The sequence below is a fragment of the Rhipicephalus microplus genome, chromosome 8, assembly GCF_043290135.1.
Source record: "Rhipicephalus microplus isolate Deutch F79 chromosome 8, USDA_Rmic, whole genome shotgun sequence".
Taxonomy (NCBI): Eukaryota; Metazoa; Arthropoda; class Arachnida; order Ixodida; family Ixodidae; genus Rhipicephalus; species Rhipicephalus microplus.
This window is the reverse complement of record NC_134707.1, coordinates 80,339,957-80,484,135: the sequence shown is the minus strand read 5'-3', so window position 1 is coordinate 80,484,135 and position 144,179 is coordinate 80,339,957. Positions and strand designations below refer to the sequence as shown.

At 45.7% G+C, this 144,179-nt stretch overlaps 1 protein-coding gene across 1 annotated transcript; it reads right to left on the bottom strand.

Moving 5' to 3' along the window:
• Positions 1-61,780: 61,780 nt before the first annotated feature.
• LOC142768289 (uncharacterized) lies at positions 61,781-143,560 on the bottom strand. Its single transcript, XM_075870249.1, has 4 exons — positions 143,482-143,560; positions 128,633-128,787; positions 121,461-121,584; positions 61,781-65,484 (listed from the first exon to the last, which is right to left on the bottom strand). Exons 1-4 carry the CDS (start codon positions 143,558-143,560, stop codon positions 65,123-65,125), a joined length of 720 nt encoding a protein of 239 aa, XP_075726364.1. The 3' UTR covers positions 61,781-65,122.
• Positions 143,561-144,179: the final 619 nt, after the last annotated feature.

Genomic DNA, 144,179 nt, shown 5'->3' with positions numbered 1-144,179 from the left:
TGGCTTTGCTTCCCGCAACTGACATCAACTTGCGCAACACACTTTCCACAGATTGCGGTGCCACTGTACACTCAAAAGTTTTTCGTCTTCGATGTTTTACAATAGGCCGGGGAAGTTTATAGCGTCTTTTTCAGACATAAATGTATGAGCAGTCTCCGTATCAATCTCCATCGTTACTTTGTGGCCATTTATGGTTACCTTTACCACTATGAGAGGCACCCTGCCTCCTCTGTTAGTTTGGCATATAGTAAACAAATCCTGCCCTGCTGCCGGTTCTTATTCTACCGCGTACACAACTCCCTTTTGCACATTTTCGCGACATGACCAAGTTTAGAGCACTTAAATAAGGCATTTTCTTTTCCAAAATAGCCGCCTTCTAGGAGGGCACTTCCCACCGCACCTATGACAACCTATTGAAGTTGTTTGGGTATAGAATATTCAGGTACCTTTCTTGTTGCACTAGGCTCCACTTGGCTTCCTTGCCTATGTAGTTCAGCGTTCCTGGCTCCAGCGTTGTCGGACAGCATGTCTTCGGTGTCTTACTGTGCGTCTTCCATAGCGGTGGCTACCTTGCACACTCGGTCACAAGTGACATCGACGTCGGGCAATGATAGCAGGCGGCACCACACGGTCTCGCTCTGTAGTTTACCAATGAGGCGGTCCCGTAGCCATTCTCCCAAGAAACTTCTAGACGAGCATGTCGCGGCGAGCATCTTCAATTCTATGAAAAACTGCGCAACCGTTTCATTTAAGGCCTGGTTCCGTCGGTAGAAGCGGTACCGCAGAGACCACTTTAGGGCGTAGATCTGTTGTGGCGCCTATTGGCATCTTGGTACTTTGGTGGGCATTTTAGGCTGCAGTAAGCTACGCAGTGTCACGTAGGTCTTCTCTTTTATGATGATCAATGAGGCTTCAAGCTTCTCAGGCGTCTCTTATAATTGCTTTCGCGAATCATTCGAACCTTTTTAGGTATTTGTCGACGTTGTCCGAACAGAACTCCGGCAGCTTCCCGAAAATGGTGGCCATAGCCTCAATGCCGCGTTATCCCTTCTTCGTCACCAGTATTAGAACGAAGACGCCGGTGTTCAAAAGCCGTTTATCGCATCTGATGGTAGGAACACAACTGACCAAACGTAGCCTGGTGGCCGTGTTTTCAACAAGATAACAGCTACAACAAAGGATGCACGCACATGCTCTACGCAGTGAACAGCAAAAGACAGATAACATCATAGACACGTTTCTCGCGATTACGACACCCGGTAATGACCGAGCACACGATGCTCAGACAACCACTGGCTGATACAATGGCAGCGACGAGTGATTTTTGAGCTTGTATCGTCATCAACAGATAAAAGAGCAAACAATTCTTAACTGACTTCGAGAACTTCTTGCCAATTCTAGGCCGCATCCTACGCAATAATATTTGGCTCGCATGTTATTGGAAACGCCGACTACCAATCGACCGTGTTTTCTGACAGTGCTCAAAAGTGTTTGTCTCTTTAAAGCTAGCAATACACGACATTTTACTTCTTGTGCTAAGTGAAGCAGATACATGGATCACATGGGGATCAAGCTTCACCGCGTTATTGATAACTTTCAGGATTATGCGCTTATACATCGCAAATGCTTTTTTCTCGAATAGCATATACGGATTCAAAATTCCCGGTTTGTGCGAAATGAGGTAACGCAACACGCGCTACGTTTTCTGGAATTCGAAGGCTCAGTCGGCTCCAGTTCTTAACCCGTATGTGAGTGCGCGGTAACGGACATTTTGTAAGCCATTTTGTAAGCCATATAAGCCATTTTTATCGACTGAAAGCGACGTATGGCCAAGCAGAAGCCTTCAAAAAGTTTGTCATGTTGTTTGATGTGCGAACATCAGAGTAGCATCACCACCCGCACTTTCATTTCGTGCGTTTTCTAGCTTACTAACCATCATGTCGCGGTGAGCGTGGCATTTTCGAGATTGCGAAATAGTTCTTTACTGATAAGCGAAGGATTGTTTTGCTATTTAGTGCAACTTTAGGACCTAGGCAAGGTCAATTGCAGTGAATGATATTAGCGGCAGGTTATGATGAAGCATATTCGCCAAAATGGACGACGGTTCAGGGTTAATCCTTGCAGCAGTCACTTAGGCTCTTGCTCTCTCGAAGTTTACTGGGCGCAGAGATTGCTGATGACGCCGGGCAGCGTCTGTGCGTTGTGTTCTAGTACACCTTGGCTCGGTTGCCGCGGAACGTAAAGTCAAATTGCGCAGACTTATTCTCATTCTTGAACAAGCAAAGCCATGCAGGATATATATAGTAAAGTCTCAACGAAACACTGGTATAATCCTAACCCAAATCAAATGAAACTGACCTATCACCCGAAATATTTACTCTTAGTGGCGTTCGATCACAGTGAATTTTTAAACACACCGAGTGTATAACGAATAACTTTCAATAATTAAACTAACCGTAAAAAAACCAGCCCATTCCTTTATCGCCAACTCCGCCAAAAGTCACAACAAAAAACCAATGTTATAATTGAATATTGACACAACCCAAAACCGTTCGACGCCGGTCGGATCTGTGTTTGTCTCTTAGTTTGGTATTAGTTCATTCGAGCTGTGTCAGCCTTATTGGCTCTGTATTTGCCTATTGTTATAATATGAATTTCGCATTTGGCTCTTGGTAACATATCAGCTTTGTATTTACCTATTTTTTATGCAACAGGCTATTAGAAAGAGTTTTGTATAGGTGAGCCATGCATGCGTGTCCAACTTCACACACAAGAACAACGATATGCCGGCACTCAACAAAGAAAACGCATGAACAGATGAAGCGTACGATAAATTATCTTGTAATATTAGAAAGCTTAGGCGCTTCTTCTGGACCCATGAAAGATCGGAGGTCATGAGGGCGACAGAGGTGACCATCGTCATTCGGTTGCGCTAGATTTCGAACATGAGCCTCTCAAATCCGAAGACGAGTGTTTTAACTAGTGGTATGCTGACAGATCTTCGCAGATTGTGAATACATTGAAGTTATAGGAGCGCATTGTACAAAGCGCAGCGCACAGTAGAGATGTAAAAGGGGAACGCTTCATCACATGAAGTCTGGGTTAAACTTCAGAATAGTGGAATATAAGTATTCCTGAGGACAAAATATAATGTGACCCAGAAAATTGTCACGTCAGGGAACAAGTTGCCAGAATGCAATGCCGAACTCCGATTTCGGTGATCACAGGTGACCCCTTTTGTGGGGCCGATCGAGATGCTTGCGAACGCACTAAAAAAGGGGAAACATGCCATGACGATGTCACTCGAAAAAAAGGAAAGCTGCGTCCTGCCATAAATTTCTACACACCACTCGGACAACTCCCAAAGTAAACTCTGCGCGTAACTTAAACACCCAATTCGAGCTGCTCCACCAAAATCATTCGACAGTGGTACAAGCCTCAATGAACAATTAATGAAAAAATGTAACTGCTATGCTCTCGAGCTCCCAAGACTGAGCTGCTGCCTTTCTCTTCTCCTTTCCTTCTTCCCTTTTCTTTTTCATCCTATGGTAAATGATAGTATACCATAACATACTTTACTATACTATACATACCAGTTTATGATATGCTTTAAATATGGACGATCAACCGAACTACGTGCACTTGGACACTACTGCATCTCGATAAGTTATCAGATCTCTCACGGCGAACTCTTATGGTTACACTCCTACGGTATCACAGTCGCTCGCCGTTCTGTATTCCCTTCAGCGGCGAACTGTGAAAAGTTTGTGGTGCTAGTTGACTGCTCAGAGTACATTACCTGCCCCACCGCGGTGGTCTATAGTGGCTAAGCTACCCGACTGTTGACCCGCAGGTCATGAGACTGAATACTGGCTGCGTTTTCGGTGAAGAAGAAAGAGCTGTAGGCCCATGTGCTCAGATTTGTGTGCACGGCAAAGATCCCCATGAGGTCAAAATTTTCGGAACCCCTAGAATTAACACAGAGATTCCTGGATAGAGAGAACGTTGCAATGACCCTCAATACTTACTTGCTAGATGTATTCACTACAGATAGGATGGTCCAGAGCGGTCGCACACTGTCTATAACTGATGAAAGCCATCGTAAAAGAAAGAAAAGAGCATGCACAATGCCAAAACCTCTTCAGAAAAAATCGCTCGTTTTGTATTCGAGACATCCTGGATGAAGCCGGGTCATCGTCTGATGAAGCCGGGATCTGTACGCCTGTGCTATTCTCCTTTTAAGGGTTCTTCTTCCAGAGACGACTGTAATTATTATTGTGTAATGCCTGACCGATTTTAATTCCAAAAATGCCTGGCACTTCTTCGGCTGCATTGCATCGCCCAATCAATGTCTGCCACTTCTTAACGAGGCTGTTACATGAGATTTTTATGCATTGTCTAATGTCAGTGATTAAACTCGACTATCGTCAGAAAGCCTTCATTCCGGCAGATGGATGTGCAGATAACCTCCTGTTACTACAAACAGTCATTGGCGAGGCCAAGCATAAGCTTAGGCCCTTGGCCATGGCCTCTGTTGACGTAGCAAAAGCATTTGACCTAGTCGTTCACCCTGCTATTCTCCAGGATATGAGACAAAAAGGAATATCGGATAGTTTCTGTGCATATGTCTCGAATTTCTTTGAAAGAGCCACTACGGTACTCTCATGTGGCAACCAGTCTAAGGTGGTCCACCCAACAAGAGGAGTGAGGCAGGGAGATCCACTATCACCCCTGCTCTTTAAGCTGACACAGGACGAATTTTTCGAAGAGCTGCCTAGTGAGATTTCTTTGAAAGTGATGGCCTGGCAATGTCGGCAATGGCGTTCGCCAACAATATTATTTTATTGCCAAGTACAAGGAGTGGGCTGCAGTACCAGCTATATAGACTAGAAGAACATCTTCAACGATGTGGTCTCGAGACGGATACAACCAAGTCATTGACCTTAACGATAATGCCCAGCGGGCGAGAGAAGAAGGCAAAGGTCGATACCCAGTGGTTATACAGGATAGAAGGTGAACCTATTAGGAACACATCCCATATGACAGTATAAAAATATCCGGGCATACGATTTGATGGCACAATGCCCAACAACAACACAGTGCGAAACGACCTTCATATATTACTAGCCCACTTGGCAAGGGCGGCTTTAAATCCGCAGCAAAGGTTGGTTGCCCTACGATGCTATTTGCTTCCCCACCTGATTCATAGGGTTGTGCTGGGCCCAATCTCCTCCAAACTGCTAAAAGCACTGGACAAAATGGTCAGAGCTTCAGTCAGGACCTGGCTGTCACTGCCACACGATGTTTCGATTGGGTTTCTCGACGCCCCCATTCCGGTGGGTGGCCTGGGGCTAATGTGCCTAAGAACTTCAATTCCTTACATGAAAACCAAACGTGTCAAGCGACAGCTCTACAGTGATCATTATCAATGCACGGTAGCGGTCACCAAAGATTTCATTCGGAAGGCCTTAAGGCAGGCACAGGACTTAACCCAATTTGCAGGAGATGTCATTGGTTCTGTGGCAGCTGCCCGCAAGTACTGGACGAGGAACCTGCATTCAAGTTTTGATGGCAGGCTGCAGTCCCAATGTCCCGCTGCCCCGTGTTCAACAACGGGGTGGCTTGGAGAGGGGACAACGTTTATGAAAGGAATGGAGTTCATTGACCTAGCCAAGTTCCACATCGCCGCAATCCCCAATCTCACCTGCCTTAAACGTGGCCAGAACACCTCATAACGCTGTCGCGCTGGATGTGACTCAAACAAGTCTTTGGGTCATATTATGCAGCGTTCTCACCGTACACATCACCAAAGACTCCAACGTCACGGCATTATTGTCCTTTATTTGGCGAGAACATTAAGAGAAAAAGAATGGTCTGTTCACGAGGAGCCACATTACCAAACATCGCAGGGTACGAAGATCCCTGACTCACTGCTTTATAGAGACGGCCAATGTGTCATTCTTGATATCCAGGTCATGAGATGCGGGCGAACCTTTCGGAAGCACACGAGGCTAAGCAAACGAAGTATCTAATTCCCGATATGCTAATGAAAATAAGAGATGCGACCGGTGCATCGACCTATCCGATTGTGTCACCAGTCACCTTGACCTACCGTGGAGCATGGGCAAGCGAGTCTGTTGGGATTCTGCGGGACTTGGCTTTGGCACGTGAACATAGTAAATTTATGGCAATCAGATCGATTCAAGGTGAACTGAAAGCGTTTAATGTTCATCAATGGTCAATGGCAGTTATAAACCGACTTCTATCAGCACGTGTTGGGATTACATAACCCCTGTGCCGCAAGCGCAGCTTTTTGACAATTGAAGCACAGTTGCTAACGGGTGCCTCTGTCCTATCAGAGTCGAATATAACAGTAATCTAACTGCTGCCTCACTCATTGAGTAGGTCTCCGATGATTATGGTAATAAAAAATAGGCTTCAAAGCGCACACGATACGTGATCCAGCTCCTGAGAGCGTCATCGAAGGCCGGGGATCCAGATCCCATTACTCTGGTGTCAGAATCGAAGTGCGATCAACGATTCCATCTTTGTTGCCACTGTACTATCATGCATACGTGCGAAGAAAATACACTTCAAGACAAGAACAAGAACTGAATGCTTCTGTATTTATACACTGGCCAGGAACCGGAGCATGCACCATGGCGAGCAGCGAAGACACGCAGGGTCGGCATGCTTCTCGCTTCTGCATCTGATGATCAATGGTATCTCACAAACAGTCACAGATTTTCCAGGCCTGTGTCGCAGGAAGCGTCCCGAGTCTCACGCCATCCTTGTCGCGACAGCTTCATGTCCCAGATTCAATTGGGACCATCTATAGTTTTCATGCGCTACAATGCAAGCAAGACGCGCCTCACAGTAACAAACACGAAAATTGCACAAATCACCGGCAAAAAGCAATGCAGTGGTGGCTAGCATTGGCTACGAGACGCTTTAGCCACTTCAGTGGAACTTCCGTGAGAAGTGCAACAACATTTACGAGTACATTATTGAGCAAGAGAAAATCCTTCGAACCACATGCATACCAATTGAGGTGCTTCAAAAGGTCACAGCTTTAAAGAAACGTCGGATTTGTCTGCAAGATACCACAATACGGAAAATCCGCTCTACCACCTCACAGAGGTATTGTACGCACCCACCACCCAATGGCCCTACTTCCTTCACTGAAGACTTGGTGACCGTATACTTGGCGGGCGAACCATCAAAGCCGTGTATTTAGACACCCGCAATGCTGACGTTTACACTATGCACGCAGGTGTGCTTGGTTCGCCAAATCATTTTTAAACATTTTAATGTGGCTCATACGCACTACGAAAATTACCAGATATGATTACTAAGCAAAGAAAAAAAAGACACCAGTAAGTAGGCACAGAGAAATAAACGTTATTTGATGTTCTCCACAAGAATATCACTCAGTGGAAATCAGACCGTGATTTCATTATCGCGGGCCAGTATGCACAAGTAACGCACCCCCGTGCTCAATCAAGAATGCCAACACATTCCTTATTTTTTATCTTTTTGTTCTCCTCCTGCTTCTCTAGTTCTGTTTCTATTTCCCTTCATCATGACCTCCATGGTCATCATCATCATTTACAAACACTATCTTCTACACTATCTTCTTCTTCATCGTCGTCATTCACTTCTAGTATCAGCAAGTATATTAGGGCCAAAAAACCTTACATCAATAACCACCGAGATGGGCAAGTGGCTTGGGCATTGCGCTACTCGACCCTATTTGGCGGGCTAAAACCCGGCCTCAGGGGCTAATATTCAGGTGGAGGCGGTATACAAAAATACCCATTGTTACGCCCTGTAGCCCTTCATGGCAGGGCATTGTTAAGTTTGACTTCTTAAGTTGCTGTTTGAGGGGTTGGGGGTTTTGTTTCGTGGCCTTTTTATCGTACATCCCACTAGATGAATATGTGGGGTTTAACGTCCCAAAACCACCATATGATTATGAGAGACTCCGTAGTGAAGGGCTCCGGAAAATTCGACCACCTGGGGTTCTTTAACGTGCACCCAAATCTGAGCCCAGGGACCTACAACATTTCCGCCTCCATCGGAAATGCAGCCCCCGCAGCCGGGATTCAAACCCGCGACCTGCGGGTCAGCAGCCGAGTACCTCAGCCACTAGGCCACCGAGGCGGGGCACCGTACATCCCACTACTCTTCAGCTGAGCTGGCCATATGACCCTGGTTTTTCCCTATTCACTTAAATAAGGAGGAATGGTTTCGTGCCGCAAACAGTTCTCGAACGATAAACTAAATGAAAAGGCATGCCGGGAATGTGCGAATGTTCACATTCTAATAATTATCTGCAACGCATTGCGGCTGCGGAGCTGATGGAATGTAGAGGAAGTTGTGGACAAGGTTTCACCACTTGCTCAGCAAACATTTTTGCTTATTGGTAGTATTATTTCTAAACTACTTTTCAGATTGGTTTCATTTTCATTTTAGTTTCATTTAAGTATCCTGCCGCCCGGTTCTTGGCCCGTCTCCCTCTGTGGGCGAGCGCCGTCCATCACAGGTCATCATCATCATCACCAACAGCAACAACAACCAAATATGAGATCAGCGGGCGCATTACGTGACAAAGTCTCAAGAGAACCATCCGGGTAAATGAAGAAACCTTTTTTGGCATTGTGAGGCATAATCTCCAACGCGGGGAGTTCTTTGATTCCTGTGAAACCCGAAGCGAAACGCCGGTTCTTGAAGGCCGTCACAGAGCTTAGCTGCAAGTGGAACAACTCCGAGGGCTTCCCAACAGCTGCGAGGTACGACAGTTCATGAAACTCTGCGCCCCGATGCACCGAGGTGTTGAACGTTACTTGGTGCGTTATTGTTCCTCCATGTGCGCGCTGGGTATCATCCGTGTGCAAAGTGAAAGGACTATAACGGAGTTCAGGTTCGAAAAGATATGCGAGGCACTCGAATGATGGAGACACTGCCGGCCTTGCGCACACTATTCTCGCACAGTCATGCGCTCTATAGAGGTCATAATGCATATATTAAGCTTGAGCATTTAAATGAAATGCACTCCATAAAATTCTAGCTAATCAGTCGTTTAAGCATCGGGAGCTTCAATTGACCGGTACGCGTTTGGCATCCAATAAGTGCAAGGTTTATTCTTGTTGAGAAGTATGCTGCACGTAAATAGAAATATTTCCGTTGCTGTTAAATTAATTGGATACGAAAACTTTAATGAACAATGTGAAATTGGCTGCTCTAGATATGAAGGAAGCAAACCTCGACTTACATTTTCATGTTTTCTAGCTGGTCTATTTAGAAACCTTTTATAAAAAAGAAACTTCTCCAGAATCAAGTTGATACAGTCACACAAGTTCTCTTTTCGATACAGTATCCGCAATACCAATTGTTATATTCAAAGTGTGGGATAACATAACTTTATTGTTTCCGCACTGAAAGTTCTACAACGACTTCTCCTGAATGGGGGCACACACACAGTTTTCTTGCTTATTTCGGGCGAGAGTGTTCTTATCGCTGGCGCCCGTATTTGGAGGCATCGCCGCGACGCGCAGGCGCAGAAGCAGCACCGACCCGTTTCGCCCCCCCCTCCCACGCAGATAGGAGCCTTCAGGATTAAAGAGGTTTGGGGACCCGCACCTGGCATCCAAGGCGGGTGGTGTAGCGTGCGAGCGAGCCTAGGCGTTGTGGGCTATTGTCGGCGAATTACGGGAGGCGTGCGGGGTTTTGTAGGCTCCTGGGAAAGGTTGTATGATGGCTTTAGGTGGTCGATGGAAACGCGTACATCCTTTCCGCTGACTTGCAGGGTGAATGTCTTGTCGTCGCGACAGATGACTTTGTAAGGTCCGGAGTAAGGCAACTGGAAAGGTGCGCGTACGGTGTCGTCGCGAAGGAAGGCATGCGAGCATGTTACCAGGTCCTTGAACACGAACGGGGTTGGCTTGGTGTGGCGAGCCGCTGGTGAGGGGCGCAGCGCGCCCATTGTGCGACGGAGTCGAGCGATGAAGTCTGCAGGGTCCGAGCTGGTTACATCAGAGGTCGGAGCGGAGAGGAGTTCTCCAGGTAGGCGAAGCGGCTCCCCGTAGACGAGCTCCGCGGGTGTGGCTTGAATGTCTGGCTTGACAGTTGCGCGCGGGGAGAGCTTCGAGCCAGGTTGAGTGAGGGTGGCACATGATGGCTGCCTTAAACTGCCAATGAAACCGTTCAATCATCCCGTTGACGCAAGAGTGGTAGCTAGTTGTCCGTGAACGCTCGAACCCGGTGGAGAGCCCGAGGAGCCTGAAGAGTTGAGATTCGAATTGCCTTCCTTGATCGGTGGTGACTTGACGAGGAGTGCCGAAGCGTGAAACCCATCCAGAGAAGAAGGCTGATGCGACGTCTTCTGTGGTGATCCTTTCGAGCGGCCACACCTCGGGCCAACGAGTAACGATCGATGGCGGTGAGGCAATAGCGGTAAGGGCCGGCTGGTGCGAGAGGGCCAATGATGTCGATGTGGACGTGCTGGAACCGTTCCGTCGGGAGGGGGGATTCTCCGAGTGGCGACGTGACGTGCCGGGTGATTTTGGCGTGCTGGCATTGAATGCATGTGCGTGCCCAGGTGCGGCAGTCTCGTTGCGTTGACGGCCACGCGTACCGGTCAGTCACGAGGTGTGTAGAAGCTCGGATGCCAGGATGACTGAGGTTGTGTAACTGGTTGAAGAGGCTTTGGCGGTGCAAAGAAGGGACGTATGGTCTCACTCGTCCTGTTGATATGTCACAGTAGAGAGAGTCTGTTGACCAAGGGATGGTAACTTTTTGAAGTTGAAGGAAAGAGCCATTCTCGAAGAGCTGCTGGAGTTCGGTGTCCGTTTTCTGAGCTTCGGCGAGGACGTCGGTTGTAACGGTTGGTAGCTCAACAGCCGAGACGCAAGAGAGTGCGTTGGCAATCACGCTTTTCTTTCCGCTGATGTGGTGGATATCTGTGGTGAAGAGCGATGAATGAAGGACAGCTGGTTCTGCTGGACCGGTGAAAGTTTTTCGCAGCGTTGGGAGATGGCGAAAGTGATAGGTTTATGGTCGGTGTATATAGTGCAGCCCTGTGCCTCAAGGATGTGGCGAAAGTGTTGGGCTGCTTCGTAGATGGCAAGGAGCTTTTTGTAGTAGGCTGGCCAGGTCATCTCAACAGGGGGCGAGGTTGCATCGCCGATGCTGCCGGAAAGCAGAGGCGGCTTCGGGGAAGAGAGTTTTTTCAAGAAGAACGCCAAGGGGCGCCAGCTGTTTCCCACATGCTGCATGAGAGAGGCTCCGACGGCGGTGCTAGTGGCGTCTGTGAAAAGACCCAGGGGCGCCTCTGGCTTAGGATGGGAAAGCAGCGTAGTGTTGCAGAGGGCAGTTTTGCAGTCTTCGAACGCTTTCGTTAACGCTGGGGTCCAAGTGACAGGATGATTGTCGCACAAACAGACCAGTTCTGGAAGCAGGTTAAACACTGTGAAAATAGAAGCGGAAACGACCACGCCCCGTTAGAAGGGTGAGGGGGGCTTTGTTAGGTGGGAACCGAAGAGCTGCATCTAAGACGTGGGGAACCCATTTCAATAGGTCAGCGTCGGCATTATTATCCGTCCAGTCGAGCTCCCAACACCGAAGTTCCTGCCTTCCTAAGGCACTGCGGACCGCCCTCAGAGGGAGGGGAGCTTGCTTCATGTCACTCGATCAGGCCACATGTCCAGCGAGAAAATCAGCCAGTTCATTGCCAAAAAGTCCCTAATGCCCTGGCACGTGGTAGAGTGCAATCGCGGTGGCAGCTGAAATATCCCACAAGATAATAGGTAGTTATCGGATTCACGGGTCAGTAGTCCAGAACCATGAGAGTGCCTGGAGAAGGGACAAGCAATTCGTGTATACACGGACGGTGGCGGCCGAGTCCTTGTTCTTTATTTGATGTAACGCCCCGATTAGTGCGATGAATTCAGTGCATTACGCGTTTGTGGCGTGGTCAATACGATATACCGGCCTACCAATGTGATTCGCTCACTCAGGCCCAGCACGACGAATGAACACGACTTACAGCTAGTCTTCTCCGATCAGCAGTGCAGTCCTAGACACTTTCTTGCTCTTCTTGCCTTCGGATGATTAAGGAATAGCTTGTGACTATTTCGTTTGCTTGAGGGTTGAAATGGTCTTATAGGCATTTCACAAGGTCGCCATGCGTCATAGTTGGCGGGAACCCCCCTGTGGTGCCCTTGCCAAATCCTGATGACGCTGTCGCTCAATGATAAAACTCGGTGCTTATTTGCGTCGGTAATTGATTTAGATGTGGGGTTTAACGTCCCCGAACCACCATATGATTGTGAGAGATGCCGTAGTGGAGGGCTCCGGAGATTTAGACCACCTGGGGTTCTTTAACGTGCCCCTAAATCGGAGCACACGGGCCTACAACATTTCTGCCTCCATCGGAAATGCAGCCGCCGCAGCCGGCATTTAATCCCGTGAGCTGCGGGTCACCAGACGAGTACCTTAGCCACTAGACCACCGCGGCGGGGCTATCTGCATTGGTAAACTCGTTTCCCGTCAGGCTTGTTTGTCGGCACGGCCCCATCCGGCTCTCCAGCGCCTTTTGTGCGGACCGCGGCGGTTGCACACGGACCTGCCGGCGGCAACAAAGGGTCAGAACTGCAGAGCACAGGCGCAAGACCAAGAGGTCCGCGGATCTTACCACCCGACCTATGCTCGGACTCTGAATCTGAGATTGGAAGTGAAGACTCCGCGTTCTGCGAGGTTGTCTCCACTGGAATTCCTCCCCTCACACACATTAGAGGTGATACGACAATGGTGGCAACAAACACAGTTCCAGACAATGAGATGGACCACTACGCCTGCCCTGAATGCAACAGATACTTCAAGTCGAAATTGCCCTAAGCCAACATAGACGCCATGCACATATCAAGGCTTATAATGCTGCCATAGATATAGAGCGATCCAAACCAAGATGGACAAAGGAGGAAGGGTACCTTCTAGCAGTCTGTAGAGTCCAACTCCAAAAAGAGAGTGTTCAAAATATCAACCAGTGATTGGCGAGCAGAATTCCGACAAGAACTTCCGATGGCATAGAGTCCCACAGCCGGCAAGTGTGCTACCGGAATCTGGTGAAAGAACTGCAAAATAGGAGAGATGGTGACGATCAAAGCCAAGCCATTTGTGGTTCTTCATCAATGTATATACAGGCTCAGGAAGATACAAGTGCTCCGTGCAACACTGTATCTTCACAGGTGGGCCCCCCTCCCCCTACTGCTATATGTGATGCGATGAGCTGCAAACCTTGGGGGGGGAAACAGCCATCTCGTTCCTTTCAGCCACCTCGTTCCTTTCAGGCTTTCAGACTATAAGAATTAACAAAGAGGTTCTTGGATGAATAGAACATTGCAATGGCCCTCAAACTTTCTTTCTAGATGTCTTCACTACAGATAGGAGGGTCCAGAGCGGTCGCACGCTGGCTATGACTGTTGAAAGCCGTTGTAAAAGAAAGAAGAGAGTATGCGCAATGCCAAAACCTCTTCAGGAAAAATCGCTCGTTTTGTATTCGAAACATCCTGGATGAAGCCGGGCCATCGTCTGATGAAGCCCGGATATGTACGTCTGTGCTATGCTTCTTTTAAGGGTTCTTCTAAACCCCTTGATCCTCCAGAGACGACTGTCATTATTATTGTGTAATGCCCAGACCATTTTAATTCCAAAAATGCCTGGCGCTTCCTCGGCTGCATTGAATCGCCCAATCGATGTCTCCCACCTTTTAACGAGGCTGCTGCATAAGATTTTTATGCATTGCCTAATGTCAGTGATTAAACTCGACTGTCGTCAGAGAGCCTTCATTCAGGGCCTGGGACTAATGTGCCTAAGAACTTCAATTCCTTACATGAAAACCAACCATGTCAAGCGACTGCTCTACAGTGATCATTATCAATGCACGGTTGCGACACCAAGGATTTCATTCGGTAGGTCTTAAGGCAGGCAGAGGACTTAACCCCATCTGGAGGCGACGCCATTGGTTCTGTGGCAGCTGCCCCGCAAGTACTGGACGAGGAACTTGCATTCAAGTTTTCAAGTTTCGATGACAGGTCGCTGTCCCAATGTCCCACTGCCCCGGGTCCAATGGCGTGGATTGGCGAGGGGACGTTTCTGAAAGGAAGGCAGCTCATTGACCTAGCCAAGTTTCACATTGCCACAATCTCCAATCTCATCCACTTTCAACGTGGCCAGAACACCTCAAAACGCAGGCGCGCTGGATGTGACACAGACGAGTGTTTGGGTCATACTTTGCATCGTTGCCACCGTACACATCACCAAATGATCCAACGTCACCACATTATAGTTCGTTATTTGGCGAGAACGTTAAGGAAAAAAGAATGGCCTGTTCGCGAGGAGCCACATTACCAAACATCGCAGGGTACAAAGATCCCTGACTTAGTGCTTTCTAGAGACGGCCAATGGGTCATTCTTGATGTCCAGGTCATGAGTACGCTGGCGAACCTTTTGGAAGACACGAGGCTCAGCGAACTAAATAGCTAATTCCCAATATGCTAATGAAAATAACAGTTGCGACCGGCGCGTCCACCTATCCGACTGTGTCATCAGTCACCTTGACCTACCGTGGAACATGGGCAAGTGAGTCTGTTCGGATTCTGCGGGACTTGGGTATGGGACGTGAACATCAGCGGACTTGGGTTTGGGATATGAAGTTCAACAGTCAACGGCGGTTATAAATTGACTTTGATCAGCACGTGTTGGGATTACATAACCCCTTTGCCGCAAGTGCGGCTTTTTGGCAACTGAAGCACAGTTGCTAATGGGTCGCTCTGCCCTATCAGAGTTAAATTTAACAGTAATCTGTGGGCTGCCTCACTCGATGAGTAGGTGCCCAATGATTATGTTAATAAAAAATAAGCTTCAAAGCGCACACGATATGTGATCCAGCTACTAAGAGCGTCGTCGAAGGCTGGGGATCCAGATCCCATTACTCTGGTGTCAGAATCTAAGTGCAATCAACGATTCCATATTCGTCGCCACTGCACTATCGTACATAAGTGCGAATAAAATACACATCAAGGCAACAACAAGAACTGAATGCTTCTGTATTTATACTCTGGCCAAGAACCGCAGCATGCACCGTGGCGAGCACCGTGGCGAGCAACTTCCGCGAGAAGTGCAATGACATTTACGAGTATATAATTGAGCAAGAGAAACTCCTTCGAACTGCATGCATACGAACTGAAGTACTTCAAGATGCCACAGCATTAAAGAAACACCGAATTTGTCTGGAAGCAATAAGAAAAACCCGCTCCATCAGCTTAATAAGGTATTGTACGCACACACAACCGGATGTCCCTTCTTCCTTCACTGAAGACTTGGTAACCGTATGCTTGGCAGGCAAGCCATCAAAGCCGTGTATTTAGTCACCCGCAATGCTGACGTTTACACCATGCACGCAGGCATGCTTGGTTCGCCGAATCACTTTTGAAAATTCAGTTGTAGCTCATACGCACTACGAAAATTACCAGATAGGGTTACTAAGCAAAGAAAAAAAAAAGACACCAGTAAGTAGGCACAGAGAAATAAAGGTTATTTGATGTTCTCCGCGAGAATATTGCTCAGTGGAAATCAGTCCGTGATTTCATTATCGCGGGCCAGTATGCACAAGTAACGCACCACCGCGCTCAATCAAGAACGTCCACACATTTCTTATTCTTCATCGTCTTGTTCTTCTCCTGCTTCTATCGTTCTGTTTCTATTTTCCTTCATCATGACCTCCATGTTCATCATCATTAACAAACACTATCTTCATCATCGTCGTTGTTCACTTCTAGTATCAGGAAGTATATTAGGGCCAAAAAAACCTACATCACCATCCACCGAGGCGGGCGAGTGGCTTGGGCATTGCGCAGCTCGACCCCATTTGGCGGGCTAAAACCCGGCCTCGGGGGCTGTATACAGGTGGAGGATGTATACAAAAATGCCCGTTGTTATGCCCTGTAGTCCTCCATGGCAGGGCATTGTTAAGTTAGACTTGTTAAGTTTGTGTTTGAGGGGTTGGGGGATTTTTTTCGTGGTCTTTTTACCGTACATCCCACTACCCTTCAGCTGAGTGCCATATGGCCCTGGTTGTTGCCCCATTCACTTAAAAAAGGAGGAATGATTTCGTTAGGTGAACTGTTCTCGAACAGTAAATCTAATATAAAGACATGTCACGAATGTGCGAAGGTTCAAATTCTACCTTATTTTCAGCAAGGTAATGCGACTGTGGAGCCGATAGAATTTAGAGGAAGATGTGGACAAGGTTGATTGGGTGACAAGTCCTTGGTCAGGTGATGCCCATACCTCACCACACACTTTCTCTACCTTTCCTTTATGCGTCTCCTTTCCCCTCTCCCTCAAGGAGATAAACGAACCATGCTTCCGCAAGGGTTCATCGAATCTAATGGCAGGGTTTTTAATGGCAGGGGGCACGACATCGCTATCAACATGGGCTCACACCCCTTTTTTGTACAGGTCCTGGCATGCCTGACTGCAATCACCCGACCGATGTACAGCGCTACGGATAACCAGTCACCACCGTCATTCCCTGCGAACCACCGCATAAAGTTTACGGGTGTCAAGCAAGCGGTACTGCCCTTTCATCCCTTCCCGGATACGTGTCATACATCGCCAGGTTTGGCGTCGACGGCGTTTTCTACCTGGCAACCTGGTACAGCGAGCGATACTCTTCGTGTGACACGAGTATTTAACCGCCACTACTCCGCCGGACGCGCGGGGCACGACATCGCTATCAACATGGGCTCACACCCCTTTTTTGTACAGGTCCTGGCATGCCTGACTGCAATCGCCCGACCGATGTACAGCGCTACGGATAACCAGTCACCACCGCCATTCCCTGCAAACCACCGCATCAAGTTTACGGGTGTCCAGCAAGCGGTACTGCCCTTTCATACGTGTCATACATCGCCAGGTTTGGCGTCGACGGCGTTTTCCATCTGGCAACCTGGTACAGCGAGCGATACCCTTCGTGTGATACGAGTACTTAACCGCCACTACTCCGTCGGACGCGCGGGGCACGACATCGCTATCAACATGGGCTCACACCCCTTTTTTGTACAGGTCCTGGCGTGCCTGACTGCAATCGCCCGACCGATGTACAGCGCTACGGATAACCAGTCACCACCGCCATTCCCTGCAAACCACCGCATCAAGTTTACGGGTGTCCAGCAAGCGGTACTGCCCTTTCATACGTGTCATACATCGCCAGGTTTGGCGTCGACGGCGTTTTCTATCTGGCAACCTGGTACAGCGAGCGATACCCTTCGTGTGATACGAGTACTTAACCGCCACTACTCCGTCGGACGCGCGGGGCACGACATCGCTATCAACATGGGCTCACACCCCTTTTTTGTACAGGTCCTGGCGTGCCTGACTGCAATCGCCCGACCGATGTACAGCGCTACGGATAACCAGTCACCACCGCCATTCCCTGCAAACCACCGCATCAAGTTTACGGGTGTCCAGCAAGCGGTACTGCCCTTTCATACGTGTCATACATCGCCAGGTTTGGCGTCGACGGCGTTTTCTATCTGGCAACCTGGTACAGCGAGCGATACCCTTCGTGTGACACGAGTACTTAGAAGAGCGTTAGTTACTTACGCGCAGCTTCATGTTACCGTACCTCGAATAGATATGTTATTGCGGTGTCGTGCCCTGATACTGTATTTGAGTGTGCCGCTTCTATCAAGAGACGGTGTTTTTCTGGTGTTGAACGTATGCTCATGTGTCTTGCCCGTATGCTGTTAATGGTGTCGGGAGATGTTGAAAGCAACCCTGGCCCTAACGCTGACACCCCTTTCGGCCCTCATGACAGCCAATCTTCTCAGTCCAGCATTGATGGCATCTTTGAAATTTTAAAGCGGTTGAAATCAGGGCAAGTTCAGTTTTTTCGCGAACTAAAAGAAGTGAAGGACCAACAAGCTGCAATGCACACCTCTATAGAAGGTTTGCTGGCCAGGGTAACCGTGGTTGAGAGCGACGTTTACTCGTTGAAACAAACTACGCCTAGTGCATCATCGGAAAACAATCTTGCTGGTTCCCTAACCCGAGACATCGCCCAGCTAAAAGGACAACTAGAAGTCGTCAATAACAGAACTCACAGAAATAATTTAATCATACATGAAATAACTGATACTGTAAACGAAAACTGGGCTGATTCGGAAGAAAAAGCACGCTCTTTCTTTCGAACACAATTAGGCGAATGCGTTAGTCCCGACCGTATTGAGCGTGCGCATCGAATTGGGCGATTCTGCGAGAGTAAGAACCGTCCGATTATTGTGATGTTTTCTAGCTACAAAGATAAGGAGCGCATCCTTTCCTGTGGGCCTAAGCTAAAAGGGACTGATTTTGCAATGCGCAATGATCTTACCCCTGCTGTAAGATTAGCACATACGAAACTTCTACAACATGCCCGTACGTTAGATTTACCGTACAAACTGAGGCATGACAAGCTAGTTATCAACAAAAAAACATTCGTCTACGATTCTGAGCTCGACCAAGTAGTCGAAACAAAAAGATAGCTAAGCGGGACGCAGTTGTCTCCGCAACATGGTGCATGCGGTCGTAACTCTGTTCAGACAGCATTACATATTCCAGAGTTTACTATCCTTGTAGTAAACTGCCGTAGTATAAAAAACAAAGTTGACGAATTTGCTACCCTCACTTCAACAGCCAAGCCCCACATTATCATTGGCACAGAGTCTTGGCTTCATAGTTCGGTCCGGGACGCTGAAGTTTTTCCGCATGGCTTTGCCGTATATCGTAGTGACAGAAATACCCAAGGGGGAGGTGTTTTTCTGCTTGTCGATGCCAGCTTACAATCTACTTCACTAACCGTATCGTTGAGCTGCGCAGAATCGGTATAGTGCAACGTTCACTAAAACAGCGGTCGAGTCACCACTGTCGGGTCATATTATCGTTCACCAGCATGCGCTGATCCGGAAGCCTTCAGGTCTTTATCAGACTTTCTGTCAACATTGAACCACGATTACATACTTGGAGGTGATTTTAACATGCCGGACGTTCAGTGGTTGGATCAAAAATGCATTCCCACCGACTCGTGTGTGCTGTCTGCCAGTTTCTACGATTTGATACAAGCAAACGATCTTTTTCAATTTGTAACCGAACCTACCAGGAAAGGAAAAGACCGCGGTTCCGTTTTAGATTTGCTCTTCGCAAATAGGCCCTCACTTGTCCGAGATACTGTCGTTATCCCTGGAATTAGTGATCATGACTGCGTCGTTGCCTATTTACCACCAATTAGATTCAAAACTGTGCACAATAACCCACGTAAGGTTTTCTTTTATAATAAAGGAGATTATGTCTCCTTATCCAGGGAACTTGCATCATTTTTACCAGAGTTTAACGAAATGAGTCGATGCTCTAATTGCAACACTCTATGGGAAGCTTTCAAGAACAAACTACAGCAATTAATAGCAAAATGTGTTCCTAGCAAACTAATATTCTGCAAAAGGCGTGCCGACAAGCCGTGGGTGTACTGTGACGTACGTCTACTTATCAACAAAAGGCGCCGTCTTTTGCAAACATATAGAAAAAAGAAAGACCAGAGCGTAATGGATGCCTAAGGCTCCTCGGCAAAGACATAAAAATACGGAACAAAATTGCTAAAGACAATTATTTCTGCTCTTTGGGAACTAAGTTAAAGGAAAATTCCAAAGAAATGTGGAAATTTTTGAAATCCCAGGGCAAGGAACATACAGGAATACCCTGTCTTTACGTTAACGGCACAACTGTCTCCGAGGACCATGAAAAGGCTAATTGTTTCAATCATTACAGTCCGTTTTCTCTCCAACGTATTGTGAAAATGCTCCGAGTGTCTCAGAACAAATAAATGAACAAATGGATCCCGTCATTGTGACCTATAATGGTGTCCTCAAACTACTCCAGAATGTTAAAGTTAATTCTTCAGGCGGACCTGACGGCATACCCAATTACGTCCTTCATGCCTGCCGTGAGACTATTGCCCACTTTCTCGTTACTCTGTTCTCCAAGTCGATCGCTTCTGGTGACCTGCCTGAGGATTGGAAAATCGCTAACGTTGCGCCCATTCACAAAAGTGGCCCGAAAAGCAATCCTGAAAACTATAGGCCCATATCCCTCACAAGTAAGCGAGCAGCTACAGGCCTCGCAATAACTCGTAAGCAAGCGACGACAGGCTTCGCACGCGGAGCGATGGCATGTGCCCTTCGCGCAACGGAGACTGCCGGGTCGTTTAATCTCTGCTTCAGATGTGTTTGTCCCTAGCGCTAGGGAACTTTCACTCGCACATAAAAGAGACAATGCGTAACTGATGTTATCGGTTTGGATTCTGTACAGTTCAACGGCGACCGCGAAATTCCGCTGGCAGTGTTCGTATAATTGCTATCGCAATACCATCCCCCCTTTCCCCGCGGTCGACATACTGTATACTCCCCCTCCCTCGGGCGAGACATATATATAGCATTGCAAATGTAAGGGCCTGTCCATTCCATTCTGACTTTGAGTTTGTTGGCCAGTGGCTCACTCATGATAGAAAAGTCAGCGCCATTCAGTGTCAACCAAGGCCGTCACTTCTTGACCGTCAATCGTCACAGTGAGATCGGCAGTCACAGTGTTCTCCATGCGATTTCCTTTGTCGGTGTCGTCTGCTTTCGGCAATGATGGGTGATTTTAGGCCATTTGAGGACCGGGAACCTTCCCCTCGGAGGTCGCTGCTTTTAGTTTCCCTGTAGTGGGCTGGGAGACCGACCTCTGGTGCATCAGCAAAACTTCGGCGGCTTGGGGAAGAAGAACGGGCTGGTGATGGTGAACGTGTTCGCAGGTTAAAGGAGCTTTGTTGCCAGCTGGTAGAGTCGTCATGAAAGGAGGCACCGCTCTCGTCAAAATTTTGTCGTGAAGTATCTGGCTGACTGATATGGTGTCCAGCTGGCTGATACGAGCTATAACGATAAATATGTCCCGGCTCCCCACAATCATAGCACAAAAGACGGCGATCTGAAGTCCGCTATATATCGGTCTTCCGCAGTGGGGGTCGCCTAACAGGATCCAGTTGGGTCCAGGATGCAATAGGGGGTGGTTGATGGTACTGTGGCACTGGCACAAATAACGGACCACGAATAGTGTCCGCATAGCTGTATGCGTATGGCTGGTATTGCGCTCAGTAGACAACAGGCGAAAAACAGCGTCTACGTAGCTGTATGCGTTCCGCTGGTATTGAGCTCAGTAGACAACTGGCGACAAACAGCGTCTACATAGCTGTATGCGTTCGGCTGGTATGACACTTCCGAACGAGGCTCGGGTAGTGTGAACACCTGTCGAAATTTGTGGCGCACAAGTTCAGCGACGAAGGCAACTGTGACCTTCGGCTTCAGTCAAGTTGTTTTGCGTTCTCTTTGGAAATCTTTTCACCCACAATCTGCCAATCATTTGGCGTAGTCAGCTCTCATCAGGCATGGTCAAAGAGCCGGCACCTACAAAAGCACTAGTCATGGGGCTATAGTATTGCTCGTATCGCTGTTGCAATGCCCGCTCGATTGCTGTTGCGTCCCTAATAAACTAGTCCACTGTTGTCAGAGGATTGCGCCCAAGGCTAGCGTACAGTTGTTCTTTGACGCCGCGCATGAGATGACTGAGCCCTTCGGACATGTTGGGATCCGCGCTGTGAAACAAACGTGCCATATCTTCAGCACACATCACCACTTTCTCATTTGGCTGTTGAATGCGCGATTCATTTAGGCGTTGCGCATTTTCACATCGATCTTGACTCCCGAAGGTATCAATTAGCCGACGGCGAAACTCGACCTACGTTGTCGAAGTTCTCTCGCGGTTTACGAACCACTTCTTAGTGTTGTCTTCAAGCGCGAAGTATACCTTGAATAGCTTCTCATCGTCAGATCAAATGGTTATACTTTGCTGCCAGATCAAACTGCTCTTGCCCGTCTTCCACATCTTCGTTTTCGTGACCATGAAATAGCTCAGGAATTACGAAGGTTCTGGATTGTTGCTTGTGTTGGGTTGTTTGATGAGATCATTTCTTGAACAGGGGTGTCCGTTGACAGAGGTGGTCCTTATAAGGGGCTGAATTCGGGGGCGAGGGGGGGGGGGGCAGACCTTGAAGGCGACGGCTTGAGCAGTGTACCGGATAATTCATGGGTGGGTGCCTTGTGGGGCTGGAAATGGGGCTGCTCACAGGACTGGCGGACATAAGGCGACGGTACCCAGCAGCTCCACCAGTGTCGCAGTTTGCAAAGTACGAGGTCGTTATTGTAACAAACAGAAAGACTCTGTTCTCTCAGAGACACCAAAGGTGGACTCGGCCAAAAGAACTTCTGCTTTTCGTGATGAACTTCTTGTGTGGATCGGTCGTCTTCACGGACGCCAGCGCTTGGATGGGTACAAATAGGGACGCGGAAGTATTTGATATTGCGCAATTGAAATTGGTGATTAGGTACTATGATCAGTAGACTTGGTGTATACTCATTCGTACTTACTGACCAACATTTTGGTAGGCCATGTGCTCACTCGTGTGTTGTTACATTTATGCTTGTGTGTACTCGTACTCACTAATTCTCACTTTCACTATTGCTTCTATTCACAATTATTAGTGTTCATTTGCGTTCATAGGTGCATTTATTTCTAGTCACTAACAGCTACTTGTGTCCACTGTGACTTACCAATAATCGCTCACATTTGTAAGTATGACCAGCTTTTGTTAATAGTCTTTCACTCACTCTCTTTTATATGTAGACTCGCACCCTTCATTATTGTGAACTCAGTGCAGAGAGAGGATGAGTCAATGTATTCTTTAGTAGGACTTGTAGGCAGGCGAATTCGAACCTATTCAATACTTGGTTTTTAGACCAGCACTTGTCCCGTTTTCTTCTTTCGTGTCTTGTCTGCTTGTGCGCTGCCTAATGAATGTATTTTCACTGCCTATTTTTCTATTGTGTACTGCTCATTCAGTCTTAAATGGCGTTAATAAAATGAGCTTGTGATAAGAAGGTAGACTCTAAAAAGTGCCGTTTGTTGCCGTTTGTTGTTCAGGTTAGAACCGCTCTTTTGTTTCTGCAGGTATGACATCTGAAGAAGGCGCCATTGCCGAAAGGAGCACGGCATGCTCCGGCCTTCTCCTACTGCCGGTATAGCCTAGTACAAGCTCCGCAGCCTCGAGCAAGGACAGAAAGCGAAGCCTCGAGGCAGAACGCCACACGATGTTATCACAATAACTTCTGACGATGAGGAGGAGCTTGTGCCTGCAGCAAAAATGCCAAAACTTTAAAGAGGTAGTGTAGAAATGAGAGATTCTACTGAAAAAAGCAGTTTTTTTTTTCAAAATTATACCAATTTCTCAAGTTTAGGTTCTCTACTTAAAAGAAAATCAAAGTTTTAAACTCTGTAGCTAAAATCACTTTTGAATAGATTAAGGCGGCTATAAGAGTGAATAGGGCAACTCACCATAAAACGTATTGCTTATTTGAAATTGGGGCACAAACCTATATAAAAATTTCATTCCCTTAAAATATGGATTTAAAGAAAATTTTTTTAATAGAATCTCTCTTTTAAATACTGTTTGTTTTGTGCTATAGTCATGACTGCATGGAATACTGCAAAAGGCAATATTCTTTACAGGTATTAGCCGTTTGTGATATCACTGTGTGCAACAATAAACTTAACCAAACTTTTACAGAGGTACAGTTGCGCTACTCCCAAACATTTCTGGGACTTAGTACTTTGCCTTTTATTTACTTGAAGTATTGTTGCAAGTTTCGTGTGAGTTTACAATAACTGCAGCTGGTTCAATGCTGCTCCTTACCATCTGCTCTCAATGTGTCACACAATTGTCATGCAATGTGGCTGCGCTGACTTACGTGGCTATGTTACTGACAGAATGAGTCATGTAGTCATTCTGATGATCATGTTCTTGATGCTACTCAGGATAACACTCATTACAATTAGCAAGATGGAGATCGTGAAGATCAGCTGCTACATTATGGGTTTCCCAGTTTTAATAGCTGGCTTACAAAAGTGAAAGCGTGTTGAGCGCTGTTTTGGTTTCTAACTTGCAAAAAATTTGTAAGCTGGTGTATTTCAGTTTAAAGGGTGTCACATTTCGCGATTTAGGCTTTGTGTAATATGCTCGCGTATTACTTTGTATAGACTGTTGGGCTCAGCCAGTTTCTATACCCTCGAGCACTTGTGTTTACCTGGGCCTTTTTTTTTTCACGTGAGTAAGTAAGCTTTTTAGTCCTTCTACTGGTGCAAGTGTTTTGTGTTAACTATGCAGTAAGAACATGGCGAAACTGCACCCTTGAATCAGCTACACCAATGATAGGTAGGCTTAATCCCAAACTGCAATATTATTAAGGGGAGTCGGAGGACAAATGCTATCATAGTTAAACCTCAATATAAGGAACTTTAGTACACTGAACTGCAGATTTTTTTACATGTTTGAAAGTTAGGACATTTTTACGGCACTGCAACAAGTTTCTTAGAGTAAATGGGCAAGAAGATCTGAATTTTGGACGTTGAAACTATTTGTTGAAGCCACCACGGCTGCTACATTGAATATTTCACAGGCTGAAGCCAGAAAGATCAAAAGTGCATCTAATTGCAACTGTGGCGGATTTTAAAAGTTTGCTTTGCCGCAATGCCTAGGTGTCGTGGGGTGAAACTGATTAAAAAACTAAAGGTGTTCCTGTCTCTAAAAGATAAACAACGAAAAATCGTATAAGCATTATGGCAGTAGGCGGCTGCTGAGCCACTGTGACTTTATCCCTGAAAACTAGGCATGTGTAAATAATCAAGTCCTTAAAATATTTGAACAAATAATAAAATGTTCTAATTCACTTTGGCTCTAATTTAACAGTCCTTCACAGGGCTGGTTAGTGCTTGATGGTAGATGATGAACACAACAATACTAAACACTGGACAAAAACAAGCTGTCTATGTATCTTGTTCTCATTTTGCCTTTAGCACTGTTTTATTGTTCGACCACTAATTCAAATAATTCAAAATTTCAAAGTGTTCAAAATGAATGATTAATCGTATTATAGATCGTACGCAACCTCCTGTAAAGATGGTTTCACTGCAGTTTAGCAGTGCTATGCCATGACAATGCATATAAAAAAAATGTACTGCCACAAAATCCCACTTCGGGGATAAATGAACATATTGACACAATAGCGTTAAAGAGCTCGTTTTGTAAAACTTCCAGTGTCAGCATGGGTATTGTTCGTTGTTTGCCATCAAGTGCCATAACATGCGATTATCATAACGACTTTGTGGTTTTAAGGGGCGGGGGGGGGGGGACCCTACTTAAAAATTTCTTTATTCATGGGTGAATTTTTATCAAACTTTCATCCTTTATGTATTTTGACATGCTGATTTTAAATATGCAATTACTTTTTTCTGTTCGTGTACTTTTCAAAATATTAAGAAATTTGTGTTTTTTGCATTGACAAATTTGGAGGTGATTTTTCTCGTGAATGCTGGAAGTGATGAAAAGGCAGTGGCATATAAAAATGATGCTGTATGGACAGAGCTTGCAGTGCTACAAAAATGAATGCTCTAGACTGATTTGGGCCAAAGTTAAAGCATGTCAAACTTTTGTAATAGTATCACCCTGGAGAAATTATTACTTTTTGAAAACATCTCTTATGTTATTCATTCAAATTTTATGCCTACTGAACTCCCCATTTATTCCCTTTTCTATTAAAACAAAAATCACTGTGATAGAATATGTACCATCAGAGATATTGTCCCTCCAAAATGACACCATGATCAAGAATTCAGTTTTGAGAAAATGAGAAAAAACATTTCAAGACAAAAATAATTGTGGAAATCTCTTGAACGCTACATATATGGGTTCAATCAGGCAAAAATGAATATTTTCCAACAATCTCGAATAGAATAAGGGCATCTGAAAATTTATTTGTAACACCAAATAATACCTTCAAAAATTATTTTTATAAATGTTCTTTAATAATATGTAACTATATACTAGTTGCACTATATACTAGTTGCACCAATATGACACCATTGGGAATGCCACTTTAGGTAACCAAGTAAAAAAAAAATGGTGGTTGCAATGTTTTATTGTGCAGCCACGACTGCAACAGTCTAAAAATATAGTTAATGAATGTCTGGCCGTTACCACTACAAAGCATTGCACGCGTGTATAGAGTGTTCTGGGGTGAGACACCTGCTCATATTGCGCATTTTTGGTACATTTCTGTTTGTTTTTTTGTACCAAGCTGCTCCAAACGCATAAAAATTTCGAAAATTGCGCCAAACTGCTTCAAAACAGCTTCGACAGCTAGAATTTTCATGGTATCTTCAGCTTCAGTGGGGGTAAAAGGCCGAGTAAATAGAATAAGACGTGCCCAAGTGGGTTTTTTTTTTACTTTGCATCTTTCTGGTGATGAACGCTCCCATGGGACTGCCATAATCTTCTTTAAAAGCATAGAGTACGTCTTGAACTGCACTAATCCATATGCCTTAATCAGGCAGTCAGATGAGGATTCCTCTCTTCAGTAAGGATTCGCATATAGTTAATTTTAGGTTCAATGCGAACTCGAAACAAACAGTATTTTGGTCCAATAACTTTCAATTCGAAAGTTCAAATGATATACATCATGAAAAAAAGATGAACACATTTGTCCTGAGCCAACTAACCTGCACAGTATTTGTTAAGATTGGAAAAAAGGCATGTACGAATGTCATTCTTTTTCAGTTGTAGTTAAGGGAAGCGACACTGAATAGTAGCAGGGTTTGAATTTTAGTTGGGCGCAAGCGTTAACCAAGTAAAATATGTTAAATTTTTAAATTTGCAATATCTCAGTGCATCTAACTGCGCATTAAATGCTTTAAAACTAGATGATGGTCATTTGATGTGAGAATAAAAATTCATTGAGCAAGTCGAACGTGGTAGCGATATCCTGTCCCTAGTGCGAACTTCAACCACTTAGTGCATACTTCTGATTTTATGATGTTACTTGAGAAGTTGGAATTATGGATTACTACAATATAATCAATAAAGCTGAAAGGGGCTTGTGTCAGTGAAGCTTAAGCATTGGGCTGCATTCTGTGCAATGGGTAGCATGCTTTAAACCACTAGCAATTATGTGCATGAAATGCTTTCGAACTTTGTATGCACCCACTACGTAGTCTTAAGGAAATACGCACAGTAACGCGTGTGCCTTTAGCAATGGGTGCCTGGCTTTATAGGCGACAGCCTAAGTGCGCTGTGTCGCTATTCATTGCTGCCACTTTGCACCACTCAGACTTGTTGTTGACAGGAACGAAAGCAGCTTGCTATCATTGCGCCCATGTGTAATCAGGAACTAAGCAAGCATGACAAACATTCTAGGCAAACGGGTGCATTAAGTGCAGCTCTGGCATTGATGCTGGTAGGGTAATTGGTGGCATACTGCACACAACTAGGAACGATTGGCTAGGTTCCCTGTATGGAATGTATTCAGAGAACATGTGCGGACGCCTTAATGCCTGATAGTTGTACTGGCAGACTTTGAGGGCTATTTCGGACGTGGCTGTAGTGATTTGCTGCTTGAGTAAAGTAAAAAAGTCTGAAATCGTTATTTCAGACTGCCTGATTTTTTCTGATAGTTCCTAGAGAGTCCTAAAAATCGCATGTTGACTGTACAAAAAAATCTGGATGTAAAACAAAGTATGTCATGTTTAAAAACTTGATGCTTATAGAACACTACCTATCTTTTACCTCAATGTATCTAAGAATATTTAACTGCAATTTCATTATAACAAAGGTTCGCTGCTGCCTCAGAAGCAGGCCAGGGCAGTTGAAACGTCGTCTGGTGGCCAGTGGCCATATGGTTGATTTTCATGCGGTTTTTACAAATGCACTTTTCAAATCGCATGCTATGCTTGTCTGTGACAGACAATAGCTGCTGAACTGGAGCAGCGCATTTTGCATCAGCTACTGCTGGGAAGGGATGCACGCCGATGCTCATCTTGCCTTCGTATCACTAGTCCGTTGTAGAGTGGCACACTTTCCTCCCTACTACACAGTCTTCCGCACTTTGTAGTTCTATATTCTGGGCCGTACATTGTATGCATCACCTAGTGTTTTCGTTATCACCACTTGGCAAGTACCAAGCATGAGCATCTGCACAGATTGTAGCATCTAATGTTAAAGGCTTTCAGTTATCCCACAAACAGTTATTCAGAGAATCATGTCACCAACGAGGCTGTTATTTTACAAGCAACCTTTATCACCAAGAATGAATATTCTGCCACTTTTTTCAGACATTGCAGGGCTCACTGTCCACGAAACCAAACAAGAAAAAGAAGGTTTTCTGAACTGTTTTGAACAATTGCCAGCAAAAGTAATCCGAGCTAGGGCGCAGTCTTTTTTTTTCTGTTTTCTAAGGAGCACAGCTGATAAAAGCATAAGGCATGTTGCCACCCTTTAATTTTTCAAATTCAAGTTTATGTGAAAATATTTGAAGAATCCACAGACATTAGAATTGTTCTCCAGCAAAAATTATGTCTCTATCACCACGTCCAAATGCCCCAGCTTCGAAATGATCCATCATTTTTCAATGAAACTTCCTGTGCTTATTTCTGGAACATTAACCTATGCAATGAACTAGAATAATTTAAAACAAATAAAAACTTTTGATGTCCTGAAATGCAACCATCTGTAATTACACAGTTCTGGTTTTTTTGGCCGTGCTGTACTTGATATTGATGACATCTCAAAGATACTAGTTTATTGCACAGCCTCAATGAACTGTTACATTGCTGCCAAGCCATTTTTGCTTAGTGTCACAGGATCATAATTATCACTATTTGCGTGATGGGTATATTTTGGGTAATTTCTGAATTTAAATTGTGAATAATTGCACTTCACTTGCCTAAAATATTTGAAGAGTCATTTTAAATAGCCTTTAAAGCATCAGTTTACAATCAAAATTTAAGATTTCCAAAGAAGATGGCAACATACCTTAAAAGCAACCAGCCAATATTTTTGGAGCTGCTTGCAGATACCAGCCACATCGCTTTGAGCTAAAAAAGTTGCATGGCTATTCTTTAATACAACTAACGAAGCTCTTTTTCTTTTCTTTTTTTAAAATTCTTAGCTCATGCAAAGCGGCAACCACAATTAATGTCACTATAAAGAGATCAACCTAAGAATAAATAAAAGCTCCACCCACCGCAATCGTAGTCCCACCGAGAGAAAAATTGCATATGTGCTCCATCCTATCACATTTGCTTGTTCCCGTGACATCAAACACTTGAAATTATTATGGTAGTTGGTCTGCCAGTATCAGGGCCGTACTCTGGAATTTTTTTCGGGTGGTGTTTGTGTGTAGAATGGCCAACTTCGGCCACCAGTGGTCGATGTGAAGGCGTTATTTAGTATAACCTGAAAAGTTCAAGTGCGAAAAGTTGTAGGTGGTGTCAGAACCCCCTCAACTCCCCCCTAGTTACAGCCTTAGTCAGTACAGCCACATGTTCGTGTTGCTGTTATTATACCAGAAACACTTTCTGGGCAAATTTTATGAGAGATTTAATAAATATTGGTTTGCTAAATGTCGTATTACCACGTTCCTTCCTCAAGTTTTTGTTATTGCCCCGTTACTGTAGGCGATTCTGAGCAAAAATTATGCCTGCAGTGTCCGCGAAGCTTCGGGGCTGTTGTAGATCCTTTCGTTAAGATCACGCCCACTTGGCGAACATTGCAGATCATTCTAGAACCTATGCAGTTACTAGCGATAACACTAAAATGTTCGACACTATGTGTATAAATGCCAACACGCTTCGCCATTTCTCAGTTGATCGAAGGTCAACGCTCCGTTCGCCGCTATCAGTGCAAGTCTGCTACTGTAATCCGACTTTCCGCTTTACCGGGCATGAACATAAGCAGTTTCTCTCAACATCCAGTCTCCTGTCTTTGGCCACATCACGACCCCATGACAGTATTATAGTTAAGAACGACAAACCTTTAGCGCTCAACAGACTGGTATTCACGTTAGCACAGAAAAGAAACTTAGGGTCGAACAAAAATCAGCTTACACAAATCTTATACAGGTGGTTGACAAGCGTGCCGAGATTTTGTGGGAGGCCCTTTTATTTATTTTTGGGTAGTAAGGAGCTGCAGTTTGACGCTTAATGTCACAAAAACTATGGCCACCATCAGCAGAATTGCCGTCGCCTTCCCTTCGTGCAATTTTACATTGTAGCTCTTGTTTCTCCGTCATGTGTGACAGTTTTCTCTGTTGTATGTTAATAGGACTCTGTCAAGAGCAATTAGTTTCAAACATTCTGCATGATAGCAGTGGCATCAAATAACTCAGGGCAACACCCAAGTTTTTGACAAGTCGTGAAGGGGCAATAAGTGCAATGACTTATTTCAACCTTTATTACCCCAGCACATGGATTGGACCTCAATATCTTGGATTTATGCATGACATACAGTAGCATTGAAGAGTACTTTGTCAGTGCAGCATGAAATATGGTCTCTGGTTTAGTTCTGAGCTTCAGTAAGATTGACTTTTCACGTCACTTAAACTATTTGTTTCTTTTCTTACTGCCAATTTATACGAACCTTCCTGCAGCAATTTCCATACCAAAGTGAGTTTTTTAACTCTAATAGTTTGTATGAATTGTCAAAATTATATCTAACAATCTTTCAATATTGTAAAATAAATTGCATATTTTAAAGAGTGAGGTTTAGTTGTGTTATCTTTGCGTCAGCATGAGCAAAGCATGGCAGAGAATTTTACATAAGCTTTACTTGTACAAAATAGAGTGCTACTAGAATACAATGGGAAAAGGAAACAGAAAAACCAAAACAGTTACAACACAGTTGCCAACTTGGAGTAGTTTGTGTGTGAGGAAAGGGCCACTGGTGCACAGTGGCACGAATCATGCTGAGGAAAAATACAAGTGTTCCATGTTTTTTTTCTTTCCATGGACTGCAATTGAGCTAAAGAAATTGTAATTATCTTTGTTATGAAGTTAACTGTGTAAATAGATGAATAGATAGATAACTGTGTAAATAGATGGATAGATAACATCACTGGGGGAGAAGAGGCGGGTGTTACCTCCCTCCCTCTTTGCGGGCCGCTCCCACTTTAGAAAAGGCACGGAGCACGTGCTCGCGGCATCATGGTGATGACGTGCTGACGGTGATGATACGTGCTTTTGATGGCAGAACAAAAGTCCTGTCTTGGGAGGATTCGCACTTTGAGTTCCTTCGGTATGTGGGGGCAGTCCCACATCATCTGCTCAAACGTGCACACACACCCACCGTGTGGGTAGGGGGAGGACTTGTATATATTTTGTGTGTGTGTGTGTGTGTGTGTGTGTGTGTGTGTGTGTGTGTGTGTGTGTGTGTGTGTGTGCGCGTGTGTGTGTGTGTGCGTCAACTGAAAGGAGATTGTATGTGTGGCTACCTCGTGGTTACATTTCTTGTCTGTATACTGGTGGTGTTTGACGGTTGAGGCGGTGCATAATCTTGGGAGGGAGTTTCACGAGCTTCTCTCACCACCAGTTGGTAGCCCTATTGTTATCAGTGTGGCCATGTCAGTGACCTTGGGGCCTTAGCACGTCTTTTGTGCTTATATACAAGCTCTGTAAGGATATAGAACTGAACCATGAGGTATTTCCTGTCTAAATAAAACGGGAAAAAAAGGGCAGTTTTTCTGTTCCCTTGCTTGCTTCCTTGGTTTTTTCTTGTGTGTTTGTTTATTTATTTTTTTGAAGAGATTCGTATAATGCACTTGGCACTATTAGCAAGCAGTAGCCGCTGCCATTTTAACCATTAATGGGCATGATGGGGGGCAGGATGATAAGCTGCACTCTACCACCAATGCAGCCTTGGCACTGTATTCTTAATATCTGTTTTTTGCTTGTTCTTTTGTTTTGCTTTAGAGCAAATGTAAATGTTAAGAAAAGTTCGCTGGATGTATAATATAATATTTCTACTGCCAGGCTTTGATTCTGCTATTATTGTACGAGCCTTAAAGCTACTAAGTGAAAACACCAGTAGCAAGAGAGGCCATTTCCCACGTGTGTGCCCATCAATAAGACAGATACATTAAACTCCTGTAACAAGAAAACTGAGGAGCCTCATTATTTTGCTGTTGACTTGTGCCATCTGAGGGCTGCATGAAAATATGTACAAAAGAAGCCCATACATAGTTGTTATATTCAGTTTCGGTTTTTACTTTGTGTTCTTTCACCCCCAGGGGGCGCGTCCGTCCTTTATCTATATATTCGATGTGTTGCGTACAACAAACGTCTTTTTGTACGGTGGTGCTGCCGGTGCTTCTTACGTCTTTCGCAAACACCACATTGGCGACGAGGATGGGATAAACATGTCAAGCTACCTTCAGCATCGAGTGTTGTAGGGGTCCGCCCCGCCATGAGTTTCTCCGGCCTTGCTCCGCCGCTGTCGTTCCTCCCGATGCCCGGCCGGCCGTCACTTCCATGAAAGGAGTGGGCGCAACTTTAACAGTCTACCTTCTAGCGTCCGGAGCGGCTGAGTTCCCACCAGCGCGACACAAGGGCATTCTTCTGCATTGTTCGGGGGCGGAAGGGCAGCGTGTTTACCGGACTTTACCTGCAGGGTCAAATGCCGCAGCACCAGCAAGCGCCGCAGCACCGGAAATACAAGAGAAGCCTCCCGCGACCGCTACTGACGAGTACGAGGCTGCACTCATCGCCTTACGGCAGCAGTTTTCCACGTCGTGTAACGTCGTCGTCGAGCGTCATCATTTCCACCGCCGCAGCCAACACGCAGGCGAGTCCGTTCATGACTTTGTTGCTGCTTTACGGGAGCTCGTTTCGCATTGTTCGTTCGCTTCACAAGTTGATGCTCTGCGGGATCGATTTGTTGCCGGCGTTCTTTCCAACCGCGTACGTGAACGGTTGCTGCTCGAGGGTTCCTCCCTTTCGTTCGAGAGCACAGTGCGGATCGCTCTTCAGTTTGGGCAAGCAGCTGAAGAGCTGAAGAAATTTTCTGCTTCGGTCGAGCCTGTTTCTTTACGGCGTCGTTCCCGGTATTCGCATTCTTCGCGGAAATTCAATTTCCAGCCAAAAGCGCATTTTCAGCAAAACTCTCCAAGCACTAGCGGTTCGCGTGCGCCGCAGGGGCCCCGCCCACCTCGGCGAGACAGAGATAGCCGGTCCGTTTCACCACACTGTTTCCGATGCGGCTCGCGGAATCACCGTGCATCAGCGTCACAGTGCCCTGCGCAGGGAAAGAAGTGTTTGTTTTGCGGTATCAAGGGCCACTTTCAGAAAGTATACAACCGCAAGCGTCAAATGCAAGGCAGGATTCGTGAAGTTGGCATCGATGACGATGCTTTGTCACGGGGAAGTTCTGAGCAAGTTTTGACTGTGCAGAATCCCGCTCGCATCGCAATTTACATACAAGTACGCGTAGCGGATGTCAAGTTGTCATTCCTTGTTGACTCAGGGTCGTCTATTTCAATTCTATCAAAGCGAGAATTTCACCAACATTTTCAAAGCGGTTTGCTCCTCCCAGCTCCGCATGTCACTTTGTTTGACTATTCGAAGGGCCCAGTTTCCGTGCTAGGCTGTTTCCAGGCAGACGTTCAGTTTAAAGGGCGCTCTGCACCACTTCTTTTCTACATCGTTCGCCAAGGAACTTGTCTGATTGGCTTTGACAACATTAAGGCCCTAAATCTTCCAATACAGGGCTCCACTCTTGAGTGCCTGCACCAACCGTTGCCCCGCCGCCGCGTGTTAATGACCAGACACCTTGTCACATTCCAATGCAGTCAATAGAGCAACCCAGGCAAGCAAACCTTCCGCCAGCCTTGGAACACGACTTCGGTTCACTTTTTCAGTCCCGAGTTGGGTCTTTCTAAGCGGTTCACGCATCGTGTCAAGATTCGGCAAGGCGTGCAGCCGGTATCTTCGAAGCTGTGCCGTCTTCCATATTCACTTCGGCAACCAGTGTCAAATGAACTTCACAGGTTGCTGAGCCTTGACATCATCGAACGTATCGATGCTTCTGAATGGGTTTCGCCCATTGTTGTCGTTGACAAAAAAGACGGCACCATCAGAATTTGTGTTGACCTCCGGGAGCCTAACAAGGCTATTGTACCAGACAGCTTCCCGTTGCCTCATACAGAGGAACTCCTTCATGCTTTGGTAGGCGCGACACACTTCTCAAAACTTGACTTGGCTTCTGCCTACCATCAGGTTCTTTTGCACCCTGACAGCAGGGATCTGACAGCCTTCATCACACATGAAGGACTTTTTCGGTTCAAGAGAGTTTGCTTTGGGTTAGCTTCTGCCCCAGCGGCATTTCAGAAGATGATGGCCACAATTCTGGATGGCTGCCCTGGTGTGTTGTTCTACATTGATGACGTGATAGTGTTTGGGAAAAGTGCAGAAGAACATCTTTTGAACCTAACAAAGGTCTTGCAGAAAGTCAAGTACGCAGGCCTGAAATTGAACGACAAATGCCTCTTCGACGTTCCAGAACTTTCTTTCCTAGGGCATAAGGTCACTGCACAAGGTATCTCGCCGCTTACAGAGAAAGTAGACTCGGTAGTTAACACTCCAGTGCCAACAGATGTTGCTGCCCTCCGTTCATTTCTGGGTCTTGTAGAATACTATTCCAAGTTTGTTCCCCGCTTGGCCCAGGTGGTCGAGCCTATGCGCGTTCTGCTTCGCAAGAATGAGCTATTCATCTGGTCAGCCGAAGCAGACAGCAGTTTCCGGAGGGTCAAGGAAATGCTTTCTTCAAGTACAGTTCTCCACATGTTCGATCCATCACTTCCAGTCATCGTGTCGACCGATGCTTCTGACTGTAGGCTGGGAGCCGTTCTGCAGCAGCAAAATGACCATGAGCTCCGCACAGTGGCTTTCGCGTCTCGTACCTTGTCACCAGCGGAAAGAAAGTACTCGGTCGGCGAACGCGAAGCGTTGGCATGCATTTGGGCGTGCGAACGATGGCACACTTACCTTTGAGGTCGCCATTTCAAGATTCGAACGGACCATCAGGCGTTGGTATCGTTGCTGTCTTCGCAAGGACCTGGCAGAAGGCCACTTCGAATTGCACGCTGGAATGCGCGACTCCTATGCTACAATTTCACTGTCGAGTACCGCAAGGGGTCCACCAACACGGTGGCAGATGCTCTTTCTCGGCTGCCAGCTTCTGCCGCGCAGGCACAGCTGGTCAAGGATGAAGAAATTGTGTCGTTGGTCGAGTCGGCTTGCGTGACGAAGGAAGAATTCAAGCAAGCCGTCCTCAACGATGGTTGTCTGCAAATAGTCAAGTCGTTCGTGCTCGGTTTTTGGCCACCACAAAAGTCCATACCAGAGGAGGCAAAACCTTTCTACTCTGTGCGCAAAGAACTTTCTGTTGTTGATGACCTTCTACTGCGCGCAGAACGCCTCGTTGTTCCATCCTCACTCACGGCTCAGTTCATCGCCATTGCCCACGAGGCACATCCGGGCATCACGCGCACAAAGGCGCGACTTCGTGAGCTATTCTAATGGCCACGGATGGACAAGCAAGCTGAATCTGCCGTGAAAAACTGTCACATCTGCTGGAGGCAGATAAGTCGGCCAAAACATCGCCAGCCCCATTGCAGCCTATTGACTGGCCTGAAAGGCCATGGCAGAAACTGGGCCTAGACATTGTTGGCCCATTGGAACATGCACCTCACAATAGCCAATTTGCTATAACACTGGTCGATTACCATTCCAAATGGCCAGAGATATATTTCTGCAGCGAAGTGGCCACAAGCACCGTGAAAGACTTCTTAACCAGTGTTTTTGCCCATGAAGGATACCCGGAAGAGATTGTTTGCGACAATGGGCCGCAGCTCACTTCACGTGAATTTGTAACCTTTCTTCAAAACCGAGCCATCAAGCTATCTCATTCGTCTGTATATTACCCCCATGCGAATGGGCAAGTCGAGAGGTTCAATCGAACTCTGAAGAACTTCATCCAGGTTTCACTCCTCGAAAGAAGACCTATCCCACAAGCAGTTATGGACTACCTCTCTATTTACCGCTGTACTCCACAGGCTACCACTGGAGTTGCCCCAGCAGTTCTGCTGCATGGGCGAATGCCCCAAACCAGATTGGATGTTGTGGGGTTTTCGGCACCAGCGTTTGCAAAAGACCCAGCAAAAGAACTGGCGCGACTGCGCTAAAGGGTCCAGCTTCAACAGCAAAGCAGTAAGGAGTACACGGACCGCAGGAGCTGCTAAGCAGCCAAAGATAGCTGTGGGTGATTTCGTTCGTATCAAGAAGCCGTCCATTCGCTTCAAGGGGGATCGCTCCTTTTCCTCGCCAACTGAGGTGTTGGGGAGGAGAGGACCTGCCTCTTTCCGACTTGCAGACGGCCGCACATGGAACGCCTCCAAGCTTTCCCGGGTTCCTGAGAGGGGCACGAGTCCACCATACCAGCGTTCGGAGCTACCTGCGCCACAGCTTCCGGTTCAAGTGCCGCAGCCTGCTCTGCCGCCGCCTTCTCTCGGGTCGCAGCCGCCGCCTCCTGGCGTACTGCAGTCTGCCGTACCGCAGTCGCCTGCTCCTCATCCGCAGCTGCCTGTACCGGAGCTTGCCATGCTGCAGCCGCCTTCTCCTGGGCCGCAATCGCGGTCTCCAAGCGTACCACAGAGCTCTACAAGCTCATTACCATCTCCAGCAGTGCAGCATCCCCATCGGCCGTCCCGAGACCGCCGGCCACCGGTCTGGCTCAAGGACTATCAGACCCACTAGTTGCCTGTGTGTATAGCACAGTGTGTATGTAGTGTAAATATGTATGTGTATACAGCGTGTAAAATGTACAGTGCATGCATAGAGGTTTCTTACTAACACTTACTAACAACTAATCACTACATATAAGGGAGGGAGTTTGTTATATATTCAGTTTCGGTTTTTACTTCGTGTTCTTTCACCCCCAGGGGGCGCGTCTGTCCTTTATCTATATATTCGATGTGTTGCGTACAATAAACGTCTTTTTGACGGTGGTGCTGCCGTGCTTCTTACATCTTTCGCAAACACCACAATAGTGGTACATGGCTGTAAACTAGACATACGTATTGTCTGGCTTTCTTTTGCATTTATCTATGCTAGTGTCATTTTCTCAGTAGCCTTTTGGGACAAAAGATGCCAAAAAAAAAACAATAATTACTGGCGTTTCTAGAAAGGCTACCCTTAGTCTGTGTAGTGAAGCAATTCCAAGGAGTGGAAATGCCATTATTGATAGCAGCATGCTTGCAAATATTGGCGGCTCTCTCACGGGAAACACTGCATTTGATCGGTCTGTTCATTTGCCCTGTTTGATCTCTTTTGCTCTGTATATATTGCTCAGTAGCGAGTCTGTTGTCTTTCTGTCAGTAATCTATAGCAGGAAAGCATGCATGTAATTCTGAATTTTCCTGTTAACGCTGTTGTGCTGCCATTGCAGTTCTCGCCTCCTTCAGTGCTTACCTTATGTCTTTGTCATCACCATTGCTGTTCTTGTGTTCACTTAAGGCAGGGCTGAGCATTCTTACATGGGTATGGATGTGCACACATAAAGAGTGTATCAGTGCCACTGACAGAGAGTTGTGCTAGCCCCCCTCCCCTTGAAAGTCAAATGAAGGGTTTTTTTTTTACCGAGGAACAATTATAAAAATTATAAAAATGAGAAGCAGCGATGGCGTAGTTGTTAGAGCATCCGCCTTGCATGCAAAAGGTCCGTGGTTCAAATCCCAGTGCCGCGCAGCTCCCAACCGGATAAAGAAAAATCCGCGTGGAGATGGAACTGCATTACGAGGCCTGGGGTGCGGCCTCACCGGTAACCACCGTGGGAACGCACTCCCTCACCAGAGAAGGATTGGCCACCCTGGTGCAGTATCTGGCCACTACCTCCCACATGCATACGTCAAATAACTCACGGCCCTCAGTCCCCAGCAGCTGCGAAGCAACTGACCACGGCGGCGGTCAGATCTGCAACGCAGCAGAGGGTGCTAAGAATTTCTGGATCCGGACAGGCCGCCATTCGAACCTGAACTTAACAACGTTTAACGCTAGAACCTTATATAGTGAGGGAAGTCTAGCTGTACTGTTCGAGGAGCTGGAGGGTGTTAAATGGGATATAATAGGGCTCAGTGAGGTTAGGAGGACAGATGAGGCCTATACGGTGCTACAGAATGGACATGTCGTTTGCTATCTGGGCTTGGCTGACAGAAGAGAACTGGGAGTGGGGTTCCTAATTCACAGATACATAGCTGGCAACATAGAGGAATACTATAGCATTAATGAAAGGGTGGTAGGTATTGTAATTAAACTGAATAAGAGATACAAGATGAAGGTGGTACAGGCTTAGGTGCCTACATCCAGCCATGATGACGCTTCAGTTGAAAGCTTCTATGAAGACATGGAATCGGCAATGAGTAAGGTAAAAACACAGTATACTATACTGATGGGAGACTTTAATGCAAAGGTAGGGAAGAAGCAGGCAGGAGACCAGGCAGTAGGAGATTATGGCATCGGTACTAGAAATGCCAGAGGAGAGCTACTAGTAGAATTCGCAGAACGCAATAACTTACGAATTTTGAATACCTTCTACCGAAAACGAGGAAACCGCAAGTGGACATGGAGGAGCCCTAATGGCGAAAATAAGAACGAAATAGACTTTATAATGAGTGCACACCCAGGCATCATGCAGGACATGGAAGTGGTTGGCAAGGTACGATGCAGTGACCATAGAATGGTACGGTCTCGAATTCACCTAGATTTGAGGAAGGAACGACCGAAACTGATACGCAAGAAGCCAATCAATGAGCTAGCACTGAGAGGGAAAGTACAGGAATTCAGAGTCTCGCTTCAGAACAGGTACTCGACTCTTAGTGAGGAGATCAACCTTAGCATAGATACAATAAATGATAATCTGACGAGTATCATTACGGAGTGTGCAGTGGAAGTTGGAGGCAAGGTAGTTAGACAAGACACTGGCAAGCTTTCCCAGGAAACGAAGAATCTCATTAAGAAGCGTGAAATCATGAAAGTCTCAAGTACAATAGACAAAATAGAACTGGCAAAGCTTTCGAAGCTGATTAATAGGCATAAGGTATCCGATCTAAGAAGGTATAACATAGAGAGAATTGAACACGCTCTGAAAAACGGAGGAAGCGTCAAAGCAGTGAAGAGGAAACTTGGGATAGGCAAAAATCGGATGTATGCACTAAGGGACAAAGAAGGCAAAATAACTACCAATATGAATAGGATAGTTAAAATAGCGGAGGAGTTTTACAGAGATCTGTACAGTAGCCGGGACAACCACAATTTATTACTATAAGAACTAGCAATAACCCAGATGACACCCCACCAGTAATGATAGAAGAAGTCAGAAAAGCTTTGGAGAGCATGCAAAGAGACAAAGCTGCTGGTGATGATCAGATAACATCAGATCTGCTGAAAGATGGAGGACAAATTGTGTTAGAAAAACTAGCAACAATGTTTACGAGGTGTCTCTCACAGGAAGGGTACCAGAGTCTTGAAAGAACGCTAACATCATCTTAATACATAAGAAAGTAGATGACAAGGACTTGAAGAATTACAGGCCGATTAGCTTGCTCTCTGTAGTATACAAGCTATTTAAAAGGTAATTGCTAACAGAGTAAAGAAAACATTAGAATTCATTCAACCAAAGTAACAAGCAGGATTTCGAACAGGCTACTCAACCATCGACCGCATTCATACTATCAATCAGGTAATAGAGAAATGCTCAGAATATAACGAACCACTATACATAGCCTTCATAGATTACGAGAAGGCATTTGATTCAGTAGAAATATCAGCCGTCATGCAGACACTGAGGAATCAGGGCGTCGATGCAGTATATATAAACATCCTGGAAGAAATCTACAGGGGATCAACTGCTACCATAGTAGCAGCTGAAATATCCCGCAAGATAATATTTAGTTATCGGATTCGCGGGTCAGTAGTCCAGAACCATCAGAGTGCCTGGAGAAGAAACAAGCAATCCGTGTATACACGGACGGTGGCGGCCGAGCCCTCGTTCTTTATTTGACGTAATGCCCCGATTAGTGCGATGACTTCAGTGCATCACGCGTTTGTGGCGTAGTCAATACGGTATACCGTCCTACCAACGTGATTTGCTCACTCAGGCCCCGCACGACGAATGAACACGACTTACAGCTAGTCTTCTCCGATCAGCAGTGCAGTCCTAGACGATTTCTCGCTCTTTTTGCCTTCGGATGAATAAGGAATACCTTGTGACTATTTCGTTTTCTTGAGGGTTGAAATGGTCTTATAGGCATTTCACAAGGTCGCCATGCGTCAGAGTTGGTGGGAACCCCCCTGTGGTGCCCTTGCCAAATCCTGATGACGCTGTCGCTCAATGATAAAACTCGGTGCTTATCCGCGTCGGTAATTGATTTATATGTGGGGTTTAACGTCCCCAAACCACCATATGATTGTGAGAGACGCCGTTGTGGAGGGCTCCGGAGATTTAGACCACCTGGGGTTCTTTAACGTGCCCCTAAATCGGAGCACACGGGCCTACAACATTTCTGCCTCCATCGGAAATGCAGCCGCTGCAGCCGGGATTTCATCCCGTGAGCTGCGGGTCAGCAGCCAAGTACCTTAGCCACTAGACCACCGCGGCGGGGCTATCTGCATCAGTAAACTCGTTTCCCGTCAGGCTTGTTTGTCGGAACGGCCCCACCCGGCTCTCCAGCGCCTTCTGTGCCGACCGCGGCGGTTGCGCACGGACCTGCCGGCGGCAACAAAGGGTCAGAATGGTGGAGCGCGGGCACAAGGACAAGAGGTCAGCGAATCTTACCGCCCGACCTATGCTCGGACTCTGAATCTGAGATTGGAAGTGAAGACTCCGCGTTCTGCGAGGTTGTCTCCACTGGAATTCCTCCCCTCACACACATTAGAGGTGATACGACAATGGTGGCAACAAACACAGTTCCAGACAATGAGATGGACCACTACGCCTGCCCTGAATGCAACAGATACTTCAAGTCGAAATTGCCCTAAGCCAACATAGACGCCATGCACATATCAAGGCTTATAATGCTGCCATAGATATTGAGCGATCCAAACCAAGATGGACAAAGGAGGAAGGGTGCCTTCTAGCAGTCTGTAGAGTCCAACTCCAAAAAGAGAGTGTTCAAAGTATCAACCAGCGATTGGCGAGCAGAATTCCGACAAGAACTTCCGACGGCATCAAGTCCCACAGCCGGCAAGTGTGCTACCGGAATCTGGTGAAAGAACTGCAAAGTAGGAGAGATGGTGACAATCAAAGCCAAGTCGTTTGTGGTTCTTCATCAATGTATATACAGGCTCAAGAGGACACAAGTGCTTCGTGCAACACTGTATCTTCACAGGTGGACCCCCCTCCCTTGTATCTTCACAGATGGACCCCCTCCCCCAACTGCTACATGTGATGAGCTGTAAACCTTGGGGGAGAAACAGCCACCTCGTTCCTTTTAAGCTTTCAGACTATAAGAATTAACACAGAGGTTCCTGGATGGATAGAACGTTGCAATGACCCTCAAAGCTTACCTGCTAGATGTCTTCACTACAAATAGGAGGGTGCAGAGCGGTCGCACGCTAGCTATTACTGATGAAAGCCATCGTAAAATAAAGAAGAGAGTGTGCACAATGCCAAAACCTCTTCAGAAAAAATCGCTCGTTTTGTATTCGAAACATCCTGGATAAAGCCGGGCCATCGTCTGATGAAGCCGGGATATGTACGCCTGTGCTATGCTTCTTTTATGGGTTCTTCTGAACCCCCTGATCCTCCAGAGAACTCTGTCATTATTATTGTGTAATGCCCGGACCATTTTAATTCCAAAAATGCCTGGCGCTTCCTCGGCTGCATTGCATCGCCCAATCAATGTCTCCCACCTTTTAACGAGGCTGTTGCATAAGATTTTTATGCATTTGCCTAATGTCAGTGAATAAACTCGACTATCGTCAGAGAGCCTTCATTCAGAGCCTGGGACTAATGTGCCTAAGAACTTCAATTCCTTACATGAAAACCAACCGTGTCAAGCGACTGCTCTACAGTGATCATTATCAATGCACGGCTGCGGCACCAAGGATTTCATTTGGAAGGCCTTAAGACAGGCAGAGGACTTAACCCCATTTGGAGGCGACGTCATTGGTTCTGTGGCAGCTGCCCGCAAGTACTGGACGAGGAACCTGCATTCAAGTTTTGATGGCAGGCCGCTGTCCCAATGTCCCACTGCCCCGGGTCCAATGGCTTGGATTGGCGAGGGGACAACGTTTCTGAAAGGAAGAGAGTTCATTGACCTAGCCAAGTTTCACATCGCCACAATCTCCAATCTCATCCAGTTTTAACGTGGCCAGAACACCTCAAAACGCAGTCGCGTCTGCATCTGATCAACAGTATCTTACAAACAGTCACAAAATTTCCGTACCTGTGCCACAGGAAGCGTCCCGAGTCTCACGCCAGCCTTGTCGCAAAAGCTTCATGTCCCGGATTCAATTCAGACCCTCTATAGTTAGAAATCTTCATGCGCTACAATGCAAGCCCAACGCGTCTCATGGTAAGGAACACGAAAATCGCACAAATCGCCTGCAAAAAGCAATACAGTGGTGGCTGGCGTTGGCTACGAGACGCTTTGAGCCACTTCAGTTGAACTTCCGCGGGAAGTGCCATGACAATTACGAGTATATAATTGAGCGACAGAAACTCCTTCGAACTGCATGCATACCAACTGAAGTACTTCAAGATGCCAATAAAGAAACACCGGATTTGTCTGGAACCAATAAGAAAAACCCGCTCCATTAGCTTAATAAGGTATTGTACGCAAACATAACCCGATGTCCCTTATTCCTTCACCGAAGACTTGGTAACCGTATGCTTAGCAGGCAAGCCATCAAAGCCGTGTATTTAGTCACCCGCAATGCTGACGTTTAAACCATGCACGCAGGCATGCTTGGTTCGCCGAATCACTTTTAAAAATTCAATCGTAGCTCATACGCACTACGAAAATTACCAGATATGGTTACTAAGCAAAGAAAAAAAAAGACACCAGTAAGTAGGCACAGAGAAATAAAGGTTATTTGATGTTCTCCGCGAGAATATCGCTCAGTAGAAATCAGTCCGTGATTTCATTATCGCGGGCCAGTATGCACAAGTAACGCACCACCGCGCTCAATCAAGAACGTCCACACATTTCTTATTCTTCATCGTCTTGTTCTTCATCGTCTTGTTCTTCTCCTGCTTCTATCGTTCTGTTTCTATTTTCCTTCATCATGACCTCCATGTTCATCATCATTAACAAACGCTATCTTCTTCATCATCGTTGTTGTTCACTTCCAGTATCAGCAAGTATATTAGGGCCAAAAAAACCTACATCACCAACCACCGAGGTGGGCGAGTGGCTTGGGCATTGCGCTGCTCGACCCCATTTGGAGGGCTAAAACCCGGCCTCGGGGGCTGTATACATGTGGAGGATGTATACAAAAATGCCCGTTGTTATGCCCTGTAGTCCTCCATGGCAGGGCATTGTTAAGTTTGACTCGTTAAGTTTCTGTTTGAGGGGTTGGGGGATTTTTTTCGCGGTCTTTTTACTGTACATCCCACTACTCTTCAGCTGAGCTGCCATATGGCCCTGGTTGTTGCCCCATTCAATTGAAAAAGGAGGAACGGTTTCGTTTGGCGAACTGTTCTCAAACAATAAACCTAATATAAAGACATGTCGCAAATGTGCGAAGGTTCAAATTCTACCTTAATTTCAGCAGGGTAATGCGACTCTGGAGCCGATGGAATTTAGAGGGAGATGTGGACAAGGTGAGTTCCCAACATAAACAAGAACCAAATATGAGACCAGCGGGCGCCTTACGTGACAAAATCTCAAGAGAACCATCCGGGTGAATGAGGAAACCTTTTTGACGTTGTGAGGCATGGCCTTCAACGCGGTGAGCTCTTCAAGTCCTGTGAAACGCGAAGCGAAACGCCGGACTTCAAAACCGTCACAGAGCTAGGCTGCAAGGGGAACGACTCTGAGTGCTTTCCGATGGCTGTGAGGTACAAGACAGACCATAGAACTAAGCAACTCAACACGTCGAGAAGTCAAACGTCGTTTTGGTACGTTGTTTCTCAATGTGCGCACTGTGTATTATCATACATGTGCAAAGTGGAAGGAATATACCTCATACGCCCTACGAAAATTACCAGATATAGGTATTAAGCCAAAAAAAAAAGCCGACACCCATAAGTAGGTACCGAGAATAAAAAGTTTATTAGATATTCCCCACGAGAATATCTGCCAGGGGAAACCTTATAGTGCGGTATCCCATCGAAGTGCCCCGGATGCACAGGTAACAACCCCGTGCTCAAGAGCGCCACCACATTTATTACTCTTCTTCATCTTTTTCCTTCTTCATCATGACCTACATCATCATCATTGACAAAATTTATCACGTTCATCGTCGTCGTCGTGTATATTTAGTACCAGCAAGTACACAGGACGAAAAGACCATACATCACCAACCACCAAAATCGCCGAGTGGCTTGGGCTTCGCACTGCTCGACCCCATTTGGCGGGCTAAAACTCGGCCTCGAGGCCTGTATACAGGTGGAGGCTGTATACGAAAATGCCCGTTGTTACGCCCTATAGTCCTCCATGACAGGGCATTGTTGAGTTTGACTTGTTAAGTTTCCGTTTGAGGGGTTGGGATATATTAATTTTGTTTTTCTTTGTGGCCTTTTTACCATACATGCCCCTACAATTATCTAGCTGAACTGGCCATATGATGAAGCAGGGAAGCAGTTTCTGAAGGGGTTGTTCGAAATTACTGACGAACAGGCCGGAAGTGCGCGCATTTGGCAATGAAACGTTCTATTGGGTCGACTCTGCCGCCATCCTAGTAGGTCCTCGCTGTCCTTGAGGTTTCCTCCGGTGCTTCCTGAGGCCTGAGCGTCCAGTTTCAATTCGGGATCTGCCCCCGCTGCTATTTCAAGGGCACCTTCGTGCTTCCTCCTGTGGGGGAGCGGCCGGATCGGGCGGTGCTGTTAGGCCTATTAACCTAATGTCTTTTTCTCTCCCGGCCAGGCATATTCTGCCTGGTCGGCTTCCCTTCCTAACAGTGATTTGCCAATCGATCTATTTTTGCGCAGTGGTCTGAGAGCGTTCCTGTGGCCCTAGTTCCAACCAACGGCGAGTCTATTCGCATAAAAAATCCGAAACTAATTCAGGAAGAACTCCGGAAGATTGATTGTTTGATTAATATGTGGTGTTTAACGTCCCAAAACCACCATATGATTATGAGAGACGCCATAGTGGAGGGCTCCGGAAATTTCGACCACCTCGGGTTCTTTAACGTGCACCCAAATCTGAGCACACGGGCCTACAACATTTCCGCCTCCATCGGAAATGCAGCCGCCGTAGCCAGGATTCGATCCCGCGACCCGCGGGTCAGCAGCCGAGTACCTTAGCCACTAGACCACCGCGGCGGGGCTTCGGAAGATTTCCGATTATTACCAAATGATTACTGAGCTACGTCAATTTGAACGTGGAGGCATCCTGCGCTGCTCGCCGGACCAGGCCTGCATCACAGATCTTTTAAAATGCACAACGTTTGCCTCAAATCCGGTGAGCTGTTTCGTACTTGTCCATTCGGCCTGTGTGAAGGGACTGGTTCGAGGAGTGGACTTGAGCCTTACACCACTCGAAATACTTGAAATGTTTGCGGCCGCAGGAGCAGTCTATGTATTTCGATGCTCGCGAAACGTTGAGAACAAAAAGGTCCCCACAGAATCAGTGATTGTGACTTTTGCCGGCACGGCTCGACCGACCGAAATTAAGCCATGGCTACTAATGTATCGTGTAGATGCACTATCCCCTCCTCCACTGCAGTGAAAAAAATGCTGGAGGTATGGGCATACCATCATGGGATGTAGATCGGATGTGAAATGTCGCACAAGTACTGACCAAGATAAACCGAGAAATGTTTAACCGAAGAGGTGAGATGCTGTCTATGCAGAAGAAATCACGCGGCTGACGATGAAAGTTGCCCCATGAGGACATGTGAGTTGCAACTTCTAGAGATCATCGAACTACGATGCTCCCGGCGTGAGGCCCGATCTATTCTTTCTGAGCGCTCACGTGGCTATGCCTCCGTTGCCAACCAAGCAAACCAGATGCTTGAGTCTTCGTTGCCTGATTTATTAACATCAACGCTGGAAATGGCCATGACGAAACTTATGGAATCTCTATTCGTGAGCCTAACGGAGTCATTGGCACAAATAGTGAGCACTCAGTTGAATCAAATATTGCAGGGAGGTAACCAACCTACCGTGCCTCCTTCTCTACCTTCACCAGTTAAGGTTACTGATATTCCATCGGAACCAGGCCCTTCGAAGTCAAAGCCAGACACGCCGAACACTGGCCATAGAATAATTATGTCTCTTGTACAGGACCTAGATTGGAGCTCGGACTTCGATTCTCATGTCTCACGACCAGAACAAATGGACTTTGACTCAAGAAATATGAAACGATGTACTTCTCCTGAGGCACAACGCTCCTCAATTAGTCTTGAATCAAGAAATAAGAGATATCAGAAGGAAAACCCATCAAAAAAGGATTCTTTAAAGGATAGCATCTTAGAGAAAGCAGTGGGTTCTGCTGGTATCTTTTCAAAATAGGGAATTTGAAAGGACTACAGTGGAATCGCCGCTCCATTTTTTCAGCAGCCACGGACTTACTTCAACATAGCGATAAATTATTCCCCTGATATTGTTGCTTTACAAGAAACTTGGCCTGCAGAAAATAAGTATTTTAGGATTAAAAATAACCGCACATTTCGTCTAGACCGCCCAACTCAGGGTGGTGGTTTGGCAATATTTATCTCATCTAAAATTGCCCATAGAGCTAAAATTATTTATCAGGCATTGACTTCAGAAAGCGAGCTTTTAGCATTAACCATTACTATTCCTGGGTCCCTCTCATTCTCATTTATTAATGCTTATTTTCCTGCGGGTGTTCTAAATTCTTCCATCCTAGATACTGCAGTTCACTATTGCCAAAAAGATATTGTATTAGAAGGTGACTTCAATTCTCATCATATTTAGTAGGGTTTTAAAATAAATCTGAATGGCAAACCTTTATGGGATTGGGTGAACAAGAATAACTTTATATGCATAAACACAAAAACTCCTACTTTTATGTGTAATCATTCCTCCTCGGTACTCGATCTAACTTTTTCTAACGCTAACCTCTTCATCTTATCATAGTCTGCGATTAACTCGGGAACAAGTAGTGACCATATGCCAATATTGTTCGAGGTGGATGTCCAATAACCTCCAAGAATAGATCTGCCGTAACACTTGTAAACTTTAATACTTTGGAGAAATCGTTACGAGGGACTTCATCAAACCAAACGAATGATGCAGAACTAGACGCCATCAGAATTAGCGAAATTTTAAAAGAGTCATTAAATAAATTAAAATTCACCATTGAAAGCTCTAAACCGTCTACCAACCCTTGGTGGAATGCGGACTGTTCGCGGGCTTATAGACTAAGAACGGCTGCATGGAAAAAATTAATCTTCAACCAGTGTCCCAGGAACTGGAATGATTATAAGTATGCGGCGGCTATTTTTAAGAGAACCATTGCTAATGCGAAGGACAAATTTAACGACTGATGTGAGTTCCTGTAAAAGCCGGTCTATAGAAAAGCACTTTTTCGCTTTCTGAGAACTAAGAAAGTTCTTCCGGTACAAAGAAATATAGAATCTGTAGTATCATCACCAGTTGAACTGAAGGCCCTTCTATAAGATATAGGTCAGGGCCTAGAAAGTCCCTTTACGAGACTTCTCTCATACCAAGCCCAGTCCCCCCATAGGGCTGAGGATTTTGAAGACGTTACGCCTACAGAATTAGCAAACGTAGTCAGAACACTACCCCATTCTGCTCCTGGTCCTGATGACATGACGACATTGGTGATAAAATCAGTACATAAAATATATCCACTTGGCCTACTCAAAATTATTAATCATTCACTTAGAAGCTCTTGGATGCCAGCTGATTGGAGAATGACAAAAGTGATTCCATTATTAAAAAGCAAGGCGCTGGGTTTACCTTAGATAATATCAGGCCCATTACACTTACATCGAACCTAGTAAAACTCGTTGAAAGAATTTTATATAGACGTATAGATCGATGGATGTCAGAAAAGCTGACACTGAGCCCATGTCAAATTGAATTCAGGCGTGGTTGCTCCATTTGGTGTGCGCACGTGGATCTCGAAAGCAGAATTCAACTTGCTCGATATCAGAAACAATACTCCGCTTTGGTAACCTTAGATATCACAAAAGCCTATGATAGCGTGGAGCATGTTAAATTGCTGGATTCACTTCAGAATTTAGGACTGCCTCAATACTTTTTGGCCTGAATCCATGCTTTCTTAGGTGATAGAGAATTTTACTGCTCGCAGTCTGGTGTTAACTCTTCAATATACAGGCAAACGATAGGTATACTGCAAGGGACAGTACTATCACCCTTATTATTTAATGCACTACTATGTACCATTCCCATACAGCAAGATGTACAGGTCTATGCGTATGCCAATGATATTGCATTTTTTGCTGCGTCGGCGGACATTCATACACTGTACCTGATTCTGCAGACATACATGAATAGTCTGGAAACGTGGCTGGAGGATATCAACCTATGCCTCAATACAAACAAAAGTGCAATCATAGTTTTCGCACAAAATGCCCCAGTGCGAATTTCCCTAATGTACCGACAGGACGCCATACCTCAGGTCGAGTCAGTTAGGTACTTGGGGGTAACCTACACCGAAACACTTAACTGGAGTCCCCACATAGAAAACATGGCTGCTAAAGGAGCATGCACGTGTCGTAGGGATGCTGCGCAGGCTCAGTAATTATCGCACCGGTCTGCGTAGAGACGTGCTCGTTATGATATATTGCATGTACATTCGACCGATATCAGAATTCGGCTGTGTTTTGTTTTCTGGCGCTCTGGCCTACAAAGTTCGACCACTGATTCTGCTAGAACGCGAATCTTTACGCTTATGCCTAGGGCTACCCAAATATGTTGCCAACAATATTCTGTACGAAGAATCCCGCCTGGCTTGTCTAATCGAAAGATTCAATATTCTAACAGTACGTACATTCCTTAAAATCTATGCGTCACCTCAGCAGAGGTCACAGTATGTGTTCATTAACCAGCAGACCTCATTCGTAACCAACGGCCTAAATTAAGGTGTCCTCAAGTAATATTTACTCAGAAACTTTGGAGCCCTTAAGAGTTGACCTTTCAGAAACACTTGTGCTCAACACTGTAGATGCAATTAGGATAAAATTTGACGATATATATCCCAAGAATGCAAAAAATTTACCATATCAGTATATAAATGCCATTTTGGAAGATCATTTGGCCAATCTAGAAAGATCCAATGTGATAGCGACTGACGCTTCGGTTTATGAAGAGAAGGCTGAAGGAGGAATCGTGTCATCCTCTCTAGATTGGGCTTTCTCAATTCTATTACCCGACTTAACACCTATTTACCAAGCTGAACTACTGGCAATAGCCCTAGCATTGCCTAAAGTGCCGCAAGATCTATCGGCGGTTATTGTTCTAACAGACTGTCTCTCGGTCTGTACTTTTGTACTTTTGTAAGCTCACCAACTTTTTCGCGTACCTTAGAAACTATCTACTCGCTCATTTCTACACATGTGCGACTCATCCGACTAGTTTGGGTACCAGGCCATAGAGGTTTAGCTCTGAATGAGTATGCAGTATGAATGAGTATCCTATGATTCTAATGCGCTACGTCGATTAATTATATCTTACCAACATGTCCAACTTTATACTCTAGTCAATTACCTTTCTGGTACAACGGGCCCTTTTATGTGTTCTCCTCCTACTCCATCTATAACGGCGGCGTTGATAGCCCACACCACTTGCCGTGCGCGAAGACTTACGTTCTGTATGCAGAAGAAAATTTTTCCTGAAGAAGTTCGGATACTCTTTGGTGGTTTCACCCCTTCCGTCGGACATGGCATAAGAGTGCGCAAGAGCAAGATTCTGAGGACTGAGTTCAGAAGGCAAGTGCGACTGCTTTGGCAGTGGTTTTCGCTTGAAATTCTGAATAGCAGAGATGATGCCAAGCGAAGAAGACAGCTTCATGAACTTCAGCGCGCTATTCATCAAACTACAGAGGCCGTTTGGGTCTGTGATCTGGCTCGTCTGCGAAGTCAGGCTAGATCGGCACAAAGACGGGATGAAAAAGGCATGAGTAACGTTCACAGGCTGGAGCCGTTACAGCTGCCTCCGGAAGTGTCGGAAACCCTGTCACTAGGACCGAAGTTTGCGGTAGAGCCTAGGCTTTCCGCACCTGAAAGGCTCTCCTTGGTCCGCCAAATTTCTGGAAAGGCAACCGACTCGGAACATGACTGGTGTGTGTCAGCAGGTGTTGATGTGCTCCTTCGTTCGAAGCAACACTCTTCCAGGTTGCCACTGAGAAAAGTGGAGGCCTACCTTAGGAACAACGCCCTCGCCGTACTTCCAGCAGACAAGGAAGGAGGGTTTGCCGTTCTTTCTTACAAGCTTTTCAGTTCTAAAGCAAGCGAAGCTGTTTCATCTGTTTTCAAAAGTTATGACAATGTTGTTCTTTCTAAAGTCAAGTCTCAGGCAAACAAGATGTGTGAAAAGCTCGACCTCAGTAACTTGTTAGTGACATAGCAAATAGCAAAAAAGATTGTCTTGAGGTATTCTTCAGTGCGAAAACACATAAGCCTGAAAAACCATTTCGTGTTATCGTTTCAGAAAATGGCACGTAGCAAAAAAAATGTTGCGTTGTTTTTAAAAAGTAAGCTTGGTCTATTAAGGCGGCGGTCTCACTCCGGCGGCACGAGCACATCGTTTTTGTCACTTTTCCAACTGACGTGGCGGCTGTTCTTCTTGTCTTATATAGTTGGTTTATGTGTCATTGAAAAGCTTAATTTTTTTACATTTTAAACATATCTATTAAAAATAAGTAAACTTTTAGCATTTGGGTAGGGAGAGCCAAGAATAAGCGCTAGTTACATGGTTTGGTCTGACTGTGTGTCAGCAGTGACCATTTTCTGAAAAATCTGCTGCAGTTACAGCACTGTTCTTTGCGCAGAACATTTAAGACATATTTATCTATTTCCTCAACGTAGCAAATTATTCTAGCACTTTTACTGTATTGCTGATTAGCTTTTGAAAAGAGCCAAATTTAGTGAATGTCGATGCGAACTATCCGGCACCCATTCGCTAGAGAAAATTCATTTTCTGGGTGTATATAGAGGATGTCATTTTCCGTTTGAGTGCTCAATTTTATTTATGTACGCCCGCTCACTTTTTAATTATATTGATCTAAATTGGGCAATATTCTCATTAGATAGCCTACCGTGGCCCATTTTTGCGGAGAACTACTGAAGTTCGTTTGCTGAATTTGCACGTAGATAAACTAGAACCCCTGATCTATTTCCTCAACGTAGCGTTTTCCAATAAAGTAAGCAGAAATGCGAAACAAAGCTCGCGAATTGTCTTAATTTATCGTGCCGTAAACATCAACAAAGTCGTTGTTATCTTGAAATAGCAATGAAATCTAAGCATGCATAGCCTAAACTATAACAGTTACGGTCTCCTGGTATACTTATGCACACGAATCGCACACAACAGCTGCAGGAATATTGAGAAATCTACATTATTCCTATCACTACAACGAAAATCTTCCCCTAGCGCCACCTAAACAAAAATAAGGAAAGCGCTGAATTTGAAGGTTCCCTGTCTCCCCGAATACGGCGTGCAAAAAGCATTTTGCCTCAGGAGGAAACGTCTTTTCTAACTTCAAACCATGCACCGTCATCTGTAAGCCTTCCTCCCCTCAGAGTCTCATAAGGCTGCGCGGTACCGCGGGAGAGCGTGAAAACAGGTCGGCAGTATCCTCCGAGAGGGTGGGGTGAGCGTCTTTACGGGAAAAGAAAGGCCGAATTCATGGAAAGTCCCTCTTTTATGTGTGCACGTCTTTGTCACCCTCCTCACCCCCCACGGACTAAAGCGAAAAGCGAGGGCTGTGCGACGACAGTCAGAAAAAGCAGAAAAACGAACGACAAACGAGCGATACGAGCGAACTGAGCAGACGTGCGTGAGTAAGGTATTTGTGAATATCTTTTTTTTTTTACCGTGAAATATACGGAGCTTCAGACGTGCTGCGCTTGTTCGTATGAACCCATCACAACAAACAGCACAAACACGAAACGAGGCACACCTACAGGAATGAGATGAAGTCTGTTTTGTACTTTCTGCGTGTTTATTTCATTTATTTACTTTGGGGAAAACTACGGTGCGGCAGGAGTTGAGGACGCGTGTTCGCTTTCCGCCTTTATATACGACAAGCGCACATTTCCATAGCGCCGAAATGCGCGAACACCAATGTTCTGGAGTACCCCATGACGGCGTTCCTCATAATCACTGCAAACTCGCTCTAAGGGGACGCGGGCGCTTGCAAACTCTTCTCTCGAAGTCAGCTGTGAATATCCGTCATCGGTTTCAATAAACCACAAAACCGAGCAATATTTATTCCGTTGCTCACTGCATAAACTGGCTAAAATCATGCTACTGCCTGAAAATCTTGCAGATTTTTCAGCCAGTAACAACGAAGCGAAGTGGCATGAAATTTGCTGAATGCACGGCGTGGTGTAAGAAAGTACTTCGGTGCGGGGACAGCAATGAGGCACCAGGGCTCTTGTTTTTTTCTGCTTTGAAGCACCCGCGACAAGTGAGGTCCTTCAGGGAGGCAGAAAGGCGGATAACTTTTGACTATGCTCCCACTGAGCAGGTCTGGTGGGGGAGCGGCAGTGGTGAAGCCCATCTACATTTCCTATGCACTGAAAACTTGTTGGTTTTCTTCGGTGCCAGTGTACAACACCATGCGACAAGGCACCCTGCCGACGCTTTCGCCTGAAGGAGAGAGAGAGAGAGAAAGGAAAAGGAAAGGCTTATATGATACCCTACACGGGGACGGGGAAGGGGAGAAAAACAATAGAGAAAAATGTCAAGGCCATGCGGCACCTGCTGACAATTCGTCATTAGGAAGTCTGCTGTGCGGAGAACTGTCAATGTGTCAAGATAGCAGCTCCTTGACTCGTTAGCGTGAGTCATAAGGCTGACGAGTAGAAATAGCCGATCTTGGACTTACGCCTAGTAGCTCGAAAAGAACAGAAACGTTTCTGAAAGGGATAAGTTTATAAGAAAGTGTGGTGACATCGGTGTGCATAAAACACGTTTACATGAGTGCGAAACATGCGCTTCGCATTCATGTAAGCAATGGAAGGCGCATTGCACTAATGCGTAGGAAATGGGCAGTTTTGCGAGTGCCGGTCCATTCACGGGCCGTAAATCACGATGAGGGGAATGGTGGCCCCCTGTTGTGCGAACTTCGTGCGTCCCTCTTTCGCTATAAGGAATTTATTAATATTAGCTCAAGAAAACAAAAAACGTACGTTCGAGAAAGAAGTGGGACGAAGCAGAAATGTCGGGAGCTGAGATATTCCTGCCTCCTGCCACTCCTTTCTCAAGTCATTGTTATTTTGCTCGCGCTAATATGTACCTATTTATATAGTGGTTGATGACGCAGAAAATTGTGCGAATTTCTGTTTCCCGTGCTCGAGGCACGACTAAGCTAATGAGTTATTTTTTTTAGTTCTTTTACATAAACCAACTCGCCCAGCTACAAGTCACTGTAATCTGATACTCGCTCGCTGTAATCAGACACCACATGGTAGCTGCGGCGTACAGAAGACGAGAGGTCCTGCAAACGGCGTCGCATCACCTTTCCGAAACGCGCTTGCAAAGTCGATGGGCTACTCTGGCATTCGTGTAAAATTGATTACAGCCTGACAGCTCGAAGCAACTGCCAGTCAGTTGGCTGCCAGCTGGGGCGACTAACTTCATTCAACAAGAGGCCGGCACGCCGTCTCCACGGTTGTTGGGAGTGGGGTCCAGTTCCTCTTTCCTCGATAAGAAAGCACGTTTGCATATAGCCGGGCGTCGACAGTTTGCCGTAAGCCGGCACGACAACTGGCGCATCACGACCATGTAAACGGGGGTAATGCGCTAGAAAGACGTATCCCACAAATGCGCCAGGCAGGTCTGGATTTCGAGGGGTAAGTCGACCCAGAGTACTTTTCACGACAAAGGAACGCCGACCACTCGTCGTGTTGGCCTTGTGTGCACTTCTCGCACACTACAAGACATCTGCGAGAACAGAAAGCAAGAGCTTCTCGGGACTAAAGTCCACTAAATTTTTCTCTTTTACCTAAGTAACGACAACTGCCTCCTCTCCCGACCCTCTCTCACACACAGCCGGTGGCCGCCACCATGTGCTTCCTAACTAGGAAGACTTCCAAAGCCACGTATGTATAAGTAAATTAGCCACGCGCCTATCAGTGAACATTGTGCGAACGCGACGCGCCTTTCCCCTCCAGCTAGTCCCCCGTCAATAGTGAGCGAGGAACGCGTTTTACCAGGTACCAAGAAGGGGTGCCCGAGGCGACACCACTAACATCTGAATAGTCTAGATGGCCTCGCACGAGGGCAGGAGATGTGGAATAACAGCCACTATGCTAGCCTGAATGTGCGAGGCAGCATGACGAGGGGGGAGGCGGACTGAGTGAGGATAAGGACGGACACAAAAATGCGTGCTCAGCACGGAAGGCGACAGTGCTGTAGTAGCGTGAGACACTAGAGATAGAACGCATTTCTGCCGCATCCTCTGGTGTCCACTGCTCGCGTAGAGGGCTTCTTTAGAGTTTGCTTAGCGTGCGCTGCGAGTGCGTGTGGGAGTACCTGCAGCACAAGTGCCTTGCCGGGCTTCACATGAGTCATGACAAATCATAAGGATAGAGCTTCACGGAAGAGGAAGAGAGCCGCCATCGCGGCATGTCGAGCACGGGCAGCAGCTGCATTTTCACACCATTCAAGGTAAGACCATTTCGATTACTGTGGTTTCTTTTGATAATAAAAGCGCGCAGCTACAGCAGCAAAAAGAAAAAAAAAACATTATAGAAGCCTATTCTTGATACGGTGGCGAGCTCGTTTTGTACCCCAGACGCAATGTGGGCTCCGTAAAGGAAGGAAGGAAGCAGAAGGCAAATTGTCACGTTGTGGGCGACATTCTTTCTATGATCAGCTTTACGTTGCCAGCTACACTGCTATACTTTACTCTATTTTATGTTGGCATGTTAGTTTTGGCGGCTATATATGTACAAAGACAAATTCGTTAGAACTTCTGTTTTACGGCTTCAGGTGAACAAAACTGTCCAATGCTATATCCCGTACTTTGTCGCTGCAGCGCCTATAGGTGCGTGTACAGGACGCTGGACACGCAGTCACTCCTAGATAATGCGCGCCCGTGAGAAGAAAGTGCTAAGATCTGCGGACGTGTGGTGTCTATAAAAAACCTTGTTTCTTTGTGTATCTGAAATGTCGCTGCCGTGTATCAAAAGGCTAAGGGTAGGTGCTTCTTAGCGCTGTGACGAGAGGTCTGGGCGAATCAGGACCTACAGCACGCTGTGTGTACGTCACAACGCTCCTGCTTGCGTGTTTATCTGCTTGGGCGCCTTTTATTTGTCGTGACCTTGTGCTCCGTCTATCTTTCTGACCTGCACTTGTCCGATCGAACAGCATATTTGCGGGCGGAACATTGAGCAGTGGTGGCAAAGCCCGGCATTTTTGTCTGATGCTGCTTTTTTCGCAAGCACGCGGCGTGCTTGAGAGCTGAGCACTGTAACTGAGAAAGTGTTCTATAAAAGCTAGACTGTGCTCAAAGTAAAAAAAAAGATGCGAGATGCACCCAATCAAATGATTCTGTACACACGAGCGCTTATCCCACAGCGCATGGACACGCGCGCACACAGCGTGTCACATGCCCTATCCGCCCAACCATCCTCTCAAAACGCTATGACGCACTTGTCAATCCGTAATGGTTCATATTTTATCCCGGCCACCCTTTTCTACCGTAAATATGCTTTTTTGGAAACAAAACTATTTATATTTATATATTGATATATTGATTGATTGATTGATTGATTGATTAGGTTCAAGGAAGGCAGCCCAAACACCTGTATCATCTATCTTGCCTTTTATCGACATTCAAGCAACCCATAGTAGACGACTGTCGGAAGAAATTCTTTTCAGTAATTATTCCGACTGAGAAAAGGACTCGCCCTTTTATTTTGAGTTTTGCATCGGTCCCTCACCACACCAGCTTATTATTCATGCCAGCTTTGGAAGTGTAGTTGCTACGATCCCTGTGCATCTGGTGCTAGCTCACTAACCACATGATGTACTTTCCTGTAAAATTTTCAGGAAAGCGAATTCGCCGGAGAGCAACAGAGAGCAACGCCAAAGCGCCGCCTGTACGCCATGCTTGGACGACAGTGGTTTTGCCAGAGAGGATGACGCAACGTCTGAATACTGGGACAATTTCGGCATCGTCGAGGAGTCGCTGCCGGGCCTGAGTCTGGAGACAAGCGTCACAACTCAGCCAGAGGAGCCGATCATCACCGGAAGACGAGTTGTGTCGCTGGCGCATTTCGTGAACGCTGTTCGTAGTCTCGACGACCACAGCTGTCCTAAGCTGACTGGACGTTTTGCACTCGTGAAAGAACGGAGAGTGGGGCTCTGGTCGGAGCTCACTTTTACCTGCAGTGAATGTCAGGAAATCAGAAAGTTGACGACTGACCCCGTCACAGAACCAACGTCCCTCACTGACAAAGCAAACGTAGGAGTCAATGATGCTGCTGTTTGGGCATTCATGAGTATCGGATCGGGCCACTCGCAGTTCGAGGAAGCAATGGCAGTCATGGAAATTCCTGCTATGAGCAAAGGGGCTTTTCTACGCCGGGAGGAGTCTTTGGGAAAGGTAAATAAGCTGATAAATATTTATTTTCTCTTTCTGAAGACGATGAAGGATGTGCTTTATTTTTAGTAAAATTCACGTGAAGTGACAGTGGCACGTGCATGGCAAGCGTTTTGAACGGGAGTACGGCACGATGAGAATTTCTCTGCAACATTTCGTCGTATACAATGAAACGATTGATCGTGAGATGTCAGGATTACAAGTGAGCCAGTAATCGTCCTGTCTAGGAGCTCACTCCCGCATTGACGCGATTACAAAGTGCGGCATCGCTATTGTGAAAACATTTTCGACGTTGTAATCTGCTATAATTTTTGTTTTGTTGCAGTGCTGGAAAACCGTCCTTTTTGACCAAATGATAAAAGCCGGAAAAGAAGAAAAAAAACTCGCGGAAGAAGCTGGGGCTTTCTGTGAGGATGGCATAACCCCCTATATTACAGTGATTGTCGATGGTGGGTGGTCACACCGCAGTCATGGACACCGGTATTCCGCCAACTCTGGTGTCGCTGTGATTATAGGAGAACGCACGAAGAAGCTCCTCTACCTAGGAGTACGAAACAAGCTGTGCAGTACCTGTGAGCACTATTCTAGGACGGGAAAGGGCAAGAAAGACCATGTGTGCTACAAGAATTGGAACCAAAGCTCAGGGGCAATGGAGTCGGATATTATCGTTGAAGGCTTCCAGAGAAGCGTGGAAATGCATGGTGTGGAATACCGGACATTCATAGGAGACGGGGATTCGTCCGTTTTACATCAGATACTCACGAAAGTGGAGTACGGGCGCTTTGTAAAAAAGAGGGAATGTGCAAACCATGTTGTGAAATGTTACACCACTCGGCTCTATGGCATAGCCAAAGAAACAAAGGGCAGTTCAGCTTTCCTGAGTGGCCCTAGGATTAAGCGGTTAAAGAATGGTGCACGGAAGGCCATAAAGCACTACGCAAAGATTCTTAGAGATGTACAGGGTACTGCACAAAAGCAGCGTGCCCAGAAAGCCGACCTTACGCGCCAGCTTGCGGGTGACCTAATAAATGGCCCAAAACATGTTTTTGGTTGCCACGACAGTTGCAAAGACTACTTCTGTGATGGCACCAAAGGTGACAACATTTATGATGGCATGCCTAAGGTGCTACAAATGAAAATAGTTACCGCTGCCAATATAATTGCCGAAAAAGCTGACCGTCTTGTGACAGATGATACAAGTAATCTTGCCGAGGCAGTCATGGCACTGGTAGCCAAACTATCTGGTGGTAAACAGATCAACAGATGTCAAAAGGGCTCTTATGAACACCGCTGTTATGGAGCTGGGCTCAGCTTTCAGCTGGGGCCACAGTGGCACTGCATCACATCCAAGGCTGTAACCTGCAAGAGCCCCGCAGCCGTCTTGAAGCGCTACGCAAGCAAGAAGACAGCTCAGAAAGCAAACAAAGAGTCTCTCAGAAGAAAACTGTTTGAAGAAAATGGCCACCAGCAGCATAAGTGCAAGGAGTCTACAGTGAACGACTCAATGATTCATTATGGTCCGAATTGCCAGCAGCCAGACATGCCACCAGAGCAATATGCCGAGAAAGAACGGGCTGTTTTAGCAAGCCTGCAGGTGAATGAGAAACAGCAGATGGAAATTGAGAAGGCTACTCGAGGACAGGCTGATAATCCTACATGGCATTTTGAAAGAAACATGCGCCTAACGGCGTCGAATTTCTATGCAGTATGCCGAAGGAGGGAGAGGACACCGTGTGACACGCTCGTGAAGACCCTGCTCTATAAAAAAAATTTCACCAGTGCCGCTCTTGAGCATGGAAGACAACAGGAGCGTGTTGCACTCCGGTTATACGAGCAAGAAATGGAAACTGCTGTGCAACCTTGCGGATTATTTGTTTACCCAGAGTACGGATTCTTGGCGGCGTCGCCAGACGGATTGATTGCGAGCGACGGTATCGTGGAGGTGAAGTGCCCATTCACTTCGAAGAACATGGAGCCATCCGAGGCAGCTAAAAAGTACAATCAAAGGAGCCAAGTACATGAACCACCCAAATTGAGCTGCTCTCATAACTATTTCTACCAAGTGCAAGGCCAGCTGCATATCACTAAAAGAAGTTTCTGCCACTTCGTCGTCTGCACGTCGAAGGGCATCCACGTACAGCGGATCGAAAGAGATAATGACTTTTGGAAATTCAGAATGCTTCCACAACTAATCAGATTTTACAGAGACTGCATGTTACCTGAAATTGTAGATCCCCGTACTACGCGCAGCATGCCCATACGCAGACCACAGTGGAATGTGAAAGCAATTGAGTCACACCAGCAGTCTAAACGAGCTTCGATGAAGAACAAGGAGGCAAAGCACAGTGGCGACTCGGACATTTTCCACAGCCTTGAGTCGTAGGACTGCTGGGCACGTGCACTGTCAAGAAATTCACCAATTGTGACGATGCTATCTAATGGTGATTTTGAGCGCACTTTCGTGTTGTGGCAACGCCAAGTGCGTCTGTAGTTTCGGCCATCTGCAGTTGTAGCTATTTACATATTTCCACGCAAATTGCCAGTGCTCGAGCGTTACGCATACCACTTTGTGCATTGCAGGCGCCGCGAACCAAGCGAAATGCCGAGAGCCCCGTTACGACAAGCGAAGCCAGCCGCAGTGCACGTGCCAGCCCTGCACGCGCGCGAGCTGCTACCGGGGGGGGGGGGGGGGGGGGCAGCGAGCGTGACGGAGGAAGAAGGCGAGGTTAGAGGCCAGTGGCGAGTGACATCAGCAGACTCCGCGTTCGCTCTCTTTCGTACTTGTTCGCTCTACTGGTTACGCCGACGACGCCAACAGGCGCCGCCGCTCAACGCAGCGGTATGTGCGTAAGAGCTTCGCTCTAAAGAACTGCACATTAGGAGAACGACCTTGTATATATCGAATGGCAGATGCAGGCTCAGATTTGACGATAGCAAAGACTCTTTCTCGAACAAGCTATGAGGTAGCAATTCACTTCTTTGTGTCGGGTGTGTCATCAGCCATTCACGTGCGTTCTGCAGCAGCAATGACCGAGAGACATGACCACAGAAGCGCCAATAAACTTTTGTAAAAAGTTCGTGTGTGATATAGGATAACGGAAAATAATAATAAAACATACACCTTCATTCTCTGCTGTCACAAGTTCGCATCCGAAAATCGTGATTATATGTACTTTTGCTTTGTGCGATTTCACATTTCTCTGAATGTATGCGTTGTAGTTCTGCGGGCTTTTTTGTATGTGTGATGTTCAGGTGTCTTCGTGGCTGTAACCAAGTGCTGCCGACGCTCGTTTCGTACTAAATAAATTGTCACAACAACGTGTATTGACTCAATCTTGCTTACTGCATGACAGCCCTTCATTGCATAGCATATACACAACACTAAGACTCGTTGCTTGAAGATATGTTAGCCGACACAGTTATTTGAATTGACCAATCATGCATCCAAAAGCCTTATCCAGTGCGACAAGACCTTTTCTTCAACTCCTTTGCAACTATTGTATTTGTGTACTCATGTTTTTGCCTTGCATGCGCTTTACGAACTCGAAATGGGTACGACATAGAAGTAATACAAGCAGCGGCTGTGTAGAAAGATGCATGGGAGATGCACTGTACCATAAGTCTTCCCCTCCCTTGTTGCACTCCTGGGAGGTTTGTGTGAATCCGCCCCAGCTTTTATCATGAGATGTTTATAGAGCTTGAGGTAACGGCCTCGAATCTACGAGCTTGCAGTCAATAACTGATTTGGGCGAAACGATCACTCTTCATGTTATCGCCACGACCTTTACAGGAAAAAAAAAAGATGTTGAAATAGCGTACGCGAATAGAGAAGTCGTTCCTTGGACAAGGGAATAACGCACCTGGACCATTCAGGCCACGCATGTGCGAGTCTCGCTCATATGACACACAAGAGGTAATTGCTTCATTTTCGTCATAAACATAGTTTGTCGACTAGTCCGATGGTTTGCGTACGGCAACGTGATAAATAAACGCTGCATCAACCAAAACATGAATTCATACTAGCCTGCTGAAGTTTCAATTCTAATGAAATAAATTACGCTACGTATAGTGGGGAAAACTAATGATTATGCAGTCGGCACGTGTTGGGCACCGTGAGTCACAGCGGCCGCACTTCTTAGTACGCGATTTGCCTAACTACCCGTTTTTTTTTTTTTTTTTTTTTTTTTTTTGAAGTCTGGAAGCTTAGGTCATACTGGGAAGGAAGTATACATAGTCAAATATAATTTGCCTTCTCCTGTCCCACCGAACCGCATCACGCTCCAGCAACCCCAATTATTTGTAGAACGAACTGTTCCGTTGAACCTCGCATGAATACTCATAGTCCAAGTTTTGATCCCCATTGTATACATTGTTGTGACCTCTGCGATAGAGTTTTTCACTCAACCCCGCATTCCGGCACTGTATGGAACGTAGAGCAGCTGGCCAAGCAGGCTACGCAGCCTACATGAGGGATCTCTTGAAAAGCAGCGACCGCAGGGGTCAGGGGCTAGTGAGCATGGAGAGAGATGGAGGTGTCGGTGAAGGGGAGAAAAAAAAAGCCCCTGCTCAGTGCCTCATTTCTTCGAACCGTGTCAGCGCGATTTGCACCCCCTCGTCATGCAGTGTGGCGCGCCGGCACACGTGTGGCAGTTCACTTCCGAAATGTTGGCTTTCCAGTCCTGACTTGGTGGCGCCGTCTGATAATTTTTCCAGAACTACTCGCAATATGGCGACAGTAGAACCGCCACCTTAACAGTAGATGACCCATTTCTCGTGAAAAATTCCCATCAAGTTCTTGATTTCGTCCGATCCCGTTCGAATCAGCACATGTGTGGTTTTTACATTGATGTAAAAGATCTGTATTATTCGTTGCCTCACAAATCGATTCTTAGTTGTGTAGAAGAGTGCATTGACAAGCTTAGTAGCATAACATTTCAGAATAGTGCTGGTATATCGTCTAGTAGCTTTTAAAAACTTTTATCCTTTTATTTGCAATCTACTTTTATTCAATGGAACGGGAAGCCCCACCTTCAAAAGGAGGGCATTTGTATTAGATCATGTATTGCTCCAATCTTAAGTAATTAGTTTTTAGCCAAGCTCGACAGAACCGTTTCCGGTGACCTTAGTGACAACCGAATCATGCGCATCTTTAGATTTGTTGACGTCTTCCTCATTCTTCTTGACTGTGACCCCACTTTTTGTGCCCTAGATATCCTCAACTTCATCAAGGAGCGGTTTAGTCCCCTTGTTTTAACCCATGAGTTGCCTGTTAATAACACTCTCAGATTTTTAAATATCGCTCTCATTTTCCACTTAGACCACATTTGTTGGACGTACAAACCGAGGAGTAACAAACCCTTGCTTCCGTACCACTCCGCCAATACTGAGCTCGTTAAGCGAGGCATTGTAAACATGAGCTTTAGTAACACCTTACAGAAGTCTTGTCCACATCTGATGGCAGCGAGTTTCAAGGAACAAGCAGAACGACTTCTGGACGCTGGCTACCCCTCTCACGTACAGGTTTCCGTCGCGGGAATTCTGGTCAAAAAGCTTCAGTCCGTGCAGCAAGCTCTCCCTCATGTTGAGCCAGTAAGACGTCAGAAGCTTACCGTAGTGCCTTATCTGCATGGAATCTCCCACAACTTGAAGAAGGTTGGGGAGCGGGCCAATGTAAAGGTGGTGTTTTCTGCCCCGAAAAAGCTCTCATACTTGTGTATAAAAGTTGTTTCACATGCAAAACCGGGATGCTCTAAAAAGCCCTTAACACTGTTTGTCACATGCGCACAATTTGTAATCTATAAGATACCTCTTTCATGCGGTAAACACTACATAGGACAAACTGGCAGGTGTATTAATGACCGGCTCCGCGAACACGCTTGCAACGTAAAAAATGGTCGAGATGGTTTTTTGGCACTACATTGCAGCACATGTGGCTGCAAACCACTTTTTCGTGGTACGGTAATCATAGAAAAAAAAAGAAATAAAGTGACAAGGGAGATTATTGAAGCAGAAATGATTAGTAGATTAGGGCTGAACTGCGTCAGCACTCCTTCTCTCGGTCTTTGTGAAAAAGAATTGTCGTTTTTGAGATCATAAGTTTTTAGCGCATGGCAATAGAGGGTTTTTTTTCTGTTTGTCAGTTGTATTCGAATTTCGTGAGCATATATATGTACGCTCCTTGAAATAAAATTTTGTTGGAAGTAAGCGCTCCCTTCTGTCCCTTCCTGGCTGTATGGAATACTGTTTTTAAAGTTGCATGGGTGATCGCTTTGGTAATGGAGGTATTGTTGTCGATCCATTAGTTTGCGATATAGGAGTGTAGGAAGCTTGTCTTCTATCGTTATGGTAACATCAAGAAAATTTACAGTTGCTTCCGAGTAGGTGTGTGTAAAGGGTATGTTCGGATGTACATCATTGTAATTGTCGATAAAGCTGAGAAGTTCGTTCTCGCTGTGGGTCCAAACAAGAAAGATGTCTATGTATCTTCTGTATAACAGTGGTTTCAAGAAACTTTGTGCAACAAATTCCGATTCTAGCTTTCCCATAAATATATTGGCATAATTGCGTGCCATTTTGGTGCCCTACTGGTCCCACTGATATGTCCAAAATACTCTTGGTTAAATTCAAACAAATTTATCTCGAAGACGATCTTCGTCAAAGTTATGTTGGCAGAGAAATCGGGGTTGTTAGATTGTCTATGGTCTGTGTACATGTTTTGTAATGCAGCTATGCCGTCATCGTGAGGAATATTTGTATACAATGAAGAGACATCAAGAGTAACCAAGTACGAGTTTTTCGGCACACACAGAGCTGCAATGTCTCGAAGAAAATGTGTGGCGTCTTATGTACGACGCGAGGGTGTATTAAATGTGGCTTATTAGTTTGTCCACGTACCCTGATGTGGGTTCAGTTACTGTACCGATGCCTGATATTATTGATCGACCTGGGTTACCTGGTTTATGAATTTTCGGGAGGATGTAGAAGCGACTTGAACGAGGGTATGCTCCTCGCATTAGTTTGTGGTCAGTGTTGGTTATCTTTTCTGCATCCAACAATTTCTTTAGTTCTGTTGATACGATACGTTTCTATTCGTCTGTTGGATTACCTGGCAGGCGTTCGTAAAGTTTTGAGTCGTCTACTTGGTGGTATTCTTCTTGTAAGTAGTTGGTTATATTAGGGACTACAATTGCTCCTTTTTCAGTGGGTTTTATTATGTCTGTCTTAGATGTCAGATTTCCCATACTCATTTTTCCAGAAGTTATCAATTTTCATCGTTTCCTTTTCTGTCTGTGGTATTCATGTACTATATTCTTCTGTACTGCGGTGATATGAAGGTCCAGGCACTTAGCTTGATTACTGTTCGGTGTCCAATCATTCGTTTTACGACGGTGAATTGTTTCGTGGTTAGAAGGCATGTCCAAGAAATATCCGCGCAACCTTAAGCTTCTAGCGAAGTTGTCGAGGTCTCGGAGCAAATGGAATTCATCGAAAACTTTTGTGGTCGGGCAGAAGCTTCGTCCTTTAGATAGCAGTTTTTCTTCGTCAGGTGACAAACTCGTGTCCGATAAGTTTACAATCACAGTGTCACAGGGTGTGTTCATAGATGGGTGCTCGCTTGTACCGTTAGTGGTTTCCTTGGTGGTGGTGTTGTAGTGATAAGGAACTATAATAGGAAACGCCTGGTTGGGCACATGGTCTCTTTTAAGTTTATGAAGTTTAGTGGTCATGATGGCTTGGTATTTATTCTGTTCAAATTCTGTTAACCGGGTGATTTCTTTGTTCGATAAAGTGTTGTTGCGGAGAACGGGGTTGATCATAGCGACCAGTTTCTTTATCTGCTTATCACTGTGATTGAGAGCAATTTCTGTTTATTTATGAGATGCCTCAAGGAGGACATTTTTCCATGTTATTTGGTCGTGTTCGTCTAGGTTTGTAGCGGCTAGTGTGAGGGAGAGTGTCATACCCTTGATGGCTATTCAAGCACGAAGGTGCACTTGTGATGTTGATTTATGCATTTCATGTCTAATTCGTTTGTCAGCAAGTTTTCGTACCTTAAGGAAGGTGGCACTGCTACTGGGAAGTGATGAGCTAGACTTACCATTTTGAGGTCAACCTACCTTTGGGTGCGGGGATGGCACTGATGAAGTCCGCAGATTGTAGTTATCCCCGGCAGGCCTTCGTCGTTGTAGGGAGGATTTCCGCGTTGGGCTCCCGCCGAACGTGTTCCTAGGGAGTTCCGTTGCCGGGGTCCGCAATAGAGGGACGCGGCTTCGTAGTTCGGCAGGCTTCCCTTTGAGGAGTGGTGAATTGGTGCTGTCGTGTAGTGCTTTTGGTCTCGACATCCGCAATAGAGGGACGCGTGTTGGCTGTCCAGCAGACTTCCCCCCTAGTAGTGGTGCGCTGTTGATGATGGTGAGGAGGTGCTTGTGGCTCGCGGATGTCACAGTTTCGCCGATCCTCGGGAACTCATCTGTGATTTGATCAGTAACACTCTTAGAGACAGGACTTAAATCAAACAGAGAACGTGAAAACAAGAGTCACACCTTGTCCACCGATTAAACACCCTCGTTAGAGGAATAAATGAGAATCCGGGTACACTTGCAGCAATTCAATCATTAGAAAACAATAACGGCAATAATGAAAATAATAATTGAGTTCACAGCACTGCAGCTTCGAAGGGCACTGGACAACTCAAAATATTTCCAAGTGTAACTACTCTTCCTGAGTACAGCTGTCATCTGTTTCTGTTTTTACCTTACTATCCGATCAATTGTGCCAAGCATGACCTGCCCAACAGCAACCCTATGCACAATTGGGAGGCCCCTACTGCACGCATAATCCAGAAGCGGGCAAGAATTGTCATTGCACCCGCTTGCCAGCCTCTGCGGCAATAGGCGGCGCCCTTCTTTCAACGTCGAGATGTCGACGTGGCGCTGAGTAGTTAAAGGCTTAAACTTCTTAAAAAAGTTCTTTTCCCACACACCGAACCAAAAGAGCCATGCGGTGTCATCTGGTCGGGAACAATACGTTAGTGAAAGGAAGGATACACAGACCGCAGACATCGTAAAGGTGAAAAGGAGAAAAGGGAGAGAGAAGGAAGGGAAAAGAGCGCCCAGGGGAGTCCACCATATATTCCTCTTTTTTTCTTCCTTCTACTCTCTCTCCCCCTCTGATTTAGGATTGTATAAAGCTGAGCACCAAAAAAAACTGTACTCTCAATCTTGATGAAGGCCAGACTCCGGCTGAAAGTACTTGCAAAGCTACGGCTACGGCCACTCAACTATCATGCCTGCCTCTATATATATATATATATATATATATATATATATATATATATATATATATATATATATATATATATATATATACGCACGAACATACATACGCGCACGAGCGACGAACATTGCGACGCGATTGTGTGCGCATATATGTACAAACACACATGTGAAATAATACAGAATTTGCAGTTTAGTTTGTGAATTGGTAGCCGTATACGTCTTGCTCAGAAAACGAGCACATTCAAAAAATACACTTGACGCAAACGATTTCCTAAAGTGCTTGCTCATATAAACAAACCATGCTCCGTGCTTAGATAAGCCCAAATATAGATAAAAATGTACACACGATACGTAACAGTTTACTCACCAAGAATTAAGTCATCACGAGTGAATCGATAAGATCATACTTTCATACGGTAGCCGTCACCTGCTTTATAATGCGCAATATTCGGATTTGTGCCGTTCTCCATCGCCTGTCGTCTGCAACCTTCGGGAAGATATAGAACGACAGGTTACCATGTTTCCACCGCAGTGCCACGCATTTCGGCACACTTCAATGGTCATTGAACATCGCTTACTTCATTTTCGGGTTCACGCATACGGCATGGCGAAAATAAAGGAACTATGTAGCCGCTTCTCAAAGCGCGCAACGTGGTTACATATAGCTCTTTTCAAGGTCAACTGTTGGCGCCATTTTCAGACGCAGTCGCCAGGTGGCGAGCACTTTCTTGGAGTCGCACATTTGCTTTCTCTGGAAGAGTGTATATAAAAATTTCCAGACCCTGGTAATCAAGCTAACACAACTGGCACAATATTTTCCATAATTTAAAGCCTTATAGTCGGCTCCAGGTCGAAACCCTATATCTTAGTACATGATAAAATACGTTTTCAGCGATTCTTCTCTGCTTGCGACATTAATCTGCAAGCGAACACACCTGGGCGTTCAACGCCAGGCACAACAAGCGATAACACCACGCCCAACCAATAAACAGAAGCTCATGTGAGCGGCGTTTCTTTTTTTTTTACGTCATACAGCAACAACACTATCTTTATTTAGCAACTGCTTGCACTGCATGAAACGTCCAGCACACGTACGCGACCATTGCAATATACCTCAGTTGCGTAGAGGCTGGTGAAGCGGTTTTAGTTGTCCAGCCAAGTTGGATAAACATTTTGCATAAAAATTTAGTAAGCCCAGAAACACCCATAACTTGGTCACACTGTAGGTTTGCGTGCTTCAAACTCCGCTTTCACATTGCCCGCTGTGGAACGCATACCGTGTTGATCTGTTTTGTGCCCCAGGTATACTGTTATCTTTCTTGAAACAAACGTATTTTGCCACGTTTACTCACATTCGATGCTTGCGCAGAGCCTTTAGAACTTCGTTCGTTCAACTGTAGCACTCTGTTAGGGCTTTTCCAGCAACAAGTACGTCGTATAAGTAACAGGCTGTGCCAAGTATGCTTTGCAAAACCTGATCCATGACTGGCAGAAACATTGACGGTGAACTCGCAACGCCTTACAGCGACCGCGGGTATCTAAAGCGACCTATGTTCGTCTTTACCGTTAGAAGTTCTTCAGCACTCTCATCTAACTCAAGCAGTAAATACACTTTGGCCAAGTCTAACCCAGTGAACACGGTACTTCCCAGAAGGGGCGCAATAATGTCATCGGGAAGAGGTAAGAAATGGTGATCTACATCAATGGAGTTGTTCACATTGACTCTGATGTCTTGGCCACTTTTCTTGGCCATAATAACTAGCGGCGTCACCCATGATGCTGTGCCGCACCCGGTAAATTACTCCACCCATCTCTAGTTCCATCATTTCTTTTTCGACTTGTTCTGGTAAAGCATATGGTACAGGCCTGGCTTTACAGAAAACCTGAATTACATTCTCTTTTGCGGAAATGCTATAGCCTTGCAATAGCACCTTATTCTGCTTAAAAAGTGACACCTTACTGCTGTTTTAATGGTTCTACAGCTTCTAGAGCCTCTACGGGCGCGGCTGCTTGTAGCTTAAGCTCAACGTCGTGCAATGTCTGCATGGCATCGAACAAGTTCACTTTTGTATTTGCAGTACAGTCACGACCGAGAAGCACAGGCACGAGCCCACCTTCTTCATATTGGCATCGACAAGTGGTAGGCGGTGGCTTTGCTTTCCGTAACTGACATCGGCTTGCATAACACACTTTCCACAGATTGCGGTGCCAATGTACACTCAAAAGTTTTTCGTCTTCGATGTTTTACGATAGGCCGGGGAAGTTTATAGCGTATTTTTCAGACATAAATGTATGAGCAGTCTCCGTATCAATCTCCATCGTTACTTTGTGGCCATTTATGGTTACCTTTACCACTATGAGAGGCACCCTGCCTCCTCTGTTAGTTTGGCATATAGTAAACAAATCCTGCCCTGCTGCCGGTTCTTATTCTACCGCGTACACAACTCCCTTTTGCACATTTTCGCGACATGACCAAGTTTAGAGCCCTTAAATAAGGCATTTTCTTTTCCAAAATAGCCGCCTTCTAGGAGGGCACTTCCCACCGCACCTATGACAACCTATTGAAGTTGTTTGGGTATAGAATATTCAGGTACCTTTCTTGTTGCACTAGGCTCCACTTGGCTTTCTTGCCTATGTAGTTCAGCGTTCCTGGCTCCAGCGTTGTCGGACAGCATGTCTTCGGTGTCTTACTGTGCGTCTTCCATAGCGGTGGCTACCTTGCACACTCGGTCACAAGTGACATCGACGTCGGGCAATGACAGCAGGCGGCACCACACGGCGTCGCTCCGTGGTTCACCAATGAGGTGGTCCCGTAGCCCTTCTTCCAGGAATGTTCCAGACGAGCATGTCGCGGGGAGCCTCTTCGATTCCACGAGAAACGGCGCAACCTTTTCATTTAAGGCCTGGTTCCGTCGGTAGTAGCGGTAGCACTCGGTGACCACAGACCACTTTAGGGCGTAGAGCTGTTGTGGCGCCTTCTTGGCAACTTAATACTTTGGTGAGCATTTTCGGCTGCAGTAAGCTACGCAGTGTTACGTAGGTCTTCTCTTTTATGATGGTCAATGAGGCTTCAAGCTTCTCAGGCGTCGCTTATAATCACTTTCGCGAATCACTCGAACCTTTTTAGGAATATGTCCACGTTGTCAGAGTCCGAACAGAACTCCGGCAGCTTCCCGAAAGTGGTGGCCATAGCCTTGGTCCCGCGTTATCACATCTTCGTCGCCAATATTAGAATGAAGACGCCGGTGTTCGAAAGCCGTTTATCGCATCCAATGGCAGGAACACAACTGACCCGACGCAGTCTGGTGGCCGTGCTTTCAACAAGATAACAGCTCCAACAAAGGATGCGCGTGCATGCTCTACGCAGTGAACAGCAAGAGACAGGTAACATGACAGACTTGTTTCTCGCAATTACGACACCCGGTATCGACCAAGCACACCATGGTCAGATCAACCAATGGCTGAAACAATGGTAGTTACGAGTGATTTTTGAGCTTGTATCGTCATCAACAGATAAAAGAGCAAACAATACTTAACTGACTTCGAGAACTTCTTGCCAATTCTAGGCCGCATCCTACGCAATAATATTTGGCTCGCATGTTATCGGAAACGCCGACTACCAATCGACCGCGTTTTCTGACAGTGCTCAAAAGTGTTTGTCTCTTTAAAGCTAACAATACACGACATTTTACTTCTCGTGCTAAGTAAAGCAGATACATAGATCACATGGGGATCAAGCTTCACCGCGTTATTGATAACTTTCAGGATTATGCGCTTATACATCGCAAATGCTTTTTTCTCGAATAGCATATACGGAATCAAAATTCCCGGTTTATGCGAAATGAGGTAACGCAACACGCGCTACATTTTCTAGAATTCGAAGGCTCAGTCGGCTCCAGTTCTTAACTCGTATGTGAGTGCGCGGTAACGGACATTTTGTAAGCCATTTTGTAAGCCATATAAGCCATTTTTATCGACTGAAAGCGACGTATGGCCCAGCAGAAGCCTTCAAAATGTTTGTCATGTTGTTTGATGTGCGAACATCAGAGTAGCATCACCACCCGCACTTTCAGTTCGTGCGTTTTCTAGCTTACTAACCATCATGTCGCGGTGAGCGTGGCATTTTCGAGATTGCGAAATAGTTCTTTACTGATAAGCGAAGGATTGTTTTGCTCTTTAGTGCAACTTTAGGACCTAGGCAAGGTCAACTCCAGTGAATGATATTAGCGGCAGGCTATGGTGAAGCATGTTCGCCAAAATTACTCTTAGCGGCGTTCGATCACAGTGAATTTTTAAACACACCGAGTGTGTAACGAATAACTTTCAATAATTAAACTAATCGTAAAAAACCAGCCCATTCCTTTATCGCCAACTCAGCCAAAAGTCACAACAAAAAACCAATGTTATAATTGATTATTGACACAACCCAAAACCGTTCGACGCCGGTCGGATCTGTGTTTGTCTCTTAGTTTGGTATTAGTTCATTCGAGCTGTGTCAGCCTTATTGGCTCTGTATTTGCCTATTGTTATAGTATGAATTTCGCATTTGGCTCTTGGTAACATATCAGCTTTGCATTTACCTATTTTTTATGCAATAGGCCATTAGAAAGAGTTTTGCATAGGTGAGCCATGCATGCGTGTCCAACTTCACCCACAAGAACAACGATATGCCGGCACTCAACAAAGAAAACGGATGGACAGATGAAGCGTACGATAAATTATCTTGTAATATTTGAAAGCTTAGGCGCTTTTTCTGGACCCATGAAAGATCGGAGGTCATGAGGGCGACAGAGGTGACCATCGTCATTCGGTTGCGCTAGATTTCGAGCATGAGCTTCTCAGATCCGAAGACGAGTGTTTTAACTACTGGTATGCTGACAGATCTTCGCAGATTGTGAATACATTGAAGTTATAGGAGCACATTGTACAAAGCGCAGAGCGCCGTAGAGATGTAAAAGAGGAACGCTTCATCACATGAAGTTCATGTTAAATTTCAGGATAGTGGAATATAAGTATTCCTGAGGACAAAATATAATGTGACCAAGAAAATTGTCACGTCAGGGAATAAGTTGCCAGAATGCCATGCCCAAGTCCAATTTCGGTGATCACAGGTGACCCCTATTGTGGGGCCGATCGAGACGCTTGCAAACGCACTAAAAAAGGGGAAACACGCCATGACGATGTCACCCGAAAAAAAGGAAAGCTGCGTCCTGCCATAAATTTCTACACACCACTCGCACAACACCCATAGTAAACTGCTCCACCAAAATCATTCGACACTGGTCCAAGTCTCAATGAACAATAAATGAAAAAATGTAACTGCTACGCTCTCGAGGTGCCAAGACTGAACTGCTGCCTTTCTCTTCTCCTTTCCTTCTTCCCTATTCTTTTTCACCCTATGGTAAATGATTGTATACCATAACATACTTTACTATACTATACATACCAGTTTATGATATGCTTTAAATATGGACGATCAACCGAACTACGTGCACTTGGACACTACTGCATCTCGATAAGTTATCAGATCTCTCACGGCGAACTCTTATGGTTACACTCCTACAGTATCACAGTCGCTCGCCGTTCTGTATTCCCTTCAGCGGCGAACTGTGAAAAGTTTGTGGTGCTAGTTGACTGCTCAGAGTACATTACCTGCCCCACTGCGGTGGTCTATAATGTCTAAGGTACCCTACTGTTGACCCGCAGGTCATGAGACTGAATACTGGCTGCGTTTTCGGTGAAGAAGAAAGAGCTGTAGGCCCATGTGCTCAGATTTGTGTGCACTTTAAAGATCCCCATGAGGTCAAAATTTCCGGAACCCCTAGAATTAACACAGAGGTTCCTGGATAAAGAGAACGTTGCAATGGCCCTCAAAACTTACCTGCTAGATGTATTCACTACAGATAGGAGGGTCCAGAGCGGTCGTACGCTGGCTGCAACTGATGAAAGCCATCGTAAAAGAAAGAAAAGAGCATGCGCAATGCCAAAACCTCTTCAGGAAAAATCGCTCGTTTTGTATTCGAGACATCCTGGATGCAGCCGGGTCATCGTCTGATGAAGCCGGGATCTGTACGCCTGTGCTATGCTTCTTTTAAGGGTTCTTCTAAACCTCCTGATCCTCCAGAGACGACTGTAATTATTATTGTGTAATGCCTGAACGATTTTAATTCCAAAAATGCCTGGCACTTCTTCGGCTGCATTGCATCGCCCAATCAATGTCTGCCACTTTTTAACGAGGCTGTTGCATGAGATTTTTATGCATTGTCTAATGTCAGTGATTAAACTTGACTATCGTCAGAAAGCCTTCATTCCGGCAGACGGATGTGCATATAACCTCCTGTTACTACAAACAGTCATTGACGAGGCCAAGCATAAGCTTAGGTCCTTGGCCATGGCCTCTGTTGACGTAGCAAAAGCATTTGACCGAGTTGCTTGCCCTGCTATTCTCCAGGATATGAGACGAAAAGGAATATCGGATAGTTTCTGTGCGTATGTCTCGAATTTCTATGCAAGAGCCACTACGGTACTCTTATGTGGCAACCAGTCTAAGGTGGTCCACCCAACAAGAGGAATAAGGCAGGGAGATCCACTATCACCCCTGCTCTTTAAGCTGACACAGGACGAATTTTTCGAAGAGCTGCCTAGTGAGATTTCTTTGAAAGTGATGGCCTGGCAATGTCAGCAATGGCGTACGCCAACAATATTATTTTATTGGCAAGTACAAGGAGTGGGCTGCAGTACCAGCTATATAGACTAGAAGAACATCTTCAACGATGTGGTCTCGAGGCGGACGCAACCAAGTCAATGACCTTAACGATAATGCCCAGCGGGTGAGACAAGAAGGCAAAGATCGATGCCCAGTGGTTATACAGGATAGAAGGTGAACCTATTAGGAACGTATCCCATATGACAGTATAAAAATATCCGGGCATACGATTTGATGGCACAATGCCCAACAACAATACAGTGCGAAACGACTTTCGTATATTACTAGCCCACTTGGCAAGGGCGGCTTTAAAGCTGCAGCAAAGTTTGATTGCCCTACGATGCTATTTGCTTTCCCACCTGATTCATAGGGTTGTGCTGGGCCCGATCTCCGCCAAACTGCTAAAAGCACTGGACAAAATGGTCAGAGCTTCAGTCAGGACCTGGCTGTCACTGCCACACGATGTTTCGATTGGGTTTCTCGACGCCCCAATTCCAGTGAGTGGCCTGAGACTAATGTGCCTAAGAACTTCAATTCCTTACATGAAAACCAACCGTGTCAAGCGACAGCTCTACAGTGATCATTATCAACGTACGGTAGCGGTCACCAAGCATTTCATTCGGAAGGCCTTAAGGCAGGCACAGGACTTGACCCAATTTGCAGGAGATGTCATTGGTTCTGTGGCAACTGCCCGCAAGTACTGGACGAGGAAGCTGCATTCAAGTTTTGATGGCAGGCTGCAGTCCCAATGTCCCGCTGTCCCGTGTTCAACAACGGCGTGGATTGGCGAAGGGACAACGTTTCTGAAAGGAAGGGTGTTCATTGACCTAGCCAAGTTTCACATCGCCACAATCTGCAATCTCATCCACTTTCAACGTGGCCAGAACACCTCAAAACGCAGTCACGCTGGATGTGACACAGACGAGTGTTTGGGTCATACTTTGCAGTGTTGCCACCGTACACATCACCAAATAATCCAACGTCACCACATTATACTTCGTTATTTGTCGAGAACGTTAAGGAAAAAAGAATGGCCTGTTCGCGAGGAGCCACATTACCAAACATCGCAGGGTACAAAGATCCCCGACTTAGTGCTTTCTAGAGACGGCCAATGGGTCATTCTTGATGTCCAGGTCGTGAGTACGCTGGCGAACCTTTCGGAAGACACGAGGCTAAGCGAACGAGGTATCTGATTCCCGATATGCTAATGAAAATAAGAGATGCGACCGGTACATCAACCTATCCGATTGTGTCACCAGTCACCTTGACCTACCGTGGAGCATGGGCAAGCGAGTCCGTTGGGATTCTGCGGGACTTGGGTTTGGGACGTGAATATCAGCGGACTTGGGTTTGGGACGTGAAGTTCATCAACGGTCAACGGCGGTTATAAACTGACTTCGATCAGCACATGTTGGGATTATCTAACCCCTTTGCCGCAAGTGCAGCTTTTTGGCAACTGAAGCACAGTTGGTAATGGGTCGCTCTGCCCTATCAGAGTTAAATATAACAGTAATCTGAGGGCTGCCTCACTCTATGCGTAGGTGCCCAATGATGATGTTAATAAAATATAAGCTTCAAAGCGCACACGATATGTGATCCAGCTACTAAGAGCGTCGTCGAAGGCTGGGGATCCAGATCCCATTACTCTGGTGTCAGAATCTAAGTGCAATCAACGATTGCATCTTCGTCGCCACTGTACTATCGTACATAAGTGCGAATAAAATACACTTCAAGGCAAGAACAAGAACTGAATGCTTCTGTAAACCGCAGCATGCACCGTGGCGAGCAGCGAAGACACGTGGTGTCAGCATGCTTCTCGCGTCTGCATCTGATCAACAGTATCTCACAAACAGTCACAAATTTTCCAGACCTCTGCCGCAGGAAGCGTCCCGAGTCTCACGCCATTCTTGTCGCGAAAGCTTCACATCCCGGATTCAATTCAGACCCTCTAAAGTTAGAAATCTTCATGCGCTACAACGCAAGCCCAACGCGTCTCACGGTAAAGAACACGAAAATCGCACAAATCGCCTGCAAAAAGCAATACAGTGGTGGCTGTCGTTGACTACAAGACGCTTTAAGCCACTTCAGTTGAACTTCCGCGGGAAGTGCAACGACATTTACGAGTATAGAATTGAGCAAGAGAAACTCCTTCGAACTGCATGTATACCAACTGAAGTACTTCAAGAGGCCACAGTGTTAAAGAAACACCGGATTTGTCTGGAACCAATAAGAAAAACCCGCTCCATCAGCTTAATAAGGTATTGTACGCACACAACCCGATGTCCCTTCTTTCTTCACTGAAGACGGTAACCGTATGCTTGGCAGGCAAGCCATCAAAGCCGTGTATTTAGTCACCCGCAATGCTGACGTTTAAACCATGCACGCAGGCGTGCTTGGTTCGCCGAATCACTTTTAAACATTCAATTGTAACTCATACGCACTACGAAAATTACCAAATATGGTTACTAAGCAAAAAAAAAAGACACCAGTAAGTAGGCACAGAGAAATAAAGGTTATTTGATGTTCTCCGCGAGAATATCGCTCAGTGGAAATCAGTCCGTGATTTCATTATCGCGGGCCGATATGCACAAGTAACGCACCACCGCGCTTGATCAAGAACGTCAGCATATTTCTTATTCTTCATCGTCTTGTTCTTCTCCTGCTTCTATCGTTCTGTTTCTATTTTCCTTCATCATGACCTCCATGTTCATCATCATTAACAAACACTATCTTCTTCATCATCGTCATTGTTCACTTCTAGTACCACCAGGTATATTAGGGCCAAAAAAACCTACATCACCAACCACCGAGGTGGGCGAGTGGCTTGGGCATTGCGCTGCTCGACCCCATTTGGCAGGCTAAAACCCGGCCTCGGGGGCTGTATGCAGGTGGAGGATGTATACAAAAATGCATGTTGTTATGCCCTGTAGTCCTCCATGGCAGGGCATTGTTAAGTTCGACTTGTTAACTTTCTGTTTGAGGGGTTGGGGGATTTTTTTCGCGGTCTTTTTACCGTACATCCCACTACTCATCAGCTGAGCAGCCATATGTCCCTGGTTGTGGCCCCATTCACTTGAAAAAAGAGGAATGGTTTCGTTTGGCGAACTGTTCTCGAACAATAAACCTAATATAAAGACATGTCGCGAGTGTGCGAAGGTTCAAATTCTACCTTATTTTCAGCAAGGCAATGTGACTGTGGAGCCGATGGAATTTAGAGGGAGATGTGGAGAAGGTGAGTTCCCAACATAAACAAGAACCAAATATGAGACCAGCGGGCGCCTTACATGACAAAATCTCAAGAGAACCATCCGGGTGAATGAGGAAACCTTTTTGACGTTGTGAGGCATGGCCTTCAACACGGTGAGCTCTTCAAGTCCTGTGAAACGCGAAGCGAAGCGCCGGTTCTTCAAAACCGTCACAGAGCTAGGCTGCAAAGGGAACGACTCCGAGTGCTTCCCGATGGCTGTGAGGTACAAGGCAGACCATAGAACTCAGTAACTCAATACATCGAGACGTCAAGCGTTGTTTCGTACGTTATTGTTTCTCAATGTGCGCACTGTGTATCATTCATGTGCAATGTGGAAGGAATATACCTCATACGCCCTACGAAAATTACCAGATATAGGTATTAAGCCAAAAAAAAAAAGCCGACACCCGTAAGTAGGTACCGAGAATAAAAAGTTCATTAGATATTCCCCACGAGAATATCTGCCAGGGGAAACCTTATAGTGCGGTATCCCATCGAAACGCCCCGGATGCACAGGTAACAACCACGTGCTCAAGAGCGCCACCACATTTATTACTCTTCATCTTTTTCCTTCTTCATCATGACCTCCATCATCATCATTGACAAAATTTATCACGTTCATCGTTGTCGTCGTGTATATTTAGTACCAGCAAGTACACAGGACGAAAAGACCATACATCACCAACCACCAAGGTGGCCGAGTGGCTTGGGCTTCGCCCTGCTCGACCCCATTTGGCGGGCTAAAACACGGCCTCGAGGGCTGTATACAGGTGGAGGCTGTATACGAAAATCCCGTTGTTACGCCCTGTAGTCCTCCATGACAGGGCATTGTTGAGTTTGACTTGTTAAGTTTCCGTTTGAGGGGTTGGGATATATTATTTTTGTTTTTCTTTGTGGCCTTTTTACCATACATGCCCCTAATATTATCTAGCTGAACTGGCCATATGATGAAGCAGGGAAGCAGTTTCTGAAGGGGTTGTTGGAAATTACTGACGAAGAGGCAGGAAGTGCACGCATTTGGCAATGAAACGTTCCATTGGGTCGACTCTGCCGCCATCCAAGTAGGTCCTCGCTGTCCTTGAGGTTTCCTCCGGTGCTTCCTGAGGCCTGAGCGTCCAGTTTCAATTCGGGATCTGCCCCCGCTGCTACTTCAAGGGCACCTTCGTGCTTCCTCCTGTGGGGGAGCGGTCGGATCAGGCGGTGCTGTTAGGCCTATTAACCTAATGTCTTTTTCTCTCCCGGCCAGGCATATTCTGCCTGGTCGGCTTCCCTTCCTAACAGTGATTTGCCAATCGATCTATTTTTGCGCAGTGGTCTGAGAGCGTTCCTGTGGCCCAAGTTCCAACCAACGGCGAGTCTATTCGCATAAAAAATTCGAAACTAATTCAGGAAGAACTCCGGAAGATTGATTGATTGATTAATATGTGGTGTTTAACGTCCCAAAACCACCATATGATTATGAGAGACGCCATAGTGGAGGGCTCCGGAAATTTCGACCACCTCGGGTTCTTTAACGTGCACCCAAATGTGAGCACACGGGCCTACGACATTTCCGCCTCCATTGAAAATGCAGCCGCCGCAGCCGGGATTCAATCCCGCAACCCGCGGGTCAGCAGCCGAGTACCTTAGCCACTACACCACCGCGGCGGGGCTCCGGAAGATTTCCGATTATTACCAAATGATTACTGAGGTGCGTCAATTCGGACGTGGAGGCATCCTGTGCTGCTCGCCGGACCAGGCCTGCATCACAGATCTTTTAAAATGCACAACGTTTGCCTCAAATCCGGTGAGCTGTTTCGTACCTGTCCATTCGGCCTCTGTGAAGGGACTGGTTCGAGGAGTGGACTTGAGCCTTACACCACCCGAAATACTTGAAATGTTTGCGGCCGCAGGAGCAGTCTCTGTATTTCGATGCTTGCGAAACGTTGAGAACAAAAAGGTACCCACAGAACCAGTGATTGTGACTTTTGCCGGCACTGCTCGACCGACCGAAATTAAGGCATGGCCACTAATGTATCGTGTAGATGCACTATCCCCTCCTCCACTGCAGTGAAAAAAATGCTGGAGGTATGGGCATACCATCAAGGGATGTAGATCGGATGTGAGGTGTCGCACAAGTACTGACCAACATAAACCGAGAAATGTTCAACCGAAGAGGTGATATGCTCTCTATGCAGAGGAAATCACGCGGCTGAAGATGAAAGTTGCCCCATGAGGACATGTGAGTTGCAACTTCTAGAGATCATCGAACAACTACGATGCCCCCAGCGTGAGGCCCGATCTATTCTTTCTGAGCGCTCACGTGGCTATGCCTCCGTTGCCAACCAAGCAAACCAGATGCTTGAGTCGTCGTTGCCTGATTTATTAACATCAACGGTGGAAATGGCCATGACGAAAGTTATGGAATCTCTATTCGTGAACTTAATGGAGTCATTGGCACAAATAGTGAGCACTCAGTTGAATCAAATATTTACAGGGAGGTAACCAACCTACCGTGCCTCCTTCTCTACCTTCAACAGTTAAGGTTACTGATATTCCATCGGAACCAGGCCCTTCGAAGTCAAAGCCAGACACCCAGAACACTGGCCATAGAATAATTATGCCTCTTGTACAAGACCTAGATTGGAGCTCGGACTCCGATTCTCATGTCTGACAACAAGAACAAATGGACTTTGTCTCAAGAAATATGAAACGACGTACTTCTCCTGAGGCACAACGCTCCTCAAGTAGTCTTGAATAAAGAAATAAGAGATATCATAAGGAAAACCCATCAAAAAAGGATTTTTTAAAGGATAGCATCTTAGAGAAAGCAGTGAGTGCTGCTGGTATCTTTTCAAAATAGGGAATTTAAAAGTACTACAGTGGAATCGCCGCTCCATTTTTTCAGCAGCCACGGACTTCCTTCAACTTTGCGATAATTATTCTTCTGATATTGTTGCTTTACAAGAAACTTGGCTTGCAGAAAATAAGTATTTTAGGATTAAAAATTACCGCACATTTCGTCTAGACCGCCCAACTCGGGGTGGTGGTTTGGCAATACTCATCTCATCTAAAATTGCCCATAGAGCTAAAATTATTTATCAGGCATTGACTTCAGAAAGCGAGCTTTTAGCATTAAGCTGTACTATTCCTGGGTCCCTCTCGTTCTCATTTATTAATGCTTATTTTCCTGCTGGTATTCTAAATTCTTCCGTCCTAGATACTGCACTTTACTATTGCCAAAAAGAAATTGTATTAGTAGGTGACTTCAATTCTCATCATATTTCGTGGGGTTTTAAAACAGATCTGAATGGCAAACGTTTATGGGATTGGGTGAACAAGAATAACTTTATATGCATAAACACAAAACTCCTACTTTTATGTGTAATCATTCCTCCTCGGTACTCGATCTAACTTTTTCTAACGCTAACCTCTTCATCTTATCATGGTCTACGATTAACTCGGGAACAAGTAGTGACCATATGCCAATATTGTTCGAGGTGGTATGTATAATAACCTCCTAGAATAGATCTGCCGTAACACATGTAAACTTTAATACATTCGAGAAATCGTTACGAGGGACTCAATCGAACCAAACGAATGATGCAGAACTAGTCGCCATCAGATTTAGCGACATTTCAAAAGAGTCACTAAATAAATCAAAATTCACCATTGAAAGCTCTAAACCGTCTACCAACCCTTGGTGGAATGCGGACTGTTCACGGGCTTATAGACTAAGAAAGGCTGCATGGAAAAAATTAATCTTCAACCAGTGTCCCAGGAACTGGAGTGATTATAAGTATGTGGGGACTATTTTTAAGAGAACCATCGCTAATGCGAAGGACAAATTTAACAACGACTGATGTGAGTTCCTGTAAAAGCCGGTCAATAAAAAAGCACTTTTTCGCTTTCTGAGAACTAAGAAAGTTCTTCCGGTACAAACAAAATATAGAATCTGTAGTATCATCACCAGTTGAACTGAAGGCCCTTCTAGAAGATATAGCTCAGGGCCTAGAAAGTCGCTTTACGACACTTTTCTCATACCAAGCCCAGTCCCCCCATAGGGCTGAGGATTTTGAAGAGGCTACGCCTACAGAATTAGCAAACGTAGTCAGAACACTACCCCATTCCGCTCCTGTTCCTGATGGCATGACGAGGTCGGTGATAAAATCAGTACATAAAGTATATCCACTTGGCCTACTCGAAATTATTAATCACTCACTTAGAAGCTCTTGGATGCCAGCTGATTGGAGAATGACAAAAGTGATTCCATTATTAAAAAGCAAGGCGCTGGGTTTACCTTAGTTAATATCAGGCCCATTTCACTAACATCGAACCTAGTAAAACTCATTGAAAGAATTTTATATGGACGTATAGATCGATGGATATCAGAAAAACTGACACTGAGCCCATGTCAAATTGGATTCAGGCGTGGTTGCTCCATTCGGTGTGCGCACGTGGATCTCGAAAGCAGAATTCAACTTGCTCGATATCAGAAACAATACTCCGCTTTGGTAACCTTAGATATCACAAAAGCCTATGATAGCGTGGAGCATGTTAAATTGCTGGATTCACTTCAGAATTTAGGACTGCCTCAATACTTTGTGGCCTGGATCCATGCTTTCTTAGGTGATAGAGAATTTTACTGCTCGCAGTCTGGTGTTAACTCTTCAATATACAGGCAAACGAGAGGTATACTGCAAGGGTCAGTACTATCGCCCTTATTATTTAATGCACTACTATGTACCATTCCCATACAGCAAGATGTACAGGTCTATGCGTATGCCAATGATATTGCATTTTTTGCTGCGTCGGCGGACATTCATACACTGTACCTGATTCTGCAGACATACATGAATAGTCTGGAAACGTGGCTGGAGGATATCAACCTATGCCTCAATACAAACAAAAGTGCAATCATAGTTTTCGCACAAAATGCCCCAGTGCGAATTTCCCTAATGTACCGACAGGACGCCATACCTCAGGTCGAGTCAGTTAGGTACTTGGGGGTAACCTACACCGAAACACTTAAGTGGAGTCCCCACATAGAAAACATGGCTGCTAAAGGAGCACGCACGTGCCGTTGGGATGCTGCGCAGGCTCAGTAATTATCACGCCGGTCTGTGTAGAGACGTGCTCGTTATGATATATTGCATGTACATTCGACCGATATTAGAATTCGGCTGTGTTTTGTTTTCTGGCGCTCTGGCCTACAAAGTTCGACCACTGATTCTGCTAGAACGCGAATCTTTACGCTTATGCCAAGGGCAACCCAAATATGTTGCCAACAATATCCTGTACGAAGAATCCCGCCTGCCTTCTCTAATCGAAAGATTCAATATTCTAACAGTACGTACATTCCTTAAAATCTATGCGTCACCTCATCGGAGATCACATTATGTGTTCATTAACCAGCAGACCTCATTCGTAACCAATGGCCTAAATTAAGGTGTCCTCAAGTAATCCTTACTCAGAAACTTTTGGAGCCCTTAAGAATTAACCTTTCGGAAACACTTGTGCTCAACACTGTAGATGCAATTAGGATAGAATTTGACGATATATATCCCAAGAATGCAAAAAATTTACCATATCAGTATATAAATGCCATTTTGGAAGATCATTTGGCCAATCTAGAAACATCCAATGTGATAGCGACTGACGCTTCGGTTTATGAAGAGAAGGCTGGCGGAGGAATAGTGTCATCCTCTCTAGATTGGGCTTTCTCAATTCTATTACCCGACTTTACACCTATTTACCAAGCTGAACTACTGGCAATAGTCCTAGCATTGCGTCAAGTGCCGCAAGATCTATCAGCGGTGATTGTTCTAACAGACTGTCTCTCGGTCTGTACTGCCTTCAGCTCACCAATTTTTTCGCGTACCTTAGAAACTTTCTACTCGCTCATTCCTACACATGTGCGACTCATCCAACTAGTTTTTGCCTTTTGACATCTTAGTACTTTGGTGGGCATTTTAGGCTGCAGTAAGCTACGCAGTGTCACGTAGATCTTCTCTTTTATGATGGTCAATGAGGCTTGAAGCTTCTCAGGCGTCTCTTCCAATCGCTTTCGCGAATCATTCGAACCTTTTTAGGTATATGTCGACATTGTCCGAACAGAACTCCGGCAGCTTCCCGAAAGTGGTGGCCATAGCCTCGGTGTCGTGTTATCGCATCCTCATCGACAATATTAGAATGAAGACGCCGGTGTTCGAAAGCCGTTTATCGCATCCGATAGCAGGAACACAACTGACCCGACGCAGTCTGGTGGCTGTGCTTTCAACAAGATAACAGCTGCCACATAGGATGCGCGCGCATGCTCTTCGCAGTGAACAGCAAGAGACAGATAACATCACAGACACGTTTCTCGCGATTACGAGACCTGGTAACGACCGAGCACACCATGCTCAGATCAATCGATGGCTGAAACAATGGCAGTTACGAGTGATTTTTGAGCTTGTATTGTCATTTGCCGAAAGAAGAGCCAACAATTTTTAACTAACTTCGAGAACTTCTTGCCAATTCTAAACCGCATTCTACGCAATAAGATTTGCCTGGCATGTTATCGGGAGTCCCAATTACCAATCGGCAGAGTTTTCTGACAATGCTCAAAACAGATTTACCTTTTTAAATATAACAATAAACGACATTTTACTTCACGTGCTAAATGAAGCAGGATACACGGATCACATGGCAATCCAACTTTGCCGCGTTATTGATCCCTTTCAGCATTATACGCTTAGCCATCGCAAATGCTTTTTTCTGGAATAGCATACAGACTGAAAATTCCCGGTTTCTGCGAAATGAGCTAACGCAACACGCGCTACGTTTTCTAGAATTCGGAGCCTCATTCGGCTCCAGTTTGTGAACTCGTATGTGAGTGAGTGGTAACGGACATTTTGCGTAATTTATTGGCATCCTATAAATAAATCTTTGCGATAGTTTCATTATATTCTCGGTACAAACACAAGACGCCCTGCTGCGTGAATGTGACGTATAACGGGCACTAACAAGGAACAACGATTGAGTTTAGATTAACAAACTTCACTCTGACAACTCTAATTTCATTTGTTTCACAACGATCAGTTCACTACAAGCGAAAGAAAGTTAAGGGAAAAGATTCGTATTTAAAGTTCGGGCCAAAATACGTGCATGCAATGTAAAAACCTAAATGTATCATTGGTAATTTCGTGGCACTCTAAGTCGATGACACACACAGATTGCAATATACAGTAGAATCTCGTTATAACGAAGCGGGATATAACGAACTAATGGATATAACGAAGCAATTGTAATTCCCCTTGAAATTCCCATAGACGCCCATGTATTTAAAACCTCGTTTTAACGAAGTGAAAATTTCCTCACAATGGATATAACGAACCATTCTTTGACCACAACGAGCATTTACTGATCATTTTGGTATACGTGAATTCAATATCTTATAGCGCGCGCCGGTTCACGTCCCATCACGGCAGCGGTAATTCAAAACTCACGCCTTGCGCCGCCTGCCAACACGCGCGTGGGTGCACGTCGCTCTGCCTCCCCTTTCCTCAGGAACTAATGGACTCGCCCGAGCAGCAACTCGCGCGAGCGTGCGCGTCAGCCGACCTCCCCTCTCCTGTGGAACTCGTTGACCCGCCCGCGCATCTGACCTCCTCCTTCCCTCAGCTCCACGCTGGGTCGGCGGAGATTGCGGCTTTGTTGGCTTTGTGCTTAATTCCTTGTCGTTCGCTGTGGAAGAGCAACACCCCTCCTCCGCTAGACATGGACAACGGCAAACGTAAGCGCAAAATCATCACAATTGAGCAGAAATCTGCAATATTGAGAGCCGTTGAGTCCGGCGTCAAGAAAAAAAAAGTGGCCGAAGATTTCGGCGTATTGTTCTTTATTATTGCATTGTTCTTTATTATTTTGCTAGTTTTTTGCCTTCCGACGGCCGTTTTTCTCTGCGCGACGGGCTGCTGTGATATTCGGTGGTGAGTACATTCTCTCTTGCTGGCTAATTGTCGGTAGAAATGGATATTGGCTATAACGAACTAATGGTTATAACGAAGTAATTACGACTCCCCCTTCAACTTCGTTATAACGAGGTTTGACTGTATGCCATTTTTATCGATAGGAAGCTACGTACGGCCCAGCAGAAGCCTTCGAAATATTTCACATCACGTTGTTTGGTGAGCGAACCTCAAAGTAGCATCCCCACCCACATTTTCATTTCATGTGTTTTCTAGCTTACTCACTAACCGTCGTGTCGCGGTGAGTGTGGCATTTTCGGGATTGTGAAATAGTTCTTTACTAATACGCGAACGGATGTTTTGCTCTTTAGTGCCACTTTAGGACCTAGGCAAGGTCAACTCCGGTGAAGGATATTAGCGGCAGGCTATGGTGAAGCATATTCGTCGAAATGTACGACGGTTCAGGGTGAATCCTTGCAGCAGCCATTTAGGCTCTTGCTCTCTCGAAGTTTACGGGCGTTTGCGCACAGATTGCTGATGACGACAGGCGGTGTCTCTGCGTCGTGTTGTGGTACACCCTGGCTCCGTTGCCACGGAACGTATAGTCGAATTGCGCAGACTTATTCTCATTCTTGAACAATCAAAGCCATGCAGGATATATATAGTAAAGTCTCTACGAAGCACTGGTATCATCCTAACCCAAATCAAATGAAACTGACCTATCACCCGACAAATTTACTCTTAGCGGCGTTCGATCACAGTGAATTTTTAAACACACCGAGTGTGTAACGAATAACTTTCAATAATTAAACGAACCGTAAAAAACCAGCCCATTCCTTTATCACCAACTCAGCCAAAAGTCACAACAAAAAACCAATGTTATAATTGATTATTGACACAACCCAAAACCGTTCGACGCCGGTCGGATCTGTGTTTGTCTCTTGGTTCGGTATTAGTCCATTCGAGCTGTGTCTGCCTTATTGGCTCTGTATTCGCCTGTTTTTAATGTATGGATTTCGCATTTGGCTCTTGGTAACGTATCAGCTTTGTATTTACCTATTTTTTATGCAATAGGCTATTAGAAAGAGTTTTGCATAGGTGAGCCATGCATGGGTGTCCAACTTCCCACACAATAACCACGATATGCCGGCACTCCTCAACAGATGGAATGTATGAATGGATGAAGCGTACGATAAGGTATCTTGTAATATTCGAAAGCTCGGTCGCTTGCTCTCGACTCACGAAAGATCGGAAGTCGTGAGGGCAACAGAGGCTGCCATCACCGTTTGGTTACGCTGGATTTTGAACTCCAGCCCCTGAGATCCGAAGACGAGTGTTTTAACTACTGGTATGCAGACAGATCTTCGCAGATTGTTAATACATTGGAATTATACGAGCACGTCGTACAAAGCGCAACGCGCAGTAGAGATGTAAAAGGGGAACGCTTCATCACATGAAGTCTGTGTTAAATTTCACGATAATGGAATATAAGTGTTTCTGAGGACAAAACGTTGTGTGACCCAGAAAATTGTCACGTCAGGAAACAACTTGAAAGAATGCCACGCCGAACTCCAGTTTCGATGATCGCAGGTGACCCCTTTTGTGGAGCGATCGAGAGGCTTGCGAATGCACTAAAAAAGGAGAAAGATGCCATGACGATGCCACCCGAAAAAAAAAAAGAAAAGCTCCGTCCAGCCATAAATTTCTACACACCACTTACACAACTCCCAAAGTAAGCTCTGCGCGTAACTTAAATACCCAATTCGTGCTGCTTCATCAAAATCATTTGACAGTGGTCCAAGCCTCAATGTACGATAAATAAAAACATTTGAATTGCTATGCTCTCGAGGTGCCAAGACTGAGCTGCAGCTTTTCCCTCCTCCTTTCCTTCTTCCCTTTTCTTTTTCACCCTATGGTAAATGATAGTATACCATAACATACTTTACTATACTATACAAACAAGTCTATGATATGCTTAATTTAAATGCGGACGATCAACTGAACTACGTGCACTTGGACACTACTGCATCTCGATAAGTTATCAGATATGTCACGGCGAACTCTTATGGTTACACTCCCATGGTATCACAGCCGCTCGCCGTTCTGTATTCTCATCAGCGGCGAACTGTGAAAAGTTAGTGGTGCTAATCGACTGCTCGGAGTAACTTACCTGCCCCACCGCGGTGGTCTATAGTGGCTAAGGTACTCGACTGTTGACCCGTGAGTTGTGAGACTGAATACCAGCTGCATTTTTGGTGGAGGAGAAAGTGCTGTAGGCCTATGTGATCATATTTGTGTGTACGTTAAAGAACCGCAGGAGGTCTAATTTCCGGAACCCTTCACTACGGCGCGTCTTGTAATCACATGGTAGTTCGGGAACAATAAACCCCACATATCCATCAATCAAGAATACATAAACTCTAAATTAAAATTTCAACAATAAAAAAGGATTTTCCCTAGGTGAGGCTCGAACTCACAACCCTGGCATAGCTCACGAGAACTATCATATAAGTACCGTGTGCTAACCAATTGCGCCACTGGGGAATACGGTCGCATGTAGGAGCGGTGCCTTAAAGAATGGTTCTTGCACATAACTCCAGTAAACAAATGTTTTCGAGCCAGGAAGTCGACAGGATTAAGTATACAACCTCATGACTAAATCTGAAAACTAATAAAAAGCTCATTCCCTAGGTGAGGCTCGTACTCACAACCCTGGCATAGCTTACGAGAACTGTCGTATAAGTACCGTGCGCTAACCAACTGCGCCACTGCAGAATACGGTGGCATGTAGGAGCGGTGCCTTAAAGAATGGTCCCTGCACATAACTCCAGTAAACAAATGTTTTCGAGCCAGGAAGTTGACAGAATTGAGTATACAATTAACCTCATGACTAAATATGAAAACTAATAAAAGGTTCATTCCCCAGGTGAAGCTCGAACTCACAACCCCGGCACAGCTCACGAGAACTGTCATATAAGTACCGTGCGCTAACCAATTGCGCCACTGGGGAATATGGTCGCATGTAGGAGCGGTGCCTTAAAGAATGGTCCCTGCACATAACTCCAGTAAACAAATGTTTTCGAGCCAGGAAGTCGACAGGATTGAGTATACAACCTCATGACTAAATCTGAAAACTAATAAAAAGTTCATTCCCCAGGTGAGGCTTCAACTCACAACCCCAGCATAGCTCACGAGAACTGTTGTATAAGTACCGTGCGCGAACCAAGTGCGCCACTAGGGAAAACTGCTATGCTCTGCTGCATCTTGCTGTTGTAAAGCGTAGGAGGTGGATGATAGCATCCCACTGCATCTGGCTGTTGTAAAGGGTAGGAGGTGGATGAAAGGGTAGGAGGTGGATGAAAGGGTAGGAGGTGGAAAGGGTAGGAGGTGGATGTAAAGGGTAGGAGGTGACCTGATCTTGCCCCTCCATCTGACGCCGTGCATCAACAATGGTGCCTGGCTCCCGCTGCCTTGCCTGTGCGGCCCCCCACGGTGCTGCGCATGCTTCGTCCGGGACCACGCGCTCTCGCCATTCCCACACGTGACTGCACCTATATAAATCGCCGTGACATCATCGCTGCTTTCAGTGGGTCCGGCGGCACGATCGCGATGACACCAACTCACCACACGCCTCTATCCTTTGTGCAGGTAACAAACCGCTTTTCCTTATTCACTAAACCCACGCGTTACCGTGGTCTTTTAGTGCTGCCGGGCCCACATGCAGCGTTTGCCATTCTTTGCGACTGTGTGAATATCATCATGAGTCTCCTGCAACTGTCTGGCGATGTCGAACTAAACCCAGGGCCTGCCACTCGTGCCTCTGCCGGTGACGACCATTCAGATGTGTTAGCAGCCTTGCGCGAACTAAAAACAGGCCAATCAGCACTACTTAGCGAAATCAAAGGTATCCGAGATAAACAGGCTGATAACGATAAAATGCTGAAAGACATAAAAGAGAGACTTACGAAAATTGAAGGGGAGTGCCAATCGCTGACGGCGATCAAAGCTGACATGAAGAGTGTGCATGCACTCGCAGAGGCAAACGCGCATCAGATTGAGCAGCTGACTGCACGCACTGATGACGCCGAAGATAGAGCGCGGCGAAATAACTTAGTGTTCTACGGGATAGATGATGAGTCTAACGAAAGTTGGACAAAATCTGAGGAAAAGATTATCAGGTTTTCAAGCGAGCACCTCAAATTAACTATTGCTCCGAAAGACATAGAACGCGCACACAGACTCGGTACCTTTTCGCCGAATAAAACTAGACCAGTTCTAGTAAAATTCACCCATTTCAAAGATAAGGAAAAGGTACTAACTGCTAGTAGAGATCACAAGCATCCCAATGTTAACATTGTGCAAGATTTTTCACCAGCCACACGCCTAGCCCGTAAAAAACTGGTCGAGTTCAAAAAAACTCAAACTTTTCCCAGCAGCCTTCGTCATAACAAACTTGTAGCAGGGAAGAACACCTACGTGTATGACCCGGTTAATCAACAAGTCGTTCTTCGCACGCCGTAGCAGTTAGCTAGTGGTTGCCCTTACGGTCCCAAGGACTATTTATCGTTTCTTTTTACTAATATCAGGAGCGTACTACCAAAGCGGGATATCTTGTCCTGTTTAATTGACTCTTCAGATTCCAACGTTATAGTGCTAACCGAAACGTGGTTAAACTCGTCTGTCATCAGCGGTGAAATATTCCCTTCTTATCCAGATTTCAATATTTTTCGAACCGACCGAGATGGCAGGCGTGGTGGTGGCGTGCTCATTGCTACTCACCGTGACCTTGGCTGCTATCGTATCAATATACCAACCTCACTCGAAATGGTGTTTGTGTGCTGTAAAGCCATTCAACCCCACGTAGTCTTAGGTGCATGCTATCGCCCACCTGATTCCGACAGTACATTTATACCAATGTTTCATGACGCGCTACAATCACTAAAGATTCATTTCCCTAATGCACCAGTTGTCCTATTCGGCGACTTTAATTTTCCGAACATAGATTGGTCTGACCTCGTCCTTGTCACATCGAAACAAAACATTGAAAGCAACTTCGTCGATACATGTTTAACATTCGCTTTAACTCAAATTGTTAATGCAGCAACGAGGCAATCTAAACACTCAGCCAATATACTTGATCTAGTACTAACAACCCATCCTGATAGAATCACTTCGCTTTCGTACCTCGACGAAATCAGCGACCATAAGGTCATTCATGGCACATTCCAATGTAGGCTGAAGCGCCCAGACAAAACAAGGAAAAAGCTTACCTTATACGATAAGGGTGATTATAATAATTTCAATAAAGAACTAACAAAATTCTGTCAGTTTGTAGTTAAAGATTTTAACAAACGATCTGTCACTGAAAATTGGTTAATGTTTAAATCTAAAATGCATGAGCTTATTAGTACTTACATTCCAACAATTACGATTGGTGAACGTAGCACATCCCGCTGGTTTAATCCTGAACTCAAGAGGCTCAAAAACAAAAAGAAACGACAATTTCGCGCCGCAAAAAACAGCAACAATCCTGTGGCGTGGCAAAAATACCAGACTACCACGAAACTATTCTGCTCTGCCATCGATAAAGCGAAGCGGCTGTTTAATAATACCACCTTTCCCAACTTACTCCGCACTAACCCAAAACAATTTTGGAGAGTGATTAACCCGCGAAACGAAAACAAATGCATATTAATAATGGATCCAACTGGACAGCCTATCGCGAATAATGCAGTAGCAGAAGAACTAAACCATACCTTTTCTTCCGTTTTCACCAGAGAACCGATTGAAAACCTCCCTGATGTCTCCCCCCACAACTACCCTACCATGCCGGACGTCATTTTTTCACCTCAGGGCATCCAGAAAATTATCGAGTCATTAAAACTTACATCATCCTGCGGCATCGATGGTATAAATGCTAAGGTGCTCAAAAATACCAAAGAAATCACCAGTGTCATTCTTTCCTATATTTTTCAGCAATCACTCTCATCCGGCATCGTTCCTCACGACTGGAAAGTGGGTAAGATCGTTCCGGTTCCTAAGCCTGGTTCATCTAGTTACCGGCCAATTTCCTTAACCAGCGTCTGTTCAAAAATAATGGAACATATAATTCATTCACAAATCGCTAACTTCCTTACCTCAGTTAAATTTTTTCACCCTAACCAACATGGATTCCAAAGGGGACTCTCATGCGATACTCAGCTTGCACTATTCATCCATGACTTAAGCGCTAGTGTAGACCTTAACATACCAGTTGACGCCCTTTTTATTGACTTTGAGAAAGCCTTTGACAAAGTTCCCCACAACCGCCTACTACTAAAACTCTCCCAATTAAGCCTTAACCAACTTGTCTACAATTGGATTCAGGACTTCCTCACTAACCGTCAGCAATTTGTTGAAGCTAACGATACGCCCTCTTCCCTTTCCAACGTAATCTCCGGTGTGCCACAAGGTACAGTCCTAGGACCCCTCCTCTTCTTAATTTACATCAATGATTTACCCGATAACATTTCATCTAACATCCGCCTCTTTGCCGACGACTGTGTAATCTACCGACCTATTACTAACGTTTCAGATACAATTACTCTCCAGCAGGACCTACTAAAGCTGGACGAGTGGTGTCGCAAATGGCTCATGGTATTAAATACTAATAAAACTGCACTTATTTCATTTCACAGACGCCAAAACTTACCCACCACTAACTATAATATTAATGGCTCCATAGTTTCTTCCCTAAGTTCCATTAAATATCTCGGTGTTAACATTTCACAGAATCTAAACTGGTCTTTTCACGTAAGTAAAATAGTTAACAATGCTAACAGAGCTCTCGGTTACCTTCGTCGTAACTTGCATCTTGCCCCTCCATCAGTCAAATTACTAGCCTACAAAACACTAATTCGCCCAAAACTAGAGTACGCATCCGCCATTTGGGACCCATTCCAAATTAACCTAAGTAAGTCCATCGAACTAATTCAAAACCGAGCAGTTAGATTCATCTACTCAGATTACTCGTATCATACCAGTGTTACCACCCTTAAAAGAATAGCAGATCTACCTAACCTTGACCTACGCCGTAAGGTTTCCAGACTATCCTTGTATCACAAAATGTATCATACGTTTCATTACAACTGTCCCATTCAATCAGCTCATCGTACTTCAGCCCGCACAAGCCACCACAAGGCCGTGTACCCACCTCCTGCATGTACCACAGCCCACCATCACTCCTTCTTCGCTCAAGCAGCCAGGGACTGGAACGATCTTCCTCCAAGTGTCATCCATCATAGCAACACGGATAGATTTAAAAATGCCATAGAATCATTGTTTTATTAACCCTATATTGTTTGCCCACACCCTCATGTAAAGCCCCCTGTTGGGTGGCCTTTGAGGTATATTAAATAATAAATAATAGCATCCCACCGCTGCTACCAGTTGTTAAAGGCTCGAAGATTGATGGCAGGTACGGCGGGTTTTCTTTATGGTAGCTGGCACCCCGCCGTCGTCCACATAGCCGATGCTCGCCAGTGAGGCGGAAGCGTTGAGAGAGGTAGAACGAAGATTTATTTACATTATAGAAGAAATATAGAAACTGTGCAGGGATCCATAAGATCCCGCATTATGTACAACAGAGATTCAGTTCATCGTACCGCTCATGATTCCACTCATAATTCTACGCATGATTCTACATAAGATTCCGCAATATGTGCAACAGAGATTCAGTTCATGATTCCGCACAGGATTCACAAAATGCTTTGACTTTTATAACCCACCGTCTCCTTTACACCGAGATCCGAAGAAGGCGGCGGTAAGTACTCTCGCCACAAATCAGGTGACGAAGCCTCAATGGTCCAATGTGAGCACGAGCGCACCACACATTGACGCACACGGCACCCACCTTGAAGGCGCCGCAGGGCGATTAGGTTTAATCTGGAGAGGGAAAGTTGAGCTCTTCTGGGGAGTTCGCCGCTAACTTGAACGTCAGCAGCGGTCCATGCTGCTTTCAGCTTCAGGTAGTTCGAACACTAGATCCCTAAGAACGGCTCCTTCGACGTCTTCCCACGCTTCCGGGCTGTCGGTGCTTCGCGATGTTCTCGCGTAGATGACAATAGACGAGTCAAGAGGTTGACTTAATGAGACCAGCCACATTGGCCCTGTCCCCCCGCTGTTCGAGCCCCTTCAACAAAAGGCTTGTCTCGTGAAGCTTTCGTTGAGACCCGACTGCTTCCTGCAACATCTATAGGACAATGTCTTGCAGACTGGGCGCCGATGGGGTTGAAAGCCTCCCTAGTAGACCGGCTTACGCACAATGGCGTCTGCCCAGACGAATTGCCGGGCCAAACGTAACACTGTACATTGACGCCGCTTATCTGTAAGTTTACGGGGGGGGGGAGTTCCCTTTTTCAATTGTTTTTTGTTATTTTAGTCAGAGCTATGGGTGTTGATCAATAAGTGCCACGTTTGTACGCGTTCCACCAGAAACACTCGCAAAGTAGCAGCTGTCACTGCTTCCGCAGAAACAAGCAGCGGCCTAGCCAGAAATGTTTTAGGGACGAAGCTCCTTATAGCGGCACCCGTTCGTCTCTCGTAACCGTTGTAGTAGTGTGTAACAATACAGTATTTTGACCTCCATCGTGGTGCCCGTGAAAGATTTCGGTGAGAGAACAATAAAAAATAGTGCTCAATGTACATGCCAATGGCTGCTAATGGGGAATGAGAGACAGGAGCTTTCGGCTTCCAGTTAACGCGCACGCTGCGATCCCCATTAGCAGCCATTGGCCTTTCCATTGAGCACTATCTGACAGGAAAAGGTTGCTACGTTATATTCCCTGGGTGTAACCTCCTTGGTTTTAAAAAGGTTTAACGAGCGTTGGGTCGCAGTGCCATGAATACAGTGAACTAGTATATACCATGAACACGAGGTGGATAAAGGTGGGCAGTAGGCCCGAAGTGCAAGCCGTAAGAAAGTGTGCATGTGCCACCTCTCGTTTAGTCCATGGAATGTCCGCTGGATGGCGGTGCTTCTATATGGGGAATATATGATGAAAAGATGTGAGATAATGGTACTTGGAGTGTTGAATAGATGGACAAACGGACACACAGACAGATGCATGAATGGCCGCATGAACGGACGCGGGGGCGGATGCCTGGACGAACGCAGGGACAGATGCACGAACAGATGGACACACGGACGGGCGGATGTACGCATAAACGGTCACACAGGCGGACGCATGGACAGACGAAAGCTTCCCCCCACTCTCCATCATTCACTCCGTGGATATGCTGCCAATTTTTTTCTTTCTTTTCAGGGGAGGGGGGGGCGAAGGTGGCGTTTAAACGTACTTTATGTGTTGATCTACCACTGGGAGTACGCCTTCGCTTGCCTGCAAGCAGACGAGCCGCATGGGCTAATCCTGCATTTTCTTGTATATAGAAAAGAATAAGCTAAATATTGCCGTAATGTGGTTATGGCTTACCTATTCAAGAAGTTGGTCGAGAAATGTTGCCGTAAGGTGTACGACTTTCTCAAGGCGCCATTTTGAGCCGGTGAGGTTTCGCCATTCATCATCGCAGATGCCTTATTTTGTGTGCGACAGCTGGAATATGACAACCAATTCTTCTTACAGATCCGTGTATGCACAGTGGTTGCTTACTGGCTGTGTGATCCATTTTCGGACGATTTGGCTGTCTACATCGGTAGAAGAAGCAGCCAGCATTTAGAATTTGAACACCTTGAAGGAACACCGCCGGAAGGCTCACGGCCCCATTGAGTCCGTCAGTGCCATGTCGCTGTGAAGGCGATCTTGTGGGATGCTTTGTCTATAATTGATCTGAGACATAATGGGTGTAGAGTTAAGGCTGGTGCACACCGGCGACTAGCAGCAGTCGCGCGACCATTTGCCACTGGTTGCAAACACTCGCAAACGGTCGCAAACGGTCGCAAAGCGACTGCTTTAGCTAGTCGCTTCCTGACCAATTTTTTAGGCTGGTCAGAAAGCGACTATCGGTCAGCAAGCGACTAGCCAAAGCAGTCGCTTTGCGACCGTTTGCGACCGTTCACGACTGTTTGCGACCAGTCGCAAATGGTCGCACGACAGCTGCTAAGTCGCCGGTGCGCACCAGCCTTTAGACACTATACCGGTATTAGCGGGACTGCCCGAACTTTTCTGGCAGCGTACCGAGTCTCTCCATCCTTGTCCAACAGCTACAAGTCGTGGATTTATTCCGAGCCATAAAGCTGGAAACACTTACGTGAGACAACGCAAGTCGAACGCGCCTCACGGTAAGCAGCATAAACATCGCATAAATCGCAGGCTCAAAATAATGCAGTAATGGCTGGCGTTCACTACGAGAGGCTTTAGCCACTCTAGTAGAACTTCGGCGGGAAGTACGAACACGTTTACGTGTATGTTATTGAGCAAGAGAAAATGCTTCGAACCGTAAGTAGCCTACCGAAGTGCTTTGAGCCCGCAGCTATAAAGAAACAGTGTATTTGTCTGGAAGATATCACCACCACAAAGACTCATTTCACTAGCTAGCTAAAGCAATAATTGTACGCACACCCAACTCTCTGCCCCGCTTTCCTTCACAGAAGAGTCGGCCACCCTATACCTGGCGGGCCAGCCACCGAAACCATGAATTTAGTCACACGTATTGGTGATCGTTAAACCACCCTAGCCAAGGTTGGTTCGATTATTCACTTTTAAACATTTGTGGCACATACCCCCTATGAAAATTACCAGATATGGGTACTCAGCTAAGAAAAAATCGGGACGCCAGTAAGTATACGTACAGCAAATAAAACTTTTGTTAGGTATTCCTTGCGAGATTATCGGTCAGTGCAAACCTTAGTCAGGGATACCATTATGGCGGGCTGGTTGCACAAGTTAACATACCCCTGTGCTCAAGAAGGAAGGAAGGAAGGAAGTGCCTGGAAGCTGTGGCACACACCCACGCTGAGCGATTGGCTAAGAACCTGGTAGTTCTGGCGAAATACTGTTAATTTGTTAGCTCACGGTTTTTATACTCTTGAAAAAAGGGCAAAAGATAATGAGAAATGGACAATTAGAAATAACGGATGTAGAAAATGAAGCAGATAGTTTCACCAAGAACAATAAGTAAATGATTGAATAAAGCATGGAAAAAAGGTAATTTAGGAGTAATATTAGAGTCTACAGTCTGAATATTTTCATTTATTTATTTATTTGTTTGTTTATTTTGTAGCGAAGCCCTCGAACTTTGAAATGGGTCAAACTCTAGATTGCCTACTAATGGGGCTACCCAACAAGGACGCCACTTGCGCTGAGGGTCCGTGCTTGACCGTCACATGCTTGACCATCACTGTCGCCATAGCGTATGATCGCTGGTTTCCGGCTAATAAAGGCCTTAACAATTTGATGGAGAGTGCTGCGTTCCCTTTCGAAGCCCTTGGAGCTTCGAGCACGTACCCTGCCATCTACCATGCCCCACGACGCCTCTCAGCAAACGACTCCTCCCATGCCATCCCCTTGTCCGGTGTCCCCAGGATCCGTCACCCATCTTCACAGGCGCCGATGGTACTGACATGGAGGACTGGCTCGCCATTTACGAGCGCGTGAGCGTCCCCAACAAATGGGACGAGGACGGCAAGTTGACGAACTTAGTGTTCTACCTCCCGGGCGTAGCCAGTTTGTGGTACAACAACCACGCATCTGATTTTGCAATCTGGTCGGATTTTAAGACCGCTGTAATCAACGTTTTCGGCCGCCCTGCCGTTCGTAAGCTGCAAGCCGAGCAGCGCTTGCGTGAACACGCTCAGCAGGCTGGTGAGTCATTCACCAGCTATATTGAAGATGTACTGGACTTGTGCAACAAATCCAATCAAACTATGCCAGAGTCTGACAAGATCCGAAACATCATGAAAGGCATTGACGATGATGCCTTCACGATGCTGCTTGCCAAAAATCCCGGCACAGTGGCTGAGGTCATCACATTGTGTCAGAGCTACGAGGAGCTCCGCCGGCAGCGTTTGTTGACACATCGCTCCCCACCACGAGCTGCAACGCTTGCTGGCTTGGAGGCCGGTTGTGACGAAGTGGCTTTGATGACAGACCTCAAGTCCTTCATTCGGGAGGAAATTGCGTGCCAGTTCTCTCTCTTTCCCTTTGCCCACCCACCGGCTATTCAACAATCAGCCACTACCATTCTCCCTTCCATTCGTCGGGCGATTGAGCAGGAAATAGCGGAGGTCATGCCTGCGTACCACCCTCAACAATTTCGGCTCCTGCGCCCCTCAGCTACGCCCAAGTTGTCGCCAGGCCGCCTCAAATCGTTCCAGCACCAGCCCTTCTGACTTACGCCGAAGCTGCTTCTCGACCTCCGTCTTTGGCAGCGGGTATGCCCGCTAGGTATGTTGGCGCAACCCCTCAGCCTCATTTACAGCCCACCATGCAGCCTTTTCAGCCACCATTTCGAGCAAGACCCACCCCAGCAAACCGATGGCGCACACCCGACAACTGGCATCTGCTTTGCTTGTGGCTACGCCGGTCACGTAGCCCGTTACTGCTCTCGAGTACAGCCGGCTCCCTATTTTTCGCCTGTTGCTGGCCAGCTTAGTCGTCGATATAATGACGAACTGCCATCTATGCCACGGTCGTCTCGCCCAGGTCCGTCTCCTCGAAGGTCGCCGTCTCCACGACGTCGTTCCCTGTCCCCCTTGCGGCCGAGTTCGGCTGCTCATGAGCGGGAAAACTAGTCGTCGCAGTCCCAGAGGCAAGGACTGCGACGCTATTGCAATGTGAAAGCACTCAGAACAGCCCATCGAATGTCATTGACGTGCTTGTGGACAGTGTTCATGCATCGGCTCTTATTGACACTTGAGCTGCCGTAACAGTTATGGACAAAAAACTTTGCCGCTTGTTTCGAAAAGTGACGACGCCCCTTTTTGGGTTGTCTCTCCGTACTGCTAGTTTGCATCGTATTCCTCCTACAGCAGGGGGCACAGCTCGCGTTGTCATTCAAGATGTTCTTTATGTCGCCCAGTTCATCATCATTTCGGCATGCTCTCATGACGTCATCCTGGGGTGGGACTTTCTCTCCCGCCACGACGCCGTCATCCATTGTTCCTCCGCCGATATTGAACTGTCACCCTTCTCGCATTTGACGCCAGAAGACAGTCCCTCGACACTGAGCAAAATTCTCATGAAAGACGATACAACAGTGCCTCCAAATTCGACGACAGCTGTGTTGGTCTACTGCCCTGGTCCCTCCGACACAATTGCACTCGTTTCGCCATCCGACCGCGCTTGTAGCAGGAAAGGGTTGTTAGTACCTTTCGCGACCGTGCAAGTCACCCAGGGCAACGCCACTATTTTTGTAACCAACCTATCTCCGTACACTGTTACCTTGCTTCGAGGGGAATGTCTCGGCAGAGTAGAACCAGTCGACGACGCATAAGTCCAGGATGTACCCGATGAATCGCGTTGTCCCAGTCCGCGTACCATCAATGCTATTTCCACTTCTTATCTGTCATCTGCTGAAGTATTTGGCCCCTCCATTGCTGACAACCTTACGGCGGTACAGCGTTCCCAGCTTCTCGACCTGTTGCAAGAATATCGTTCTCCTTTCGACGTCGGGCGAAGTTCTCTCGGTCGCACGTCCGCTGTTACATACCACATCGACACTGGTGCCCATCTACCTTTACGGCAACGTCCATATCGCGTGTTGCCTGCTAAACATCGGGTAATTAACGAGCAGGTTGATGATATGCTCCGACGCGACGTCATTCGCCCCTCGAACAGTCCATGGGCGTCTTCTGTTGTCCTTGTTGCGAAGAAAGGCGGTTCTGTGTGAACTACAGACGGCTCAATAAGATCACTCGCAAGGATGTTTATCCACTGCCGCGTATCGATGACGCGATTGACAGCCTTCAGGGAGCCGATTTTTTTTCTTCTCTTGATCTGCGCTCGGGGTACTGGCAAGTACCAATGGCTGACGACGCTCGACCGAATACCGCCTTCGTCACACCCGACGGCTTGTACGAGCTCAACGTCATGCCAATTGGTCAATGTAATGCACCTGCGACCTTTCAGCGCATGATGGACACCATTCTGCGCAACTCGAAATGGTACACGTGCTTGTGTAACCTCGACGATGTCGTTGTCTTCGCTCCGGATTTCTCCACGCATCTCCAACGTTTGAAAGAAGTTTTCGCACTTGTGAGCAATGCCGGCTTGCAACTAAATCTGAGGAAGTGCCGCTTTGCAGCACGGCAACTCACCATCCTTGGGTACGTCGTGTCCAAGGACGGTATTCTTCCTGATCCAGCCTAGCTTCAAGCCGTGGCCGAATTCCCCAAACCTGCGTCCATCAAAGATCTGCGTAGTTTTGTGGGCCTGTGCTCATACTTCCGACGTTTCATACGAAACTTTGCGACGATCATATCACCCTTGACGAAGCTCCTTGGAGGTAACGGGCCCCTTAATTCGTGGTCATCCGAGTGTGACGACGCGTTCGCAAAGCTCCGCCATTTGTTGACGTCTCCTCCCATTCTACGCCCCTACGACCCTGCGGCCCCAACGGAGGTGCACACGGACGCCAGCGGTGTAGGCCTCGGCGCTGTCCTGGCGCAGCGCAAACCCGGATTTCCTGAATATGTCGTAGCATATGCAAGCCGTACGCTCACGAGAGCTCAGACAAACTGCACCTTCACGAAAAAAGAGTGCCTGGCAATCGGCTGGGCCCTTACAAAGTTTCGATCTTATTTGTATGGTCGCCTATTCGATGTTGTCACCGACCATCATGCACTATGCTGGCTGTCATCATTGAAAAATCCCTCAGGCCGTCTCGCCCGTTGGGCTCTTCGCTTACAAGACTACGACATCCGCGTACTGTACCGCAACGGACGCCAGCATGCTGACACCGACGCCCTCTCGCGCTCCCCTCTACCTGAAGACGACGTGCCCCGCTCAGTAACCTCAATTGCTGTTGCCATCGGTGTCGACATCCTCGCTACCGAACAGCGAAAGGATAATTGGATTGCCCCGCTGATCGACTAGCTCTCTGATCCATCCGCAACACCATCCAAGCATGCCTTGCGTCGTCGAGCTCACCATTTCGCCATCCTTCGACGCCGTGGCGAGAAGGCCCCGTCGGGGACTACCTCGTAGTTCACATCGGTCACGCGTCACAACATTTTGTAGGGTGCAAATTAGCGACTGAGCCGTTTTTCTGACAATCCCTGGCGTCGAACTGGAGTCCACACCCAAACTTGGACACCTAGATGATAGTCAACTTGTCGATGGAAAGCGTCGTAGTGGCATGCGTCTGTACTCTGCTGGTGCGTGATGTGTAGGCGTGCTATCTGGCATGCTTCTTCGGCGTACTGGATAAGCTGCAAAGCGTCAGGCATGATCAAAGCGCCGCGATTGTGTGGAAGCATCGCACCCAGCATGGTCTAAACATCACATCCATACACAAGACGGCAAGGCGTGAATCCCATAGTTTCCTGGATGGCAGTATTGTACGTGAATGTGATTGATATGTGGGGTTTAACGTCCCAAAACCACCATTTGATTATGAGAGACCACGTAGTGGAGGGCTTACGTGAATGTGACGTATGGTAGCACCTGGTCCAAGGTCTTATGCTGGACATCAATGTATACGTGGTTAACATGTCAGCGATGGTTTTGTTGAATCGCTCTGTCAAGCCGTTTGTCCGTGGATAATATGACGTGGTCTTGCGATGGCTCGTGCAGCTGAGCTTGAATACGTCATGAATGAGCTGGGCTGTAAATCTGTCTGTGATTACGCACAGACAGATTTACACACACTCAGACAGATCACGCACAGACAGAAGTGTCTGTGATTACGCACGATCGGGAGCGATGTCGAAAAATGATCTGGTTCATAAAAAAATTGGGCAACATCGGAAGCCGTAGCATGTTGTAGTGCCTTTGTTTCAGCGTACTTCGTCAAATAGTCTGTGGCTAGTACAATCCACTTGTTGCCGGCAGATGACAGCAAAAAGGGCCCCAGTAAATTCTGTCCTATTTGATCGAATGGCACCCTAAGCAGTTCGATTGGTTGAAGAAGGCCCGCGGGCTTCAGTGGCGGGGATTTGCGGCATTGAATTCCCGGCAGCTTTTCACGTATCGCTCAATGGATGCGGAAAGCTTAGGCCAGTAGTACGCTTGTCGAACTCGAGGGAGAGTTCGAGAGGAACCAACTGACCAGATGTGGGCTCATCGTGGCAGGTGAGAAGAATGTCCTCACACATGTCAGTTGGCACGACTAAAGGATAGGTTCTCTCTTTGCCGTTGGAGTTTTTTTTATACAGAACCCCATCTTGCAGGCAGAATGACGAGAGACTTCGAGAAATACATCGAGGCATGGAAGAGTTACGTCCTTCAAGGTTTTCGATAACTGCACAGATTTCATCGTCCGCGCGCTGTCTTGTAATCAGATCTATTGTAGTAAGGGCCCCAAGGAAACCACCGTCATCCTCGGTGTCGTGGCCACAAACTTCGACAAGGGCGCGAGACAATGAATGGGCATCTTAGTGCTTGCGGCCCGATTTGTAAGTGATAAAGAAATCGAATGCCTACAGACGAAAACTCCATCGTGCCAGTCACTTGCACGGGTCCCGTAAGTTAGCTAACCAGGACAACAAATGATGGTCTGTCACTACCTTCAAGTGGCGTCCATAAAAATAAGGCCCGAGTTTCATCGTGGCCCATACAACAGCGAGGCACTCTTTCTCTGACGTGGAGTAGTTGACCTCGGCGCAGGAAAGAGTGTGGCTAGCATACACTATCACTCGCTCCATCCGCTTTTGTAGTTGGATGAGGACAGCACCAAGACCCACGTTGCTGGCGTCAGTATGAATCTCAGTATCAGCATCTTGGTCAAAGTCAGCGAGGACTGACGGTGTCTGCAAATGCTCCTGTAGTTCAAAGAAAGCTGCGTCCTGTTTTTCCTCCCAGACGAATGGCACCTCTTTATGAGTGAGTCGAGTGAGCGGTTCAGCAATGCTAGGAAGATTGGCTATAAATTGGCAATAGTACACGCAGAGCCCTAGAAAGCGACGTACTGCCTTCTTATCATGTGGAACAGGAAACGACGCCACGGCGGTGCTTTTGTCGGGGTCTGGTCGAACAATTCGCACTGAAAATATGACCGAGAAACTTCTGTTCTTTATAACCAAAGTGACATTTTTCTGGCTTCAGCATCAGGTTACCAGAGCGGAGTGCTTCCAGCAGAGTCTGCAGACGCTTCAGGTGCTCCTCAAAGGTCACAGAAAACACGAGAACACCATCCATATAAACTAGGCACGTGTGCTACTTTATACTGGTAAGGACAGTGTCCATCATTCTCTGGAATGTTGCAGGTGCGAAACAGAGGCCGAAGGGAAGCACCTTGAATTCATATAGGCCATCTAGTGTAACAAAGATGGTTTCTGCACAATCTTGTTCATCAACTTTAATCTGCCAGTAGCCACTTTTCAAGTCCTTTGATGAAAAATACTTGGCTCGCCGCAGTCTGTCGAGGGCATCATAGAAGCGGGTCAGTGGATAGACGTCTTTTTTTAGTCACGGTGTTAAGTTTTCTGTAGTCTACGCAGAAGCGCAGTGATCCGTTTTTTTCTTTACGAGAACGACCGGCCATGACCAGGGACTCTTGGAAGGTTAGATAACGTCATCTTGCAGCATCTTCTCGACTTGTGCATTTATTACATCACGTTCCTTTGCAAAACGCGGTAAGGGTGTTGTTTTATGGGCAAGGCATCGGTATACGTAATTATTTAGAGTTTGGTGATCAGTGTCTGACGAACCTCCAAGTTGGATGCGAAGCACTCTTCAAATTTATATAGCAGTTCACGTAGCTCAGTCTGTTGTTGTTCAGAGAGGGTCAAATTGACATCAGCTTTGGCAAGTAACGAAGTCACATGCCTTGCTGTTGGCCGAAGCCCATTGTCGGTTGATGTAGATGCGAAACATTCAGCAATGTCTGCGACAGGGTAAGCGAAAGCGATGGCCGTGTGACAAAACAAGTGCCGGTGCTCATTACTGAGATTAGTCACAAGTAGGGCAGAGTGTCTGTCATGAAGGGTGACGAGGCTGCGTGCAGCACAGACACATGGCGCAAACAAAAGTGCCAAGTTGCTTTCGGCGACAACCTCACCATCCCGGAACTTGTCGGACACCACATTAACTAGGATGCTAGAACGTAGAGGCAACGTGATACTGTCGACAGAAACGCGAAACGTACTGTCGCGGCTGCCGTCAGATTTTTCGGCAGATCCATCTGTCGAAAACGTCACGGTATGCTCCCGAAGATCGATAACAGTGCCGTGCTCCTGTAAAAAGTCAACTTCCAGGATTAGGTCTCGGGAACAGTCACGAAGTATGAGGCAGCTGGCGAAAAACGTACATCCCCGAATGCTCAACCTGGTAGTGCACATGCCGATTGGGAAGACTACATGCTCGCCGGCAGTACGAATTTGTTTGGTAACAAGGCGTAACAACTTTTTTTTTGTGCACCGCTACTTTTCGGCACATGATTGAATAGTCCGCACCTGCATCCAATAATGCACTAACATCGTGGTGACCATCGACTACCACATGTATCTCGAAAAAAAATCTGCTTCCGGCTTTCGTCGCTGTCATCGGTGAATCGATGTGGGTTCGTGCTTGCGTCGATGGGAGGCCTTGCTTGCGTCGAGTGTCAGCGGACTCGCTCCCTAAGGTCCCTGTTGCTAGTTTTCCCGCCTAGGACTTGGCGAGCGCACCTGCGCCACCCATGGGAGGCTCCAAAAATTGGGAGAAGATCGTCTTGGGGATGGGGCTGCCACTGCCGCGGCCGTGGCATGCGCTGTTGTGAGAGGTAATCATGGTACGCATGTTTTGCAATCCTCATAAAGGTGCTCCTAATTCGTAGCAGAGCTTCTAACACAGGTGCCGGAAAATTATAAAAAAGCCTCAAAGTTTGTTCCCCATTTTTGGCAGGTTATGTATGTTAACACCACCAAGAATCTGGGCAGTTAGAATGACATTACAAAAAAAAATGCCACTTCATGGTGTGCAAATATTTGCAGAGAGATAGATAAATACTTGCAGAAACCAAATATCTCAATTTTAAAAATGAATTTTTTTGTCACTTTTTGGTCCTAAAGACCAGTCTGCCCCCTCAGGCTGGAACATAATGGGGCAATTTCAATATTCCTATTATAACAAACATTCAAGATAGAACATCACGATGAAATTTCGATTTCAACGTTCATTTAAACAGTTTAAGCGGAGATCTCAAACAGTCTCTAAATAACCCTTTAGTTTACCGGCCTAATTTGTTTGTACCAAGTCGCCAAAAAAACCGTTTCAGGGTCCCCTTTAAAGGATCGTACTGCAAGAACGAAAAAACAATCAGTGCATATACCTCCTACTGAGAATCTCCGACGAAATCATACAATGACATACTTGATTTCAGCCTTTCCTGGCCTCCAGGCAGAAAATAACTGTGAATGCAGCACTCCCGGTATTCGAAAATCGCAATTAGCCAGTAAGCACCACTAACCCCTGTTGCAAGGAACACGTACGAGAGCAGCGGCATAGGCAGTGCTTACAGCGCCTACTGCGATTCGTGTATAAAAGAACATGAGCAGACCGGGCCTCAAGTACTGTCGCTGACAATTACCCAATGTAAAAATAACCTATTTTCCAAACTAAGTTGCTAAGCGATTCAATATTTGATCTAACAATAGCAGCTGCCCACTGCCTTCGCTGGCGCTTCATCTACGCTCGTAGCCAGGAATATTTTACAAGAGGCACTTGCTGAAGGCCTTGACTATTCCCGAGAAGATATAACGAACACGGATAATAACGAAATATCGAATAACAACGAAATGAAAAACAGTCTTGCAATAGATATAGCATTACGAAAAACCGTTATAACGAATTTTCAGATATAACAAACATACTTTCTTGCAACATGCACTTTGTTATACAGTCGAACCCTTTTATAAGAGACATTGATATAAAAGACCAATGGGTTTAAAGGGACACTAAATCCAACTATCATGTCGACATTTATTCTTGAAACAGCGGTCCAGAAACGTCATAGTGTTACTTTTGCCCCAAAGAAGGGCTTATTTTAAAATAAAATCAAATTTTAGAAGTACGCATCAGGTTAGCGCACTTAAAATTACCCGCCGGACCATCTCGCATCACTGTTGCCGTGCACAACGTTGCCCTGCTTTACTGTATGGCCATTGACACTAGTAGCAGCAAAACAAAAGCAGCGCGAACCACAGCAGAAGCAATGGCTGCTATTGGCTCCGAGATGGCAGACATCTTTTGGCTCAACTGGGCCCCACTAGATGGCACGAACTGTCCAGTTTAACCAGGCGTAAATTGAATTTTTTAACCACTCACGACATTCCTCGTAGTAACGGCCGGCGTTCCTTTTTTTTTCACAAATCAAACAAAAACGAACGAGAAGCATTTCATTACATCTCTTGATGCACGAAAGGTCATTTATTTAGAGCAGCTAGTTCGATTACTGATGATTAATTGTAAGCGATTTGTCTGACGTCATCGGGATCATTTTGAGAATTTCCTACAGTAATGCATACGTTCACGTGCATTCACCTAAACCTCTTGCTAAGTAGGGCACTGCTGTTGATAATATTGTCATTTTGGAAGTCGTCATACATTGAGTTTTTACTCTCACGTAAATTGTTATGTAACTTTAGTGTCCGTTTAAAAGACACCAGTGTGCCTGCAGTAAAATATTGTTTTATAAAACTAGGAAAATGCACACATGGTATCCTGCTTATAGGAGACACCTCATATAAAACACAAGAATTGCTGTCTGGGGCACGCCTCTTATAACGGGGTTTAACAGTTCAGAAGTTCGCGTGTATCTATTTTCGATGAAGCACCCCTCTGATGAAGCATCCCGATGAAGCACCTAACAAAAAAATAAGTTCGTTATGTGGAAATTCCTTGCAGCGGTTACTCATAACACTGTCTATTGCAAGATCGTTTTTTCATTTCCTTCGTTATAACCGATATTTCATATATTCGTGTCCGTTATATTGAAGTTCAAACGTATACAACACTGAACAAGTGTCGTCATCACTGGTAACAAGGCAAAAGAAAGCTTTAAAACACAACGTCCCCACTTGAGTGCACGTGCGACAATCTGCATGAAAAGCAAGCACCGTTTCCGTACGCTAGATCAACACATCTGATGCTTTTCGTTGTAAAGCGACGACAAAACTGACAAAGAAAACGGTACCCCTGATGAGTCATTTGGTCCCCCGGTTTTTTTCCCTTCCTCGAGCCTTTCCTCAGACATGTTCTTTTTCCTGGCCTCTTGCGTTTCTTCTTGGAAGAGTTGTTCGTTGCACTGTTCCCTTCTTCAGGCAGCACGTGCTCAAGTTCTACGGCGAGCCCTAATGATGTGGATGGCATGCCTCAAGGGAGAAAAAAAGAAATACTGTTTCAGTCGTATGAAACACGTCGGTCATCCAAGAGGACCACAAAAAAAAAGAACTGTGCTGAGGCAGAGAGAAACGTTTGCTGCAAAACAATCGAGCCTCAAAATTTAATTCTGCACAATACTTGGTGCACATGGCGGGCAAAAATAGGCAAAGCAAGTGTTCACTAACAACTCAGATGTTTGTTGAATGAAAACAGAAAGGAAACACCAGCTCAAACGAAATGCATGTTTGCCACAGCACAACAATTCAAAGGCCTTGCAAAGATGCAAAAGCAAAGAAATAATATTGAAGAGCATGCAAAGAAAAGTATGCAGGCTAAAGCTACCCTGCCGCAAAAATGTAATCTTGCTTCACGATATCGCAACTGAAGGAGAGCTGATGCAGCTACACCAGCATTCTTTATGACGGGACATTCCGTTGTATCGGGTGCTGTGTCATCTTTATGCGTATACCAAGCTGTTGTCTTAGCCTATATAAGCTGGCAATGGAGCACTTTCATGCTGCGCGAAGGCACCACAAAATTACTTTACTGACACCTGAAAATAAAGGCCTTTGAAGCCGTTTATTTCTCCGTCTTCTTGGTGTCATTTTCACGCCAATAAAATTTCAATCAAAGCAAATTTAATTTGTTTACCTCATTATCTTAATTCTTATTACGGCTCTCAACTGTACTGCGTCCCCGTTTTCCTCCACCCCTGCCAGCAAAGGACTTAGATCAAAATACCGATGCTTCTATTCTATCTCATGAAATAACCAGTGTTGTACCTGCTACCGGAAAAGAATGCAACAAAGTGCATTTCTCGTTACATTAAAAAAATGGAACACGTTACGGCCCAGTCTTACCAATAAGAAATGTTAATCCGCTATTAATTAACCACCGATATCCTGGAAATGTAGAAATAAGATCCATACGTCTATGTCTATTGATAACATCTAATCAACATCCCCATGATGTACCATTTTTACAGTCTAGAGAGCCGACGTATTATTAACGTCGCATGCACTTCTCCCTTACACAAAAACTAGATGTTGCAAATGATGTCGCCTGTACGTGCTCAAAACATCAAATGCATCACAGAAGTTTCTGTCATCTAAAACCCCTTAAGATGAATCTTATAACACTAAATTCATTCTGACACATAAAATATAGAAAGTACTTGGAAATAAATTGACATGTAATGTTCAAGCGTACGTAATATGCATAAACTTACATGTGTGACCATAAAATTAGCATGCGTGGCGTTAGTGCTGCTGTACATGATAGCACGAAATCATGCACACTGAAGGTGCTTTTAGGTGTGAAGCACTTTAGGTGCCTGTGTGGTCGTCGCTTGGCGTACAATTAGAAAAGAGGTAGCAAGCAAGAATTAGAAAGAGATAGAAAAAGAAGAAAAGTAGAAAGGGCAAGAGAAATGGATAATTAGAGGAGCAATAAAGACAGAAAAAAACTGAAAAGAAAGAGAAGAGACAAGAGATAGCTCAAAAAAAAACAAGGCAGACTTCCCCTCTTTCTTCAGGCTTCTTGGCACCACTAGTGCAAAGCTGCCTTAATTTATGTTTTTAACCCCCGTACTGCCCCGTTTGAGCAAACATACAAGGTTGACCACATCCAGAATTCAAGTTAGTAAATCCAGAATGTTTATTCAACCTCACGATGGAAACATATATGTCCTCTGATCAAAGTAACAATAAACACACTAACGATTTTCTTAAAATTATGTATGCAACACCAGCTTCTTCATTCAAGGGCTTCAATACAAGCTAGAATGAGGTGTTCACCTTGGATATAGATAAGCATGCAGGGCATGGCTGCCCTTTGATGCAAAAAAATGTTGGAGAGAGTCCAAAGGTATGTTCTTTCTGGAAATGCTATGCATAAATTCAATATAACCTTACTATACAGTTTACACATCACACTCTAAATGAAAACACGGGTGTCGAGAACACTAAAAAGAATGCCGGGGTGCCTGAGAATACATTGAATATATTTTTAATACCACCGCATTAAAACTTATTTTGGTTTCGGTATCAAAGGTAGGCTTTGCTGTGACGTGTAAAGTCTTCCCGTGATGTCACGGGCAAACTGCAACTCGTGAAAGATGCGCCTGCTATCCTTTGCTGTCAGTCACACGTGGTTCATGATGAGTGACAGTTGTCCAGCACCCCCAAAAAGTGATTTCTGCAATTTAGGCTGCATGCTAGACGCAGATTTCGCAGACCTACTGAGCTATTTCGAAACGGCATAACACTATGATGGTGGTGGAGCTGCTTTGCACATGCTGGGAGGCATGGGCATAGCCAGGGGGTGGAACAACGAGCCCATGCTCCCCCCCCCCTCCAAATTTTTTTTCACCATAGCACAGAGAGGGAAAAGTGACCATTTCAAAAGGGTGCTCTTCCAGAAATAAAGGTAGCAATAAAAAATAAAAATAAAAAAGCTAGCAATGCGCGCAGGTGACAGCATAGAAGTACTTACACACACTTCGCTAGAAAGCTAGCAATGCAGGAGCAATGGCCGCCGGAGATCACGGGCTCAGTAACAAAACTTCGCAGCACCACTATTTCATGAGCGCCCAAATTCTCACCAGACGTTTATGTGCACGGAGAGTGCAACATTTATTTAATCGTCGACTTCGCAAATCACGACAACCGAAATGAGGTACTCGAAAGCAAAGACACTTTCACCTTTGACAAAACACCACACGCAGACGGGAACAACATAAAATAAACTCAAGGCACAGCGCTGATGCACCGCATTTTAACATCGCAATCTAAAATAGGAGTAATTTCAACAGAAACCCGTACATACGCACATGCACTTTTAGCCCGCTACCATCTTTGCCAGTGTGATAATGATGACAATAGTGAGACCATTTTTTTTTTTTTTGTTACAGTGTACTAAACTGTACCTTCGTAGCGGGCGGGCACTATGTAATAATAAATAAATATTACAGTAAAACAAAAAAAAGCTGAAAAACGGCAAACGGGCACTTTTATTTTTTTTACTGCTTGCGGCGTGGTACGCGTGATTAGTTAGGATACTCACGTCTAGTTCGTACCTTCTGCCGCTAGGCCCGTAACCTACGAGCGGCGTGGCTCTAGTCAGCACCTGTTCACTCAACTTCAGTGATTGTGGTGATGTTTTGGCCAACACAGCCCTCATATTGCATAATTTTTATGCGAAATACTTCAAAAATACCTATACTAAAAGTCATTCAGAAACATAGGTTGCCCTACACAATTCTACCGGTTTCCACGTTTGTCAACCAGTCTGCATTAAATACTTAACCTGCTCACACGACCAGCCATCTAAGCAAAACTATAGTTACATACGCATATATTTCATTAGTTAATCACAGAATCAACATAATGCAGGCCTTCTTATTCCAATGCCATCGGCAAAGTAGCAAAAAAAAACAGGTTATGTAGGTAGCACCACCAACAGCGAGCGGTTGAATGAGAGCGGAGACACGCGCTCCCGTAGAAACCCCGCCATCTGGGCAAATCAGGAGTACAGTTGGTCGTGCCTGCTAGGCCTACTTCTAGCACGTTTCGAGCAGGCTCTTGTCACCCGGCATTTGTTTCCGATTTTCCCACTCTGAGCAGATTTTCCCCCATCTTTTTCGCTGCAAGGAAAGATCAACAGGAAAGTATGTTTCTGAATATGCGCCGTGGTATTGCTTGTGTAGCGTTCGTAGTTGAAAGTTAACGTGTTGTCGTACGCAGGCAGTGATGCCAACTATGCCTTCAGTGTTTCGTGGTGAACAATGAAGGCATAGTCCAAATATACCCGTGTTTTCAAATATACCTGTGTGTCGCGGTATTGCATGAGTAGCGTTAGTAGCTGCTGTAGTTGGCATACTTCGTGGGCAGAGATGTGAATGCAATGATACTTTGAGTGTTTCACGTGTTAGTCACAAAGAAGTGTGTGTAGTGCACATGTCAAGCTTTTAATCACGAAAGGCTTTTTTGCTTGTTACTTTGTAGTGTCGTACTGGTGTTATAATGTCACAATTTATTTCTCACAGTCATGTTCGGAAAAACGCCCGTTGTGAGGTTGACAGTCTGTTTGAAGCTTTAGCAGGGTGCGACTCTCTAGCATCACATGCATGGGTTCATGGCAGCCCAGATACGATTGCATATCTATACCAACCAATACAAATGTTCATATATATATATATATATTATTTTGAACATGAAAGTAGAGCTAAGGTCAACGAAGGAATAACATGGGGAATATAATCACAGTGTACAAAATATCACTAAATAGGTCACTTGCACTTACAAATTTATTACAAATGTAAAGCTTTAAGTATCAGACTTCTATATAGCTGCCCCCTCCCCCTGGACACAATCTTGTAACTGCCTTTGACAATTGTCATCTGAGAGGAAATCAGGCTGTTGGCCAAATCAGGCTATTAGCTTAATTGAATATTTAAGTTGGTGTCACTTTTTGCCTCTCAATCAATTATTTCTTTGACTTTCTCAAAGGTGCTGTGCAAAAGGTTCACCCTGCAAATGAATTCATCATAGAGGCAGCCGTTTGAGAAAGGTTGTGTCATGCCCCAGCAAGGCACAGGAATGCAGCAAGAGGTAATAAATCTGCTATGCATTTTGCAGTAAGCTTAAAGGGCCGCTCACTAGGCCCCATACCGAATTTTAGTTAGACAGTGGAAGTTGTTGGGTGTCCGATGAGGAACATTTTGCCAAAAAAGTTTTTCAAATCGGTTCATCACGAACGGAGAAAACAGGTTTTTTGAAGCGGCGGGGAACGAGGATGAGAGGAGGCGAGCTCGAAACCCTTGCCGCTCCTCGGCGTAGCCTTTGTAAGCCAAATCTCTTTCCCACGCTCTCCAGCATCTGACCAAGAGGTGACGTGCGCATGACGTGCCCAAACAAGTCCAACCCCCGAGCACGCGAGCAGCGTTGCTTTGTTGACCAGCGTTATTTTGTGGTCTTTTGCCTGTTTCTGCGGGATGGTTTGGAAACGCTGGCTTAGAAGCGGTAGAGTAGATGAGCACATTGAGTGCGCGAACGCATAGGAGCATTCCACGGCGGTCGGCTGCTCAATGTGCTGACCGCGGGGACACGAACGCATGCGAAACGCTGACACATTAGCCCCGCATATCGTAGCATTTCACGGAGAAAAAATGAAAGAATATCGCACACAATTTTTATTGCGTCTCATTATTTATTTCAAGTATTATTAGTCCGTTAAAGCAACAATTACATAAACTACACATGTTGTGTGAAATAATTTTTGCCATGTCACGTGGTATACTGTTGACAGCGTCAGAGCAATGTCGTGACGTAGAGGACTAAAGTCATTGCTTTGCTGTCTACGTAGGGCCATTCCTATGCCCGCGTCATGCCCTCACTCTCTACGCGTGCACCGGCAGAGGGGAGGGGGAGCAGCGTTCATATTGAAAGTTGCCCCATTTCCGCGGCGCGTAGCGTTGCAAGTTTTGGCAGACGTGATCATGAACGCCTCGTCTACACATTGCTCTTGTCAGCTCAAAATTGTCAAACCTGGTGAGTGGCCCTTCCATGGAACTGACAGCTAATTTCTACAGTGCGCAGTTTTTTTCTGTTGCAATCAAAGCTCATTGGTCTCAGTATCCTGTCAGTGTGATGTAATTAAAAAACACTGTAAAACATTTTGTGTCTGCTGTGTGGATTAGTTCGTGCTTGGAAAACGAGCTACAAAAGTGATGTGCGAGCATGATAACGGTCATATGCCAGCATTTGTGTAAGTTAATAGGCTATATCAGTAGTTCTGCTCATCCAGTGGAGGCACCTATTTATGGTAAAACTAGTATACAGCTTTTCGAATCTCATATAAAGACTACAGTATATGTAATCCCTCTTAAGGTTGCCTACAAAAGCACTCGAGTGCATCTCCATGCAATCTCGGACACCACAGTTCACAACAAGTGTGCTGCTTTACTGTTGCCATGAGGGCAGCTTTTTTTCCTAGATTATTTTATCTCATTATGCTATGGAATAAATAAACTGTACATGGCTGTGTGGCATAAAGACCACAGTTTTAAAGAACAAGTATAATGCATTAAATGACAAGAAAATGCATATATATATCAATTTTGTGTCACATAGTACCAAGCCATCCCCGCATAGGCGGTACATGCATTTTTTTCAATTTTATGTTGCACTTTATGCTTCCTACTTAAATCACAAGGGGCATGATCGAAACAGTTACGAAAGTTAGTTTTCATTTGCACTAGAATCTTGTGACATGTTCTGATGTATTGTTGATCCCTTTATTGGTTATGTTTCTCAACATACTTGGACGTTAAGTCGCCTCTGAGAAATTCCGAGCAAGATGAATGTTATCGGGATAGCTTTATAACACAATGTGGCAGACAATTACGCATACACTGAATACTCAAGTTTGTGTCCAGTATAGCTTTTATCTGCTGCACTGTTGTACGAGAACATCACTTTCTTTTGTAGTAGGATGTTTCGAAACTGACACTTACAATGAAGCACAAATTAGTGAAATGTCTTTGTATGTATTGATACTCGTAAGACCCGAGGGCATTCCAAATTGCTTTTTAGGTTCTAGAACTAGCTATACTTACATATGCTGAAATGAGTAACATCGTTATTGCTAATGTATGCATTAGTCATCTGCATTTGCTGTGTTTCTGAAGTAGGCATCATCTTTTTCAATTCTTCTGTAAGTTCAGGAGTGCAGCATCACAATTTAGGCCAAGCATTTTTTCTCATGATAATATAGAGTATCAGTACTGTTGGTGTGCTTTTGCTTGAATGTCTTATAGTATTTCTTTTCACTGTTTCTGGATAGCTTGTACTGATTCTCTTTTTTCTTGTATTCTTAGGATCAACTGCTTGTGATGAGTAGCCATGGTGCATTATGAAGCTTCCAAGAGGAACTTCTTTTCAAGAGGAACTTCGTTGAATATTTTCGTGCAGCAATTTTTCATTCACATCACTTGAAGCATTCAAAGAGACTTTCATTGAACTTTTGTACATTCTCATAACTTTGAACTTTCAAGGGAAACTTCGTCGAGGATTTTTCGTCAGCAATTTTTTATTCACATCACTTCGAAGCTTTCAAGGCGAACTTCATTGTAGACTGTTGTACAGTAATTTTTTATTCACATAACTTTAGGCTTTTAAGGGGAGCTTCGTTGAGCAATTTTTCGTTCACATCACTTCAAAGCGTTCAAAGTGAACTTCATTGAAATTTTGTACATTCTCATAACTTTGAAACTTTCAAGGGGGACTTCGTGGAAGATTTTTGGTCAGCTATTTTTTATTCACATCACTTTGAAGCATTCAAGGTGAACTTTATTGTAGACATTTTTGTACAGTAATTTTTCATTCACATAACTTTAGGCTTTTAAGGGGAACTTCGTTGACCAACTTTTCATTTACATCACTTCAAAGCGAACTTCACTGAACTTCTGTACATTCTCATAACTTTGAAACTTTCAAGGGGAACTTTGTTGAAGATTTTTGGTCAGCAATTTTTTTTTCACATCACTTCGAAGCGTTCAAGGCAAACTTTATTGAAGACTTTTGTATAGTAATTTTTCATTCACATAACTTTAAGCTTTCAAGGGGAACTTCATTAAGCAATTTGTCATTCACATCACTTCAAAGCATTCAAAGTCAATTTCATTGAATTTTTGTACATTCTCATAATTTTGAAACTTTCAAGGGGAATTTCGTCAAAGATTTTTGGTCGGCAATTTTTCATTCACATCACTTCGATGCGTTCAAGGCGAACTTCATTGAATAATTTTGTACTATAATTTTTCATTCCCATACCTTGACTTACATTCAATGATCGATTTGATTTTATGTTCAATAAATGTGTTTGAAAATAATGTGCTGTCTGCCGCAATAAATCTCTAAGGTTTTAAGGACCCAGCATAAACATGCAGGTTAGACGGCAGCTTGTGCTTGATGATAATGTCAGGCTGTTTGGGCTTTCTTTACCAAATATTGCTAAAACTTTGTGAATGAGAACTTTTTTTCTATGCACATCCTCAGGCTTCCTGCGTGTATAGTGCTGCGTGCCAGACGCCTGCTCTCTCACTGCAGTCTGGCTCTTAGCTGGTGTGGTATACTTACAGAAAGCATCAACGCCGTGAAACTGGCCTTATTAAGTTTGATGACTGACAGCAATCCGGCCAGCTTCACGTCTTTGATGCTTTACCGCATGTAGTTGGTGTGTTAGAGCTGCAGTCCCATGGCAGTCTTGCTCATTGCTGCTCGGCTGTACTTTATAGTGTTCGGTACCCACTATAATGTAAAGCCGAGCACCTATGAGCAAGAATGCCGTGGGACTGCAGGTCTAACACATCTACTACATGCGGTAAGTGCGAACAGTGCATGAAAAAGCTTTTATTTAATAAATGGCAATGTCTGTGTATATCTATTGAATGTCCACTGAGTGTCCATGTGCATTGTACCTACAACCTTACTCGGACGAGCATTTTATAGTTGAGCTAGTTAGTTAGTTATGTTGGGTTTTGTGGCGCAAGAGCAACTAAGGCTATGCTGCGCCAGACTCATGGTGAGAATACTTACAGCAAACAAGGCTATGACAATGACTCTGAAATGTCTTAACGGCGATGACATATGAATATGATGAGTGGTGAAGCGTGGCTGTATAAAGGCCTAAAAGGATTGGCTCCGTAAACGCGTGAAGTATATATTTCTTCTAAGATTATGTGTGTGATGCTCGGGGTGGTCAATGTGTATGGTTGGTGCATGAGGTTATGTTAAACTGTAACGGCTTTTACATAGCACTAATACCATACCCGTGTCCTTATGCCTAAGGGCAGGGAGGCAAGTGCCTCGTTGTAAATTCGAGCTGCAGCAGATGCCTCTCCGAAGAGGCTGTGCTACGAGTCACATCAGTCAAGTTTTGCCATGTCTAGCGGTAGCATAGAGTAGTTTAGTTAGACCTTGTTCAGAAGTTGTGCTTCATTTAAAAAGCTGATCACATCAGCTATAGGTATTAGGGCGTCATCGCCCAAGAGTAGCATTGGATGAAAGGGAATATTTAACCTGTAAAACATACGGAAATGTTTTTCTCTTAATGTTTCCATATGTGGGCAAGCTATTAAAATGTGCATTACAGTTAGTTGCTCCTGACACTTATCGCATGTTGGGGCTTCTTCGTCTGCCAATAAGTAATTATGTGTGATGTGCGTGTGACCAATTCGTAGTCGACATATAACTACTTCGATAAAACGCACTTGATGAAGACAGGTCTTCCATTCACCAAGAACAGGTTTAATTAGGTGAAGTTTGTTGTTTTGTTGTAATTTCCATTCCTGCTGCCAGTGAAAGGTGGTGGCCCGGCGAACAGCTTGAATCCCATCTCTGGCAGGTATGTTGGTTTTTGACTCGCGCATCTCTTTTGCTGTTGCAGCTAGTTGGTCTGCCCTTTCATTGCCTGGGATCCCGACATGACTCGGGACCCAACAGAGGCGTATGGTGTGGTCATCAGGTGTGTGGGATAGCATGTTTAAAATATCGCCTATGAATGGCTCATACTGAGATTTATAATTGAGACTTTTCAGTGCGCTTAACGAGTCTGTAAATATTACGGCTTTTTTATGTTTTGAGCTTATAATGTATCGTACTGCCATCCATAATGCATAGCACTCAGCGGTGTAGATGGATACGAACTGCGGTAGTCTAGTTATTTGCTCGTGTGTTGCTCCTACCACACTGCTTCCAACATAAGCAGATGTCTTCGAACCATCAGTATAAAATTCTTCGTAAGATTGATTGATATGTGGGGTTTAACGTCCCAAAACCACTATATGATTATGAGAGACGCCGTAGTGGAGGGCTCCGGAAATTTAGACCACCTGGGGTTCTTTAACGTGCACCCAAATCTGAGCACACGGGCCTACAACATTTCCGCCTCCATCGGAAATGCAAAAATTCTTCGGAAGTCTTGTACGTTTGTTGTAATGTAAAGAATTCTTGTAGTATATGTTCACGTGGGGTGTTTTGTTTTTTTATATATGTGTGAGTGAAAAATCCAAGAATTTGGAGAAATCACTCCATGGGGCCAAACTGGGTGGCCGTCTGGCAATGGAGAGTGCTTCATTAGGAATATTCAGGGCATGAAATTTTTCTTCAAATCTTAGTATTAGTGGCTTAATTACATTTGGTTTGTTAGCGTAGTGTTGTCGTAGGTCACAGCGTGTGACAATACTGTGGCATATATGATCTGGTGAAGAACGAACTCTAAGGACATACGTGAGCATTAGTTTCGTTCTCCTATATTCCAAGGATGGTTCGTTACTTTCAGCGTATAAGCTCGAAATAGGTGAGGTTCGATAGGCACCTGTTGCGAGGCGTAACCCTTTGTTATGGACAGGGTCTAGGCGCTTAAGGTACGAGTCTCTTGCTGAACCGTAGATTATACTACCGTAGTCTAATTTGCTGCGTACTAAAGAGCGGTAGATGAGCAGGAGGCACTTACGGTCGCAACCCCAGTGCTTTCGGGACAAGACTTTGAGGACATTGAGGGCGCTGTTGGATTTCACCTTGAGATTATTAATGTGTGGAAGAAAATTGAGCTTCTTATCAAATAAGACCCCCAGAAACTTCTGTTCTTGTTTTATTGGCAATACTGTTTTGTTTATTTTCAGTACGGGGTCTGGTTGTAAGCCTCGTTTCTGGGAGAACGCTACAGCAACCGTCTTTTCCTCAGAAAACCGGAAGCCGTTTTTGTTAGCCCATTGTGTTAGCTTGTTTAGTGCTATTTGAACCTGTCGCTCGCACGTCGCCATGTTAGATGACCGGCACGCTATTTGGAGATCATCCACATATAGTGAGTGCATAAGAGTAGATGGTATGACCTGGTTTACAGAGTTCATTTTGACGACAAAGAGAGTTGTGCTTAAGACACAGCCCTGAGGCACACCGTTCTCTTGAGTAAAGGTTCCTGAAAGTGTGGTGCCCAAACGAACCTGAAAAGTTCGGTTTGATAGGAAGTCGGACAAGCAGTTGAGCATCCTTCCGCGAATTCCAAGATCTGCCAGGTCTCGTAAGATACCGTACTTCCACGTTGTATCATATGCCTTTTCAAGATCGAAAAATACTGCTAAGCAGTGCTGCTTGTACAGGAAAGCTTCTCGTACTGTATGTTCAAGGCGAACGAGGTGATCGGTGGTGGAACATCCTTTCTTGTACCCACATTGATGAACATCTATCAAGTTATCGGTTTCTAGGATGTATGTTAGCCTAATATTATTAACGCTTTCGAAGGATTTCGCCATACAACTTGTAAGTGCTATGGGCCTGTAGCTTGTTGGTAATGTAGGGTTTTTTCCGGCTTTGAGAAATGGAATTATAATGGCTTTTTTCCACTCTGTTGGCATTCTGCCAGTGATCCAAATAGCGTTAAAGAAGTGCAGCAATGCCTTCACCGCTTCCTGGGACAAATAGGCGAGCATTTGGTAATGTATTTTGTCTGGGCCAGGTGCTGTTTTTTTACCTTGAGAAAGCACTCTGTTAATTTCCTGCAGGGTTAAGAGGGAGTTGTATGATCTGTCGTGATAACCTGTAATAGGAAGCTTTTGCTTTTCTGTAGATTGTTTATGTTTTAGGAAAGCTGCCGAATAGTTTGCTGAGCTCGAAATAGCGCAAAAGTGCTGCGCTAGTAGGTCTGCCTGTTCGCCTAAAGTTGTCTGGATGCCAGGGGTTGAGAGAATGGGGATGGTATATGAACTGTAGTTGCCGTTAAACTTGTGCACCTGATCCCACACTCTTTTAGATGTGATGGAGCTGTTGATGGATGAAATGTACTTTTTCCACGAGAGTTTTTCAGCCTGCCTGCGAATAAATCTTGCCTTTGCTCTCGCCTTTTTAAATGCTAGGAGGTTCTCTCCTGTAGGATGTTTACGAAAAGTGCCCCACTCCTTCTGTTGCATTTTTTTAGCTTGTGTGCACTCTTTTGTCCACCAGGGTTTAAGTTTTTTCTTTATAATGCCGGAGGATTGTGGTATAGTTTGTTCGGCTGCCGCAAGTATGCAGGCGGTGACTGTCTCGTTCATTTCCTCTATGCTTAGGCCATCAAGCATCTTTTTTTCTAGGGCAGCTTTTTCAGTGAACAGTGGCCAGTCTGCCAGATGTAGTTTCCAACGCGGTGGTCGGGATTGAGTGGTGGGGAGCGTTTGTGTTAACTTTATGAGAGCAGGCATATGGTCACTGCCGTAGACATTATCTATCACGCTCCATTTTAGTTCGCAAAAGAGCGAAGGTGAGCACAGCGCTAGATCTAAGCAGCTAGTGGCTCCTGTGCTTGGGGAGCAGTAGGTGTCGCTACCAGTATTTAAAAGACATACGTCATTGTTCAGAATAAAATCTTCGAGGGTTTGTCCTCTGGTGTCAGTTGTACTGCTTCCCCAAAGCATTCCGTGCGCGTTAAAATCCCCTGCGATAACAAACGGTTCAGGCAGTTGGTCCAAAATATGCTCTATATCTTTAATTGAAAAATGCGTGTGTGGGGGGATATAAATGGAACATATGGTGATAGTTTTGTGAGCTAAAATGGTGACGGCTACGGCCTCGATGTGACTGTTGATGGTGATCTCTCTCACTGCAATTCCACTTTGGCGACAATAGCCACGCCACCGGACAACCGGCTAGCGTGGACGCGATCGCGACGTACTACGGTAAAACCTCTGAGGAAGTTGGTGTGTTTTTCTCCCAGATTGGTCTCCTGTAAGCACATAGCCATTGGAGAGAGACTACTTAGCAAATCTTTTATGTCACCTATGTTATGAATGAGTCCTCTACAATTCCAATGGAGGAGAAAAGCCATTTTGGGCAGTGAACTTGAGCAGAAAAATGAAGTAAGAATTGATTTGTTGGCAATAAAACCTTGGTGACATGCGTGTGATACTAAAGTCAATACAGAATGGTACCATAACCTTTCAGGTTATGGAAAATGAAACTTAATTTACAGGGCTTTTTGGAGGCCCTGTAAGTTGTCTTTTGTCTTTTTTGGAGCGGTCGAGAGAAACTCGCCGCTCCTTCGACGCTGCACGCGCCGTTTGACTGGCGGTTGTGTCCATAGCTTCATGAGAAGCGTTGGACCGTCGCTCTGCCGAGCGATCCCTGGGCGTTGTGGCCTTCGGCTCAAGATACGAAGCCTTCAAACCCTCTACACCGGACGTCGACGGGGTTCCCGCAGTCTGCCCGTTGCCTTGGCTCGTGCCAATGCATGTCGACGCCCGTGGTGCGGCCTTGTTGAGTAAGGCCGGAGCAGCCTTGGCTGCTCCCGCAGTAGGGGCAAGCGGCGGTCGCTCCAGCACGCTGTGCGTAGCTTGGGCGGCCACCTGATGCTGTCGTGGTGCTGCCCCCTGTTGCACCACTTCAGCAAATGATTTTGTTGCATAAAAAGGGGAGACCCGATGCCTTGCTTCGCGGAAACTGATGTTGTGGGTGACTTTAATGGTAATAATTTCTTTTTCTTTTTTCCATACTGTGCAAGATCTAGAATACGCCGCGTGTTCTCCATCGCAGTTCGCACAGTGGGGTTCGGCCTTGCAGTCATCATCTGCAGAGTGGCCTGTGATACCACACCGTGCACAGGTAAGCTGCCCACGGCAACTCTGAGAAGCATGTCCGAATCTTTGGCACTTGAAGCAGCGCCGCGGATTCGGAATGTAGGGTCTCACAGACAGTTTTAGATAGCCGGTAACTAATTCTTGCGGTAGTGTGGAGCACCCGAAGGTCACAATTATGTGCTTGGTTGGAATTTCTTTGTTTTCTCTTCTCACTACGATACGCTGTACGTGAACGACGTTTTCGTCCTTCCAGCCAGCCAGAAGCTCATCATTTGTTAGGTCTTTTAGGTCATCGTCTGACACAACGCCTTTGACAGTGTTCATCGTTCGGTGCGCAGAGACGGTTACGGGCTTGTCCCCAAATGCTACTAATTTTTCTAGTTTCTGAAACTGTGTCTTGTCTTTAACTTCCACTAGCAAGTCTCCGCTTGCCATCTTTGTAGCCTTATAGCCACTTCCGATAGTCTCGGTTAGGCACCTGGACACGAGGAATGGGGAGATGTTGCGAGCTTTTTTGTCCAAGCTTTCGCAATGAATAACGTGGTACTTTGGGAAATGGTCTTGTTTTTCTGAAATTGGCATTACATTTGCTTCGGTGCGCCACCTTTTGAAGGGGCAATCAATGGATAAGGGGTTTCGTGATCCCATAGAAAAGTGCAGTTCCTTCAGTAATGGCGCCTACCACCCACCACGGAGCCCAACAAGGGGACGTGGCAGAACATGTAAACATGTCTGCACAACGCCAGTAGTACGCCACTGCCATAACCTAATATATCTATCCAAGTTTGGATATTTACACCAGGTTAACCCTTGCCGCCAGGAAAAATTGGAAGTAAAATGAAGTGAGGAGAAGACAGGAAAGATGTAAAGTGAGAACAAAAGATGAAGATGTAGGGAGAGAGAGATAGGAAAAGGCGACTGCCGATTTCCCCTGGGTGGGTCAGCCCAGGGGTGCCATCTACGTGAAGCCGGGGCCAAAGGGGTGTGTTGCCTCTGCCGGGGGGCCTTAAAGGTCCAAGCACCCAGCGTCGGCTCAACCCCCAGGATCCCCTTTTCCCCGGACACGGCAAAGCCACGCACGGCTAGGCGTGGGAGGGAGTCAAAACTCCCCCGTTAGCTCGGGTCCGTGGTGTCGCTACACACCAAACGCCTGCTTGCAGAGGCGCCCCTGCGGGGTTTTATAGTTGAGCGTACATCTAATCTTCGTAATTGGGATTTCTATGAATATCTAAAAGACGTTTACAATGTCCATGAGAAACATACCATAGATGTCGATACAATATTTGTGGTTCACTGATCGAGTTGTTACCAGAAAAAAATAACGAACATTACTTCTGCAGTTACACCACAGTCAAATTCTGATCAGTGAACCTACAACAGCTACTCAATGAAACTAATATTTAAATAACACATCCAAGTTGTCTCTCAAACCAAAATTTGACCCCTAATACCAACTGAACAAGAATAATTGGCACGAAATGCCGCATCTTCAAAGTAGTGCAGTTGCTTGAAGTTGCTTTGTTACATGTGGTGACTTGTAACTCACATGGCACATGGTGAAGCTATTTTTCAGAATGGATCAGTAACAGAAAGTGATCAATTTTGCAGAGGCTCTCCAAAATCCTCCAAACACCTTTTGAGAGCATCTGTTGTTATAGATAATATTTGGCATTTAACCTGCCAAAACCATGACACCATTATGAGACATGCAGTAGTGGAAGGGCACCAGAAATTTTGACCACCTGGGGTTCTTTATAGTGCGCTGACATCGCACCGTACAGGGGGCCTCTACCATTTCGCTCCCCATCTAAATGAGACCACTGCGGCCAGGAGCTAACCCGCAGTCCTTGGGTCAGCAGCCAATCCCATCACAGAGGCACCTTTAAATAGTTTAGATGATTGACAAATGCACTCGAGGGGGTAGTGTAGGGGCCTTAGGTCAATTATAAGGGCTCTACAATTGCTCTAATTTATTGCGACTTTCTGAAACTCGCGCATAACTGAAGTTGACAATGCGCCACCACACCGAGGGTGACGCAGTACTGTTGGGCACTGGAGGATGTTGGCACAAATGCACGTGAGCTGAAAGCAATGATGAAACGCAAACTTCAAAACAAAGCAGTCCAACTACAGCACCAAGTCTCTTAATATTCACCCCAGCCAAACCCCATGTACTACTACACTTCCAGGTTAAGAGCTGACCAGCAGCAAAACACTCACTGGAAACTGTTTCGTGCTTGTCCTGACACACTGCAAACTCCTCGACTCCGTTCACAGGGTTGTTAACATTTTCAAGCACGCGTCCAGCATTTCCCAAAGAGGAAGAGTCCAGAGAGGGAGCCTCCTGCAAGAGCAAGCATTACAAGCGACAATGCAATGCTACCTCTTCCTATGAATAGTACTACTACAGGGCGAATGTTTGAGAAGTGGGCAGCAGACTTCATACAAAGTATACAATTTTAATTAACGTTTGTGGCAAAACACTTTGGAAGTGTAATGATGAATGTAGTGAGTCATGCAAAGCTCGGCAAACACATTGTCAGTGCTAAGCACGAGGCGCTCGGCCCGGACGTTGTCGCTGATTCCGCTGGCTAGTCCTACGCTCCTACCTGTTCTCGAATAACAGTTCTGACTGTCTCAGTTCTTTATTATTATTGGTGGAGTTTGCTGGGTCTCCTTGCAATCCTGGAGTTGCGAAGCCGGACTCGACCTGCCGTCATGACCACTGCATCTGCCACAAGCCCTCCACCTAAGGCTCCCCAGGCCATCATGTGCTCTGGCGCGGTCCGCCAGCGGGATCCTCCCATATTCAGCGGCGCTGACGATCACGACGTCGACGACTGCCTGGCTGCTTATGAACTCGTGAGTGTCTTGAACAAATGGGACGAAGTCACGAGACTGGCCACTGTCGGCATTTACCTCAGTGGCATTGCCCACTTGTGGCTTCGGAACCATGAGACCGGCGTTCGAACCTGGACAGCATTCAAGGCAAAGTTCAGCGAAGTCTTCGGTCGTCCTGCTGTCCGCAAACTTCATGCGGAGCAGCGCCTTCGCCTGGTGATAATTTCACAAGTTACATACAAGACGTCATCGACTTGTGCAAACGCGTCAATGCAAACATAACAGAGGTGGACCGCATCAAACATATTTTTAAGGGTATCGACGAGGACGCTTCCAGATGCTCATTTCAAAAAGCCCTGCTACTGTCGCCCAAGTTACCGAGCTCTGCCAAAGCTATGATGAGCTCCGCCGGCATTGTCTCGTCACCTGCCTTGCTGTCCCACATCAGGAATCGATGTCCGGCTTAACTCCCTCACAAGACCCCGTCCTCCTCTCACAGATCAAAGATTTCATGCGCGAAGAAGTTGCCCAGAACTCACTCGTCTCCGGCCTACCGGAGCGCAGTGAGCCGCTTAGCCCTACACTACGGACTATTATACAAGGTCAAGTATCTGAGGTCCTTCCTCCGCAGCTGGTGCCACCAGTCAATGCACCATTGATGTACGCCGAAGCAGCAGCACGACCACAGACGTTCTAAGCGCCGCCTCCACTGCTCTGCTCTTGTTTATGCCGCCCAGCCGCAACGACCTCCAGTTTGCCGAGTCCCTAATCCATGGCACACTGCCGACAACCGACCGATCAGCTTTTCGTGTGGTCTACCTGGACATGTCACCCGCCTGTGCCGCCGCCGCCCACTCCACTCACAGGAAAACCCACGTCCATATGAGAACGATTACACATACACTCGCTACACTCCAGACCCCAAACTGTACGCTCCTCGACCAAGCCATTGACCAACTCCTGATCGCCGATCTCCTTCTCCACGTCGACGCTCGCCCTCCCCAATGCACCGACGTCCCCTACAATCGACACAGAAAACTAAATGACGCAGTTCTCGAGGCAAGAACTGCGTTCTCATCGCAAAGCACAAGCCCTCTTCGTTCGCCGTCGAATGTAATTAATGCCGTTCTTGAAGGTGTACCCATACTTGCCCTAATTGATACTGGTGCCGCAATTTTGTCAACGCCGAAAAAGTTTGTCGCTCAATTCGAAAAGTGACAACGCCTTACTTGGGTTCATGTCTTCATACTGCCACTGCACAGCCTGAGCAGCCTGTGGCCGCATGTACTGCCAGACTTGTAATTCATCGAGTGCCCTACACAGTGCAGTTCGTAGCACTCCCGCACTGTTCTCGTGAAATTATTTTAGATTGGGATTTTCTCTCCCACCACTAAGCCGTCATTGATTGCGCCCATGCCGAAGTCGTCTTTTGTCCCCTTGGTGATGCGCTACCAGAGCACGATCGCTCTTCCTACGCGAAGTTAGTCATTAGTGACAACACCCACATCCCTCCACGCGCTACTGTCTTCGCACCTGTGTCGTGTTCCGCCGTCGTCGACGCAACCGCATTCTTCACGCCTTCTGCTGCTTTCATTCATCGCCACTTATCACCGCTCCCAACCGCTCTCCTTACTCTTCAAGGTGGTGCGACCGACGTGCCTGTGGAGAATCCGTTCCCATTCACGATTAAGCTGCTTTGAGGCGAATGTATCGGTTCGATAGAATCATTCGAAACCATCCCTACACTTGACGTTCCCAATGGATTATCGAAGTCAGCACCTTTTCCTGTAGTTCCGTGAATGACCCTTCCACTATCGACATTTTCAACCGTGTCGTCGACGAAGGCCTAAACCCACAACAGAGGTGTGAGCTTTTGAGCCTCCTTCACAAGTTTCGGCCATCTTTTGAGAGTCACAGCGCTACTTTAGGTCGAACATCTACCGTATGCCACCAGATCAACACAGGTAATCACCCACCACTACGGCAGGGACTATACCGTGTTTCGCCAACTGAACGCCGTGTCATCGATGAACAAGTAGGTGACATGCTAAAGCGAGGGGTCGTTCAACTATCAAACAGTCCTTGGGCGTAACCGGTTGTTTTAGTTAAAAAGAAGAATGGCAAGATACGCTTTTGCGTAGATTATCGTCATCTAAACAAAATAACACGAAAGGACGTTTATCCTTCGCCTCGAATTGATGACACCCTCGACTCTTTACAAAGCGCAGAGTTCTTTTCCTCCCTTGATCTACGCTCTGGGTACTGGCAAGTGCCCACGAATCCGGATGATAGGCCAAAAACTGCCTTTGTTACACCAGACGGCTTATATGAATTTAACGTAATGCCATTCGGCCTATGCAATGGGCCGGCAACATTTGAGCGCATGATGGACACTATCCTACGAGGCCTCAAATGGAACACGTGCTTGTGCTACTTGACGATGCAGTGGTATTCTCGCCCGATTTTCCCGCGCACCTTCATCGCTTGGAACAGGTCTACGCTGCCTCTCTGCAGCAGGCCTCCAACTAAACTTGGAGAAGTGGGACTTTGGAGCATGCAAGCTGACCATTCTCGGACACGTCGTGTCGAAGGATGGCGTTCTTCCTGACCCCGTTAAGCTAAGTGCTGTTGGCGAGTTCCCGAGGCCCCCATCTCTCAAGGAGCTGCGTAGTTTCATTGGGCTTTGCTCATACTTCCGCCGCTTCATCCGGGGTTTGGCCTCGATCATGGCACCTCTGACAGACCTACTTCAGGGAGACCACAATCTATCTGCGTGGTCTCAAGCCTGCGACAGTGCCTTTGCGAAGCTCCGTAAACTGCTTATAACACCAGTCATACTGCGTCATTTCGATTCAAGCGCTCCCACAGAAATCCACACGAATGCTAGCGGTGTCGGTCTTGGCACTGTACTCGCCCAATGAAAGCCTGGTTACAAAGAATATGTTGTTGCGTACAAGAACAGAAGCAACAACATATTCTTCTTACAAGAACAGAAGCAAATTATTCGGTAACTGAGAAAGAATGCCTAGCAATTATCTGGGCCATTATGAAATTTCGGCCTTATCTGTACGGCCACCCTTTCGATGTTGTTACCGACCACCATGCGCTCTGCTGGTTATCTTCCCTCAAGGAACCCTCCGAACGCTTGGCACGGTGGGCTTTACGGCTCCAAGAGTACGACATCCGTGTCATTTATCGCTCAGGCCAGAAGCACGCCGATGCCCTTTCGCGTTCGCCTGTTTCTACTGATATTGTGAGTGCCTCCATCTAAGACAACTTCCTTCCACTATCAGGACTCATCGACATGGCTGCGGAGGAACGCAAAGATTCGTGGATTGCGTCTCTGATGGATTACCTATCTGAAACACTCGCCCACCCGCCATCTCGAGTGCTACACCGACAAGTCTCTCACTTCGCCATCCGTGATGGAATACTTTATCAAATGTACTTTTGACGGTTGCAAATGACTTAATCGTCATACCCAGGAATCTCCGTGCCAGCATATGTGCTGCTTTTCATGCCGATCCGCAGTGTCCACACGCAGGTTTGTTTAAAACCTACTCCAGGCTACTTTTTCGGTTTTATTGGCGCGGCATGAACACATTCGTTCAAAAGTACATTTGATCTTGCACAGAGTGCCAACGCCGCAAGCACGATCCTAGCCGTCCTACTGCACCAATGCAGCCGTTACCGGCCTTTATGGCCTTTATGGTCCCCTACTATATACATCAGCTGGGAATCGCTGGATTATTGTAGCGATCGACCATCTCACGAGATATGCAGAAACAGGCGCTCTACCAGTCGCGACGGCACGTGACGCGCCTTTCCTGCTGCAACATATTGTTCAGCGTCACGGCGCTCCACGTGAACTTTTGAGCGACCGAGGCCGCGCCTTTTTCACGGATGTTATTCAAGAACTTCTTGCTGAATGCCATGTGATTCACCGCTGTACTACCACATATCGCCCACAAACAAATGGCTTGACCGAGCATTTCAACCGTACTCTTGGCGACATGCTTTCTATGTATGTCGCCTCCGACCAACCCAACTGGATCTTATCCTTCCCTACATAATGTACGCTTACAACACGGCACCTCAAGCGACAACAAGCTTTTCTCCCTTCTTTTTATTTTATGGTCGAGAACCATCATCTCCAATTGACACCATTCTCCCCTACCGACCAGACTCATCCGAAGGCACACCAGTTTCTGAAGCCGCTCGGTATGCGGAAGAATGTCGGCAATTAGCTCGCACCCTTACAGCACAAGAACGAGGGCTACAGAAATTTCGTCACGACGATGGGCGGTTTAACTACCAGTTTTCGCCCAACTCTCTTGTTTGGCTGTGGGTGCCCCCTAGTGCTACTCCTGGTACCTCTACAAAGTTTGTCAGCAGGTACCATGGACCTTATCGTGTCATAGAACAAACTTCTGTTGTTAACTACCTCATCGAACCCCTCAGGGACACTGTGGACCTGCGTCGCCTAGGCCGCGAAATCACACATGTGGATCGCCTCAAACCGTATCGCGAACCACTTGTCCTCAAGACACCTTAGAACACTTACTTGGCACCATCTTCAGCAAGGGGGAGATATGTAATGATGAATGTAGTGGGTCATGCAAAGCTCGGCAAACACATTGTCAGTGCTAAGCACAAGACGCTCGGCTTGGACCTTGTCGCTGATTTCGCTGGCTAGTCCTACGCTCCTACCTGGTCTTGGATAACAGTTCTGACTGTCTCAGTTCTTTATTTCAGAAGGAGGAACATTCAATGGCTTGACCAGTTTCCTGACATGCAAAATGGGACGATGCCAAAACAAAACAAGAACTGTATATATGTATATATGCTACTTCCGTTTTTTTCCTATTCTTTATTTGTAACAATCAAGTAGAAAGGGGTAGCCGTCACCAAGTAAAGGTGACAAAAACACTTTCATTTATTCTCTATCTCAATAAAAAAAAAGAACGAAAAATGGAAATAATGAAAAAGAGCTAAAGTTTATATAGTCGGTTACATCACCAGAATCATGTAAGTTCCGGCCACATCGGTCACCGTCCGACCCACGAAGAATTTGCATAAGTGTCCCACAACCTTCAATCATTTATTTACGTAACGTACAGACCATTCACATATTTCAGGCATATGAGTTGGCCAATCAGGCACCTGTTCATTTAGGTAAGTTTTCAGTGGAAAAGTTTTGCTTTTTGCGCTAATTTCGTAAAAATCTGCGACTTCAAAGCTCAGCCAACCGCAACATTCTAACAAGAAATGACCAACATTTAATTCATAATATGCGTAGTATTTGCATTTTCAGCAAAATAGTGCTTACGAACAGAGCTCGAAAATCTTTGCTACGCCACACAGAGAAACGACAGGCGCACCCCAATCTGGGGGCGAAGCATGTATTTATTCTTGGGCTGTAAGTGACCATAATTCCTTTCCAGAAAAACAACTGCAAGAGTTGGCATTTCAAATAGTATTATACCTTCTATTGCAAGAGAAAGCAGCAATGTGACGACGAACGGTGACGAACGGAGACTATGTGCTGAGCAACGACGAAGTATACAGATCACCTGTGCAGACAGCTGATAGTATCATCAAAATTGCTCGTTACAATCAAGGAAACACTGACGAGAATGCCAAAAGTGAGAAAGAGTGGGCACACCAACACGAATATTCTGTGATAGAGTGAATTCTTGGAGCGTATTAGAACGTGGGTAATAGAGTGCATTTTGGAAAACATGAGAGAAGTGCATGCAGAGAAATAGCGCTTATGATTTTGAGGGGACCATGCAAAATCGTCATATATCATGGGCATTGTACAATAATAAAACTAGAAATACAGGTAGCGCCGCCCTTACATATATACATATACGATGAGCGCCGGCGATGCACGTGGCAAGATCCAGCAGAGTGCGTCCATATAGTTGCTGTCGCAATGAAAAATATTTTTTTGTTTTCTGGTTAAATTACCGTGCCTGACACGACTACGATGCATGACATTTTCTTATTATATTCTGACTTATCACTCTTCAATATTTTTCCTGTTATTCTTCAATTTTGCAAGAATTTTATGGCCACTTATTTTTGCTTTGCCTTCCGAAAAGAAAAAGCCAAAAAAGATTCCAAACTCATTTTTATCCCCAGGCGATCCTTATTGCAAGCGGATGTGCTTTTGCATTTTGCCCACATAAAAAGAGTGCCACCTTGCCCTGGCATCTAACCCCACCCTAATTATCAACAGCTCAATACTTTGCCACAAGGTTACCACAGAGGGTGGCACAAAATTAATTACCATCGCCGCAGTGACTCAGTGGTTCAGGTGCTCGGCGGTCGATCCGAAAGACGCAAGTTCGATCCCAGTCGTGGCAATTGCATTTCCGATAGAAACAGAATGCTACGGGGCCACGTACTGAAAGATCTCGGTGCACATATAGAACACAAAGCTGCAAAAAATATCCCCAGCCCTCTGCTGCAGTCTCTCTCTGTTATGAGTTCCCGAGGGACGTGAAATGCCACAAACCACTCATCAAATTGATGACATTGCCTACCTCGTCGCAGTGCCGTTCTGAAAGCCCCAAGTCCAAGTTTTCATCTCTTTCTTCAGTGTGCTGCACAAGAGGCGCACCACTCTTGCACAACTCATCAGCATCCTGGTGTACGAACAGACCGACTGTAGGCTCTGCTTCTCCTATTACATTACAGTCTGAAACATGAAAAAGAAAAAAAAAGAAAGCAGCTGCTGAGTGCTTTAGCCTCACTTAGAACAACCAGAGCAGAACCCGATCACAGATACAGTTGACTCTCGTTAATTCAAACTCGAAGGGACCTCTGAACTTTGTTTGAATTATCAAGAAGTTTGAATTATCAAAAGTTCTCGGATAGTATAATCTGGTTGAGGTGACACCACACATTATGAGTAGGCATTGATTTTATCACATTTGAAAATGTTTGTTTCTAAGCTCTAACTACACGCAATGAACAGAAAGCAGGGGAGTAAAGTCACCAGCTTTATTGGCAATTTACTGCTGATCAGTCCTCTTAATGAATTAGCAACTAGTTCTTTGCTATATGTGCCTTCGGCACAAAGCTCTCTATATTAGTTGAGAAGCATCACGGTTTACCATGCATTTTCTTTGTTTCAAACGCTTCTTTGATAGCGAAGCTTTTTCTTTGAAGGCCTGAGGTGCTTATTTTTTCATTTTTAGACATTTAAGAGGTGGGAAAGCAACAGATATTTTCTGGTATGAAACTGTAAAAGTATGAATTAACCGAAATATGGAGTTTGAATTAAGAGGCTTTTAAATACACTGAAAGAATAGAGGGTTAACCAAAAACTGAATTTTGTTTTAATTAACCAAAAGTTTGAGTTATCACAGCTTGAATTATCGAGAGTCTTCTGTACATGTATTTTAAGATGCTATATCAGTATATTGTATTTGTATTGCGATACTGCTCCAATATGGGTATTTGTACTTCCGGTATACTAAACATAGATCATGCATTTGATTATACGAGTTGCTGCCACAGCATCCCACAACGGAACAATAAATGTTGGTTAAACACCCCTCTAAAAAATGATCAAGTAGGAAGGGAGCCTTTTTGTGCCACAACAATAATCATCACCCGGCTTGCTCGCGCTTTTTTTTCTTGAAAACTCTGCACTGGCGACTTTACTATTAGAAAAGCTATGTCACACTGATAATGTGTATACTGTTAATGACCTAAACGTGCTGATTGCACAACGATACTGCAAGAAAAGGAAGGCGAGATAGATGCTGATTATTGTTGTGGGACAAACAGATGCGCTTTTCATCTTTTTTTTTTTTGAGTGACTTTTTCTCAAGCTCATACTGCCTCACACTAAGCCGCCTCAATGGAACTGACTGAAGCGACATTCCCTTTATCTTTTTGCCAGAACACTCCAGAGACAAGAGCTCATATGAGTAATGAATCAAAGCCACCACAATAAGTGATTTCGGAATGACACTAACGTACCTTGAGCACGAAAAACAATACTTCTCAAATAATAACTAGCATTTCATTTGGATAAAACAATGTTGATCGCATTTAAATACTGAATCACACAATTTGGTGCATGGGCATTTTTGGCTGCACTATATAGATCACAGGTTCTAAATAAACTACCCACAAACCTATCCTTAGTGGCCCGACTCTCACATGAGTGTTTTTGCCCCACTTTCTTTCTTTAATAAGTATGTCCATGAAAAAGTAGTCATGTATAGACATGACTGGTTTCAATCATTTTTTTCTGAGGCAATCCACATCGTCAACTTGTTGAAACATAACAGTGGAACAAAAGCTCTATTTCAGAATACGAGTCGATACTTCAGTTATTGTGTGGATATATCGATAGCACTCGAATCCCGACTCTAAATATACCCTACAATAATGACCTACTGGCAATGTTTGCTGGTATTTAGTTAAAGATCCTCCTCGCCCTTCCACATTTTCCACTGCACCGGCCCTCGCGGCACTACATTTAGTGGTGCAGCCCGGTCGGCGAGGAGAGTTTGAGACACCTGTTATAGATTGATAATAACCAACTCGCGAGCATATCTAAGTATGCTAACGTTCTCACTATGATAAGAAAAATTTTAATTGTACAAAATTCATCAAAAGATCTTCTCGCTCTTTTTTTTTCTGAATAAGATGTTACCATCTTTTTTAACTAACGGAGTTCCTTTATTTCCTTAATTGCATGAAAAAAAGGTAATTGCAATAACTGCAGCATGGCTACACCACATAGAAATACAATGAAATACAACTACAAAAAGAAAGTAGACACACAGGTTGCACAACATGGATAGGTCTTGCCATCTAGCGCCAAGAAACAATACTGTGACAAATATAATCGCCAGTGAGATAAGGTCGGACCGATTCTTGTTGATTACATGTTATGTAGTCATTGGTCACATTGGTACAAAATGCCGTGACTATGTTCGTCAACAGGAGCGAAATGATTTATAATTCAAGCCTACGAAATAGACAAGATGAAAGAAAAATGTGAGAGCGTGCCGTGCCTTCTTTAACTTTTACTACGGCTAGCGAAAAGAAGTAGTAGCTAGAGCCATCTCCTCGACTTAGGTTGGTGCAGACTGTGGTGCAATTATTGATGAAGAATACATGCTCTGTGCTGTCTCTTTATATGCTGTTGCCTGGGCCTTTATCGACCTCTGCTTTTATTGTATAAATTGCATGCGTGATCGCAAATAAAACCACTAGTCACAATTTAGCACCGTGTGTCCTTTTCCTCTGTCCCTGTTGCGACACACTATGTCGTATCAATTATGAATCCCGACCAACTTACCCAGCAATGTGCCTTGGAGGTGAAGATAAAATTTAAAAGTATCCTATCAGGCAATGTGCCTTAGAGGAGAAGATAGAATTTAAAAGTATCCTATCAGATACAATTACTACAATAGCATCTTCTATCTGTTTTCTCGAATACCTCGAGCCCAATTATAATAATATCTGGGGTATTATGCCTCAAAACCGTGATATGATTCCGAGACACCCCATAGAGGAGGGCTCCGGAAATTTCGACCTCGTCGTGTTCTTAAACGTGCACTGACCTCACACAGTACACGGGCCTCTATCATGTCGCTTCCTTCAAGATGCGACCGCCATGGCCAGGATCGAACCTGCACCCTTCGGGTCAGCAGCCGAGCACCCTATGCACTGTTCCACCGAGGCAGGCTACTACTCGCCCGAGTATCTTGTATTGTATCGCAACATGATTTCAAAGCATCTGCCCACCCCTAAGAGCAATGAAATCCAGGTAAGGCTTATACACACCATCAGGTTAGGGCAGATGGGGCGTTTCCATGTAGCCACCGCCTCAGACAGTAGGAAGAACGTTTTGCGGGCCAAAGGCAGTTCTTTCTGGAAAGTCGCCCCACAAAAAAAAAAAAAGCAGCACCCACACATGGGTTAGACTCTGGTAAGTAAAACATCGCAGTGAACTTTTTAGAAGAAAGCACGATAACCAATTTTCATGGTACTTGTTTTCCTCAGCGCAACGAAAAGCTTACCAGTCTAAGTGCCTGATCATAGAGTGTGCAAGCTCATGAAAGAAACAAAAAATGAAGCCAATAGAGGTACAGGAGCATTATTTCTAGTCCTTAAATGTAACAGTAATTATGATATAGGTGTAAACAAATTAAATAAGAAAATAAAAACAATCACCTCCCAAGCGATCGGTACAAATGGCTAACCAGCGAAAGCTGGAACGAGCGGCCCCGGTGTTTAGTGGTGCATTCAACCCATTGCTGCACTGAAGCCTTTCGCAATTATTGGTTACAGGTTCCTGCTTCTAAACGAGGTTCGACACACGTTTGGCTTGGGTTTACCTCAGTGTTCATTTCACATGCCGCACAGTGTGCCTAGCATGATCATGGTCACAGAAGCGTGTAATGAGCGGATTTGATTTTGCAACGCGTTAGTTACAGTAATCATTCTCAAACGACAGGTGGTCACAGACGCTGCAGCCGAAGCTAAACTACTGCCGAAAGCGGGCCTCCACCCCAGAAAACTCGCTCCCGCAACCATAACATTAACCATACACCTTATTGCTGCGTTGTTTTAAGCGTTTGACATTGCAAGCTTGCTAGCAACGCAGCCAATAATGCACGTGCTTGGATACAGTGTTGTGTATGACGTAACTGATAACACAGCCAATGGACACTGCTCATGACACCGCTACTGGACAGTTTTTCGTTTCTTCTAGCCACAAAAAAGCTTTCACTGTGAAAATTGCAACTCACAGTATCTGAACCAATATCCTTTGGACAACATATCCAGTCACCCAAAGGTTGTTGTAGTGGACAGTACGATAAACGACGCTGTAGGTGAGCCGGTAAGGCATCGAATGCATTATCTGAAAGTTGTACGTTCGGGCCCTAGCAGTGGCACATTGTCTTTTAGTCCACTTTTACTTGTATACAAACATTTCATAATTACTGCATTACATCAAAACACTACAAATAATGCCCCTGAACTCTCCTTGGATTAAATAAGTTGTACATAGGGTTGCCACCTGTCCCCTTTGAGACCAGCTCGGCCAATTTTTTAGACAGCGGACCAGTTGCAGGTCCACACCCACTGTCAGCCTTTTTTTTTTAGGGGCGAAGCTCTTTAGGGCGTGGGCTGTGCGTCCCCTGTAGCCTGTATGTAGCCACCTCTAGTTTAGTTCTTGCACTGTTCACTAGATGGCGGTACGGTCCCCTGTATGTAGCCACCTCTAGTTTAGTTCTTGCAGTGTTCACTACATGGCGGTACCGTCTCCTGTATGTAGCCACCTCTCGTTTAGTTCTTGTAGTGTTTACTAGATGGTGGTACTTGTAGCTGATGATGAAAAGATGCAAGATGTTATAAACTAGAAAGCGGCACTTGTAGTTGATGAAAGACGCGAGATCTTATAAAATAGGAATGATGTCACATATGGCGCGTGTCATTGGTTGAAGGCAATCGTTCGATTTAGTGCGACGACGTACGCTAGGGGGAGCGATGTAATAAAATCGAGTGGGCAAAATGTACAGAGGATTCATGGTTTACCAGGTTTACCTCCGGAGCTTCGCCCACTCATCATCATTCACTTCGTGGATATGGCGGAATTTTTTTCTTCAGAGCAGTAAACAAAGAATCGTTCTAATCATGGGTATTTTTATGCCAGCAATTAGACTATCAGGCTAGCTTTGTGGGCCATTTTAGCTACACCAGGTTTATTTGGCTCAAGAAAAGCAATGTTAAATTAAATGGCACTGCATGCCACGGACCTGCATTGCGTGCATTGTTCAAGGCTAATTTATTATGTTGACAGCTCATCCCGACCCCCTTCTCCCTTATCGAAGAGCTGTTTTTTTTTTTTGTTCGAGAAAAGATAGCAACCCTACCTGTACATAATGAAAAAAAAAACAAATTACCATACATCAATTCACCTCGCTCTATACAATTACGTAATGATAACAAGACGCCATGAAACAATTATCAGAATTTTCAGATCCAAGGCAATCGTAGAGCCTTGCATGCAACACATGCTGCAAACAATGACATCTCAACACGACAGCGGTTTGCATTTATGTGCTGTGGTGTCCATTCCACACGCATGTGCAGCAGCTCGACATGTTCAACAAGTCGCGAAAGCCGTGACACTCCTCAGCATAAACTCCTTTTACTGCGTAAGCATAACAGAATTGATTCAGAATGGACAATAACATACATACTCCAATCGTGAGCACTAATTATGGCATGCATAAAAGTCATTAGACTACGTTTGCTAAACATATTGACTCCAAGGTGCAGCATCAAAGCTCCTTGACGGGGCTATGCGACGGACTTGTTTTTTATGACACTGAAACGTAATTCGAAAATATAACACTATTCAAATGAAAAAAAAAATTAATGCTTAAATCTGTCGCTATTACTCATGGTCTTTTCATTTCCTCTAGTACCTTATTGCACAATCCGGCCAGTGGTCTGACCTTTAATTGAGGCACTGACGAGAAGATTTTTTTCACATTAATGAGTGATAACCCTGTTACACGGCAAATATAATGTCATTTACAGCGAATGTCATTCATTTGTAACGTCATTTGTTTGCCGTCAAGTGGGAAAACTAATGCCATTTGATGAAAATGACATTTTCTGAAGAACGAGTGCCCGAAACACCTTTGCGTTCCATTTCAGACTAAATGAGTAGTTTCAACGCCAGGGCCTTATAGGGAGATGTCTGTTAACTTACGTATACATAATTTTTACAATTTATAGATACCTTATTCTTTACTAGAATAACTTATTACTGGTTTCATGACATAACAGCACGTGCGAAAGTTCCTAATAAGAAAAATTGCTCTCAACTACAACGGCTCAATGCCAGCCATGTTTCGTTTTATGCGATGTAGTCGTCGGTGCTGAGGATGTTGATCGTCTGATTTAACGTGCTGTGGTGACCAAGGTGGTGACTACACGAAAGCACAGATTCCGTCGCATTTCTGCAGCCGGAAATTCAGTCATGCCCTACGTTTGCGGCACAGTCAAAAACAACAATTTTACAAATATTCCAAAAGTTTCAGCAAGAAACGAATTGCAAAATGCAAATAAAAGTCCAAATTATTTTGCAAAAAAGCTTTTTAAACATTTCAAATTTATTTTGGTTACTAAATATCGAACACAACACCAGAAAATCTTTTTTTTTAATGAGCGGGAATATTCAATTGGACACTGACGCACACATACTAGATAGGCATAGTGCTTCATACAGCATTGTTTTATTGTATGAAACTCTATGCCATGCTAGGAGGGGATGGTACGTCGCGGCTGCGTACGACACAGTCGTCAACGAGCATTCCGTTTAAGTAGACTGCGCTGTAACAATACGTCAGATCACAGAGGAAGGAAAGATAGGAGCGGGCATGCCCAGCCAGCGCACTACGTGAAAAGAGTGGAGGAAATGATATCATGACGGCCATACTCACCGGGCACAATGGCGGCGTTACTATGGTTACATGTTGCGCAGTGAAGCTGGTCTAGCAGTGAGCGGCCGCGGCGGCATATGTGTGTATCCGCAGGTCTCGTGCTGAGCCGTTGCGGACAATATACGTGCTCTGCGCCGCGTTATTGGTTACGCAGTGTTTTCCTGGCAGTTACTGTACTCTTAGCAACGTTTACAAAACTTTTCGTCCACTACGGGGCCTGAACAATGCGTAGAACGAGCGCATATCTGTGTCGTGCGGCGGATGAAGCATTTGAAGTGTTCAGCGAAATTTCGTTGGGCACCATGACTAAGCCGAACGACGACGAACGCCTTGCAGGTCAGCGACGGTTGGACAGTGCTCCTGTTTGTGGCAATGGACGAAACTGTTGTGCCCAGCAAGACACAATGAGGATCATGTGCACATACGTAGTTTTGTGTTCGGTATGTGTACAGTAACAACTTGCATGTGCGTAATAAAACTTTTTTTTTCTGTACCGCTTGTTATACTCGCCCCGAGCATTGTAATCTCAACGTTAGAGCAACCGCATTCAAGTGTCACTCGCACCGTGCTTTAAGTCACCACGGTCGCACAATGCTGACGCCGGTGAGTTTCACGCGGAACACGGGCACAGTGGCTGGGCGCTGCGTGGGCCTCGTGTCGGAATGCAACCGTAGAAGAAGGCGCACGACCGATCGTGATGTCTGTACAGTGCGTCTATTAATGACGTGAAAACACTCACCGTTGTCAGTACATCTAGCGCGCGTTCTCTTGTACTAGCTTCGTTGTCGGCGAGCTGTTACTCGCTGGTAATACCACAGAACACCTACCAGAACAGCGCTGGCCCAAAGTGTTCAGCGCCGTTCCATTACTAGTTTCGGATCGTCACCCAGTGCGCGCTGCGCTGCCCACGTGCCTTCCAAGCCGGAGAGAGAGTCACCCAGTGAACAAGAACCCTTCTAGTACACTCTAGTCACGCCTATATGCTCAACGCCTCCTCTAGAAGATGCCTGCCGCATGAGAAGAAAAACGGCTACCACACCCTTCCTCTCTTTTATTTTAGAATGTTCTTGGTCGCTAGCGTCACCTGTGGCGGACGGTGCAACAACGCAACATTTTGCATAGCCTCCGAAATAGCGGTGTACAGTTGCAGGTCTCGAACAACTCTCGACTCAAGAACAACTCTCAAGCACAGTTAAAGCTCGTCACATAGCCGATAAGCAAGAACGTCACAATTTTTGTTTTGAAGTAGACACCTAGCTAACAACAATGCAAAACTTTCGTTTATCCATGAGTCGCTAAAACGCTGCATTCACACAAGATTTATTATTCTTCGTCTTTGGGACGACTGCAAGTGCACTTTACGATGGACTTCAGCTAAAAAGCGGCCCCTACACCGACATGATTCTGGCGAAGAGGGGCTACGAGGACGATACAGCCAAGTGCTCGACCTCATCTTATTGCGGTACATATACAGGCGAGTAAGGCCAAATGTTTCTGTAGACAGTGCTAGGCAAACGTACAAGCAAATGCGCTAACAAAGTGGGACAAACCACCCTTTGAGCACGAGCATGATGTACGTGCACGGGCTAGCCTATGCGGATAGCAGACAACGCAGGGAGCAATCCACGCTAGGTGCGCTTCAGCCTGTGGCCACCAGGCGGCGCATGGAGGAAGTAAAGCCTAAGGTCCCTAGATAGAAACTTATTAAAATGTCCAGAGTACCTAGGCCTTACCTAGGCCAACCCCTTCCGCTTCATTTCATTTATTTTACCCTCAATCGCACATAGCTTTACAGAGGGGAGTGGGGTACAGAAAAAAAAACTATAACCAAGAGCAAACATAGTAACATCAAAATAATAAAAATTACAAAACATGAAAATTCGATGTTAGGCAGTACAATGAATGTACGTGTAAGTATCATCAGAATGGGGCAAACAGAGTACAAAATTATATATGTACAATATACACTTTCACGTGTCATCACGTAAGTAATTCTGTACTGTAGATGAGAACAAGTCGTGACTTGAAATGGAAATCATGTCCGAGGGAAGGTGGTTCCAGTCGTTGGATGTGCGTGGGACGATGGAATGATGAAAAGTGTTAGTGCGGCAGCTAATGACGTGTACCTTATGTTGATGATATGAACGAGCTGAGTAATAGGCAGGAGTGGTAATGAACTGAGCTTTCAAAAGTGGATGATTGAATATCTTGTGAAAAAGTATGAGACGAGATGCTTTCCGACGTGATTCAAGTGACTGTAGTGAAAGGCTGTGTTTCATTGACGTAATACTGCTAGTGCGATGGTAGTTAGATAGAATGAAGCGTGCTGCGTTATTCTGTACCATTTCAAGCGAGTGAGTCAAGTTCAGTTGAAAAGGATCCCAAATGGAGCATGCATATTCAAGTTTTGGACGAACTAGTGTTTTATACATGGTTAGTTTCACGGCTTGAGGGGCACGGCTAAAGTTGCGTCGTAGGTACCCTAGCATACGGTTGCTGTTGTTAATAACATAGGTAATATGATGTTTTCCGTTGAGTCAGATGTTATATGAATCCCCAAGTATTTATACGAAGTTACAGACTCTAGATCAACGTAATTTAAGATGTAGTTAACAGGGGGTCCGGTAGTTTGTGAGATACGTAAAACTTTACATTTGTTAGTGTTGAGGTCCATGCGCCAAGTTCTACACCAGCTGGCAATATTATTAATGTCACTTTGCAAAGAACTAGCGTCAGAGTTAGATGAAATTTCTCGGTAAACAACGCAGTCATCGGCGAAAAGGTGAATCGAAGAAGTTACAACATCGGGTAAATCGTTAATATAGATAAGGAATAGTAAAGGGCCCAACACAGAACCCTGGGGCACACCAGAAGTAACGGGAGAAGAGGGTGAGCTGTAGTTGTAAGCAACAACAAATTGTGAGCGATTAATTAAGAAAAACTCGATCCAAGCAAGAATGCCGCCTTCAATATTAGGGGTCCTAAGCTTATATAGTAGTAGGTGATGATTAATCTTGTCAAAAACCTTCGAAAAGTATAAAAAAAATGCAGTCGACCAGTGAACTCCGATCTAGAATGATATGTAACGAATGGGTAAAACAAAGCAACTGTGTTTCCCATGAGAATGACTTCCTAAATCCATGCTGTGACGTGCTAAAGAACGATTTTGATTCTAGAAAGTTGACCAAGTAAGAGAAGATTATGTGCTCCAAAAGTTTGCATGGTATAGAAGTAAGTGAAATAGGTCGGTAATTAGTAACAGAATGCTTGTTTCCTGATTTGTGTAGCGGAACCACCTTTGCCTCTTTCCAAACGCGTGGCGCCACACCTTCATTCAAAGACTGTCGGAATATTTTACACAGGAATATAGATGAGGCATGCTTAGTTTCTTTAAGGATTCTTGCGTTTATGTTGTCAACACCACAAGCAGAGGATATTCTTAGTGATTCAATTAGTTTTACAATTCCATGGGCCTCAGTGACTATAACAGCCGTTGATGGATAGTTGCGCGCTGGTAAAGAGACGGTAGCAGAAGTGGACGACCCTGAAAAGTTCCGGACAAAATTTTCGTTCAGACGTGCTGCACACATCTCGGAAGATACGGGAAGGCCGTCCGAGTCAACAAGTACGATTTCACTGTCGTTGGTATTTGTAATAGTTTTCCAAAACTTTCTAGGGTTGCTTACAAGCATTGATGGCAGAGTGTTAGATAGAAAGTTAGCCTTAGCATCCGAAACTGCTGACGAGTAAACTCGCGCAGCACTTTCGTAGGAGCGCCAGCGTTTCTCCGTACTCTGGAGTTTCGCAGCACGAAACAAGCGTTTCTTTTTGTTAGAAAGTCGCTTTAGGTATGTATTGTACCAGGGTGAGCAAGAGCTCACAGGTATAGACTTTAAGGGAACAAAGGTACGAGTAAGTTCGTAGATTTTGTTAACAAACAGATCCCAGTTTTCCTGCACGGTTCTATTATCAAAGTCATGTAAATAAGTGTCGTAAAATAGAGAGAGTTCGACGTTGATTGCCTCAAAGTTTGCAGCATTGTAGTTATAGATAACCTTGCGTTTCTTAGTAGCAGTTGGCATGCTGTTGCGTATGTAAAAATGTAGCAAACAGTGATCGCTGAGACCAGGAAGTGAGTTTAGTGCATGAATGTTGTCGGGCATTGTTGTAAGAATCAAGTCAAGAATGTGTGATGAAGAATTGGTGACGCGAGTTGGGTTATTCACCATCTGCGTAAAATTAAACAGGTTGCAAGTATCGAGAAAACTTTGGCCATTTGAAGAAAATGGTACGACGTCTGGTAACGATGACGCCCACATTATGGTAGGATAGTTGAAGTCACCGAGAATAGTTATCGAAGAAGATGGGTACCGCATTGTAATTTCATTAATGTTATCGTGAAACTCCTGAACAAAGCTGATGTCTGTATCTGGAGGGCGGTAACAGACGCCAAGAACAAGCGTTTTATTATTCACAACCAACCCGCACCATATCACTTCCAATGTAGACGTCACGTTTATAAGAAAGGACTTGAAACGCTTCGAAATGGCAAGCAAAGTACCACCACCTTGTCTTCCATCTCTATCGCGGCGGTAAATGTTCAATGATTTGAAAGTAGTAAAAATTTCGTTATCGCAAACATGAGCATTCAACCAAGTCTCGGTCACGGCAATCACGTCGGCTTCACAAGAATCAATAAAAGCGTCAAAAGCGTCCCGCTTTCCCATTATACTACGGATGTTCGTGTAGAGCACCGAAATAGGACGTGATACGATACTGCCACTTCCCCTTGCTGATTGTTATGAGGAGGCATTAGATATCCGCGCACGTAACAAAAGTGCGGCATCAGGCAATAAACGTGCGTGAAGGTCATGGCTGTGATCGGAAGTTGAGTGCGCCCTATTTTCGATGCGCGATTCGCTGCCATTACTGCGAGAATGCGCAGTAGTCTCGCGAACAATGCCCGCGGAAGCATCATAACAATAGTTTCTGTGGTTAACAACGAGCTTGTCGTAACAAAGCTGAAAAGCGGGTCGGCCAGGCAATGATTTTGCATAATTGTGCAGCATCTGGCGCGCTGTTCTTGTAGCCTGACAGTAGACCTCCGATACAGAGACTTTATGACTTCTCAACTTAGATCGACGTGCCAGCACAAGTTCTTTTGCTTTAAGGCTTGCAAATTTTACTATCACTGGTCGAGTTTTCTCGCGTATATATGGACCACCTAAACGATGGGCCTTTTCTACTGCATTCGGGTCGAACTCGGCGCCTAGGCTACTAAAGAGCAAGTTGGTAAGTGCCTCTTCAGTAGCTTGCCAGGTCTCATTTTTATCGGGCATACCGAAAAACACTAAGTTGCACCTTCGGGCTCTGTCCTCGAGGTCGTTTAGACGGGACACCAATGCGTCATTTGTTTGAGTGATGCTGCCGATAGCTTCATTCGTGACCTGCAATTCCTTCTCAATGTCCGCAACCGAGTTAGTCCGCAGTTCAACCGTCGAAAGCCGCCTTTAAATCTCGCATAATTTGCTCGCCACAAGTTGCTGGTTGGCTTTCACCTCGTCGATCGCCTTTGCCAAATTGAACTGCTCAACGGCAGATGAATCACAGCGGGCACTTATCTTAGAAAGCATTGCCATAACTTCTTTATGACGCGCATCAGAAGAAGCTGTGTTCTCGACATCATCTAGTGGCCCAGGGGTCTTTTTTGGAGGCCCTGGGTTTGCTTCAACGTCACCGCAACACAAGAGTAGCGAGCAAAGGGCGTTAGTACACTCTCGCGACAAGACGTATAACACCTGTGGGCGTGGAAGCAGCAGTAAACAACGGTTACTTGTCTTCTTAGCATATAATGAATCGGTTTCACCAACCTGTATAACGTGAAAGCGAAGCTCGTAAGCCATTGCCACAGTTGTGCTGCCTCCACGCCCACTAAACCACTGACGTTCGCTGTTGCCGCTTTTGTTGCTTGATAATAACGATGTCTCTGACGATGACGATGTCCCGAATGGCCTGGAAAGCCCAGGTGTGTCAGCGCAGGCACTCGGATCCGTAGAAAAGCCGCAGTCTTCTGGAAACTGCAGCTGTTTGGCAGGGGTGTCAACCGGCCTTCTGGAGTGAACCACAAGCGGCAGCCAGACCAAGACGACCTGTATAACGTGAAAGCGAAGCTCGTAAGCCATTGCCACAGTTGTGCTGCCTCCACGCCCACTAAACCACTGACGTTCGCTGTTGCCGCTTTTGTTGCTTGATAATAACGATGTCTCTGACGATGACGATGTCCCGAATGGCCTGGAAAGCCCAGGTGTGTCAGCGCAGGCACTCGGATCCGTAGAAAAGCCGCAGTCTTCTGGAAACTGCAGCTGTTTGGCAGGGGTGTCAACCGGCCTTCTGGAGTGAACCACAAGCGGCAGCCAGACCAAGACGACCTGTATAACGTGAAAGCGAAGCTCGTAAGCCATTGCCACAGTTGTGCTGCCTCCACGCCCACTAAACCACTGACGTTCGCTGTTGCCGCTTTTGTTGCTTGATAATAACGATGTCTCTGACGATGACGATGTCCCGAATGGCCTGGAAAGCCCAGGTGTGTCAGCGCAGGCACTCGGATCCGTAGAAAAGCCGCAGTCTTCTGGAAACTGCAGCTGTTTGGCAGGGGTGTCAACCGGCCTTCTGGAGTGAACCACAAGCGGCAGCCAGACCAAGACGACCTGTATAACGTGAAAGCGAAGCTCGTAAGCCATTGCCACAGTTGTGCTGCCTCCACGCCCACTAAACCACTGACGTTCGCTGTTGCCGCTTTTGTTGCTTGATAATAACGATGTCTCTGACGATGACGATGTCCCGAATGGCCTGGAAAGCCCAGGTGTGTCAGCGCAGGCACTCGGATCCGTAGAAAAGCCGCAGTCTTCTGGAAACTGCAGCTGTTTGGCAGGGGTGTCAACCGGCCTTCTGGAGTGAACCACAAGCGGCAGCCAGACCAAGACGACCTGTATAACGTGAAAGCGAAGCTCGTAAGCCATTGCCACAGTTGTGCTGCCTCCACGCCCACTAAACCACTGACGTTCGCTGTTGCCGCTTTTGTTGCTTGATAATAACGATGTCTCTGACGATGACGATGTCCCGAATGGCCTGGAAAGCCCAGGTGTGTCAGCGCAGGCACTCGGATCCGTAGAAAAGCCGCAGTCTTCTGGAAACTGCAGCTGTTTGGCAGGGGTGTCAACCGGCCTTCTGGAGTGAACCACAAGCGGCAGCCAGACCAAGACGACCTGTATAACGTGAAAGCGAAGCTCGTAAACCATTGCCACAGTTGTGCTGCCTCCACGCCCACTAAACCACTGACGTTCGCTGTTGCCGCTTTTGTTGCTTGATAATAACGATGTCTCTGACGATGTCCCGAATGGCCTGGAAAGCCCAGGTGTGTCAGCGCAGGCACTCGGATCCGTAGAAAAGCCGCAGTCTTCTGGAAACTGCAGCTGTTTGGCAAGGGTGTCAACCGGCCTTCTGGAGTGAACCACAAGCGGCAGCCAGGCCAAGACGACCTGTATAACGTGAAAGCGAAGCTCGTAAGCCCTTGCCACAGTTGTGCTGCCTCCACGCCCACATTGAAGTCTCCTTATTCACTTGAAAGGTGAGGCGGATTCTCTGGGGACATTTCTGCAAGACAGAATCAAGACATTTCAGTTAATAAACTGCATTACTTCCACGCCTTTTACATGAGGAGATACTTCCACTCATTTGACACATTTACGAACATAATATCGAATCCTCACAATACAGGGCATCTGTTTCTCTTCTCTATACCAGTTCATTGTTGAAAAAAAAAGTTACGTACATGATGCAATAAACATACACCTGCTTGCCTGGTATACGGCACGCAGAACTTTGTTGCACAATGTCCAGAGTACCTTGGCCAACCACTTCTGCTTCAATTGAAAGGTGGGGCGTATCCTCTGGGGACATTTCTACAAGATAGAAGCCAGCCATCTCGGTTAATTAGAAGCATTACTTCCACGTCTACACCATGAATGTCACCGCAATCGTACCTTGAGAATCACTCACATGAGATCCGTGAAAGTAGCAATGGTCATGTTCTATTGAGCTGCTGTCAATGCTCATGCCATTTCCTAAAAATGTCGTTCACAAATGAGCAGACACTATAAAATCAAACGAGACAAGGGTAGTACAATTGATTGAAATGCCGTTTTATTCAACCATTCTAGCAGCTGCTTTCACTTAAACCACTCCAAAAAAGTCGACACTTTGTTAACAAACTTTGAAGTCTCCTTATACGCCAACCTAGCAAATTCATTGCACTCATTGTATTAGTGTTTCTATGTTTATTGTCACACACTTCCTCAACTCCGGCATCTGAACACAAAACTAGCATGTATGCCACACTGATCGGATGCCTGATGAATACGTGAGACACAACATTGCTTCGAGTCTTACGCGTATGCTTTTATGTACACATAATCACAATCAATGGACACATTCCTTTTTACTGTGTGCGCGTAACATTTGTCGCTACAAATATGGAAAAGGGCGCGTCGATTGCACAAACCAGAGACCATGTTCAGCTGTGCAAATTAAGGCAGGGCAGTTG

Bases quoted from the DNA above. Each gene is read 5' to 3' on its own strand.
- LOC142768289 (XM_075870249.1), bottom strand. From the start codon at position 143,560: ATGGCTGGCTTCTATCTTGTAGAAATGTCCCCAGAGGATACGCCCCAC. The intron at 128,788-143,481 runs GTACTCTGGACA...TTCATGTTTCAG, and splicing joins AGCAGAAGTGGTTGGCCAAG to ACTGTAATGTAATAGGAGAA. The intron at 121,585-128,632 runs GTAGGCAATGTC...TTGCTCTTGCAG, and splicing joins CAGAACGGCACTGCGACGAG to GAGGCTCCCTCTCTGGACTC.